The sequence below is a fragment of the Siniperca chuatsi genome, linkage group LG21 (assembly GCF_020085105.1).
Source record: "Siniperca chuatsi isolate FFG_IHB_CAS linkage group LG21, ASM2008510v1, whole genome shotgun sequence".
Taxonomy (NCBI): Eukaryota; Metazoa; Chordata; class Actinopteri; order Centrarchiformes; family Sinipercidae; genus Siniperca; species Siniperca chuatsi.
Genome location: NC_058062.1, coordinates 15,492,723 through 15,636,901, shown reverse-complemented (window position 1 = coordinate 15,636,901; position 144,179 = coordinate 15,492,723). Strand labels below are relative to the sequence as shown.

The 144,179-nt window shown below is 39.7% G+C and overlaps 6 protein-coding genes across 48 annotated transcripts in view; 4 read left to right on the top strand and 2 right to left on the bottom strand.

The window, feature by feature from the left end:
• Positions 1–8,937, bottom strand: part of cacna1aa (calcium channel, voltage-dependent, P/Q type, alpha 1A subunit, a) — an 80,308-nt gene extending 71,371 nt beyond the window's left edge. For 6 of the 35 annotated variants that reach the window (XM_044180469.1, XM_044180465.1, XM_044180468.1 and 3 more), the window contains exon 1: positions 6,865–8,917. In XM_044180469.1, coding sequence (XP_044036404.1) covers positions 6,865–7,184 — 320 coding nt within the window. In that variant the 5' untranslated portion in view covers positions 7,185–8,917. Of the gene's footprint in view, positions 1–6,864 lie in introns of all 35 variants that reach the window. The other 29 variants (XM_044180493.1, XM_044180470.1, XM_044180472.1 and 26 more) reach the window with 12 other exon arrangements.
• Positions 8,938–15,148: 6,211 nt separating this feature from the next.
• alkbh7 (alkB homolog 7) lies at positions 15,149–17,623 on the top strand. The gene is made up of 4 exons (XM_044180463.1): positions 15,149–15,553; positions 16,261–16,434; positions 16,632–16,756; positions 17,018–17,623. The coding sequence occupies exons 1-4, from the start codon at positions 15,281–15,283 to the stop codon at positions 17,136–17,138; spliced, it is 693 nt and encodes a 230-aa protein (XP_044036398.1). The 5' UTR covers positions 15,149–15,280; the 3' UTR covers positions 17,139–17,623.
• Positions 17,624–17,710: 87 nt separating this feature from the next.
• On the top strand, positions 17,711–22,756 carry LOC122868471 (GDP-L-fucose synthase-like). 3 transcript variants are annotated; one of them, XM_044180461.1, is made up of 11 exons: positions 17,711–18,400; positions 18,629–18,797; positions 19,412–19,526; positions 19,707–19,835; positions 20,238–20,311; positions 20,689–20,822; positions 20,932–20,996; positions 21,205–21,271; positions 21,441–21,520; positions 21,901–22,000; positions 22,384–22,756. In XM_044180461.1, exons 2-11 carry the CDS (start codon positions 18,643–18,645, stop codon positions 22,437–22,439), a joined length of 975 nt encoding a protein of 324 aa, XP_044036396.1. In that variant the 5' UTR covers positions 17,711–18,400; positions 18,629–18,642; the 3' UTR covers positions 22,440–22,756. The 3 variants fall into 3 exon arrangements, with proteins under 3 accessions (XP_044036396.1, XP_044036395.1, XP_044036397.1); XM_044180460.1 differs by having other exon boundaries at positions 17,711–18,797; XM_044180462.1 differs by lacking the exon at positions 19,707–19,835 and having other exon boundaries at positions 17,711–18,797.
• On the bottom strand, positions 22,052–31,149 carry gtf2f1 (general transcription factor IIF, polypeptide 1). 5 transcript variants are annotated; one of them, XM_044180454.1, is made up of 14 exons: positions 31,000–31,149; positions 30,347–30,434; positions 29,977–30,023; positions 26,770–26,842; positions 26,372–26,565; positions 25,869–26,039; positions 25,538–25,743; positions 25,181–25,331; positions 24,999–25,054; positions 24,662–24,793; positions 24,459–24,529; positions 23,974–24,115; positions 23,661–23,820; positions 22,052–23,461 (listed from the first exon to the last, which is right to left on the bottom strand). In XM_044180454.1, the coding sequence occupies exons 2-14, from the start codon at positions 30,356–30,358 to the stop codon at positions 23,257–23,259; spliced, it is 1,620 nt and encodes a 539-aa protein (XP_044036389.1). In that variant the 5' UTR covers positions 30,359–30,434; positions 31,000–31,149; the 3' UTR covers positions 22,052–23,256. The 5 variants fall into 5 exon arrangements, with proteins under 5 accessions (XP_044036389.1, XP_044036393.1, XP_044036390.1 ...); XM_044180458.1 differs by having other exon boundaries at positions 23,661–23,799; positions 31,000–31,146; XM_044180455.1 differs by having other exon boundaries at positions 30,884–31,025.
• Positions 31,150–33,785: 2,636 nt separating this feature from the next.
• On the top strand, positions 33,786–43,557 carry LOC122868469 (adhesion G protein-coupled receptor E1-like). The gene is made up of 23 exons (XM_044180453.1): positions 33,786–33,791; positions 34,177–34,215; positions 34,330–34,689; positions 34,839–34,970; positions 35,150–35,296; positions 35,406–35,531; positions 36,233–36,376; positions 36,545–36,691; positions 36,786–36,932; positions 37,047–37,084; positions 37,487–37,567; positions 37,984–38,013; positions 38,134–38,296; positions 38,393–38,506; positions 38,809–38,984; positions 39,083–39,289; positions 39,388–39,591; positions 39,727–39,968; positions 40,068–40,134; positions 40,960–41,051; positions 41,514–41,673; positions 41,941–41,997; positions 42,348–43,557. The coding sequence occupies exons 3-23, from the start codon at positions 34,347–34,349 to the stop codon at positions 42,417–42,419; spliced, it is 2,889 nt and encodes a 962-aa protein (XP_044036388.1). The 5' UTR covers positions 33,786–33,791; positions 34,177–34,215; positions 34,330–34,346; the 3' UTR covers positions 42,420–43,557.
• A 7,609-nt stretch (positions 43,558–51,166) lies between these two features.
• On the top strand, positions 51,167–143,091 carry LOC122868467 (protein phosphatase 1 regulatory subunit 29). Of its 3 annotated transcripts, XM_044180450.1 has the most exons (5): positions 51,167–51,271; positions 74,519–74,763; positions 116,434–117,122; positions 117,947–120,379; positions 142,798–143,091. In XM_044180450.1, exons 3-5 carry the CDS (start codon positions 116,781–116,783, stop codon positions 142,915–142,917), a joined length of 2,895 nt encoding a protein of 964 aa, XP_044036385.1. In that variant the 5' UTR covers positions 51,167–51,271; positions 74,519–74,763; positions 116,434–116,780; the 3' UTR covers positions 142,918–143,091. The 3 variants fall into 3 exon arrangements, with proteins under 3 accessions (XP_044036385.1, XP_044036387.1, XP_044036386.1); XM_044180452.1 differs by lacking the exon at positions 142,798–143,091 and having other exon boundaries at positions 117,947–129,489; XM_044180451.1 differs by lacking the exon at positions 74,519–74,763 and having other exon boundaries at positions 51,173–51,271.
• The last annotated feature ends 1,088 nt before the right edge of the window (positions 143,092–144,179 follow it).

Below are 144,179 nucleotides of genomic sequence, written 5' to 3'. Positions count from 1 at the left end.
TCAGACACACTCATGGACCTGAAAAATGTTAGTGTGCTGCCCTTGGCAATCAGGAAGTAACACATACAACACATCACACCAACCTGCATTTGTCAGCAACAGCAGGAAAGGTCAGTCAATAACAATTTACTTATACTAAAATCCTTTATGATTGACACATCTTCATATATATTAGTAGAACTAGTAATAGTGGTGGCACTGTAGTGTGGAATCCCATCCTTTGTCTTGAAGACAACATGCGTATGTAGTTAATACAATGGCAAATTTACTTACTGTAAAATATGGAATCAAATATATGATCTGGAGACCAGTGTGCCAAATAAATGTGTTTTATGAAATGTTGTATTTTTTAACCACAAACAAAACATATTTTTAAGACACTGAAGTGGGAGGTTGACTGCTCAGAGAAACATCTGAGTCAAAAGATTAAACTCACTAGTCTTGAATGGTCATTTGAGCTCTCATTGATTCTGAGTCATATAGGTCTCCTAGTTCAGATATTGAACTAGGAGATTAAGGCACTGCTATTCACTCACAAGCACATGAACACAAAACTCAAGGCATGTACAGTACGCACAAACTAATAATGTTTATAGAACATTCTAAACAACTTTTCTAACTTAACACCTTTCACACACTATGATTATGAAAGGGTGATTAATCTTAATTCCTTGTATTATATTTTATATTGAGCTCATTGTTACAATAGATAGCTAGAACATATATTGACTTCCTCTCCATTTACAACAGCAGGGGAAAACACACGTAAGTGTACACTGATGACGCAGGCAACACCATATGGTGTGTGTGTGTAGTGTGTGTGTCTGTGGGGGGGGGGGATATGTGTGTTTGTGTGTTTATGTACATGCTCGCGGATGCTAAAACTAGTGTCCTGCAGAGGTGCACATTATGAACTTAGCTGACACTTAATACCTATTTACACAGCAACAAACAACTGAATACATGAAAATCCATTTGCAGGCTTACATGGTTTACAGTAACTTCAGTGTATGACATCGGATATGGATTCATCAAGGTCAAATGGGCATTTAGGGTCAAAGGTCAGTGGGACAGCCAATGGGGATTTTATTTCTAAGGTCCTACAGGATGACCCATTTAGTTTCAACTTTCCCCCACCATGTAACATGATATATTATTTCTGAGCACATTATAAGGACCACAGCACAATTACTATTTATGTTATACGCTATAATATATGCCCTCTGCAATAGTTCGAACGATACACTGTGATTCAAATGGGATTCAATATCATACAATTCAGCTGTGATTTAAACTCAGCTCAGATTCAACAGGCTTGGATCCTTGTGCATGAATTTTAGTCTATTAAGTTTGACTCTTAGTGACGAAATTTTAAATGCCCCAGAAAATTACTTATCCTGCCACACTACAGTAAACATGAGCAGTGATACTCTGGATAACACTTTACCTAGTCTCCGAGGAGGAGGAATCTTTCAGTGAAATGTTGCTAACTGGGAGTTGTTTTAATGGTTACATCAGTTCCAGCGTCAGTGACCTCCATCTGAACTTTGCCAATTTCAATAGTAGTAGGCTATATGGGCACATGTCCTTGTAAATAAAACCATGGCCCCAGTTACTGCCTTTGACTGGGTGAAGTTAGGCTCTTGTGCACTTTGAAAGTAGCTTTAGATGCTAACGTTAGCGTTACTCACTTCTTGTTGACTGCTCTTTGCCGTCACTTCGCCTTGGTAAATTACCTTCGACGTTTGTGGTGACACCGGCATAATTTATGATACTGTTGCAATTTTTTTTTTCATCGTTCGACATTTTTACAATGTGGGAGGTATTTGATGGGGTACGTAGTAGGAGAGGGGCGGGTCACACACGCGCATACTTGCTTGAGGGACAAAAGCACACAGATAAAGTTACCGTAAATTACCAAGTACAAGCCAGTATTCAAACAATGACTATCAAATAATAACATTTAGGATGGCGGAATTACCTGTAGCCTAGCCTACTACAATGGCTCACAAGAGTAGAAGAATTATAATGCGTAAATTTGCAGTAGATCCTACATTATATGATTTCAAACAAGCATTCTCTGTAGGTGGGATGCTTCATAATGCTCTTTAAAATTCTATAGGCTACATTTACATTGTGTGCTTCAGAACTTCAGACAACTGAAGTCTACTAAATTATTGGAAAGAACAAATGAAGAACAAAATGGATTATGATTATCAAAATGTATCAATAGTTGGGATTGAAAATAACTGAATAGTGAATCTATATGTATTTAACAAATGTCAGTCCAGAAAAGAAATATTTTCTGCCTCTACAAGAGGTTTTACAACAAACATATTGAAAGAAAAATGTTTCAAATTGTAATTAGGTTTATTGCATGGCATTTTTTGTAAATGGAATTAAATTAAGTTGAAGTACCCAGATTGTACGTGAACAATATAGCCTACTGCATGTGTCTAAAGTTCAGTATGTTTATCACAATCACTGAGAAAGATAAATGCTGGTATTAACTGTATTTAACAAGGCACTATTTGTCTACCACTTGTTTAAAAAAAAGAACATGGCACAGTAACAGGCCTGAACTCTGTAATGCTAATTCTAATTAAACAACCAAATATCTGTCTACTGTATCTAAATGTGGATGTGAGAGAATAGTTATTTATATGGTACTCCCACGGGACCAGAGTCAGTTCACAACTAAATAAAGCCGCAGGTCATAATTCTGCTGAATAGTGAATCCACTGAGGCTCATCTCATGCTGCATCAACATGCATCTGGTAACACTTCTGTGGGCTGCAGGTTCTAATGAATATTTTAATGAACTATACCGCTAATATCTCTGAGCCCTTTTCTTCATTATGTTAAGCAATAAGTCTTACTTTAATGCTGACCATCCAACGGTCAGTGATACTGTATTACCACTGAGAAGAAAACTCTTAAAATTAAGGATATTAGTTTTATTTTGCTCCTGTCTTGTTTTGGGTCCATTCATGTCCAGTGTTTACCAGTATGAGCCTGATATTCATTTTTTCCAACATGATACAGCTATAAAGTACACATCTTTTATTTATAGTGATCTTTGGTGGGGGGGATTGCTAGTGTGGATCTGTTGTGGTAAGAAAGATTTGGACAGAAAGCCTCTCTTTGACCTCAGCATGAAGAAAGGATGGAGGTTCAAATGCAGTTTTCACAAATGCAGCACTTTAAAGGCATGAAACATCTGCAAAATGTTACCGGATAGAGGCAAAAATCCTTTTTTTAAAACCCAAATGGCTGCTGTCCCCATTGATGTGTGTGATGGTCAGTGAGGATATCCTAACTGAAATTGCTGGGTGCCACTCTGAGGGTTATTCGCTGGCAATGTTGCACTGTATGTTACAGTTATGACAGCTAAATGACACATGGTATATCTAGAGTCCAAAACTACCTTCACTTGCTCCAATATCAATTTTCTGTTATTTTGGATCTGAAAGTTCCATTAGTAACCATGTTACGACAGCACAGTTTGGTTTTGTTAGGTTTGGATTGAACCAGTTGCGTGAAAGCACACCAGGTGATGAGACACTGAACATCTTGACACAGTCCACAATGATGCAGTGGGGTCTGGAGTTACGTGAGATGACCTTATGATTGATATGGACATTATCACACCACCTACTGCAGAGTGAGGACTTCCTCAACTGACTCAAGCTTTGGCACATTAGGTAATTTAGAAGGACCTAAACCATTCGAAGGACAGTCAGACATGAATCAGGTAGATATAACTCAGTCCTGTTTTAATACCTGATTATTATTGAGACCTTTACTGGAAGTAAAGAGTTTCATAAGATGTAGTGGGTTTTGTCTTTAAAAAAATTAATTGAAGGATGTTATGAAAGTCTAAAATAGCATTTCATTATGAAACCCATTTTGTTCATTCTTCTACCCTCAGCTAGGTTAGTTTTCACACATTAATATAATCTGTATCTCAAACCTACTTAAGGTTGCCCACAATAGACCAAGTTAAAAGGAGGAGGGACAGTATGACATGATTCTGTTCCCTGGGGACAGGGATAAAATGCTGTACTATAGTACACCTCACAATTTATTACAATCAACAACAACACCACAAAGCACAGCATCAGAAATTACCAATAAATTGAATCAACACCCTGACACAGTCTCAACAAATATTGAATATTATAAGCTGCACAAAGGTAGGAGTTATTGTAGTGCTTTTCTGATGGATTAGATTAGATTGTACTAGTGTTCATGTTATTGTATCAAACACCTCTATGTTGGTGCTGGGACCGTGTACCTGAAAGACAATGCAAACATCCCAAATAGATACATTATTGCAAAACAGCTGCTTTCTAGACCATCAGAGACCACATTTTCTACAAACCAACCAGACTCACTAATGTCAGCAGAGCACAGATGTTAAACATTATACAAAAATGATCAACCTCGTCTGTCTCTTGCGGCTACAAGTTTAGACAATAATATCTGACACTCTTTTGAAATCTTGAAATCAACTAATACATACTTACAGTTCTACACCTAATGCTATTTAAAGATTTGATAAAGAATTTTATCAAGAACAACGCTTTTTAACCCATTCATTTCACAGCTTTATACAATACAACACACATTGTACTACTACTATTTATGTTTACAATTACAGTAGCTACAGTTCCATTTACGGTAGTTCAGCCCTATTCTTTGGGCTTTCCTGCCTTCACCAGACCCATCTCCACAGGATACTGATGTTTCCCTTGCTGCATACACTGATTGAAAAAAATAAAATAATTAGACAAAAAAAATATTATTGCGAACTTTACTTAAAGAAGTTTAAAGCTATCTGGGACCAGCTATATGACGTTTGTGCAGTGAGGCATAGGCCTTTTTTCACGGCAGACTACTTGTAACAATAGGAAAAGCACAGGTGTTACTAATAACATTAACAATGGCTCTGTTTTATTTATGGCTCCCAGTAAGCCATCAGTGTGACAATGAGCTAGCATACACATTACCAATACCCTGAACCTGAAGCATCTAAATTGAATTCAGCCATTATTAGTTTTATTATTTACACCTGTGCTTTTCCTACTGTGACAGGTCAGAATGTCTTCTGTAAAAAAGGTATATTGTAACTTGCCATTCACAGGAAAGTTGTTTGATGAACTTTAACTTAATAAGGTCCACCTTTAGCCACTTTAAAAAGTATTAATAGTAAATAGTAGTTTTCAAAGGCTAGTGTAGGGAAAAACTATAGTTTCCTCTGCAGTCCCTACTGCCTTAAATGTCACATGCCATGGATCAAATCACCAGGATACCCTCTACCATTGGCCACTAGTTAGTGGCCAATGCCATTAGTTAGTTTTACATTTCTTTTTTCTATCAGCATGCAAACACAACCGGTCAGCATTTTTATTAAAATGGAAACACTGTATGAGATACGTAAGCAAGCTGACTAGTAACCAAAATGGCACCCCAATTCCAAAATGTTTTGTTCAAAAGTAAGAAATCCATCATTTGAAAACATTGTACAAATGACTAGTTTCATTCAAAATAAATGTACTACTTCATAAAAAGTCTACATGGAGATTTTTTTTAGAGTTATTAATTTGCTGTATGATATTTTGGAAATGAAATCTATGAATTTACAACATCAGATTTCGTGCGCAAATACGCTTTCTCTTACTAACACACGTCATTTAGATGGTGAATAGACATGATTCAGAAGTACTATAAGTAGCTCCTGCATTTCACTAGAGCAGCCCAATTAGTCTGTGTAGTTATGTCACGCTTAAGCATCAGCATGGATCAATACAATCATTACTCCAATTTCCCCTCTTGTCATTAACACTCACACAGAAACTTATTTCCACATTTGCATGCATTCACACAGACACAAATCCTGCAAATGAAAATACTGAAATCACTTGCTATTTCTCCCCAACCTTGTGCAATATGTGCTGGTTTCATGAAAGATGAAAATGCAGGGAAATGCCAGAAATTTAACACTGTCACACTTGTTGTAGTACATCCACACACACACACACACACAGTTCGAAATGGTGGCACATTCATTCAGTGACACCTGCATCTTAACAGCAGGCTCAAAATGGGGAAAAAATTAAATACTGTGTCAATGCACAAGTTAATAGCCTACTACAGTATACTCACACTCACATACCTGCTCTCTCTCTCTCTCCCTCTCTCTCACACACACAAATGTATATCTAAAAAGACACCTGCATCATGCTGATATGGGAGCTTGTGTGTGCATCACTGCAAAGATACACACATATTTACACACACAAATTGTACCTGCTTATTTTCATCTCTCTCTCTCTTGGTCTCTCCCACCTTTCTCCCCCCTCCTGTTCCTCTATACCTACGCTAGGCGCTGGGCCTATAGGCTACTGCACATGCTGACATCAGCAACCAGCAGCGCCCCATAGACACCCCCTACCCGCACCCACTCTCACACACAACACACACACCATACACATGAAACGTATATCACGCAAGTCCCACGCGACTGTGACATGAAATTACTAACAAATGTGATTGATGGTGATCAACAGCCTCATAAAAAGGACCGCTGGTTCATGCCCCCTCGTCTTAATTAACTATAAATTACATGTCTAGCATTTCCTCTGTCATCTCCTGTAGCCTACCTCGCATGGGCTTTTATTGATGCATCTGCTTGTTACACATTTGTCATTAGGACTTAACTTAAAGCCTTTAACTCATGGCATAAGAAAAAAATGTGAGCCATTCAGTCAGACATATGTCTGCACATTAGGCCTACCTGATCCTCGGGCAGGGCCTACAGTAGCAGCTTTTACTCACTGTACAATGCCAGGTAAAGGATATGGCCATTCGGTGATCTTTTTGGCGTATTTTCTGACGAAGTTATCCTCACTGAAAATGAACAGCGAGCGGTTGACAGTGAAACAGTTCTGGCGCACGGGAATGGGGTTATAGAGTGCCATAGTCCGGGCTCTCTGCGCCATAGACTGCTTGTACACTCTCTGGGTCCCGGGTCCTCCGGGTGGACCGTGGCCATGGCCGTGGCCGTGTCCGTGTCCGTGGCCGTGGGGTCCTCCTTGCCTGCTACCACCGCGGCCGCCCGGGCCCCCTCCACCGGGCCCCCCGCCATACCTGGACTGTACCTCATCTCCGAACCGCGCCATTCTGTGGACACCGAAAGCCAATCTTCACGAAGCAGCGGAGAAGGAGACCAATGCTCAGCTGTGCAGCCACACAACATTACATCCCATCTGGATCAGAACGTCTTATATGCACAACGGGTTGTCTTGTAAGCTTATGCTGAACACCTGCACCCGGCGAGCAGTATATGCTGGTTTTAGCAGACGAGGACGCCCATGTACCGTCTCTTCTCTGTGCGTCTCTGCCAACGGCAAATTGTGGGTGTGAGGAAATTAAATGTGTGGTCGGTTGGCTGACTGGTTGCACTGTAGGGTAGTGCTGTGGGGTGTCTCAGTCTTAGTCGGTTCTTATATCCGTATAAAGCAGATTTCGCCCCCAACATGAAATCATGGGGAGAATGTAGCGAGTTAACATGAATGTTTCATGTTCTCCATGGTCCATGCCTATATCAGAGCGCACCAAAGCCTCCTGCACCTTTCTGGATGATTTATTTCTTTACTCTCATGACAGCATGTAATGACAGTCTAAACGCCTCTAATATCACACAGGCCTCAATAAATCAGATTGTCGAAAATAAATCTGAAAATAATTAACAGCCTATAGCTACGGCCGTGAGTGACGTTCAACTTGGCATTTTGGAAATAGTCGCGTTTCCTAAGACTTAAAAGGCATTGAAAAGGGAAAAGCTACTATTATTTATTTATTTTTGAAACATCCGCAATGTTTGGCAGAGTGTGTGGCAATAATGTGGCTCCCGCCACCTTACAGTTGTTTTACCAGTGCGCTCTGACAAGCCTTGAGACCAGGAAAATTGTGACATTTATTATCAATGTGTCTTATTTCAGAGTAAAATACCGTTTTCCTTTGAAATGTCGGTGTCATTGTTGTCGAGCGCTGTAGATGAAATTATTTTCTCAAACGAATTCAATAGCATCCTCCCCCGTTGAAACCATCATCTTCTCTCCGTAACCTGCGCGGCCATCCAGAAGCTGAGCAAGGGACACACGGACGGCGTCGTCAAAGACAAGGGTATGACGGCCGCTTCTCCGCCGTCTTACACCCTCTCATGATCTTGGTTTGGCTGTTCGAGGTGCAGCAGTGCCGAGAAAGTCCCTCACCATCCCCGCCCCGAAAAGTCTACCTTCGTCCGCACTGATAAGCCCAAATGTCCTGGCAGCGCGTCCTTTCTCTCTCTCTCATTGGAGTAGGGTAGAGTGTTCCTCACGGCCTCCTCTCTCTTCGTTCAGCGGCCCCAAGGGGAGGAGGAGAGGGACAGACGGAAGGATGGATAGATGGATCGGTGAATGGATGGAGACAAAAATGGAAGGGAGGGGACCGGCTGTTTCTTTGGAATTCAGGCCGGAGTCTGCCTATAAATTAAATAAATCGCACTGCGCGCGAAATCGTTGTCTTTCAGTTTGTGTGAACTATAATGAGAGCCTGGTCGGTTCTGCAGCCGCAGCACATGACGCACGCAGCTCGTCCAACTTCCAGACGGATGTCACGGACTGAGGCATCGTCTATCGCCTGTTTATTTTAAGCTGCTTCGGGCTATAAGCCAGTAGGACTGGACCTCTCAAACCGTCCAACTCCAAATCAATTTTAAATAATGCGTAAAATAGCCTGTTGGCGTGGAGGATGAGGTGACATCGGCAACTGTGTGACTGTGTTTCTCATTTCCTTCCACCTCTGTATAAGAGTGTGTTTCATAAAGACTTAGTAAGTATGCTTATCATACCCAGATGCGCGCGTGTGTGGCGGAGAGGCGGGGTGTTGGCATCATGCAGCTCGTGCAAAGATACAGCTGCAACCCAAGCTGACAATGATTGCGCGCGCACGGGCGCGTGAGTAGAGTAAATGCTCGTCAAACTGTGCGCGCGCGAGTCTGTGTGTGTTTGTTAGGGAAGGTGGAGGGGGGAGGCTATTCTTAGCAACAGACATTTGGAAATTAATGGACGAAGAGAGCTCTCTTCTCCCTCCCTCACCGAAACCGAGTCTAGGATCCTCTTCCCCGTCTCCTCTCCTCTCCTCTCCTCTCCTCGAGGCTTCTCTCAGAGCTCCACCAAAACACTGGTGCCTGTTCAAGGTGCGACCATATGCTTTGCGCTAAAGCCCAGGCATGGCAAAGATTTTCAATGACACACAGAGAAAACAAGGGCAACGTGGATGGACAATGTCGAGAGATAATAAGAACTGCAGTCTCTTTTCTTGTGATAACATTTCTATACAATACATTAATTCTGTGAGTGAGTTTTCAAACCTGGTTTGGTTCAGCGAAACCAATTTCAAACTGAAATCCCCAAAGATTCAGTTTCAGTATGAATACCGATTTCATTTCCATGTTTGACTGTACAGGATGATTTTATTGGATTTTCTGGGTAGAGAGTGGAAAAGATAGCAAAGAGTGGTCTTATATTCAATGAATGTCATGAGTCACTCACAACTACACCGTGAGTAAAGTACTGGTGCCACGTTATGCTAAGCCCCAGGGAAGAGGAGAGGAAAGCTGTAGATCACAACACCACAGGGCAACATTCTTTCAATCTATTATGTGACCTAATTGATTGACTCCAGAAATAGTCGCCTCTGTGAATGGGAAATGATCATACATATACAGATTTAAGGGTGACCGGGAGAATGAATTCACCTCTCCAGGAGACTGAATCAGGAGAGAAACCTTGCACGTGCGAACGCCAATCGATAACAGCACGACCTTAAACGTCCATCCGATATGTCAGAAACGGATCATTTTACTTTGTGTCCACTTAAGCAAGGCTTCCGCCGTGAGAGCGAGGCTGACCCCACCACAAGGGCATGCAAGAACACACATTATAATTCCTGATCATAAGCAAAGAGAGAGAGAGAACCAGATAGATAGATAGATAGATAGATAGATAGATAGATAGATAGATAGATAGATAGATAGATAGATAGATAGATAGTCACTGAAAAAGTATAATGATTAAAAAAACTATAAAACATCCTTCTGCAGTCTGCTCATCATGATAATACCAGTGAATCAATCCCAAGTACAGAACTTGTGCCACATTGACACGCCGACCTCCACTGCGTGAAGAGGATTGTGTGGTGGACAGTTTGATGGGTGACTCCCATGCAGCTTGTCACTTGAGCACAGTTACTGGATGAGAGATGCAACCTTAGCCAAAGTGGTATACCACCAAGCCCCACCTTGACTCCCATGGTCTCTTTGCCTCTTGAAAGCATCTGGTACATGCCTGTCTGTGTCCAGTTATTGCTGTGACAAGGCGCTCCCAGACAGATACTCACATGACTGATGCTAAAATGTACAACTTTTACTACCAAGAAAACAAAAATGTACAACTTTAGGCATGCCTTGGCTACTGGGGTGACAGTAATGTGTGTGTGTGTGCGCGTGTGTATGTGTGTGTGTGTGTGTGAGAGAGAGAGAGAGAGAGAGAGAGAGAGAGAGAGAGAGAGATTTTAAAGCCCTTTATTGCATTACTGTGAAGGATAAACAAAAACATTAACACCATAAAAAAGCTAAAGAAAAATATACAATATGATGTCTTACAGTTTAGTCTTGTGCTAGTTTATGACTGTTTTACATTTGAATGATGTTGCATGTTACAGTGGTCTCTGCAGTTTGTTACACACTGTCTCATCTTAGCTGTCTAAAACATTTAGCAAAACTAAAAGCATGATGCAGTGAGCAAATATGACATTTATTTCATTCTTGTGTTTCAAAAAAGTCTTCCAATTTTATAAGCTGTTATATCTTGTGTATGTGCGTATTCACAAATGTGTGTGTGTTTACACTTGGGTGTGATGATCTGTGAAATTATCTATTGCCCTTCAGAGCTGGAGCCTTTGAGGAGCAGCAGCCGTCTGTCCAAACCTGTTATTCCACACAGCCAGCACAAGAAGCACTGAAGAGCGACAGCTCCAAGGCCACCCATGCATAAAACATTGTTACCTCACAAGAACACATACACTGTCTCCATGGAAGAGAGAGAGATGCATAAAAAATTGTGTATTTATAGCATATTTGGCTGAGAAAAATAATGCAACATGATAGGCTTTCTTTGTTCTACAACAGTGTCTTTTTGAGTGAGTGTAAATTGTAGCCTGCATTTGACAAGGACAAAAACCACACCCCTGTGCCTCATTTGAGACAAGGAGAACATTTTCTTTAAGACAGCGGTATACAAATATAATAAATGAACGACACTTGAGTATACAAGTTCATAATGGGTTTCAGAAGAAGGTAGGTGTAACAAGATGTTTGATCTGTTAGTATCTGCGACCATGACATTATGACTTTGAATCCGTCAATCTCAATGTCTTTACTCTCTACTATGCACTGTCCTCTTCGTAATACCAATAAAATTCTAAGATCATATGGCAATGCTCATGCTTTTTAATAGAATTTACAGTATGTACACTATTGGCATATTTCAGAAGAAAATGTGCGATTAACTTCAGGTAATGTTTTACATTCTGTTTGGATGCTGAAAGCAGTAGCACTGGCAACCACATCTTCTAAAATAAAGGTAATGATTCAGCACAATAGGATGGAGAAATTAATTAAACTTTTGATGACTTTAATCAAAAGGGGATGATGCGAAAATGGACAATCCTAACCTTTGCTACCACCCTATAAGCTAAATATGTTAAGACTTGGATACACCTATATGATACACCTATATTTTGTAAATTTAAATAAACCACTAAATATGGTGGAAGCATGGTCTCCACTGAAAGTCTCTAACATGATTAAAAACCATTCATTCCATCTCAAAAGTTTAAAAGTGTCAGGATTGTTCTCTGTTTTTTTTCCTTTCTCTTCAGATGTTCAAATAGTGGGTAGCTGTGAGGCTGGAGCTCTGAGACGAGGGCCTAAAAAGGAGTGTCGTGACTCAATGATTCATAAGGCTGAATAATTCAATGGCTGAATGCATGTAGAGCACTCCGCCCCTGCTGAACCCGGTCCTCCACAGACCCACATGTAAACCTCTGCAAGACTGGTCTGATAACAGCCAAACATCAGTTAATGGCATATTGCAATATGTTGAAAAAATGCTATTCCATTGCCATAACATACATCTTTACATAACCAGTGTGAAAAGTAAGGTAATTGAAGATTCCAGTGTTCAGCAATTGAAAAGTTTTAGTTTAACATCCAATTTGGGTCTAACTAGCAAAGAGGCAGTGTTACCAAAATTGATACAAACTTTAAAGGATAATAGGATCATATAGTGAATGAATAGAGCACATGCACATACATCACATACACATAGTGAAGAGCTGGCAGACCAGCCAGTTCATGACCATGGACAGAGCCAGACGGGGATGACGCAGAGCATGTGGGAAACCATACTGTACTTTCATATGCAGTACTCCAAACCTAACTCACATGCCTAAAATCAGCAATCAAGGCAAGGTGGAAGAGTAGGTGACAGTGGTCAGTAGCTGAACTTGCCATGTAAGGCTTCAGTTTCTCCTTAAGCTGGTGATGGCTGTGGAACCCCATGAGACAGACTGGTTGACAGGATAGATACACAGAGACAGGTATGCAGACTCACAGCTAGACAACAACCCCCTTCTCACTGCCTTCTCCCTCTGTGTGTGTCCAAAGGTCCAGCTCACTGTGTGAGCTTCATTTAAAAAAGCACTCTACTGGTTTAGCATTTCACTCCCATAACATTGCTGGACTCAGGATGGATATAAAAAGTGACATCACTTGAGGCAATTTACCAGATTTCACGCAGCTTCCTGTGGAGCCACAAAAGGCTTTAGACAACTTTTCTATGCAGTAGTACTCCCCAAGCCTGTAAACAGACATTGATGTGTAAAATCAGTGGAGTTCCCCTTTAAGTTAATCTTACACCCAAACCCTCACCCTTACAAATAAATGATTCTTTATGTTAAAACAAAAATATTGTCTCTGTGCTCCACCAGTGCTGAGGTATTTCTCTCCTGCCAAAGTGCTACAGTAACAACCACTCTGTCCTACTTTATTAATTTTTCATGATTTTATGATGTATACAAATCTTCAGATTATCCTACTACCTTCTGACTTCTTTTCTGCTTATCATCGTGCAGTAATGGCAGAGAGGTTCCACACATGTATTTCTCCAAACTGACCACTGCCAAGTATTTTTCTGGTGATTTTCAGTTTAATTGCATGATTCAACAGAAGGCATAATGATGCCTCCAGGACACGCTGACCGATGATAATGCAGTGAATCGTAGAGGCTTTAAATGAGTGCACCAACTGGGAATTAGAATATGAACCCAAAACACTCATCATGGCTGGATGAATGTAACGCTAGGGGCAGCAACATGGCATCCAACAATGAAATGGTCATCACATCAGTTGTATGTGTGTGTGCGTGCGTGTGTGTGGGGGGGGTGTTATTGTGGATGCTCACTGACCGAGACCAACAGCCGGCTCACAGAAGGAGCACTAATAATCCTTGTATATATATGCAGTGGATGTGTTTAGATGTGCATGTTACATGTATAGGCTCATGCTCACATGTATGAAAAGCAAAATGTGTCTAGGAGTGTGTGAGAATGGTGGATAGATCAAAGTGCAATACACCCACAAAAGAAGTTTTCAGCCTGCTGAAATAAGCACAATGCATTTTTAAACATCTAGAATTATTAACCTAGTCGGTAAGTAGGGTAACGCAGCTGGTTCTGCACAAGCAAAATCTTCTTTCTCCATCTGTTTCTCGATCTCCTCCTCGGCTCCCTGACAGTTACCCCTTTTAGATCAGATCTATCTGATACAGAATATAAACATCAGTTTGAAGCTTCACAGATTTCCTATGAGTGTAAAAGAGATGCCTCACTTTCCTAGTATACCACTCGTTCACTAACATAGGGTTTGCCATGGAAACAAAGTAAAACGAGGGAGCAGAAGAGAGAGGGTGGTAACCTGTCCTTAGTGGTAAATAGGCCAACGTTTTTTCTGGGGGAATCTCTGAGGATGAAGTCACCACTTTATCTGCTCTCAGAACTCTCTTCTCTCTCTTTTTTCATACTTCATACTTTCTTTTTCAACCCTTCAAATATTTTAAATAGGTTCTCCATCTCTCACCTTTCACTATGTGGGGCCATAAGGGACACAGAAAAGACAACATGGTATTTTTTCTGTATTTAATCATTTCATTCTGTATTCATTGGTTTCTTTTATTCTTGTTCTTATTTATTTAATTCCACTATCATTCATTTCTGATTATGATGGAGGCTGTCACTAAAGTATGACACATAGTGAACATTTAAGTTATTAATTACTTTAAAAAAGAATGAAGTTATTAATCTGAACAAAATCCAGGCGCTTGTAATCAAATGGATGCACCATGTAACACATTCCAACAGCCAGCATTACAAAACATGACCTTTGTGAGTGTTTTGTCCACCTGCATTTACACACTTCCTCTTCGAATGTTTTACTTTGAAAGTTTTCACCAGATGTTAGCACAGGTGGAGGGGACAATGACCTGAGTAGATTTGCAATCAATAGTGTTTACTGCCCTCTAGTGGTGAAGAACTGCAACATCTGCATTCACTCTTTTCTCCTTATTGCCACTCTTCCCTTTGCGTGCTCATACCCCAGAGCTACGAGAGCAAGGAGAAGGCCTGCACATAAGATAATATACAAACACATTTACTGAGGCAAGCTGTTGGGCAGTAACAGAATTAACAGTTTTGACGGTAATTCAGATTTGTCACCACTGTCCATTTTTGTCTGCTTCTCAGAGAAATGTGTAAGAATAAATGTCACCTTCCCAAGGTTACTGTGTATGCCACAGTACACACCGTAATTTAGGTGACAATATTTTTTAAATATTTATTTAATGTTATTTATTTTATTTACATTTTGGACTATTTGTCAAATATCTTTCTACTCTCAACTTGATATATAGTTAAGAAGAAGAGTAAAGAAGAAGAAAAATCCTCTACGTGACTGATGCATTTTACTGCTTGAAGACTGCGCTCCCCACAATGCATTGCGTTTTCAACATGGCGTCCCACACATCCACTTGACATATGTCGTCAAGACCAAAACGCAGTTTGACGTTAAAAGGATCGTGTAGCGAGGCTGACTAATACTATTTTAGACAGGAGGATGAAACTGTTGCTGTCAGTATTAAAACGAGTCCATAAACCACCTGTTTACGCCAGTCACCAGCGCCGTCTGTGCTCTTGTGCCAGCAGCGGCCTGATACCTCTCCGCTATGAGGCTCTCATCGTCGGGTCAAGCCCGGAGCTCGTGCAGACTCTCGGCTCGCAGGTGGAGGTGAGGACGGGCTTCATCACCGAGGAGGAGGAGGGAGCTCTGCTGCGAGAGCTGGAGCCAGGCCTGAAGAAGAAACGCTACGAATTCGACCATTGGGACGATGTAAGCCATGTTCATAAGTACATGGTTGATAGCTATAACAGGTCTACACAGATTTCACGCATGTTAGCCTATTAAAGGTTCGTGTGGAGTTGCAACGTCACGGTGGAAACGCACACCTGTTACCAATTTTAAGATTAATTTAACACACTTAGTAATTGATAAGATGTTAGTACATATACGAGTAGTTCAAGGACCACTTCACCATTTGCTATCCACAGATGGACCGTCTTTCTGGGTTTTGTTTTTGGTTGGTTTTAATGTCAATCCCTTAATAAAAATCCCCTTTCAAGAGTGTCCTGGTCACGATAGATAGCAATATCAATTTGTTACAACCAACGTGAAAATAAGAAATTAAGCAAGAATTTAACACATGCATGCAATAGACTTTTACAAACTTGACATTATCATGCAAATGTCTTCACTGGCTCAAGTTGACATAGAGTACAACCACAGGCAGGCTGTGATATTAGTGATATTATTTCTGAACATCATTTCACAAATCTGTTTTGAACCTATAGTTGGGAAACAAAGCCCCACACTCTTGACAAATGTTAATCGTACCCAAAGGCAGCTTGTCAGAAAGTTGGCCTTTAAATAAATATTGCAATGGAAGCACAGGTGTGCACCATTGTTTCTCAAGTACGGATGCATTTGAAGTGACAGTGACATTGACTTTATTTGTGCTGTGTCCCTTTCCCCACGTTTAGGCTATTCACGGGTACCGAGAGACTGAGCGTGTGAGGTGGGAGGCGGTGTGTGAGGAAGTCTTGAATCGCGTCCGATCTGTAGCATTTCCTAAGGGTAGTCCACTCCTCGGGCCTGTGCACATTCTAGATCTGGACAAGACTGGATACATCAAGCCTCACATTGATAGTGTCAAGGTTATTTTTCTCTTCTTTTTTTCTCTCTCTGCATGTGCAGTGCTACATACAATCAGCAACAGTCATGAATGTAAGGTTCTAACAGGGACAATATCTTCAGCACAGTAACCTTTGGAAAAAGCTTTTTGTGTGGGCTGAGCTGTTATCCCTGCTGTGCTCTTACTGTCATTTTGTCTGTCCATCTTCTAATTTTTCAGTTCTGTGGTAACACCATTGCTGGGTTGAGTCTTCTGTCAGAAAGTATCATGCGCTTGGTGAAGGAGGATGCCACCAATGAATGGCTGGACCTGCTGCTGCCCCGACGCTCCCTCTACATACTGAGGTTCAGTGTATCCTGCACTTGGTTCAAATAATATATTTATGTATTGTTTGAATATGAAGCATTTGAGTTCTTTATTACTACACAGGGCTGTTTTGCCCAGGAAAACTACAGGATGAGTAGCACTCAAAAGCAATCAGTAATGCATACTGCCGACACATATATGGAGTGTGCTGTAGTTTATCATACTCTGCAGGATACCTAACAACATGAACTTCAAACAGTGCAGTAATGTTTCATCCTGTTCTCTTCACACCCATACAGGGACCAGGCCAGATATAACTTCACTCATGAGATCCTGAAAGATGAGGAATCTGTGTTCAATGGACAGAGAGTGCCTCGGCTGCGTCGTATCTCCGTTATCTGTCGGAACCTTCCGGGCTAACACCCACTTCGGCTCAGCTCGGATATTAACAGAACATAACCTGCATTTAGAGGATTATGTCAGTGTTCTTTTGGTTAATATATTGTTATTATATACAGGTATGGTGAAGTGTCCAGGACATTTACTGCAGTTGAGACACTCTCCATACTGTGCTTTTGAGAAATATTGATTGAGTTGTCGGGTCACACCTGTCCCATTCAAGAGTACTAAAATGATCTGTTCTAACAGAATGGCTGATTTAAATAAACAGCAGGTTTCTCCACAACAACTGCACCAGCTTGGCTGTAGTTTGAACATCATTTCAGTTACCACTCACTGCTGGAAAGGATATCAGTTTTAAAGGTACAAAGTGATTCTGAGTCATGGTTTCATTACCATCACTTTGGTGTGTTCCTCTACTTCTGTATAATATAGAGACTCTTTGTGAATAATTTCCAAATAAAATTAAAGTGAATTTGGATGCAATAAAGGCTGTTCTTGGTTTAGCATGTGAAGCTGCTTTGTGGGAATCTGCTGATTTTGTATGTTTAATAAATCTAATATGACAAATATAAGTAAGAAGGCAAGGCATAATTCCGTTTAGCTGAGTAACTTTCTACTTTCTGACCCCATTGCTGTGAAAAGCATCACCTTCCCTGAGTGCTGAGAAGTGGTAATGCCACTAACAGCTTATAGACGTGCTGATATCAAAATTCCTTCACCTTCTTCTTCATAGGTAGAGGGGAGCTCTTTGCATTTTCTTCCGTGCTCAAACATGTATCTCAAGTTCCGCTCACTTGATATTAATTCAAAATTCAAACTGACACTGCTATTGATTGGTCACTGATGGCATGCACAATTTCTTTCCACGACACGTGTTTGCAAGCCACTATTATGTAAATGTGTTTTATCCCAACTATTTTAACTACTTAATATATGTGTCACCATTCAACTGAAATTTCCACTTTTGCTTTGTGCACTAATCCACATATATGTATATTTACTTTTATGAAGTCTAAAATACATTACAGCCAGTAGATGGTAGCAGCTCATCTTGTCCATGAGTCAAAAGGCAGAGACATGTTGTAGGAGGAGTCACAAATGACCTCACACACCTTAATCCTGTTCATTGCTCCAAAGTGAAGGGGGAACAAGCCGAAACAATACCTAGTACACAAAAGATCTAAAAGTACTTGTACAGGACTGCCTACAGTTAGGCAAACCCAGGTTAGACAAACACTCTCCAGTGATGTCCACACTCACCTCAGCCCTCTAACACATAGGTAAGGAGCATGAAGGCATTAGAAATGTGATACATTTATGTTACTTGTATTTCTTCAGCTGAGATTCCTAATTTATGACAATATGATATCTAAGTTTGTGTAATCATTTGGTTCACCTGCTTTTATTAGAGCACATGAATGTAATGTATTTGTTTTGATTATAGTAATGCAACAAGGAAAATATTTGAATCATGACACCTTTTGTCTTTGTAATTTTCACTCTGTCAGCACAGATATAGAAGATGGGGTCAGAGATCAAAGTAGGGCCAATGCGTGTCCTGGTGACTGGTGGATCTGGGTTAGTGGGCAAAGCCATTGAGCATGTGGTGCAGCAGGAAGGTGGGAAACTGGAGGGAGAAGAATGGATCTTCCTCTCCTCTAAGGATGCTGATCTTATGTAAGTCGCTTCAATCGTACTCTTCTAACAGAGTGTGCCTGCAAACAAATTTGTCTGTAATTGATGCGTTCCAACACTAACATCACCAGAGTTAGGGAGTTGATTTTCGTGTCATAAAAAAAAAGCACTAATAATAATGCAACAAGGGTTGGATAAAAAGCACTTACTATAGAGTGTCTGTTTTAGTCTGTTTTATCTGTCAGTTTAAATCACCACGCCTACCACCTCATGCTTTGCATCTTAGTGTTGAGATGGGGTGTTGCCTGTCTGTCTATGTCTTTCTTGTATGCTTTATGCCTGCTGGAGGAAACATCATTAAATTGTAAAAAGTAAAACTAATTGTACAACCACTGCATTCAATAAATTGTTAAAAGGAAAAAATGCAGAGCATGTATGCACTTGTTCAGCTACACTCTTGTTAATGCACTCAGATATATAGTGTATGTGTTTGCTTTCAGTGAGTCTTCTACTGTAATGTACTGTACACTGAGAAACTCATTCACTTCTCCTACCAGAATTCCAACAGGCACCTTAAGGTTACAAAGTTTTCAAACCTGTATGTTTTTCCAATCTCTATCCAATTTGAAATGAATGTGGTGTCAAAACACGAACAGAGATGTTGGGCAGACCAGGGCTGTGTTTGAGAAGCATCGTCCCACTCATGTCATCCACCTAGCTGCAAAAGTCGGAGGACTCTATCTACACATGAGGGAGAACCTGAACTTTATGGTGAGATAATCCTGCCATGCAGTACATTAATGATCCACCACAGCTGCCAAAAAAATGGAAATTGTAAACTGTTGCAGGAAAATGTATTTTAACCTTACTGCAAACGTGGGGTCTATGGAAAATATCTACATAATCTTTTAACTGTATTGGCCGGTCAGTGACAGTCTGACACCTTCACAGAGGGACAACATCAAAATCAATGACAATGTACTACAAACAGCCCATGAGATGGGTGTCACCAAGGTCGTGTCTTGCATGTCCAGTTGTATCTTCCCTGACAAAACCACATACCCCATTGATGAGACCATGGTAAGCTTTTCTTTAAAAACCTTTATTTACCCAGTGTAGTTGCTCTTCTTTTTTAGCAACACCCTGCCTATATACATATCAGTTATTTTTTAGGTAGTGTCAAGCTTAATTTCAGGGAGATTTATGGTATTGATAGGTCGGAAAGACTTGGGCAATGCTGAAAATAATAGAAAAACAGTGGTATTGTCATATTGTAAATTAAGAAAAATACATTTAATATGGTGACACTTAAATTATCTGGCTTTGTTTTCCAAGAAGGGCAATCCCAATTCTCAATACTTGTTTCTCTCAATGACTCGACAGTAAATCAGGGTACAGTGTTGCTACAGTGCAGCAATTATTACTTTGGCAAAGGGCACTGGTTGACATTAACTTGTTGACTGTAACTCCCCACTCTCATAGATACACAATGGATCACCTCATGACTCCAATTTTGGATACTCGCATGCCAAAAGGATGATCGATGTTCAGAACAGGTAAGCAGCTGCGCAGTGCAAACAGGGGAGTAGTGTAGACACATGGGTGAATGTGGCATACATTCATCCTCAACAAAGGGCTGTGGAGGCAGCACCTGACCAGGCAAGTAGTGTCTTTTTTGTCTTTTGTAGCTTTTATTTGATCTGTGGCTGTGCCTTTATGCCTAAGTACAAACCACTGCTCTGTTACTGTGAAAACATCCATAATTGATTGTTATACACTGAGCCACAGACCAGTTCAATTTGTGAATGTCATAAAGCCAAATGGGCTCTAGGAGGGATCAAGTTAACGATTTCCATGCATTTGAGCTATTGAGGGTGGAAAAGCAAACAGTATGTCTGATCGTTACTCTGTATGTGTGTCTGTGTGTTGACAGGGCATACTTTCAGCAGTATGGTCATCGTTACACAGCAGTCATCCCGACCAACGTGTTTGGTCCCTATGACAATTTCAGCATTGAAAATGGTCATGTGCTCTCAGCACTCATCAACAAAACATACAAGGCCAAAAGTGATTAAGTCGGACACACTAATCCATCTTTATACACAAAGGGTGTGAATATCACATACAAACACAGACAGTAACCAGGTAATAGTCTATTTTCTTGTGTCTCTCACAGAGGAAGGAACTCCTGTGAATGTATGTGGCTCTGGAGAGCCTAGAAGACAGTTCATCTATTCTCTGGTATGGTATCTGTGTGCTATAACCTGTCGTTTGAGAGAACTATATTATACAGTATGTGATTTAAGAATGTACAGTATATATTGCCCTTAAATTTGACTGTATATGTATGTGCTTATATGAAAATGTCACTGCATACTGAAACTATCTTGGCCAAATGTACCTCTGACTGTATTAAGATGTGATGTCCTTTATCTGTGTTTATTCTCAGGACTTGGGCCGTCTAATCATTTGGGTCCTGAGAGAATATGAAGAAATTGACCCCATTATCCTCTCTGGTGAGTACAGTGCTATGCTCACCCTTGCATTATAATGCGCTTCTGGGAATCTTTGTGATTGTGTGATACACCAAAGAAAATGGGGAAAGTTATTGCTTCAAAACGTAAGAGGTGTGAGACATAGCCGCTATATGTGCAGTTCATTCATTCGCTTCTCACTGCTTTTCAGTGGGTGAAGAGGATGAGGTCTCAATCAAAGAGACTGTGGACATGATTGCAAAGGCTCTGGACTTCAAAGGCAAATTACATGTATCCTTTCAACATTCTCCAGTGATCCTACACCTTGTGCCCATAGACCAGTTTATCATACTGAGATATGTATGCATCTATGGTTTTACTTCTGAGATGCTTTCCTAAACCTGGGATATACAGTACATTTCCTACTGTTAAGAGATTCTTAACAAAAGCTTCATAAGGAGTTGCTGGCTTTAAAGCAAAACATGTAATTGGATATGACAAAATTATGTGCAAAACTCTTTTTTGAGCAACCACTTTCAGGGAGGCTTTATTTTTCCAAATAAATGGTGGTTATTTTGGTATTAATTCAAATTATACTATGCTGTATGTAGCCCATTAAGCACAAAACCCACAGAATTAAAATTGAGTCTCCCCTTGACCCCTAACATCAGTTTGACACCACCCTGTCTGACGGCCAGATGAGGAAGACAGCCAGCAATGCCAAGCTCAGACGCTACCTCCCCGACTTCACCTTTACACCTCTTAAACAAGGTCAGAGCTCACTGTACTGTACATCTTAATGATAAATAAGTAGAGTGCTGCTGTTGTTTTTAGCACATGTCAATTTTAATGTGACAAAATCTTAACTGTATGGCAGAAAAATTGAAAATGTCCTATAAAATGTTATCTAATAGTGCTGCATACATGATAGCACAGAGGCAGCAGAACAAATCCATGAAACTAACATCAAAACATGTTCTATTTATAACAATTTATGTAACTTATGCACTGTAACTTGTCACACAAGCGTGATAGGTTACAATAATAAAAAGCCTTGGGAAGCCTGTGCTTCTCAACATACAAATGAGAGACCTGTGAGTATTTGCATGCCCTCTCAGCCTGATGGTGATTTGTTTTTTTTCCTGTCCTTCTAGCTATAAAGATGACCTGTGACTGGTTCGTGGCCAACTATGACACTGCCCGGACATGAAGTGACCAAACACTAAACTGAAAATTAACACTATTCTTTGGTTCTGGTATCAAGCAAGTTGTGTGCAATACTGGTTTATTCAGCGCCACATTAAACAATACTGTACATATTCTCTAGTATACTGAAGCCTCGTCAGCTTTTAATCTCTGGAAGGAATTTCACATCAAGGTATTATTAGAGAGGTTTCTTTAGCTACATTTTTCTTAAATGTTGAATGAAACAGTTTCATCATTTGGAATGATTTGATTTTCCACATCTGCATCTACTCTATATCTTTATTAAATGGTTTTTATGTATTAAAATGTCACATTTCCATACACTAGTGTTTGTATAATAATTTAACAAAACTAATGAAAACAAACTGTATATGACAGATGGGGTAGAAAGAGAAAAGCCTTACAGATTTGAAATTTTATTACAAAATCTTCTACCTTTTCTAAGAAAAACAAGTTAAACACTTTTTTTCCATTCATCAAGCTCTAAGTTAAACTGTTTACACATGAAGAGAAACCATATTGAGCTGTTTTTCACTCAACATTAACAAGGTTTCTGTTTTTATTTACTGTGAGATTTCAGACTATGAAAAACAAAACAACTCAAGATGCTTAACAAAATATTTTTTGATAAATGCCACCTGTGATGACAGTTTCAACCTCCTGTGGCATGTCACAGCATAACCTGTTTTAAAACAGACACAAAATCTCTCTTCCAGGGATCAGGGCTTTCTGAAAAACACCAACATTTTTCACCTTAACAGTTTCATTTTCAGCCCTTTTCACTATTCTCCATCCTCTCCACCACCGCCACCTATCATCAGTTATTCAGTGAGATAGAAGTGCATTTTGTCATTCACATTTTTGCGCTCCGGATTGAGGCGCTTCAGGATCTGTGCCAGCACGTTTACAGTCTGCTCACTGCTCAAACCTGTACGCTTGGTCTGGAACTTCTTCAGCAGGTCTTTGGTGGTCATCGGTTTACGGATCAGGTAGCGCCGCACCGCTTCCTCTGTTAGCTGCACATCACTGTGGAGTAGATGAACAGAAAAGAACACCGTTTTTACCCTGTCCTCAAACACCCAGTCAAACTATTTCTTTTTAGGCTTAAATGAAATGTCTGTTTGTATTTTGATGTCAATTGTGATATATTTTGTTTCACAGTAATCTCAGAATAAATAAATAACTTAATATTTCTTAGAGGCATAAAGAAAGACTGATAAAGTACCTTGAGCTAGGAGTGGATTTGCCTGATGGGGGTTGAGGCGTAGTCTTCCCAGAGGGAACAGGGCTCTGACTGCTGGGCTCCATCTTCAGCCTTTTGGCAGCTGGTGAGTCAGTGCTAGGACCTGGAGTCTGTCTCTTACCTGTGGGAAAGAGAAATTTAGCTGAAATGGAATAACAAAAGAGGGACCTCAAGTTTCAGAGTTGATAGCCACGTTTGAAAGTTTCACATAAATAATTAAAACGTCTGTCATGCGTCTTGTTTAATTATAATTGCATGGGTATGTGTATTTGTGTTGGGGTGTATGAGCAAACACCTTGCTCTAGTTTGCTGGCAGCAGCACGGAGTGTATTGGAGGTGGAGGCAGAGTCTATGGATGGTGTCCCGGGGCGACTGCCAGTCCTGGAGCTGCCTGCAGAGCCACGCCCACCTCCACGTTTCGGAGGCGTGCGCTTTTTCTGAGAGAGGGACAGAAAGAGAGATTTTGAGGAGAACAAAAACAAAATGCAGAACCATTCACACATTCACTCCCAGAGACAAAATAGCTGCTAAAACAAACTCAAGAGTTCTGCTGGTGTACAGAATTTGCATGTTACTAGAGTTGTGATAGAGCTACATTATTGACTCTTAGTAATACTACGTGACAATTAATGACTGTAACTTATTGTGTTATTAATGATCAAGTGGATTGTTACGACACAAACAAATTGAAATTGAATTCTAAAATTTTTTTAATTAGCAAAAATAACCTAGAAAATGTACAAATATCGATTTTTTCAGCCACACACACACACAAATCACCATGAACAGAGCGGAGGCCGTCTCTCCCTCGATGTCACTGTCGTCTGAGCTGTCCGACTCGCCACTGCTGTCTGTGATGCACAAATCCATACTCAACTCAAATCGAGCAGAAAGGAGTATCATTTAACACCGCTCATGTTTATTAAGACCTCATTCAAGAATGGATTTTGTCAAACCGTCATCTATGTCCATGAGGTCCGTACCTTTTTTCTTCTTCTTTTCCACTTGGACCGGGGTTTTCTTTCCTTCCTCTTCTTCTTCCTCCTCTTTTGCTTCCTCCTCGTTCTGTTTCTCCTCCTCACTCTCTTCCTCACTCTCAGACGCCTCATCGATCCCTATGAAAGGACAAACATTTGGAAGGAAAACAATCTAAATACCAATCATTCATTCAGTAAAGCCAATAAGTTAAAAACACTGAAATACTGCTGACATTTTAAAAGCTTTCAAGTATATTCAGTGAGGATTCTCATTAAACTCATGACATAAGAGCATATATTAATAATTAATAGATTGGTCATATTAAACAGTAGATTGTCTGACCTTTAGGAAGGTCCTCTCCTTTGCTGGGCTTTCCCTTTTCTGGCTCTTCGTCTGAACTGTTTTTGGAAAACAAAATCACATACTAGTAAAAGAAGCAACACAACAAAAAAACAAAAAACAAAACATACATTGTAGTGTCCATAAAGAGCGTGTCTTGTGTGCAGCAATGCAATGGATCTGACCTGCTTTCATCCGACATGTAATCCACCTCTAGACCCTCGTAGTCACCGTCATCGCTGTCCTCCAGGGCCTCGTGGTCATTGCTCTTTCTCTTCTTCTTCTTTCCTTTCCCTTTCCCTGTGTCTTTCTTTGCCTTTGTCTTGCTCTCGCCATCTGTCCAATAAAGAGAGTGGTGCACAAGTGGTGGAAAAAAGAAAATCACATGATGTCAGAGGGACACACGCGATTAATAGCAAATGACTTGGGAGACTATTCAAGTGCTGGTGTTTAACAATACGTTTATCTAAATTTGGGGGCATATTACAGAGGGAAAACTCTTCCTTTCTGTCTTCAGTCCCATCTGGTTTCTCTCTCCTTACCTTCCCCCATACTGCTGTCACTATCATCGCTGCTCATCTCCAGGTCGTCTTCCAGGTCATGAATGCGCAGGTCGCCCCCTCTCCCACCCTTCTTCTTTTTCTTCTTCCCCGACTTCTCATTCTCATCTTCCTCATCCTCACCACGCTCCTGCTCTCGGAAACGTCTCTGAAGCATGATGCTGAAGTGATTCACCACCTTGTTCCTTCTGTAAAAGTGGGGGATTGCCTGATATTAAGTGTTTGACACACATGCAGCAGTTGGGTAAAACTTAAATACTTATTATTTTTTCACTACAAACAACCATCCCTCCCCATTCATCCCCTCTCTCACCTGCCCCACTCCTCCTCAGCCTCCTCAGCAGTGAGAGTTCGGTGCTTGGCCAGCGGTGTAAAGTTGTACCAGCCGTGGACAGGGAAGGCCTCAAAAGCTCCATCAGGACACTGTGTAAAGATGTAGTAGGATGCATTTTCTGTAACACCACCCTTCCTTTGACCTTTGAACCTGACATAAACATGTACACAAACGGAGGGAGAGAGTAGCTGTATTGAAAACAGTAGGGATCCCCCATCAGGCCAGCATATTCAGTAACATGGAGATAATTTGAAAAAGAAGTATTTCTTTATATTTCTACAAATGTAAGTTAAAATCCTCTACAGATTCCAAGTAATTGTCTGAGAGATTTGTGTAAATAACAACTCATAAACAAAAACAGTTTCAGGTATATCATAAGTACAGTATGTGTGTGTTCCCTCCGGACCTAAACAGGTTCAAAAAGAGATATGTTGGTGGAAATGAGAGTGAATCAGAGCGTAAAGAAGAGTCTTTCTCCCCACCTCTTGCCGGCCTTGCCGTTGACCTTGAGAATCCAGGGCTGGTCCTCCACTTTGAACTCCCGTGTAACAATACCAAACTTCTTCCGCCGCGCTTCCTCACGCTGTTTTTTGCCAAACTCGCTGCCAGCCGCTCCTTCCGGCGTCTCTTCCTCCCCATATATCCTCCGAGCACTCATGTCTCTTTCCATACGAGCCTGGGAAGGGAAAGGGAAGGAGATGTTAAGAAATGTAAAACTGAAAGTTATTCATCTTAGACTTCAGATATTCTGTATTGTTTTACTTCTATTTGTGTTCTTTATAGGGTAATCACACTGCTTGTCATTTCTCTCTCAGTACTGACAATGTGCCCTGCAGCTTAAACTATCTCTCATGTGTAGACAGACTGACATGAATCCCACCTGTGTCCAGGTTGAACAGTTGACTCTGTCTCCTGAATTGAAAGCCATGATGTTGTACTTCTTGCTGGTGTTTCTATGGGACAGACAAAGAGACATCCAAACAAAAAGTCATTAACTTTACCTGCTCATTCCTATTGAGGGTCACGGGAATAGTTGCCAGAAACTAATTCACTGCAGATATCGCTATCGTCATGGCAACGGCTGTGCGTGTAGATACGGTGGCAAGTAGCTCCCTAAAACTCAAAATTTTTGTTTTCATTTGTTATTTTCTCGCCTTCATTACGGAAGCACGTATTACTTCTGACAGTAATACACTCATCGACATCGGAAAAGGAAGTGCAGTGGACCTTCAGACGATTTCACGGCATCTCCCAGCCTGACAACCAGACCGGTCAAGCGGTGTGACCGAAACAGGAAGAGAGGAAAGAGAGGCGGCATAAGAGCTAAGCTAACCCAGGTCAGACCTAAGCCCTCATCTTTACTGAGATCACAACATCCCGGATGAAGCTATCGCACTTGACGGGCGGAGCTTGTTCTGTGCTGACAGAACACAAGACTCCGGTAAGATGAGAGGTGGCGGCCTCTGTGTTTACATCAATGATCCCTGGTGTTCAAAGGCAGTTAAAGTGGATGGACATTGTTCCCCAGGTGAGTGTTTTTATTGCTAAGATGTCGACCATATTATCTGCTCAGTGAATTCTCCAGTGTTTTTCTTGCTGCTGTTTACATTCCTCCAGATGAAAATTCAAAATACGCACCTCAGGAACTGTATCAGGTCATCAGCAGTCACATGACAAAATAACCAGAAGGTGTTTTTATTGTAGCTGGTGATTTTAATCAGACCTCAGAACTATTTTACCTAAATTCCACCAGCATGTCCATATTCCCACCAAGGGATCAAATGCACTGGACCATGTGTACACAGATATACCTGGCAGCTACAAAGCCCTCCCTCGCCCCCATTTTGGTCAGTCAGACCATATTTCTCTGCTTCTCCTGCCTACTTACAGTGGTGTGAAAAAGTGTTTTCCCCCTTCCTCTTCAGATCAAACAAATTTAAATATTAGTCGAAGATAACACAAGTAAACACAAAATGCAGTTTTTAAATGAAGGTTGTTATTATTAAGGGAAAACAAAATCCAAACCTACTTCATACATCAGCAAATGTGTTGATGATGTGGTGATCACAAAGACAGTAAAAGTCCCCAACCAGAAAGCCTGGAAGAACGGAGAGGTGAGGGCTCTACTCAGAGCCAAAAAAGCTGCCTTTCAGTCAGGACACAAGGAAGCTTACAACATGGCCAGAGCAAGACTGAAAGCTGGCATCAAGGAGGCAAAGCTGAGACATCAGGAGAGACTGGAGAGAGACCTCAACACCAACAATGCCAAAGATATGTGGCAGGCGATCAAAAACATCACAGGCTACAAAAGCAGGAGTGCCCCCTTTATGTGTGAGGCCACGTTACTAGATGAGTTAAACACATTGTATGCTCGTTTTGATCTCCCAAACAAAGAATCAGCTGTAAAGTCTACTCTGCCTCCAGAAGACTGGCCACTGTCAGTATCCACAGCAGATGTGAGAAGAATCCTGCTGAGAGTGAATATAAGTAAAGCTGCTGGGCCCGATAACATCCCTGGCTATGTACTAAGAACATGTTTCAATCAGCTAGTTGATGTTATTACTGACATTTGTAACATATCACTGTCACAGGAGAGTGTTTCCACCTGCTTCAAGACAGCCACCATCGTCCCTGTACCTAAAAAGTCTAGTGTCTAGTCTAGACGACTACCGCCCCGTGGCTCTCACCCCCATTCTGATGAAGTGCTTTGAGAAACTGGTTCTCCAGCACATAAAGAACAACATCCCACCCACCCTGGACCCTCACCAGTTTGCATACAGAACCAACAGATCCATCTGAGAGATGGATCTCCACTGCCCTCCCACTCAGTCTTCACACACCTTGAGACCAACACCTACATGTTGTTTGTTGATTTCAGTTCAGCATTCAACACAATCTCCCCCATGAAACTGATTGGAAAACTTGAGTACCAGACTCTGTAATTGGATATTGGACTTCCTTACAAACAGACCCCAGACAGCTCAGATTGCCAGTCACACCTCCTCCACTTTAGCGCTCAACAGTGGAGCCCCCCAGGGCTGTGTGCTCATCCCCCTCCTGTTCACGCTGTACACACATGACTGCGTGAACACCAACATCGAGACAACTCTGTGATGTTTGCGGATGACTCCACCATCATCAGCCAGATTATAGACAACGATGAGACTTTATATCGAGAGGAAATCAACAATCTTGCAGAGTGGTGCACAGAGAACAACTTACTGGTCAACGTCATCAAAACCAAGGTGCTGATCGTTGATTTTAGGAAAAAGGAGGCAAAGACACACACTCATGTCTACATCACTAGAGCTGAGGTGGAGCAGGTGAATAGTTTTAGGTTCCTGGGAATCAGCATCACAGAGAACCTGACATGGTCCTCTCACATCATCACCCTGGTCAAGAAAACTCAGAAACGGCTGTATTTCTTAAGGAAACTTAACAAGGCAAAATTCCTGTGCCAAGTTCTTATTAACTTTTACAGAGGAGCAATAAAAAGCATCCTGACTGGAAACATCACAAACTGGCATGGAGGGAGGGAAGGAACTAGCATCTTCTTCCCTCAGGCTGTGAGACTCCTAAATTCATCCTCAGTACTTCACAATGTAAAATAGTTTTAATTTCTACTGTATATATATTTTTTGAGTAGCATAAAAGGGAACTATAAAACAAAATCTCATCATACAATCCTGTGTTGTAAAATGATCAACAAATCTAGCTATCTTGTATTTCAACTAAATTCACATTAACACCTACAGTATAAACAACTCATCATGCAGTCCAATAAATCAATTTCTATTTGTAAAGGCAGATTTCAGCATCAACATCAGTGTAAAGGGCTTCAACAAAGGATGGTACATACATAGAATCAAAACATGCAGATCTGATTAAACTCCTGTTAACATACATGGTACGTCTGTCACATTAAAAACAGTTCTATATCCCATAATGGAGCATCTGCCTAATTTGACTGCACTAAAGTCATTTCATCTACAGTCACATGCATTCACACTGCATTAAGTGAAACTTAGGAGTGAGAAATACATTTGTATATTATTATATTATATTTGCATGTCAGTCCATTACTCACTTGGGGACTCGCACAGTGTATTCTGTGGCTGAGGAACTGCTGCTCCCCTGTAAGACAAACACATTCAGAGGATTTCTTTTAGATGGCATCGTCTCAGCACTTTGCTTTTCCCATCTGTACTGTTATTTGAAGGATATGCAGTATCAAACAGACAAGGGCCTCTTTGAAACTTCATCACAGTACTGTGTAGCGTGATGGGCTGAGGCAAATAATGCTAATAATACATGATATGTGAAGGCTATGTACTTACAGATACCATACAGTTAGCGTGTCATAAGTTTACAGCAGCGCATATACACGACCAGCCTTCATTAACATGGATATAAAAGTGAGATTTTGTATTTTGTAGTTGAGAGTAGTTCAAACTTACCAGTGAAGTCATGGCTGGTCGTCTCTCTGGACTTTCTCACCACACATGCAACAGCTGCTTCCGGCTAGTTGGGTACGTTAGCGTTACACTATTTAAAAAGAAGAGTTGCGTTAATAGGCCCAATAGGCTTAACCAGGTTAAATGTGAATCAAAGGCAAAGTGGCACTAGCGCTAATTTATCAGTAGGTTGTTGGCAAGTTTATCCAAGCCAGCTGCCCGTAGAGTGTTGATGTAGTTAAAGCTGTGTGTTTGTTGGGGATACCAGTGAGATACACTGAGCGAGCAGACAACTAAAAATTTGATTTAATCCACTGTAGCATTATGTGAACAGAGAGCACTGGTTTCCTGTTTCCATGAGGGTTAACTAACGTTAAATTAGTATTATTAATTAGTAAACGCAACGAAAAACTTGATAACGTCATCTACTGAGAGGTTTTTGTACTGTTTATGTTAGCACCTGATGCTAAAATAAAAACAGCAACTAATTTAGCAAGCCGCTGCAGTCGAGCTATCGGGGAAATCCAGCTTCAAACTCACGTGGCGTTTATGCGAAATGCAAGTTGTGCACACTTACAGAAATCTAGAGTATTAAGACATTAAACAGAAAATATATATGTATAATTTATGTATATAAAGCATCCTCGCTGATTTACCGGTGCGCGTACTCCCACCGTATTTGTTCCGTTAGTTTATATAGTCGACAGGAATGTTAGACTGGAAATAATGGTTCCTAGCATCCCGCTCCGTCCTCCCTTCTTTGTTTAACTTAGCTCATGGGCGCTCGGGTTGGCCCTGCTTTCAAGCCAGCTTTACTGTACTCACGGAAAAATACCATAATTGTGCCCACTACTGCGCAATGAACATGCCCATTTCATAATAATTTATCTTTATTTGTTTCTCATTCCTCAGTCTGGTGACTTTATTTTGAACTTTAGTATTCACAGGAAGTGTAACTATGCTATCACGTCTGCCTTAACACTGGTATAACTATATCTAGCAGATGGGACGGTATACGGTATTCATACACTGTCACCCGGTGGTCAAAATGCGTAAATACACCAACGTCTTTGGTAAAACTTTTATTTTGAATGTTTTAAACGGAAATATTAGGCGTACAGTTGTAGTTACTCCATGTCACCTAAAGAGGGCAGCGCACTCGTGATTTTGGCAAATTTAAATAGAGGTAAAGAGAAAAGGAGACTCTCGAGGAACCGATATGACATGCAAATTGAGGGTTACAGATGGCGGCAGCTGAAAGCCACTTTTTGGCAGCCTTGCAAACTATGCTAATGTCACTTTATACCATAGACTGTATGTCTGTGCTTTATAGCATAAGAAGGTGATCATGTTAATGGACTTGAATGTTAACTCAACTAATGTGGTCACAGTGTTGAACTGCAATATATTAAATTCAGCAATAATAGCATATTAATTCTTCCGGTGAATGCTTTCAAAGTGATAAAATTAAGCAAACAGGAAATAAAATAATCTTCAAGAAAGGACCAATAATATAATAATAATCCGTAACATTATCTTAATTAGGCTATCATCTCTATGTCATTAAAACAACTCCCTATCAACAGTTATTACCAATACTGATGTTACTGTTGTTGTTTATAAAAATCGTACTAATATTGAGTTGTATGTATTTAAATCAATTTTGATTGTACTGATATTAACACTTGCCATTCATTTAATTGTAGTGTTGAAGTTCCTCAGGTCAAACATCCCTCCACAAGGGATAATAAAAAGGTAATAAAAAAATAGATAAATTAATAAATAAAATAAAACAACCAAAAGAGACAGTCGTGTTTCTAATATTGTGTCCACCACCGAGGTATGTAAATTGAGATGGAAAAAACCTTCACAGAGGTTGTATTTATTGCAGGCCTGATCATTGAAAAGCATTACATTGTGCAGAAATTGTTTGAAAACAAAGTGTATATCATCAAAAAGTTCCCTTCTGTTTCAAATGTATTTATTTATGGTAATAAATTATGGCATGTGATAGAATTTTTTTAATTTATTAGTCCATTCTGAATAGAAATTACACAATTACATTGTGAGAGGCACCTGCGATCTTCTCGAAATAATGTTTTCATCTCTTTAATCTCATTCCTTCTTTGTGTATGATCTCACTGCAGTATTTACACTGGATGTTACAGTTGAAGTAAACAAGACCAGGCAAGCAAGATATCTGGAGTGTGACACTCATTATGACATTAAAACCTGCTGGCTATACTTGTTCTGCCTTAAAAACGTCAGTCCCCCCGTTTGTATTTGCAGGGATTTGTAAGTTATTTACATACAGCCTTAGATGCACTACCATGTTACAGTTTTTACAGACAAATTGTCCTGACAGGTGAAGCACGCACTCTCTCTCTCCTGAGGTGTTTCACTCTTTGTAACAGATGCATGTGATTCCTCAAAGCACATATTTTCTATGTTGTAGAATTTTTCAACCTCAACTCAGCAAACTATAACACATTTATAAGGTTCAGTCCCTGCAAAACACATTCACACCCACTGAGAAATGGTGACTTTGATAGCAAAGGAGGAGAATAAAGACATTTGATCCCATTTATATGTCTTACATGGGCTTAAATCAAAGTATCCAAGAAGAATATCCAAGTCATGATCATTTAGTCCGAAGCATACTTACAAACGTCTACTTTTACATAACTTTTTTGGAAGAGTTTCCCTAACCACACATTTAAAATGTTATGTTGATGATTTGGTTTGACAAAAATCTGTTTAAGCTAAAATAAAACGTTCACCTTTAGGCTGTCTGTCATTAGTAAAAATTAATTTAAAATGTTTTGAAATGTTTGCTTTTTGTTTACAAATAGAGAACCACAGCAACAAATAATAACTGGAATCCAATACAAAAACTATAAAAAATATATTTTAAATAAGACAATAGAAAGCATAGAATTATAAAGCTAGAGCATCTTTGTCATGGTTAACAGGACACGTGTTGGTTTGAGAGAACAGTTTGTGTACACAAATTATTATTTTTCACTTTGTCAAGCTCATCACTCATCTTTCTGTTGAAATTATAACTAATTGCGGAGTGCATGCCTTTAATCAAATTACAACATGTTGTTCTTAATACTTTTTAAAATGCGTGGCATATTGTTTGGGGTGATCCTCTTACTACGAATCAGATGGTGAGTTTTCAGAGTTTTGTAAATGTATTGCAGTATGCCACTCGGAGCTCTGTTCCCTCCTCATCTCTTGGTGTGAGCTGTGTGACCCTTAAGCTTTTCCATCACAAGTGAATTTGCATTGTTTTTTGCATTGGTACCAAACATTGTAAAAACAGTTTTTGGATGCTGTGCAAATTTCCAAAATGCACTTATACATAGCTTAAACAGTGAAAATGGATTTATTTGTGGACTGGGACCTGTCACGATGAACTGCTGTGCCTTTTCACTCCTCCTGGGTGAGTTAATTCATGTTTCATATAGTTGATGATGTGTCAAAATTAATTATCACACTGAATTAAACGAGTATTTCGAACCACAAAATGTTCTTATAACGTAGAGTACGTTGTTGTAACAAATGTCAAAGTTTAGGCTTTTACATGCCTTTTAAGAATACATGTCTATTTCTTGTCATCAATATCAGCAGCACCAGTTCAGCATAGAGTCTTGCATATATTTAGTGGACATTTACATGTAATCCTTATGTGAAGACTTTTAAAGAAGGCATTAAAATTTGGTTGCTATGCAAATTCAATGTATGCATTATCGTGGGAAGTATACTTTTTTAACAACTGACAGCTGTTCTCAGAAACAATAACTCTTCTTTGTCTTTGTGCTTTATAGGTTCACTCTTCATCCTTGGCCATTGTGTTTTTTCTCCTGGTATGCATGATGTTCACTTGTAAACATCAGATACAGATTCTGGTTATAGGTGAACGAGCAGTAATGTTTGTTCATTATTTTTGACATACAACCATGTTTTGTTATTGCATGCAGGTTCTTGTGATGGATACATGAACATAACTGAGCCATGGCGCAACGTATTATTTACATCATCTAAATTTCCTGGCTACCCAAAGGATGATGTAGCTCTTGCTCAGAAGTGGATTCGCTTCACAGGGTTTGGTGGAGACAGAATAGTTACAGGCTGCTATAACGGTCCCATTGGTGGTACCCAATACGCCATACATGTTCCATTTTCATATCCAACAACTGAATCTGAAACTCCAACAACAGGGACTGCATATGGAAATTGCATTGGTGATAATTTTCCAATGAGTGTGGTCCTCTGTCCTGGAGGATTCTACATATACAAACTATTAGTGCACCCATATAGCAATATGGGTTATGTAACCTGTAAGGAATGATTTCTCATTATCATCCTTTGCTTTAGGTTTTAGTGTAGACATGTCAATGATGTGCTGCTAACTGCAGGTAAAGAGCCATAGTTTTATCTTTTCTCTCTCTCTCTCTGTGTGTGTGTGTGTTGTGTTATCTCTGTTCAGATCATTATGAATGTAAACCGGACTCCTGTGGACCACTTGCTAAGTGTTCAGGTTCTGGAGGCTGCATTTGTGTTCCTGGGTATGAAATCCCCCCAGAACACCTACCCACAGCAGATTCATATGGTTGTATTGGTAAGCACATTCATTTGATCTGAACTGTAGTCAATCACAATGTGATTCATAATGATTGCAATTATCTCTTTTTTTGTTGTTGCTGGAAGCACGATTCTTTATACACATTATATTCTGCATTTTGTGATCATGTACTGTATTTCCCACCTTAAACTCCTTTCTTTAACATCTCTTGGCAGACATAGATGAGTGCCAGAGGACTGAAGGAATTTGTGGTCTTTACTCCAATTGTACTAACTCCATTGGAGCATACTTATGTACCTGTTTGGATGGATTCAGTGCGACAGATCCAACATTATCACCTGGAAAGTCCAACCAATGCAAAGGTGCTGTTTAAAAAATGTGGCGTCTCACTGCCATTCTTGAGCTGCAATGACATTATTGTGTTCAGGCTGATACAAGTTGAGACTCCAGTTGATTTTTTTCCCTTTATAGATGTTGACGAATGTCTTGACAAAGTATGTGGTGATCATGGGACCTGTCTCAACAACGCAGGAAGTTATGTGTGTGAATGCCATGAAGGCTACCACCTTGTATCCGAAGCAACTTCTGTTTGCCAAGGTCTGTTTACTATAATGTTACACATCACTGGATAATCAAGACCAGCTTTTTTCAGGTTCTCCTTCTGTAGCTATTACCAAATGCAGTTCTAAATGTTACGTTGGAGTTCTTCTCCACAAAGTTTGTCGAAACATTAATACTTGGTGGCTTAACGTTTTTTTATTGAAGAAAATATAATCTAATATATTGCATTTGTGAAGTTGTTTCGCCTAGTCGTTGCTGGGATGCTATGCAATAAAACAATCACCAGGTAAATAGAATGCAAATATATCCTTCAGATTTTCCAAACTGACGGCTTTAGGCAGATTTGGCTTTGTCAACTGGACAGGGGTGACTGACACACCCACTTACTGTAAAATTATTGACCACTGATTCAGTGTTGTCTTAAACTGAGATGTCCACCTGTACAGCAGTAGTGTCACAATGCATCTACAGTAACTCCTACTCAAGAACAAGAATCAAAATACCTGATTTCCTCCACACAGGTAAGTTAGCCACCACTCACCATCACCAGAAAGGCCACCTTATTCTGGAAGAGAAACATGGTTCATACTGATCATTAGTTTATATAAACATTATTTGAGTAAGGTATTTTTTGTTAAACTCATACTTAGGTGCTTTTATTTTGGAGTGAAATGACCCTTTCCCATTAATTTCTGTATATTCACAATTTGATGCCAACTGTGTTAATTGTCCCTCAGATATCGATGAGTGTTTCAACTCCACCGTCTGTGGCCCTGACTCTGTTTGCACCAACACACCTGGCGCTTATACCTGTGCATGTCAAGTGGGGTTCACGCCAACACAACCAGATGAGGAACCCAGCGAGGCCAACATCTGTCTTGGTATTTGAATTGATGTTTTTCAGATGCAAGATGTCTTTCAGCATCTAGGCGCAGACGTAAAACTGCAATTCAGTTGCAACTTTTCACTTCTAGGTTCTAACAGAAGTCAAGAGTCATACACAAAGCAGTGTGGTTTGTGGTTAAGTTGTGTATCATATATTTTTACAGATGTTGATGAGTGTGTCAAAGATGCTACTCTCTGTGGACCTGATGCCAACTGCACAAACTCAATTGGATCTTACATTTGCACCTGCTCGCCTGGTTATCAGCTGAACAAGCCAGACGTGATAGCAAGCATTGCTAACCCATGCACAGGTGCGTGAATATGTTCACTATTAGTGTGACTTTCGATTTTACTATCATATATTTTACTATTATGTGTTTTACTGTGTGTTGTCTGTTTCTACAGATATAGATGAGTGCAGTGAGACACCTGGTATATGTGGTAAACAAACTGTGTGTACTAATGCACTGGGGACCTTCTATTGTTCTTGTCCCGATGGATTCTTCCCTTCAACTGGAATCTTGTGGACCTTAGGGGTCTCATTTTGTAAAAGTGAGCTTAGAGTGCAGTTGGCTACAGTATATACAGTACACTGCAATATCTTGATGTGCTCAGTGACTGGTACATTTTTTTCTTGTTTCTTTTTCTTCTACACTGACTCAACAGGTCTTCAGATGATTTTAGATGAGATAAAACCCCCAGAGGTAAATATTGCCAGCAAAGTGGCACTGTTAAAGAAAGAACAGTTTTACCAACCAACCAATTTTGCAAACCTTAAGACACGTATAAGATAACATCCACAATATCTCAAAAAACAACAACAACATAAATGTGTCGTAGGCTTTTGTAAGCATCAATTTTTTTTCATCTTGTGGACAGATCAAAGTTACCCATGAGAGAAGTTAGTTAGCCTGACAAATTACCCGTGCCTCAGTAAAACATATACAGCTAGCTTGTGCCATTCACCACACACAGATGCACTAAACCACTACACTTGTGATGAGAGTAGGCAGAGGTGAAAATGTTATATTTCATGACAAATACTTTGCCAAAATATGTCAATGTTTGAATATTATTCACTGCAAACTACACTGTATTTGCTACAGGGACAGACAAAAGAGAGAGCTTTTCTTGGCAACATGGACCAACAACTGAAAGACAATGCAGGCATCATCTTACCAGAAGCGGTGAGAAGAAAACAGAGTGGCCCTCTCCAAGAAACCTTTAAAAATACTAAATGTATTTCTTTCCATGACACTTTATTCACTGCAATGCTGATCTATATAGAGGATTGTGTTAGTGTTAATATTTGACTCAGCCTTGCACATACTTGGATGCTGTCATATTAAAAACACTCTATATACAGTAGATGTGGTCAAAATAGCTGAGAAGAGGACTGTCACAGCTTAAGTCTTTCAATTTTAGCTGGCTTCATTAAGATAAGGAGCTCTAAACTCAGTAGTTTTGTAAAGTGTGCACAGCTAGTTTTACATAAACTGGAAATTAATTCAACTTAATTTTAAGTTTGATGCACATCATGTGTGGATGACACTGCAACTTCATTTACATAATTCTCCCCCTCTCTCTTTTTCTTTCTCCACAGACTGTGGCAAACAGCTTCTCAGCATCTATGGTAGTTGGTGTTCCATAAATAACCTGTGTCACTTTAACTGCAGTCTTTTGAGGATGCATTAATCCTACTTTGTGTTTGCATCATCAGGGAGGTCAGTTATTCAAATATTTATTCTTGCAGGAAGTGTCAGGTGCTGGACCACACTCCAGGTCAGTCAGGGTGAGTAGTGAAGGGGACGGGGAGACCGGCAGTGTGATCCTGGGCATCTCAGACCGTTTAGTGTCTGCAATAGTGCAGCCAAGTCGGAACCAAACCAGGAGAAATGTGACGAGTTCAATAGTGGGTAAGAGATATTTGTTTTAGTTTATTGTAGACATTTACTGTATGAGTGAAGGGTGGATATAAAACCAAGCTGTTGTAATGCTAATCTGTGTGTTAGATTTAAGTCTTGAAACTATTGGACCTGGAAGCAACAATGTAAAGAGGTCTTCTCTCTCAGCCAAAGGAAACACCATGGAGATCAACCTGGAAAGTCTGGCTAAAAATAACAATGGTGAGAAAAAACCCTTAATAAAAAAGATAATGGCAGTTACCAAACTATACATTTTTTGAAAAGAATCAGTAATTTTGCATCCCCACATCCCACAAATAAGGTACATTTGCCACTTTGTTTTGCAACATTTTGCAATGCAATTTGACTGTAGTAAATCACCCTGCACAGACTTAATAAATACACCAATTGAAAACACAGTGCTGTGGAAAATGACATTAACGTTAAGTGTGTAAAATGGGGTATGGTAAAACTGGTATGGTATTTTAAAGCGTTGATCAACTCCACCATGTGGACATTCCCAGGTTCTGCAGCAGCTGCCTTTATGACACTGAATGGGATGGAGAGTCTTCTTAGTCACCAATACTTTAAAACAGAAAACAGTACAGAGATGTACTCGGACGTCATCACTGCAATCTTACCCTCAATGAACAACACCAACCTCACCGAGCCTGTCAACTTTACCATCTATCACAAGAAGGTGCTCCCTAGTTTGTCTATCCATCTACTTTTTAAGATAACAGACGACTTGCTAACTTTCAACATATCTAAAAATCTTTGTTTCTCTGGTTTCATCAGATAGTACCTCAATCAGGTTTTGTGACCTGTGTGTACTGGGAGGACAAATCAAAGGAGACTGGAATCGGAGAAGGAAGTGAAAATGGAGGAGAAAAGACCATGCGTTGGTCAGTAGAGGGCTGTTGGATTGCATACACCAATGAAAACTACACGGTGTGCAGCTGCTCTCATCTCTCCACATTTGCCCTCATCATGCAGATAGGGGAGGTATATAGATTTATTTGTGAATGTGCATTTGCTAATACAGGATCCCACACCCAAAGTCGGGTCGATCACAGTACGTGTTTGCTTGTGTGTCTTCTCAGCCTCCGCCAAATGATCCTTTTCTAGAGTGGCTAAACCGAATGTGTGTGATTGTCGGACTATTCTTCTTTGCGTTGGCCATCTTCACCTTCCTCCTGTGTAGCTGGAACCCCAAGATCAACAACACAGCCCGTCTTCACCTCTGCCTCAGCCTCTCCTTGTCCCATCTGCTGCTGCTGTGGAATGACAGATATGTTGACCATGAGGTACAGCAAGACTAAGAAGCAGATTTAGTCTTTAGAAGTATTAAATGTGACCCAACTGAAGCTAACCATTCTTTGCTGAGGGGGTTTTCAGACACATTCTATTGTTTTCAAGATACTTCTTATGTGTCTCTATAGCTGGCCTGCACCGTCATGGCGGGGCTTCTCCACTTCTTAGTTGTTGCTAGCTTTGTGTGGATGCTGCTGGAGGCGCTACAACTCTACCTGTTGGTCCGAAGGCTCTCCAAGGTGCAGGTCATCCAGAGAGATGGCCTCCCCAGGCCCTTTCTCTACCTGATTGGCTACGGTGTTCCATTTGTGATTGTGGGTATTTCTGCACTGGTATATTCTGATGGATATGGTGCTACTGAGGCAAAAGTGTGAGTAGCACAAACAGTAATACATGCACTCATATTCTCTTCTATGTCTGATGTGCATCTAGGTTGAAAAGATTGTTTATGTGTTTGATTCTGTTGCAGGTGCTGGCTCTCTAGACAGCGCAATTTCAACTGGGCTTTGACAGGCCCTGTGATTTTAATCCTTGGAGTGAGTATTTTGCACACTAGCAGTTGCATCCCATATATTTCTCTAATTTTAACTTGTCTGGACCAATTTCTAGCTAACCGAAAAAAAAGCCAACATACAATTTAAGACTAACTTTTGACAAAATATTGTTGTAGGCGTGGTGATACAAGATTTCTCTTTTGAAGCTCACTGTCCTGCTGGATTTATGGTGAAGACCAATTTATGTGGTGCAATCCAAGAGAAATTCTATTCTTTTTCTATTGGACGTAAGAGATTTGGCTCTTAAAGCATTGTGGGATAGCAGGCAACACAGAACTAACCAGAGACATGAAAAAAGTGAGGGGTTGAAAAGTGAAAAGTGTTAACTTAATGTAAATGTAAACATGCCTGGATGCTGCATAGTGATTTGCCCAAAAAACTCACAATGAAAAAGTGACGCAGTGGCAGGCCAGGAAGTGTAGTCTTTACCAGCTGTGGATCAATTCCTCTTTTGTGTGTAATTTGCCTTCAATATTACACACAAAAAAGAGGTGCTGCTTGGCACGGAGTCACGCACAGACTCATGTAAATTGTTGGAGAAAGTTGTAGGTTGCTTATTTACACAATGTTTGCTAACAAGAAAGCTTCTCGTTAGCTTGCGTTGATACGCCCACAGGCAATATTGCATGATCTGTTCCCTTTCAGTGAGTCTTCAATGACACATTACTCTCTATGTTTTACATCATTTACAAGCATTATATTATATTGTAGTATTGAAGGTTTGTGTGGAGGTCTTTCATGTATTTTGTTCTTTCTTTTTTTGGCAATATGCTGTTCTATCTCAGCCTCTGTCTTTTTTTCTTTAAGCTTAATTGGACATTGTTCTGTGCTACCCTATGGAGTCTGAGACCCACCTTGGCCAACATGAAAAGTGATGTTTCTCAATCCAAAGACACCAGGTAAGATTGTCTTGGCATAGAAATGATGAATCTGAAATTTGTGACTGGATTGTATTGTTTGACTTGTTCAATAGAACTTTTTGTTTCCAGGAAAGTTGAAGGTGACAATTCACACATGATGTACATACAGTACAACAATGTATCAAACACTCTACATAATGTCCATTTGAATGTAGTTCATAGTCTTATGCAAATACACAATTTGATATTTACATAGAGTGAAAAGAAGTACTGAAGAAATTCATTGTAGGGGTTGATAATGATTGGGTTGGGTTAGAGTTGGATGAGGGTTGAAAGTGTGCTCACTGTTGGGTTTAGATTTGCACTAAAGTAAAGGTTGGGATTACATAGAAAAAAGACAACACAATCAAAGTGTTAGAAATACTGTACTCAGTAGTCATCTGTGTTTAAAGAATTATACATTATTAAGATAAAAACCGATCACATTCTCATTGTTTACAGGTTGATTGTGTTCAAGATCCTGGCCCAGTTTGTCATACTGGGCTGTACCTGGATTCTAGGCCTGTACCAGACAAACCTGTTCTTCCAGGTCCTCTTCATTTTCCTCAACTCCCAGCAGGGCACTTTCCTTTTCATCGTCCACTGCCTGCTCAATAAGGAGGTAGTCTTCAGCTAGATCAGTCACGACATGCCATTCAACTACTGACACTAAGCTAATACTAATACTATAAAGAGAATATGAATAGAATGTTAAGTTGCATTTGTTAAACAGATGAGCTACACTGATGTTTAACATATAATTTTTGATACTGTGGATATTTTATGATGTTATGTAGATGTAGCATTACTTATTTGTAATAGGTTGGTTTGTAGTTGTTGTGTATTTTAGTATATTTTTAGCGTTGATGTATTGATTTGTATGCTCCAGGTGCGAGAGGAGTACTTGAGATGGCTGACATGCTCTTGTGGAAAAGACAGATCTGTGGTTAGTCCCTGGAAATATGACACATTATGTCGAGCAGTTGTAGAAACTTTAAGTCCACTTATTTTTTTATGTAAATTTTATGTAAATAGTTGTATTACTGAAAAGTTTGAGCAAACTAAAGTGCCACTTTACATCCCTTACTATACATCCCTTATGAATCTAATTTAATGACGCATAGCTCCAACTGATTTTACCATGCCATATTCAGTGTTTTGTATGTGAAAAGGATGAGCAACCACTCTGGCAACAGACAGGTGTAAACAGTGCAGATTTTAAACATTTGGTTTGTAGAAAGACTGCATATCAATTTCAACAACACTAATACTTATTATAAAAATTTATTTCAACAGAAAGATGCACCTTCAGTCTCTGAGGATTTGGACAAGCCTGAGGAACAGACAGATGAGGGGAAAAACGGATGATGACTAATCTTGATGAAGGGAGCAGAAAAAAAGGAGAAGAGAGAAAGAACAGAGACAAAATCATCTGTATCATGTTGTTTTTATCTTTTAGAAATTCTAGTTTAACGAATGCAAAAGGTGACATGTATTTCAGTGAGTGCTACTCTTTCTCCAATTACTGTAGTCAGACTTTGAATAACTGTACAATACAATAAATAATGGGGTATTAACACTATCAGTTAATATAATTATGCTGAAGAGACTTGAGATGTAGTTCATGTAGCAAGTTTGATAGTCATACAGTACATATTTGAAAGCTTTTAGAAACCTGCTGTTTTTTTGTCATTTCTACACTATGTCCTTATCATGTTAAACTATAATAACTATTAAATTACCTTAACAGATTAATGTAGCAAACATTAGGGCTTGCACAAAAGAAAATAATAGTGTAAAAGTATTTTTTACTCCTGAATATTTTATAAAATGAGACCCATAATATATGAAAGTCATCACATTGTTATGAAACATTGGGAACTTTGAAATTGTCACCATCTCTCCACCTAATTCATTTGCTTGGGTGTGGGAGCTTTCACAAACATGTTACTGCCCACACCTGTCAATCACTGTCTAAAAAAACCCAAACCTTCTACAAAGTAAAAACATTCATGTCTCAGTTGTTTATTTGTCTTCCCATTTGCATTGTATTTACATGAGAGCTGGGACACCTCGAAGGTGTATCGAATTTTACAAGACAAATTCAAGGGACGGGCAAAGCCAAGCATATTCTCTCTCATTTACATTGTATGTATTTAAATTGTATTTACCTCACACATGGATTCAGATGCAGCGGTCACAAAAGCATATTAAACTTAAAAATGTTAGATCGGTAACATGAAAAAACACCCAAGAGTGCAAGGATCAACCTAGTTTACTTCTTTGTATATCAAAGAGGTCTCTACCAGACATGCATATAATGTATGCATTACAGAAGAAAATAAAAACATCTCCTTACTGCCCTTTATCATCTTTGGAAGGCAACACTGATGTGCACTCCACTTTTGGCACTTTCCCATCTCGTCCTTGCAATCATTCATCACTTTAAAAGTTTATTTTTACTGGGATAATGCACATTATTCACTATTACTGTGGCAGTATTAACAATTGGCAAGTTTTTCTTTTGGAATTTCTCTTGTTGACATCTGAATTTCTCTATGTGCTGCTCTTTGCCTATTCTCATAAATTATAAAATAAATTAATGACGGCTTTTGCTGCTCATGATGCTGTTTGCACTAGAGGTTTAGACTACACATCAGAAATGAGGGACAACATAAAGCAATTTGCATTATAATTTAATATGAGAGTTGTAAAGTAATGTTACATGATAAGGCACACATTTTGTTTGTCTACATGCTTACCTTTAAGTGTGTATACATTTCCTAAATACTGTACACAGACATTACTGACTTTAACTTGCATTGTATGCAGTAGTACAATGCATATGTCTACCTCAAGGGTGCAGCATTTAATCACATACAATTGTGGTCATTTTTAAGACATCAACTAATTTAAATAATGTTGGGTAAAGTGTGAATCCTAGTGTTTCCTTTTGAACTGTACCTGTATGTCCCAATGAAATGGTGCTTAGAAGTCTGTGAAGGTAATATTCCTTATAATTTGAGGTCATGCCTTTTTTGGCACACCATCATATTTATTTTTTATTAAATAATGGGGTTGATGAACTATGATGATAAAGAAGAAAAAGCTTTGAAGGGGGAGGAAGTCATTTCATCAGGACATTCATGTCAATATTAGAATCGATCAAGGGAAAATTCCCTGCATCCTTTGTATCTGTTCTAATTGTTTTTGCCATCAATCCCAGGACAGACTGCTGACAAAGCAGAGGAGTGATCATGGGAAATTGCTAGTGGCTCTAAAACCTGGATGACACTTCTCAGTCTCGTCCATTTTAGAGGATAATGAGGACTGACCAATTGCCCAATAGAGCCACAGTGGAGTGATTAGGGTTGCAGGTTACAGAAGCTGCTGAAATCCCCTATGGAAAATGTGAGCAAAGACTGGAAATAAATAATGTCCTCTTTTCCCATCAAATGCAACCTTGGTACTCTTAAGCTACAGGGACTTAACTACATTTAGGAAGATGTGGTTACATGAGATCCTGATTGCAGCTGAACATAGCCTAGTAAACAATTAAAGGTGCACTCAATATTTCACAGGATCTTTGCCCAAAACAACCATAAAGTATCAGTGGGGGTTCTTTAGTGTTTTTGAACAGTGCCAATCCCTCCTCTGTTACCCCAATGGCTGCTGACATTTTAAGCTCTCTACACTTTATACTAGGAATGCTCCACAATGAACTACCTGGAAATCTAAAACAATGATGCTGAGCTGGCATTGTATTTGTTACACAAGTAAGTAAGCAGTTGTTGCTAAAATTTGGCACATAAGCCAGCTTAGAGGTCTGTGATGGCATTACCTCACCAAAGTTGGCAGAGGCATTGACACTTCACAGTGTAAAATGTTGTAATGTTGGGTAGATGTATAAGGCTGCATGTTAACATTTATTTACAGTGTTTCAGCCTCATGTCTTATCTCTAAAGAACTGCATCAGTTACCTAACAGGCTGAGCTTGAAATTTGTGAGTCAAACTCAAATCCAATATACTGTAGAACAGAGCACGAGACACACTTGCTGGTGTTAGTGTAGTTTTCTATGACTACCACTAGATGTTGCCAAAGGGCCATATTGTCCTGATTGTACCTTTAACCGAGTGGATTTTATTTGGGTTCTAATATTCCTCAAACTGCTCCTGGTGTGATATATGAACAGCCCCTGTTGACTGTGTATCTGACATAGTGGTTATCATCTGCTGCTGGTTTTATGCACTAACTTGCATTGGCATTAATGTAAGTAATCCCACATACAACAGTGCCACTGAATTCCAGGAAAATATAATTTTTCTGTTGCCAAGAACAGAAAGTTGAAACTTATACTGTTGTTTTATTTACAGGATAAACATTAAAGCAGAGCAACAGAAGCTGAGCTGTTTATGCCATAAGTTGTATGCCATTTACACAGCAGCACTCTTCCCAGGAGCTAGCCAGTGCAGGAACAAACATTTATTAATCTGCTTTATGCACACATATTTTTGATGCAATAAGATTAAATAAAACAATGTCGTATTTTGACATACTACCTGTCATGACACTATCTGGATATTGCTTTAGCTATTGTAGGCTGGGGACTAGGTGTGCACGTCAATGTGTGTGAGATCATGAACTGTATTTAAACAGTGGACTTCTGTCTGTTTTGTCTGTTGTTATAATTTGTAGATCTGTGTGTGATAGTATGTTTGCATGCATGTGTGTGAATTGAAAGAGAAACTTTATGCATTCAAATTTCTGTTTGATGTGTAGCATCTGTAAGGATCAGCTGGAACTCTGTGTTCTGTCTGCTTGAGTGCTAATTGCATCCCAGTTGAGTCTTGTGATGATGCCCTCAACTCTGTCCAGGCATGAGGCCACTGATGATCACAGCCAACATTTACACTCCAAAAAGCCCTGTTCACAACCATTTATTCAGAGTTTCTTAAACACTTAATCTATCAATATAAATTCTGACAACTGAGAAATGTACAAATCTGCTTTCTCATATGTTCCTAGAAAACAGCTTTGGATTCAGTTCGTGAACCTAATCCATCAGTGGGGAAGTTTCATGACAATACTAATATCAGGTCATTAAGTTCTACATTTTGCAAATTATCTTCACTACTTCAAATGTATACATTCACTAGACAAGACATTAGAGGGGTCTTCAATTTTGTATTTCTGTGAATTATAAATTTTTGCCTTCATATAAAACTCCTTATCTCATGTTTCCTGTAGTTCGTTTAGGCCTTGATTTTAAGACACGGCAGGACTGAATTACTGCTGATTCCTACTGGATCTGGTTTAATCTCTTTGCATAAACAATGTCTATGTTCCTTCACTGGGTGCCAAATGGTGTCAGAGTATTTCTAACAACCTACAGACCAGTAAATTTGTTATCTAAATCAATAGTGTGCATCTTTGCTGAGCTGGACCTGTAAAAGGCAATAATGTTAATGGGCTGAAAACAGAGTTGCATAAGCACAAATATTGTCAGGACAATCATGCCACCATGGCTCTGACATGATATTCAAGCTACAGCCGCCTCCGAAAGAAATAATGGACAGGGTGAGGAGTGAAAAACGAGAGAATACAGTGCTCAGGGTTAGATTCAGTGTCTCTCCCTCTCACTATTTGCTCCTCTTCTCAATACTATACTTGGTTACCATGGAAACACACTTGCAGCGCTTGTGTCGTGAGGGCAGTCAGCTGAGATACCTTGTCTGATAAACAGTCATGCAATCTGAAGTGAATATGTTGGGTGTGTGTTTGAGTTTGTCACATTACGTAGACGTCAGCCAAAGGTAATGGGTGCCAGAAAGGTGGCAGGACCAGGGGTGGAACTGAGACAGCAGCTTTAAACTTTTCCTATAGAACAAGTTGTGATGTTTTAGTTCACTGACATTTAAGCCTGTTTAATCAACTAGACTAGGAAGTAAGCACTATACAGTCATAAGGGAAACAATGATACACAGAAAATCAGCAGGCAGATTTAAACTTCACTCTCCATATTTATTAAAAAAGTTGGAAGAATTGTATGATATACTGTGCCTCCTACACCTTAACTTCATAGTCTGCATTTCATGCCTATAATTATCATCATCATCATTGGAACCTAAGGCTCTATTTATAAGATAAGCCTAATGATCTTTATTGTCTATGAAGATGACTTGATGTGCAAAACACTGCCTTGTATGCACAATGAGTTACATCATCAGTGCAAAAACCACTAGTTTACTATTACTAGCAGACCAGGATAGTCCTTAATGCCAATGAAACTTTCCTAATCAAGAGTAGGTGAGTGCATGAGCCATTTGTCATCCAGCAACCACAATTACAGGCAAAATAACACACATATATAAATTTTAGTGTTTGGGATTATCACATTAAAGGCAGAAAAACCAGACAATGCCTCGCAATGTTTGATGCCCTGAAGGAAAGGAATGTTTTCTCTATTTAGCCCAGTTTTAAGCTAAATAAAATGCTAAAATAAGATGCTGAAAAGTGACACTGGGGCTAATACAAACAGATTTTAAAGACACTTAAAAAGCAGAGTGTTCTGTAACTGGCCTCTTAAAAAAAGCAGTTCAGCAATTTTAGCACTTAAACATGGGGAAAATTGTTTGGTCATGTAAACCTTGACCCACCTAGAAGCAAGCCTGGATGGATCAAGGCAATGCCATTGAAGAAGAGCTTTAAAGTCCAGCTGAAGTAAAAAATTTTTTTCTGCTACAGTGTACATGTCTGCTCTGTAAATCACTTGTCCTGTGCTCTCCTTTGAGAAAAAAAATCAGAAACCAAAAGGGAGAAATGAATATTTTGTATTTTTTGGTTTCATGGTGGCGCCCCCTAGTTTTGCATTTATTTGACGGAATACTGTTCTGGTATCCGTCTACGTAGATGGCGACATTTTGATACAGCCAATCAAGTTTTGCATAATGCAGGACTACGATAGGCAGATGGTCACACTGAGCCAGACAGCAGCCTGCTACACAACACCAGAGCCACAGTATCCTTCTTAACTTGCAAACATGAACACACGTCTTGTCCTGCAGCAAGTTGAATGAGCAACCAAACAAAAATTCACCGGGAAAAAGTGCTCTGCTAACGTCAGTTTGCAGGCTGGATAGCTAATGAGCTGTTCAGCTACAGCACATTAAACACCATGAGTGGTCCTTACTCTTCAATAACAACATGACATGTAGGCTACAGCGCAAGTTTGTTTACTTTTTCTCTGGTTCCTTATTGTGCTGCTGTCAATCAAACCCAGACACGCCCCTTAAGCCGGCTGTGACAAAAGGAGCATTTCTGATATTTTCTCTTCCTTTTAATAATAAAAAACAATTAACAATACATTTTAAAAAACACGTTGACATATATTTTTACTACAAAATGGATGACTAAATGTGATTTCAGTTGGATTTTAAGTAGAGGAAACACGTAGAAACACATGGAGTTGACAAGGTGCACCAAAGTAGTTTCCCAGGAAAAGTATAAAAAATAAATCAAGTAGGAAAGTGTAGAGAGGAATGCACCCAGCTGGAAAGATTTCTGGAATGGGAAAGCATCTGAAATTAGATTCATTAGTGGAACAGCCAATGTCATAGCCCCAAAACCTTAAGTAGTGGCATGATGACAACCCTACTTGCCTTCACAGTTAGCCTCACAAGAAAGATCCAAAATTAAAGTCTCTGGCAGTAACTCGAGAATATAAAAGCAGCTATTAATTGTTTGGCTGTCAGGAAGAGAGTCCCATGCATCAAAGTAGCTTTGTGCGTGAGAGCGAAGTTAGGAAAGAATTATTCATGGCTAGTCAGCTAGATGAGGCTATTAAGAAATGTAAGCAGACAGGACAGCATCTTTGGGTCCCATAAGACAATCAGCACTAGCCTGAAACCTGACATTTTGTGGTCAGACATAATGATGCTTTTGAAAATTTGAGCCATCTCTTCACCATCATATTGGCCCACTAATGACAGGGCCAATCAGTCTGCCCTTCTGTGTGTCCAACACAAGACAGAGTATCTCAACAAATACTGGCTAGAAGGCTATGATGTTTAGAACAGATAGATTCCTACTGATTTTTGTGATCCAACTGATCTCTCATCTAGAACCACCATCAGGTCAAACATTTTGCCTCAAACACTTGAATATTAAGTATCTTAAAAACTATTAGCTTGATTTACATCAAATTTGCTGTTGATAGTCCACATTCATGATCTGTTTCTCTCACTGTACCTTATCTCCTCCAATCCAGTTCTCTAAGTGTCTGTTTTCCCCAGCTCATGGCTAATGGAGGGTGAGTCGGGAAACACACTCTCCTGCTCATTTCTCTCTCCCTTGCTCGGATTTTTGCCTTCTGTTCTTGTTTTTCTCTTCCAACCTACTAATTTCCCTAGATTGCATTCAGCCAATAAATGCAGTCTCTGGAAAATAGTATATCAGAACTGACCAAATGTAGGCTAGGTGGGATTATTAGAGCAGGATTTTCCCAGTTAGTTCTTTTGAAGGCAGGGCTACAACTCAGCTGTGTGGATGTTGAAAAAAATGTATCGTGGCTGCATCGGTACTTTCTAGATGACAAGGAATAATGGTGTGGTTCTGCAGTAATAAATTACTTTTGATGCAAGAAATCATTATCCATTATTGGTACAGTAGCTGTGTTTTCCTTATTGTATACAATGTAGCCTACTGTGTGTAGAAACAGACATGAACTAGTTCATCACACATGACTTCATATCCTCCCAGTAGCAGCAATAGTTAACAGATTTGTTAAGCATCATGCCAAGACAAGCCATTGTGTTATTGCTTAACAGTACAGGCATTGATAATGAGAAAATATTAATGAGAGTCTCAGTACCGCATCAGTCTCTGCAGCTAATAGTCCTCCACTGAGACAGAAAAAGACAGACATGGAGAGAGAGCGAGTTAATGAGCTGAAGTATACACGTGTGTTTGCATGTGTCTGTGTGCGCTTGCTTTTGTGAGTGAGAAAGACAAGGAGACAAAAAAAAGGCAAGTGAGAAATGAGGAGGGGAAGAGTGTTAATTGAGTATGATCACACCTCCAACATATTCCTTCGCGTGAAACAGGCAGAATCAACCTCCCTGCCTCCCACACACTTGTGCAAAACATCATCAGGGCCTTCTCATTCCTAGCTCTGGATTTGCACTGTTTTTCCACAGCTTGATTTACAAACTGCTGGATAGTTATTCACCTCATCCCACCCCCTCTCCATCTTTCATTCTTCTTAAAGCTTCAAAAGTGTACATGGACAAAGCGGAGAATGAATATGTTACTAGTAAAGAGGGGAGAAGGAGGAGAAATAAAGTGGGAGCTGACAATAGAATGGGCTCTGATAATCTTGATGCAGGCAGACCCATTGGCTAGTTTAAATGTATTGGGAGCTTGGAGCAATACCTCTTTCATTGTACATCTTCCATTGCCCCAAATTATTGCAGTGCTCACAACATGTGATGCTTTTTGCATGGATGTTTTTAGTCAAAAATTCACCGCCCTGTTTGTTGATGTGACTGAATCTGTCAAAATAGAATTATTCATATCATGGAGCAAAATCCTGCTTCCTTCCTCTCTTCCTCTTCTCCCTCCCACCCCTTTTCACTTTTTACAACATCATCTGTTCATTTTTTACTGTAATTACCAATGAAGAATTACAAAGGATTATCAGGATGTTTGTGGGTTCACATGTTCTCTGTCTTTGTGTCTGAAATGTCTGTTAAATGTTGGTTCTTTTAATGGTAAAGGGAATGTGGGATTATGCAGTATATATGAGTCTGACTACCTCATATCATTGATAAATGTGTGTCTCTGTAACTCTCCCATGCCTGAGTTTGCCCAATAATCTAATTTTGCAGACTTAATGATTTATTCAATATTATATCAATGCCATTAACTGTTTTTTTAACTCCATAGTTGTTAATGAAGGCAAGTGCTGCAACAAAGTGTATCTGCAGGTATTCACTTCACTAAAAAGCAGCCAACTGTAGAGGCAGATGCCCACTGCAGTTCAACTGTATTACTCTACGCAGAGGTCTGTGCATCCTCCATCTCTCTCTCTCTCTCTCTCTCTCTCTCTCTCTCTCTCAGCCATCCTCTCCCGCCGTGCTGCTGAGCCTGCGACGTGGATGAAAAATAAAATCTCTCTCTTTGCTTCAACGGACGCATAATTTGGAAGGAAAATAAGTGAAGGTACTGTACAAAACTACACGTTTCTGTCTTAGGATTTCAATATCATTTAAAAATCTTTTTCATGTTGCCTTGGTTTGATAAATTATATGCGATGGATAAAAGCGACGGCAGAGCGAGCATGCACCTGCACTACAGACTCCAACATTATGCTGGGTTGAGTCCTCTTGGTGCAACAGAAGCCCATATGGTTGATTTTACGAGGGCATGAAACCATGTTTTTTCTGTGTGGTATTTGCATTAACTGCGATTTTGAGCAGACTTGTGATAATAATTAATGATGTACGAGTATGGAATGAGATTTTATTGCTGGGTATAAGTCTACATTTTCCCCGTTTTGCTACAGTTGTTGCTGTATACCACAACCACTATTTCTGTATGCTTGGGTTGAAATGCCAAACAGAAGTGATTAAGATCTGTGGCCATAGATTTAAAGTGTCACATGAAGCCAGGATGGCATTTATGCTGAGTTCTGCGGGGGATAGGATGGACGCGCCATGGACAGATGTGCGAGAAGGGATTTAGTATCGAGGGAGGAATCACGCAGGGGATAAAACTGGCTATGCGTGCACGCGTGCGCGCGTGTGTATTCTAGCTTGTGTTTTTGAGGGTGAATGGCCCAGCTTTCCAGCACTGTTGACCACTCTGCCACACGACAGGCGCCACACTTTACCTGCAACGAGGGCTTCGGTGTCAGCTGCCTTTAGTTCTCCTGTGCTCGTGCTTGCCTGCGTGTGAGTCAGTGAGTGAGTGAAAGAGAGAGAGAGAGAGAGAGAGAGAGAGAGAGAGAGAGAGAGAGAGAGAGAGATTTCCTGCCAGCAGCAGCAACAGTGTCTGACTACTGACCAATGGACCACACATATTCCTTCGCCCACACATTCTGGACTGCCAGGCACGAGATAACACGTAACAAATGTGAACAACATTTTAAAATAATTTATCACTACGTCGGTTAAATTAATCGTTAGTGTCTGTACACAGCTGAAGGCTCATGTGTCCACCAACACGTATTTGTGTCCTAAACGGCAGCGCACGGTGGACAGAGTGCAGTGCTTCAGAACCATGGACAGCGCATTGTGCTGACCAAGAGCAAAACGGGCTTTGGTGGGCTGTAAGAGCCACATGTTGGGGAAATTGAATGGTTCTAATATGTGATATGGGTATGCTTGAACATGATCTGCATGTATAATCTAAATATAAGCAACAGCAGAAAATAAATATAGAGGAATAAGGAATTGAGTTCTGGGAGTGTTTGGCTGGAATAAGAAAGCTGCATGTTTCTAGTGTTTTTTTTCTTACAGTCACTCATTTTACTCTTAAAAATGACTGTTGAGTGTTTGCAAACCAGCACAAAAAACAGCCACTTATGACACATATTTGAGGTTAAATATGTCTACAATTCAGTCCAAATTAATATGAATAAAGTGTATAAGAAAATTACAATAAGTGCCATTACATTTGTTTCTATAGCTTGTGAATAGATTAATTTGAATTCAATACAGATGTCAAGAAACCTGTTACAATTAATTGGTGTTGGTCTTAATAAACTTATGACATGAATGTTACTAAGGCAGCACTCTTTCTTCAGTCAGTGGCTGATCAATAGTTTATAGGTGCTCCATCAGGTTTCTGCTCAAAATGACAGAGAGGTATATCGGTTTGCTAAGTAAGAGGATTCCTTCTCATGCAGTTTAGTAAATTTTCTTTTGGTACTGTCAATAAGATTAAACCTCTCCTAGTGCCTTTACCATCCATGCCTAAGCCACGCCCACTTTAATTGTAGAGAAATTCATTAGAAATACATGTCAAGTTAATATGCCTCACATTATTTCCCTCTTTTACTACACCCTTTTGGTTTCCACACATTGCTTCATTCACTCTCCACTCACTGCATTAATTTGTCCCATTCTGCTTATCTCCCTAAATCCATTTCCTTCTGATGTCAATGATTCCTGATGTTGCCCTTGGAGGAATGATGAGCAGTCTCCAATCAATTGCAGTCACAGATCAGTGGTGTACCAGGAAAAAGGGAAGAGGAAATCAGTAGGGGAGGCAGGCCTGGGAGACCTGAATAATGACCACCTACCTACCACACCCGCTGCCTTGTTGCTATGTAATCTTCAGTTCATCAGAATACTACTGAACTACGTTAGCCATAATTCAGGGAATCCATAGTGCTGTCTGTTGGGGTTGCTCTCAAGAGGTGATGGATGTTATACTGGAAGAAACCTGAAGTGTAATTTTCTTCCTGCTTACTTCTCTTGTGTGAAATCCAAAACATGTAAACTGATAGTGTGGAGTTCACTTGGTGAACAAAATAAGAAAAAATAACAACAATGCAGTGAAAGACTGGATTACTGGAGCAACATAAAAGCAGGATACAGCAAAGAAATTATGGGAATTAAATATAGAGAAAGACAGTCTACATAATAACATTACAAATAAATATGTATAACAAGAAAAAATTATATATAAAACAAACTGAATACTCAGTGTATGTTGGTATACACTAAATCAGCAGTATCATTTAGTCTGATGAATGATTGACCATTGATCACTGACCTAATTAATTCACCTTGCACTTGGATACAGGTCAAATGGCTGATGGTCCTGATGTGGTGAATTGCAGTGATGGAATGTGACTACAGTACATGTTGATCAGTTGGGCAAGATTTTTACAATGTTTTGTAATTGATTTAACAGCAGCAAAATACAGGGAGGTCAAACCCACTTATATACTTACTGTATATTTATGCATAATTCATGTGACAGCACATACCTTGTTAAGTTGATAAAATCAAGCAAAATGCAATAGTCATGCAATAGTAATGTTACTAATAAAGCAGATGGCTGGGAGGTTACTGGTGAGGCTGCTTAGCTGACTAGTTGACTGACTGATTCTGTCATTCGTTATCTCTCTCATTAAGTCACTAAACCAAATGCTACCTCACTATCAACAACTAGTGTTGCTGAGTTGTTGCCATTAGCAACTCCATGCTGTAGATACAATGCAACCTGCACAATTTGTGATCCAAATGTAAAAAGAAGTGAAGCCCCACCACCAAATTGAAACCCCTAATGCCACCATAATGTTAAAAACAGCAGTAAAATAGGACTACAATTTCAATCCTAATAAGATAAACAAAGAGAATGCCAACTTTTCAACTTCTTTAATTACTCATGCAAACACAGTATATATGCAATTTACTATGGTCATGAAATGCTGATTGGGGCTTTAACTAACCTCATGTATTATTCATCTTATTTTATTTTCATCTGTATATCTAAGGATAGTATAGACTTACTAAAGTGTACTATACTGTGACCATAAAAATATAAACCTCTGTACAATTTTGCATAGAAAAAGATGTAAATTTCAGTATCATGCCTCTCTAATTGCAGGGCTGTTATATTGTGTGGCGTTACACTGTGTGCTCATATGTTTCTGATCCTAAGTGTATATTCCAGGGAATCAGGACTGTCAGCTCTCTCGCCCACAGTTGGCAATCTCAGATCTTTATCCCTCTCCACCATCTCCACCTCCCCTGGCCTCCCTTTCCCAGCCACACCCTCCAAATCGATTTCCGTATCCATCAGGATGGATTATGCAAAGATCCTGAGAGGGATAACCCTTGGGAGACATTCACACTTGCTTACTCCTCCACATCACATTCTTGGCCATAACACAATGTGCTCTCTTTGAGCCTACCAGCTGTTGCAGTGTGCTGTGTAATCAATACGACAGTCATGTTTCACAACAACCGTCACTCCTTCACTGCCAGGAACCTGTGGGAGGTCCCCTTGGGTAAGAGACTGAGAGACATGGTAGACAGTGATTCGCTGACAAGGTTTCAAAAATGCAACAGGAACAGCAGGTTTGAGAAATTCAGATGCAGTGTCATTAGCTGTACTTTTGTGGGGCATGAAAGTGTTGATACCGCTGTTTTCTGTTCCATGGGAGGATGAGATGTGAAAGGAGTGCAGAGAGTGTGGACAGACAGGCGCTTGGAAACAGGAGAAAGCAGGGAAGGAATAAAGAGGAATAAACATGAAACAGATAAAGATGGGAAACAAGAATGTTACAGTGTAATAATAATATATATTGTAAGAATAGAGAGTGAGTAATGAGATGTTAATGAACCACAAATCTCCAACACCACCATAACTCCTTGAATGGCAGGTGCTCCGGTAGGTAGGTGTGATCCGTCTCATACTGTAACTGTAATATAAATAGGGAGAAGGGTGATGGAAAATCTGTAGTGTAACACAGTGTTTTCAGCCCAATGTTGGGCGTAAAGTGCCATGCTACAGAGTGGCACAGACTCAACATGTGGTACCACAATTTAGTTTAGAAGCGTTTCAATTGAATCAGCTGGTTGCATAGGCATATTCTTTTTCATTACCTTCATAGCCACATGATCCATGGAAAATACTGTAGGCAGTAAGCAATGTGGGGATTAATAACCAACTTTAGGAAATGACTCAAATCCAAATACCAATGTTCAATGAACCCACAGCAGTCTTTATGTAGAGGCCAATCATCCGATGATACTGTATTCCTTCTCTCAAGTTAATAGATTCACAACTCAGCGCTTTATGACAATAATTGGAGTGACAAAGTGGTGCAATGTGTCCTGACATTGACAAAATGTTTTTGACAGGGAAAAGCTGTTTAGCAGAAAGAGGGGGGTGCAGCGATGTGTGTCTGTTTGAGGGAAGGTGTTGGTTTTCTTGTGGTGTCACAACATGCTGAAACAGCGTGTATGTGATTATTTAGATGTGTGTATGGACATCCACATCTCCCTTCAGTACAGAAAGTTGTTGACTGAGGTCTGTGAGTATTTGCAGTATACGTGTTTCTCAGCCACAAGAAACAAACCCACACATTTAGATACACACATGCACTCTTGATTGTTCACACTGGCACAAACACATGTATATACTGTACATACACTACTACACTACATGCTGCATGTGCTATATTGGCATTAAATGCTTAAACCCCACGTTCCCCCATAAAATAGCCCACTCCAATGTTTCTTCAAATGTGGAAAACACAGTAACACTGTATGACAGAATCACATACTGGATATAAGATTTTTCATTTTCATTGATTATATTGGATAAATTATTAAAACCTTTGATGCCATGTTTTTCTTATGGAATCAACATTACATGAAATGGAAATACTGTCCCTGATATATACAGTACAGGTGGGGAAAAATAAATTCATGTGAGAATCAAGGTGTCACAGACACGCCAGGACCACACAACAGGATTGCAGCATGAGTGCCACGGATCCATTCCAGGAGCTGTTGGTTTCATCCTGCAATCTTCCCTGTACCCCAATGAACACTCCAAGGTAGCCTTTGTGATCACCCAGCTACAGGGACGAGCATTACAGTGGGCCGAATCCATCTGGTCACAAAACGGACCTGTCACCCAATCCCTGGCGAGCTTCCTGGATCACTTCCGCGAGGTGTTCGGAAGGCCAGCCGGAGACTCCTCTGCCGGTGAGAAACTATATCAGCTCAAGCAAGGTCAGCGTTCAGTCCAGGACTATGCCTTGGAGTTCCGAACCCTCGCCGCCAGTGGATGGAACGAACAATCCCTTATCACCACCTTCCATCAGGGATTGGAGCCCAGGGTAAGATTGCATCTCACTGCATACGAGGATACCATCGGCCTTGAGCGGTTTATACAACTAGCCATTCGAGTGGCCACTCGTATGCAGACGTGTCTATTGGAACACCAGGACCAGTATCCGCCTACACATACCATCCTTCAGCCAGAGAGGCACCGCTCTCCAGAACCAGCACACAAACCCATGCAGCTAGACTCCAACCGACTACCTCCGGCTGAGCGGCAGAGACGGCTGACCCAGGGGTTGTGTTTGTACTGTGGAACATCTGGACATAATAGAGCTACCTGCCCAGTAAGACCACCACGTCCTACGGTGAGTGCTATACTTCCCAGTATTCCTTGTAGTAAACCCCTGGCAACTGAAATAATCCTGGTCACTCCTAACCTGTCCCTTCCAGTACAAGCCCTTATCGACTCCGGGTCAGCAGGCAACTTAATCTCCGGCTGCCGCCAGCTCCGCATCAAGACCTCATTCACACCAACCAGTTACCAAATTCACACCATAACCGGGAAATCAATCAACCGCAGCGGTGTTTAGAGAGCGGCTGGTCCTGTTACCCTCCGAGTTGGTCTACTGCATGAAGAACAACAGCACTTGCTGGTTCTGGAGGGCTCGACTGCGGAGGTAATCTTAGGGCGACCCTGGTTAGAGCAACATGACCACATCATATCCTGGTCTACAGGTGAGGTATTGAAATGGGGTAATTCCTGTTTTCCTGGCTCTTTCCCTCGTCGACCAAGACCATCTTCGTCTGGCCCCCAGAGACTCCCTGTTTGCACAACGTCCATTGAAAGTCCAAGGGATAAGAAGTCAGTGGAAATTCCGCCTTGCTATGCCGCCTACCAGGATGTATTCTGCCCTAAGAGAGCCTCCCAGTTACCCCCGCACCGGCCATGGGACTGCGCAATAGACCTAATACCGGGTGAACCAGTGCCCCGTGGAAAAATCTACCCACTATCCATTCCCGAACAGAAAGCCATGGGGGAGTATATTGAGGAGGCCCTAGCCCAAGGGTATATCAGACCATCCACTTCACCAGCAGCCTCCAGCTTCTTTTTCGTGGCCAAAAAGGACAGAGGCTTGCGGCCCTGTGTGGACTACAGAGGACTCAATCGGATCACAGTCAAGTTCCGGTATCCACTTTCCCTCGTCCCTGCTGCGCTGGAACAACTTTGCGGTGCCACTGTCTACACCAAGTTGGACCTCCGCAGCGCATACAATCTTATTCGGATATGTGAGGGGGATGAATGGAAGACAGCCTTCGTAACACCCACCAGTCACTATGAGTACCTTGTGATGCCCTATGGTCAGGCCAAAGCCCCCTCCGTCTTCCAGGACTTCATTCACGAGGTGATCCGGGAGTTCCTTCACAAATTTGTAATCGTGTACATTGATGACATCCTGATTTACTCCTGGAACATGGCAGACCATCGCCAACACGTTGCGGAGGTCCTAGAACGCCTGAGAGACTATCACCTCTTCCTCAAGGCCGAAAAGTGTGAATTCCATCAGTCCTCAGTGCAGTTCCTTGGCTATATCATCAGTGGCAGTGGCATCCAGATGGATGAGGGGAAAGTGGAGGCCATCCGGAGTTGGCCCACACCTACAACAATTAAGGAACTGCAACGATTCCTGGGGTTTGCTAACTTCTACCGTCACTTCATACAAAACTATAGCATGATAGTCCATCCCCTGACAAGCCTTCTCCACAACAAGCCCAAGTCTCTGTCCTGGCCACCAGCCGCACTCCACCCATGTGCTTTCTTTTCTCGGAAGCTTAGCCCGGCAGAGAGAAACTACGACATCGGCGACCGAGAATTGCTAGCCATTAAGTTGGCATTGGTGGAATGGAGGCATTGGCTGGAGGGCGCCCAGCACCCCTTCACAGTGTTGACAGATCATAAAAACCTAGAGTATCTCAAGAAAGCCAAACATCTCAATCCTCGCCAGGCACGCTGGGCCCTGTTTTTCACAAGATTCCAATTCAATATCTCATATCGTCCCGGTTCCAAGAACTCCAAAGCAGATGCGTTATCCCGTCTACATGCTCCCGAAGTCACCACTGAAAAGCCAGAACCCATTCTTCCCCAGCATGTGTTCATTAATCCCATTCAATGGTCGAAGGATTCTGTTCCCTCCTCCAATGCCTCCACCAACACTCTGCCGGGCTGTCCTGCCTTGGTCTTCAGTATGTTCCTAGAACCCAGTGCAACCAACTCATCCACACTTCTCACACCTCTCTGGGCACTGGTCACCCTGGGGCCAATGAAACCCTCTCGCTGCTACGAGAACGCTTCTGGTGGCCAAATATGGCTAGGGATGTGAGAAGGTACGTAAAAGGTTGTCAAGAATGTGCCATGTTTAAGTCTCCACGTCATCTTCCGACAGGCAAACTATTTCCCTTTCCGACGCCCAACAGACCCTGGTCACACCCAGGAGTAGACTTCATCACGGATCTCCCTCCATCTGACAACAACACCTGCATCTTCGTGGTCGTGGACCGGTTCTTAAAATCTTGTTGTCTTATTCCACTCCGAGGACTACCCACGGCCATGGAGACCGCTGAATGCCTCTTTAATCATGTCTTCAGGCATTATGGAATCCCGGAGGACATCGTTTCCGACAGAGGTCCACAATTCATCTCCCGGGTATGGAAAGCCTTCTTCTCACTCCTAGGTGTGACCGTCAGCCTCTCCTCTGGTTACCATCCCTAAAGTAATGGCCAGACGGAGAGGAAGATTCTTTTTACGTACCTTCTGCCATGGCCATCAGGACTCTTAGAACCAGTTCCTGGGCTGGGCCGAGTACGCCCAGAACTCTCGACGTCAATCAACTACTGGACTCACTCCCTTCCAGTGCGTACTCGATTACCAGCCCCCTCTCTTCCCATGGTCTGGGGAGCCCTCGGAGGTTCCCGCTGTGGACTACTGGTTCCGAGAGAGCGAGAGGGTCTGGGACGCGGCTCACCGTCAACTCAGAAGAGCACTCTGCAGGCGCAAGTTGACAGCCGACCGTAGGAGATCCACCACTCCTGAGTACCTACCCGGCCAAAAGGTCTGGTTATCCACCCGTGACATCAGGATGCACCTGCCCTGCAGAAAGCTAAGTCCCAGATTCATTGGTCCCTTTACCATACTAGAACAAATAAGTCCAGTCATGTACAAGCTCCAATTACCTGCACAGTATAGGATACACCCTACCTTCCATGTCTCTACTACTCAAACCGTTTCATCCTTCTGTTCCCATCTCCACAGAGCCTGGCGACACGACAGATCCCCCCTTACCACTGATCCTGGAGGATGGAGCCGCCTACCATGTCCGTGAGATCTTGGACTCCCGACGTCGTGGTGGCATCCTGGAATACCTGGTGGATTGGGAGGGGTACAGTCCTGAGGAGAAGTCATGGGTCCCCCGACATGACATCCGCCATACCTCTCTTCTAACAGAATTCCACGCTGGCCATCCAGATCGACCTGCCCCCCGAGGAAGAGGACGGCCACCACGACGTCGGGGTCCTCGGTCCTCAGGAGCGGACCGTGAGGGGGGGGGGGGTTACTGTCACAGACACACCAGGCTCCACTACACCACACACACACCGCACTCCCTCACCCGAGTGCTAATTCCCATCACCTGTCACCTATCACACACCTGCACCTAATCATTCACTCCACTCCCCTATAAAACACAATCCCTCATCACAGTCAGTGTCCGGTCTCATTTGGATTAAGGACAGAACTCTTTATCCTGCCTCCACTACGCCACAGACTCACCATCGTCTCAGCAAAATGCCTACTCGTCTCCCGAGCCCCGATCCCGGTTCCAACCATCTCCAGTCTCCCATATGTGTCGCTCCAGATCCCGGTCCCGTGTGTCTCCACTCTCCAGTGTGTATCTAGTCAACCCCAGAGCTCCTTGTCTCCCAGCTAAAGGACGGTAGCATTATCACCTTCACATTTCCGTTGTTTGCAATAAACTATCTCAGTCTCTTCACGGTGTCTCCGGTCTGTTCTGTCCGTAACACAAGGTTCTGAACCTCTGCAATTCTGGATCAAATCACAAATTCAAACAATCGATCCTTGTAAGTTAATAATGTTTTAGTTTTTCCTCTAAATAAGCTAATGCTAAATACGCACTACATTATAGATGGAACTTTTGGCTGCAATCATATTGTGCAGTCAAGTGCTTCTATGACACTATAAAGGAGGAAAAAATTAATTAAACTAGTCTGATTTTGAATGAAGCCAAGCGTTTGGACGGATTTAATAATCTCCAAAGGAAGAAAGAGCTTGACATGACTCATACAATATGCAGCTGTTACTGTTAGGGGTGCTATTTTCAGGCTGTTACTGCAGTCCACTATGTGCTAATACAGAATTGATTTACTCGTGTCTTCAGTGCACTGTAATATGCAACTGTTTAACTAATACGTATTGACTGAAAATATTGACAAATAAAGCAAAGATAAATGTGTTGGAGTATGCAGTTTCTTAAGTTAAAGTAACTGCCATCATTTAAAATATATTACTGATGATAATGAGTACAATACATTCCTGAATGGTAAAATTTTGGCATACAAAAACTAAATTAGGTAAAAGTGCCAGCAGCTTGTTTAATTTAGAATTGAATTGTAATCCTAATAATTAAAATTGAATCATAAAAAAATGAATGACCATCTTGAAAATCAAATTTTGACACATTTTATTTTTTTAAGGATTGTCCCACTGGTGGCTCAGTGGAGTTGATGGAGCTTTTACTGAAACCTGAATGTGTGTATATTATGAGCCATGCATGTTCTGCATGTACTCTTCACCCTTATACCTTTTCTCTGTATAAGGGTGTATCTGTTTACTAAGTGTTTAGTGTGTGTGTGTGTTTACTGTATGTGTGTTAAGTAAGGACACCATCTGCCATCATCTTTGCTTTGTGCCAACCCCCCACCCCTATTAACCCACACTCATGCTCACATACACAAAATCCTACAGTGTTTGAGTTAGATAGAGAGAGAGAGAGAGAGAGAGAGAGAGAGAGAGAGAGAGAGCATACTGGAAGAAGAGTGGGTGTGATGAAGAGAGAACTGTAATTGTTAAAGGGTGATGAATAAAAAGCAAAGATTGAGCAAAGTTGTTGTATTTCTACTTGAATTTCAGCCTCTGGCATGTTACGTTCACATTAGATGGATGCTTACATATTTGCCTGCATCACACACACACACACACACACACACAAACATAGAAATACAATTACGCACACATACTTGCACACACGTACAAAGTGGATTTTCAAATAATGCCTTGTTTTTTTTCTGAACTGCCCTAGATTCATTTGGCATCTGTGCTGCACACTCAACTCTCTCTCTCTCTCTTTCCCTCTCTGTTGTTATCACTCTGCTTTTCCTCTTACTCACACACACTGACACTTTCCATCACCCTCTTTCTTGTAGCCTGCTTCTCCTCTTGAATCTCTCCCTCTCTCCCTCTCTTTATCCATCTTTCCCTCCATCTCTCTGCCTCTCTTAGTACAGATCTGGGTATAAATATTTCAGCTTTGTCACCCACTCTGCATCTGCAGTTTCAGAGACAATATATCTAGTCCCCCTGAGTGTGTGCTAGTGTGTGTGTACATCTAGGCACAGTTTAGTTGGATGAGTATGTGGTGGTATGTTCAACTGAAGCATCTGTTTGTATTCTAATTAGTGCCATGGCCTGCAGAAACTGAATGTTTCAATTTCTTGGCCTGCAAAATGTGTCCAGAATCAGCCTGATTTTTGTTTTTCATCTTACCATAAATATACAAAAAGAAGCAGAGGGTTTTTTGATGGTACATAAAGCAAAGCAATGTCCACGCTATCCTAATCTTACCTTTGCCTTAATATAGCCCAAATAATTCACCCCAAACCAAAATGATAAAAAAAAAAAACGATCCAGGAAGGCTGGTTTGAGTAATTGATCCATGAGTGTGACGGCGTACTGGATACTAAAACACTTTATAATACTATAAGACAGGATTGAAAGTCATCACGACTGCAAATATTTTATCATTTGTTACGACAATTGCAGTAGAAATACAGCATTGCAGTTTGTTGCAGCAAAAGTTGAGCTAGGTTTAACTTACTTCCTGGACGACCCTGTAGTTTTGTGCTGGAGCCTTTTGCGTTGGCACACCTGCTGAACCAACAGATGGGCCCCATTCAAATGAATGAGAGGGCTGTGGTTTTTTCACGCAGGGCTAAAGTCAGTTGCAAAGTCATGACTGTTTTGCCACATTGAACTTGGACTTCAGCAGATGCTCAACGATAACCTCTCAATGTTTAAGCTTGCTTGGTGACTCAGTGTTTTTTAAGAGCAATCAGTGCTTTTTAGAAGCAAGAAAATTACAATTTATATGCCATAATAAAAAACATGTGAAAACAGAAATAAGAGAAATTGGACAATCATTTCATTATTTCATAACATGGCTATCATTCCACCCACTGTACTATACGCTTATGCAAACACACACCCACAGACACATATAGAGTAACACACACTTACTCTAATGTCTTTGTTTTGTTTTTTTGTTTCTCATGTTTGTTTGTATTTTATGTTAGGACCCCCTTAAAAACGAGATGGTTCATTTCAAGGGGTTTATCCTTATGAATAAACTTGTATCAACACAGTCTTACACACACTGGAGAAAGTCTCTTACCTTCTAATAATAAAAAAAGTGCATTATGTGCTTTTTATTTGAATTTATTTGCATATTCATGAACCTTCCTACTCACTAAACATGTTATTTTTTGCTATTAGCTTAAAAGTCTGAAAGGTTGGTCACTTTGCTCGAAAACTGCCATGGCATTGTATCAGAAACAGATTGTAAAGAATATATTCTTTCTAAAACCTATTTTATTAACCTTTTCTATTTAGTGAAACAAAATGGGTTCAGTTTGTTGACTTCTGGGGATAGACCACCTGTCTGTGACACTGGAAATACCATCTTACCATACGACAGTACTATCCCAAATCCTTATGTTACATTTTCACACATTTCCTTTCACTGTTGTTTATCAATATTTATAACTTGGATGAGCGATATAAACAACAAGCAAAATAGAAAGTCCTGGAAGTCCCCCTGAGTTTTCAAAGCTTTTTTCCCGAGCTACCGTATCTCAAAGTAAAGAGTATTTTTCTGTCTCTTTTTCTTATCCATCAGTCATTGATCCATTCAGTCTGTCCTAAATTTTGCTTTGCTTGGAGGTCCTATATGTCACTTAAAACTAATAATCTGAGAGGAAAAGGAAGAGAGAGAGATGAGGGTTCAATGTAAGCAGAATGGGTGAGACAGGAGGAAAACCTATGCAAACACACACACTTTTGCAGGCCAAGCATTGCTGGGATGGTGGGCAGACTTATGGAGGAGGAAGTATTGAGATTACTTGCGTAAAACTAGCAATACCACATTGTAAAAATGCTGGTTGAGGTGGAGATAATTATAACTATAAAATACTGTTCAGTAGTTCAGTCTATAAAAGCATCAAATGTTAGAAATTGATCAGACATTTGTGTATGATCTTCAAAATAGCTAGTAACTATGGCTGTTGAATAAATGTAGTGGAGTAAAAAGTCCTCTGAAATGCAGTGAGGTATAAGTATGAAATAGCATACAATTGAAATACTAAAGTAGAGTACAAGTTCCTCAAAATTGTACTTAAGTGCAGTACTTGAATAAATGGAGTTAGTAACTTTACACCACTGGGGTTGACAGGTGTTTGGAGGGCAGAATAATTCTAGTTTATTCCAGGGGATTAGAGATTAGAAACACATCACTTTAACCTGCAGCCTGCAGACACACATATGCACCCGGAAGTTGCTTTTAGTATGCCCACTGATTTCTTAATACAAACTGACTAAACATTGACACTATGTATATGTGTGTGCTTTCATTCATATATGAAAAGTAAAGGGGAAAAAAAGAGACAAGTTTACGTTTTCCCCGTTCAGATTCCTTCAGATGCTCTGTGATGCTTAGTCAGCTTCTCAGGCTGAGAGGCTGGAGTCATGGAGGCTAAAATGTGGAAATAAGCTGTTGGCTTGAAGTAATCAATAGTTAAGATAGACAAATGCTACCTCTCCCCTCAGTCAATAATAATATTGATCGCTGTACATCTTCTGTTTTCATTTTTCAGTACTTTTTAAAAAACTTATTTTACTGCAGTTTTACTGGTGTGTAGTCACAGCAGACACACTGTAGGCCCCAAACACAAGCAGACATACGCTGTAAAATGTGCACAAACCTAAGCCAAATGCACACCACATTGCACACATTGCACGCATAAACACATTGCTACACACATACGTATGCACACACACATCGTCTACACTCTTACCCCTAGGGGTTCAAATGATTTCACAAATGCTCACACTTAATCCACCAGCCAGGCGACAAAAGCTTAGACGAGTGTGCATCAGAATATGTGTATGTGGCACTGTACTGCGTTGTGGTTCATATGCAAAATTGAGCACACTTTTTTATTAGGCATGTGTTTATTTACTTAGTGTACTGTACATTTTTGTAAACAGCTCACATAAAATGGATAGTAATTGAAACATGAATGTGTTGTAGTTGAGGGACCCTTAAGGTTGGGAAGGCATGAACATGTTTTTTTTTTTTTTTCAATTTTGCAACCTTCTACAAGAGTGATTCTGAAAAGTGTTCTTGTTTTTGTTCTCATAAACAATCCTGAAAAGTTTCCGTATTCTGTCAGATTGGCCTGAGGGAATGGGCTAGTCAGTGTACATGTGCTACCTGTGGTAGCATGGTATTAATCGAAAGCATCTAAGTCGCAAGTTAAATTAATGTTGCTGCAAGAGAAATAACTAGTTAAGATTTATAAATATAAATTTGATCTTTTCAGGCACAAAGAAATTGCCCAGCTTGCATAAATGACTGAAAATACAAATACAGAGTTATTTTAAGAGTCACAGCTTCCTTTGTTAGGTAACTGATTCAGCTGCGACAAACATAGATTATGTCTCTGATCTACGCTAACCTCTAATTTAGGGAGGTAGGAAATTTCATGATGTTGGCTTTTTTTCTGCATTTGTTTTACTAAAACCTAACTGCATGATACATTTAGGCTTACTCTAAGTATTGTTCTATAATGGTGTGGAAACAGAGGGCTGTTTTATAGGTCAAACATATTTTTTTACAGAGATTACAATATACTTTGTATATAACTCTATGTACAGCAATTGATGTGCATGCAACATTCCCAAAAATATCACACAGTTTCCAGATGTGAATGCATGGAGATACAGAGATGTTCATTGCAATTAGAGCTCTCTTTTCTCACTTGTGAACTGGTATTGTTAAGGCAATTGACATTTATGGTAGGGGTACTAACTTTAACCCTAACACTTAACCCAAAATAATAATAAATACAATTATTAAGTAACATAAAGAACTGTAACAGAACAAAAAGATTGCTTGGCTGCATAATCATCAGTGTTAGGCAGTAACACATTACTTAGAAAAGAGTTACAGTAAAGTGATTATAATTTCAAGTAGTTAATGGGGATTATGGTTTGGAATTCAGTAATTGCATTAAAGTTAATAATCCCAGTAATGCTCACTTACTTCAATAGGTCTGCTTGTTTGCTGTTTTACCAGGAGTTTGACGGAGGGTTAACATCAGTTTGGTCTCTCTGTGGTCAGTGAACAGACTGGCCCATGACCTGTTAGCTTGGCACAATGGCTGAAGGTGTGGAGAGGCAGTTACCTGCCACCAAAAGAGGGGAAATGTGACTCCTGGTAACTCCAGAGTTGTCTTATTTACATTTTTGGGTCTTCTTAGCTAGATTGTAATCATTATCCATTAATAAGCCTACACTCAGGAATCATCTGATGGTCTTTTAGAGTTGGAAGATATGTGAACCCAGCGGCTTCAAACACAGGACAGGACTCATCCGGGAGTGTACCGTGTGTCCTGTGTGAAACTGGACTTTCACCCGGGAGACCAGGGTTCCTGTCTCGTCTGAAACCAAAAGTCAACGTTGACTTATTTTAAGTTATGTACTTAGCTTATGTAACCTGTGTAAATTAAGTTACGCCACATGATTTATGTCACACGACTGACTTACTGTCACGTGACTTACAAGTTTTGGTACCTAAACCTAACCAAACTGTGACCGTTTCACAACGTTAACCATGTGTTTATTGTTATCATGACGATGAAGGTCTGGTATGCTTGTTGCTGTTTGCTGGACATTCATAGGATTCCACACAAAAAATTTCTAACTTAACTTTTTCCTAAGATATCATATGATATCATTGTATGAGAAACCGTTGCAGGGATGAGTAGCTAATTACTTTTGCTTTTGAGGAATTAGTAAAGTAATGTAATTACCTTTTCATTGAGTAATATGTAGTGTGTTGATTACATTTTGTCCAAGACTGATAATTATATATAGCTATTTAAGTGAATTCCTATAAACAGTATCACAGGTGACCCTTATGATCCCCTTTGTTTATTGTTTTTTTCTGTTTTTAGGGTAAAAATAAAATCAGAAAAATAAACACTGAAACCTTGTCCTGACAGTACCCTGACATTATCTTAACATTATTCTGACGGCTTCCCCACCTCAAAGAGATTTGTCATTCACCATCCGAGAGAGGTAGAGGCAGGGACAGAGAGAGAAAGAGGGAGGGCGAGAGAGAGAGAGAGGGAGAGAGAGGATTATCAAAGTCCCCATTCTCCCTCTAATCCACAATGTTCTACCAGAGAGTGTGGCAACACCAGCACTCTGTCCAAAACCTAAACCCTTCTGCCAAAGGTTTGGTTAAATCATAGGCTTGCATTGTGGCTGTTGGCAGGCTAGAAAACCTTTGGTTTATGTTCACAGGCATAACTGTCAAGATGAATGGTTACTACTCATTTATGCAGCTCTGCATACTGAGGAGGACTTGTGATGAAAGCGGAAGATTGAGCTTGGTTTACCTCCTAAAATGGTGCTCAGTGCTAAAAGACCAGTTTGCTGCATAAACATCAACACAAAAAAGATGTTAAGTGTCGAAGTGAGACAAAACCAAAGAGCTGACATGGACATCTCTGGAGGTAAAATATTTCATTTATACCAGAGGGATTACTCTTAGTGTGTGTGAGGGTGTGTGTGTGTTCATGTGTATACTCTATATGTATGTCCAAGGTACTGCTGGCCACTGTTGGAGGCTGAATTGTGCCCTTGATATATCTCAGGCATATGCCAGCATGAATTACACTCCAGCAGCCGCATAGCCCACCCACATTAAACAAGTATGGATACACATACATTAACATCCACATAGACACATATTTATGTTTTATACATACAATCACACACTGTGCACACCTTGAAATGTTTCCTCATGAGTTTCCTCAAGGACAGGTTCATACAAAAACACGTGTATTTGTATGACATACATACACATGCACAAAGCCATGGACTTTTGTCACTTTATTTTTTTTTATCACCAATGCTGTCCTTGTCCTCCTATTCTCTCTCTCTCTGTTGCTCTGTCTCTCTTTCTCTTTCACTCTCTCCATCTCACCCGCCTGAAGCTAAACAGTTAGGAGCCTCAGTGGCAGATTTTGCCTGGCAGTACTAAGGACACATGCGCCTTGAAGGAAAGACAGATGGGTGGGCAATGGAGATAGACAGTATTTGTTGGAAGCTCAATTTCAGTCCTCCCTCCTTTCCAGTCATTCCACTCTGTCAGTGGTGTAGTCAAATAGGAAGTAACTTTCATTTTACTAGCCCCCCTGTTCCCAAATTCTAATGAAATGGAGAAACTTCGTTAGAGGGTTACCTCATTTAGCAGTGTTGTTGGTTACTTACAGTGATGTTGAGGTTTCTTGGTACGCTGTTCTTCTGGTGACAGTCGTGCAGACTTCATGTTTTCTTTGATGAAATTGGTCTCATTTCAATTCGAACTGGCATGAAGTCTGTTAGTATGTGAAAAGTGCAGGAACAAGACATAAAGTTTTCCCAAATGGCTGGTTCATGCTTGATTAAGCCTTTGGCATTGTTATCTAACCAAGAGTGACACAATTACCAGATGTGGGCTCTTTCTCAACTGTTGGCCCACCTGCCTCCCTCGACTCTGTGACATCATCTTGGTTCATGACTCACACACCTGCTCTCCTCAGATTGTTAAACCTTTGTTTTTGTTGGCAGCCTCAGTTTCTTGCCTTGCAGGGTGTTTATTAAAACATTTAAGGAGTGTTTTGTATTTTTGCTTCATAGGGCCTTGTTATCAGCATGGATGCACACACATAGACGACTGACATTTTATAAGGTGTGTTGAGCGGATGGAATGCACTTCTGGCATGTTGAGCCAAAAACAGACTTTCTGTCACTTGTTACACATCAGATGATTTTCTTTCTTTTTAAGAATTACTCTTATTGGTAAAAGCACACAGCCTGCTCATAGCATACAGTAAGAAGAAGCATATACATACAGTATGAAGAAGCACATACAGAATGTTTCAAATATGTGATTCATTCTGAATTGGCTTCTTGTTCTGATGATCTCACAAAGATCATGCGGTATGAGGCAAAATTGGTTGTTTGCATAATTGAATTACAAATGGGAATTGTCCAGATGACCACTACGCAACTGACTGATTTTGTTATTTATTCATGTGTGAAGGAGATTTCCTGCATTATCTGCATTATCTTGATAATGTATGATATTATACATTTGTATGCACCAAAGTGCTAGGAAGTATTTCAAGCATAATTAGCTATCTTTCATTGCTCTTTCAATGCACCAAGAAATCATATACAGTCAAATCGAAAGCTTGCATATCTCCCATCATGTTTGTATCAAGCTAATTAAGAGATGTTTGAATGCTAAGATGCAGATGGAGAGGTCATGACTTTCTCATACTCAAGATTTTTTTTTCTGAAATTAGACTCTAAAGTGCAGCAAAGCATAACATAAGAGGCTCAAAACACAACTGTCTATACAGACTCATAAGAGTACTCACACAATTTTGAAGACACCAATGCAAGGAAAAATTTAATACATCTCATGGTAGAAATTTATTTATGTGCGTTTATTGAGCAAAGGCCTTTCACTGCTCAACATTTTATGATTTCTTCATATTCATGTAATAGTGAGGCACATTTGCACACCTGACACAAGTAATGCTCATAAGAAGGAAGCCAAAGGACCACTGTGCACTATCTACAGGGAATAATGCTAGCATTATTAGTTATGTAGCAGCAGGCTGGCTTGTTATAGAGGGAATAGCAGTGCCTTGAGCATACTGGTATCCATTTTAGATTTAGACATGGTGCTGTTTCCTCCCCTTTTATTACTTTCTTCTTTTTCCCTCACACTCTCATTCTATTCCATACTGTGAGGTAAAAACATATGTGTGCAGAAGACTTCTTTGTGTTGCTCTGTGTGAGACTGCTGAAGTGAACAGTATGTGGGGTTTAAAGTTAAAGACGTCAGAGGTACAGAGCCATCATGGACGGACTGGCAATAAAAATTGGCCCTGAACCTTTGACTCAGACCAGCCCACCAAAACCCGCCTAGAGATACACCACCACTCATATGGCCCATGTCACACTTTACAAAAATCTAGTAGTAAACACAGATTTGATTTTTATAATTATATATATAATAACTATAATCTATTATAGAACCATACATGAAATAGAAACTCCTGTACAATGTTAAATATAAAGACAAAAATTACACAAAAGGACCAAATTTAAGTGAAATGGTGGATGGAGACACTTGCGTATTATGGACTATAAACTCTGCAGAGTGAGTTGGAGGTGAGTGAACCTTTTACTTATTAAGACGGTGTAGGCCCTCATTCGTCCTTATTACTTTTACTTATTAGTTGAACTCCAGTTGAGCAGAGAGCACAGTTCTTTGCTTTTAGAATTAATATTATTACTCCAACTCACACCCTTGCCATCGATGGTCCATTAAAAGATTGGACATGTAGACAAGCAACTGTTAAAACAATTTCACAGTTGCTTATCTTTTTGGCTTTGACAAGCTGAATATTCAACCAGTCAATCAAAGTATAGTAGCTGTGACAATCATGCAAAGTACAGGACTTAATATTTGAAAGATCACTTTACTGTAAATGGTGCTTTGATTGGTTGGCTCTGACATTTCTCTCTAATTGCTGCTCTGAGCTGCAGTTAGGGATCAAGTTCAGAGTGCTGTCACTTTGTCCACTCTACAAGTCCACCTCTGTTCTTTGACAGACAAACCACACACTCACAGAAAGTGCTTAATTTCAGTTGGTCTTGGCTGTCAGACTAACAAGGTGTAAATGTACATGCCCATGGACTCTATTCCACTGTACATTGTACAAAAATGCTATCTAGCAATCTCACCTTCCCTCTAATCATTCTTACCACTTTTGATCTACCTCTCCTTCCCATCTTTCTCTCCCTTTGCTTTTGTGTTCTCCTTACATTTACTTGCATCTTGACTCTTCTCCTGGCATGGCTTTCTCCCTTGTAGCTCCCTTATTCTTCCCTCGAACCTCATCTCCCCACTCCTCTCTTTTCCTTTCCTTATGGTTAGTTTTCACTGTTCACCTTGATGAAATGCTGTAAATACAAAGTATGGGATAACACATGTGGAAACACAGAGACACAGCCACCCACACACATGAGATTTTGTAATTTGTGATTTGTGATCACATTTGTGATCATGTAATTTTTGTAACTCACCCATAGACCCATGATAGGGTGTGGAGGCTATAAATATGTTGACTGCACCTAGCTAAGAGTAAGGCTTCTCTTTGTATATGTGTGTATATGTGTGTATATACAGTTGAAAAGAGGAAAAAATGACTGATTCCAATCCTCTCATTGTATCAGCAGCTGCTTCTCTTTGATGTGATTATGAGTGGGAGAGGTAGAGAAAGATTGAGAGGGAGAGAGGCAGTGAACATCTGTAAGAGAGAGATAAATAAGAAGAAAGAACATTACCACTCATTGTGAATTGCCGCACGGGTGTCACCTCTGAAAATTTAAGCAATAATAGTCAACTAGCGAGTCCCTTGGGGGGCATGTTGCTCAAGCCAGTGTCTGACTCAAGTTGTATAAATGATGGTAACATGTTTAAGTTAGTTTCAATATTGATGTGTATTGTGTCTACAGCATTCCACAATTATAAACACACACTGGAAGCTGTGACGGTAGTCAGACATGGTGTCCATCCATTATTGAGAATGCCATTGAGACTAGATAGAAAACTCACTTCATTGCCTGGTGAAGGAGCAACACATGATATCCTTCCTCTGTCTATGTCTGCCTATTATGAAATTCAAGTAAATGCTGGATTAGTTTGGGTTCTTAGTATTTGTCTCAACTCTAACCCATACCCTAGATAAGTTGTTTGATGTGACTGTACCAAACCATTATCTATCCTTTTAACAAGAACAATAGTAGCAAAATTGCGGGTAGTCTAAGGCCAAATAAATAACTATGAGAAAAAAGACAGTGTGACCGTTAAACAGAATGAACAATATAACAATATATTTGCTGTTCTCAGAGCTGTATCAGTAGGGTTAAAAATTCAAGTTTGTCCTGACAGTGTCAGGCAAGGCCATGTGGTCATAAAGTAAAAAGGGTTCAACCCTTTGTGGGCATGAGATGAGAGTTGTGTAAGATGAAGGTACATGGAGGGCCCAAAGTGTAAAGGTTTTTCTATCCTCTGGAGGGCATAAATTTGCTCAGTAAATTTTGGCAGATTCAGAACAGATTTCTTGTGCACAGTTGGAAATTGCTATGGTCAGAGGGTTCACCCAAAATATTAAAATTGATCCTCCAGGGTCCATAAATATCCCCAGCAAATTTCATGGAAATCTGACAATTAGTTTTTGACATCTTGGGTACAAAGTTGACAGTTTGACCTGAGGGTATCCCCAGGAGGAAACTCTTGGAGTTTCTAAAATGGAAATGGGTGAAGCATGAATGTACAGTACATTTGGGCAATGTTTCTTCAGAGCTCAACTAACAGTCCTAGTACGATCCTTCAAGATGAAATTTCCTGAGGAAATCCATTTTGACCTCTGTTATGGAAACACTGGTTAGGCCTACTAGAACACAAAAATATATCCTCATAAAATAACATATATAAACAATATAAAATCAACATTTATGAGGAACGTGATAAGAATAAATTAGTTATATTTTACAATATTTTTATATTCATATAATATAGTCTAGGAATAAACAAATAACGTGAACACCACAAAAGAAGTAGGCCTCAAGTGTGCGCCAATGTTTTATCAGTGCTTTGATTCTTGTGAAGATTATTTTACTTATGAGGAAAGAAACAACACGGCAACATGCGCATCTTCAGTGAGGTTTGTTTCTGTGTGTTTTTTTAATTCTTGAATTTCTTTAGTTTCAACTTATTTTTTGCATAAGAGCACACTGGGGAGACACTTCTAATCTGTTTCAGTAGTCAGCTTGAAACCGTGTGTGTATGTGTTTCTACAATATAAGTGTATGTGTTTGTTTTAGTGTCTGCAGGGTGCATGCAAAACATGCTCTGTGTGTGCACTCACTTACAAGGATATTTTCCTGTGAGTGAGAGCTCATAGGAAGTGTGTTTTCCTCAGTGTGTATGTGTTTTGTTTTTGAGGCGAGTGCTATTGTCTTCTCACACATGGATGCCTACTTACTGTGCCTAGTCATAATCAAGTGTAATGCAGCACTCTTTCCCCATTTAACTTGTAAGGGAGGAGCAGGATCAGCCCAGTATTACTGCTGAAAATGAGATGTCACGCTCAGCTCACTTTGGGGCAGCTGGCCGAGCTCTCCCTAACTGATTTAGACTGTCTGTGTGGCTATGTCTGTACTTGTGTGTGTGTCAGGGAGAGGGTGAAAGTACTGGAGGGGAGAGAGAAAGAGGTAAAGAGATGGATAAAGAAAGGCAGAGAGGAAAGGGAGAGACCAATATATATACATGGACAGAGAGAAAAGGGAGCTGTGTATGTCAGTTTCTCTGACAGTTAGTTGCACAAATTATTCATAGATAGGCAGTATGTTGTGTACTGATGGCTTGAGGTGGGTTGTGACAGGTGTCCTGCTCTGTGACTGAAACAGGAAGATATGTAGCATCTCATTATATATAGTACCACTTACAGACCGAGCAATATGTCACCTTGTACCCTTCTGATGCACCATCAGCCATTATTGGTCACCCTTCTTGTCTGCCCTGGTAATGTTAATTTAAGAGAACCACAGCAGCTGAAATGAAGTGAGAGAAAATGAGTAGGAGAAAAAAAGAGCAGGACAGATAGAGAAAGAATGATAGATGGAGAGAGAGCAATAAATATACTAGTGGCAGGCATATGATAGATAGATAGATATTTCTTTTGAAGTCCTTTAATGCTGAGTGATGCATTATTTACTGTTATTTCTCTATTCATCTTTATTAAAGATAGATATATATTTTTATCAACAACATATAAACACTAAAGCATGTTTTGAAATGAGTAGTCTTTATTTTGATTGCAAAATACCCAATGATGTTAAATTCTCCAAGGTTATTTTTTTCACTTTAACCCCTCTTTACATTTGCATTATTCTTTATTTCAGCTCCAGGCCCAGTTTTGTCCCCCGTAACCTTGGCAGAACCAATGAGGACCTGTTGTGAGTCCAAGAAGAGCAAAAGATACTAACTAATTTTGGTGTAGAACCTCAACCACCTGCCAACCTTGGGAACACCTTCTCTCACGACAAATTTTTCATAAAGGATATGCAGCAGACAAGAGAAAGGAGCACTTTTGTGTCTCAATAAAGATAGCCGAGGAGTGAGAGAAGGCAACGGAGAGAGGAAACAGGTAGGAGATTCTTTTTTATAAAAATAAGTTATTTCCCATTGTGTATTGAGCTGAGTTTCTCAGGGTTTCTCATTTTTGAACATGGACACCTTTGTTTGACTGGCTTCAAACCTATGTTTCTGTAAGTCATTCACCACATGTGTTTTCCCAAGGATATACCCAGCATGTCTGACCTTTATCAACATGTAGTGTCACAGACACACATACACAAAGCACATACCAGTGATGATATAATCTTACGTGTATGCAACAACACAAACTGACACAACCTCACTGTTAGACACATGTGCTCTGCTTTACAGTAACCTGAATCTTCTTGCCTGTGTGTATATCTGCATTTGTGTGTCATGAATGTTACTTTACACAAGTGTATGTGCAGTGCGTGAGAGTGTGTGAGGCTTTTGACATACAGTTTAGCACTGGGATGAAAGCATTAGTTAGTGTCTTCACAGGCATGTATTATGCCATCTTCCCTGCTTTTATTGCTCTTATTTTACTGGTAACACTGTCATTAGTGCTGACAGCACTTCACTTACCACAGCTATTATATTCTGTCTGTGTGTGCATATGTGATTCTGCTATGTGTGTCAGGCAGGGATAAAGTAAAAGAAGTAATTGTTGTAATTATTTCATCTCTGTTCTCTTTCCTGCATAATGTGCTAGCGATGAGGAAAATCTCGCTACTCTAAGACAAATGTATTGCAGCGTAAACTCAACTCAATTTATCCACCTTCATATTCATGAAATTAAGTTTCAGCAATATTTTGTGGTGATTGTGTCATTATGTTGATTGCTATTATCAGGAATGGAACACACAGAACACAAAAAAGGAAGGTTCCACATGTTTGTGAAAAGGAATCGATTTTGCATGTGCATGAGCATGAGCAGTGCCATCAGTAGTGAAAGTGTGCATATGGATGCACTGTACCTTAAACTATTTAATCAACTTGTACTTTGAAAGTAGATCCTATATATATGTATATATATATATATATTTTTTAAAATAACAATTACAGCGACAACAACAACATGAAGTAAACGGGGGACCAGTATGGCTTTGCTATAAGAATGAAAAACATTGCTTGGAGTTATTTAGAACGTAGAATTCACCATCTATTTTAGCCATATTTGTTCGACATAATATATAAATAACTCATTAACTAGGTAGAGGTTAAACATTTGTTGCAATTTGTTGTCAATACATGAAAATAAAGGGAAGCCTGGACTTAGACCTTCTGACAGAGAAAAGAACACCACACACAGCTCGGGAGCAGATAACAAGGTGGGAGGGGCCATCACAATATACATTATAATAAGTATTACACTGAGGTGAACACAGCTTTGTAGTACATATTGTGAATGATATTTCTTATTGTGACTACCAATTGGAAGTTAATATGTGACTGTGGAGTCATATTGCCACCAATAAATGAGGCAAACAGAGTGAACACCGTGTTCATTTGGTGGAAGGTGGATGCAACACAAATGTTATTTACAGTGTATCATATTTTGTCAAATGTGTGTAGTTTAGGCAATTGAATAGGCACTCAGTCTTTTAACCTCTCACTCTGGTGTCTCCTTTGCCTGTTTATTCTGTTTTTTGGTGCAGTGGAATTTTCTAAATTATAATAATGTGCACACAATAATGCCGGTTCCTCAATGTCAGACATGGTTTCAAGCAAAGACTGTGTGTGGTGCACATTCATTTCAGCATACACTCACTGTCTTTGTGGGCATGACTACAGTGTCCTTACTTGCACCACCAGTCACTGTGAGCTTGAGCCTCTATGTGGTATGGCTGAAATGTGGACATCAATCAAATTAGGTTGAAGTTGTTGTTTATAACGCCCCATTTGTTACCTCAGCTTTTGGAAGGAAGCAGAGTTCACTAGCTAAGGGGTTAATATGGTAGCCTGTGCTCTAGCATAACAAAACCACCCAGTCATTAAAAGAGACAAGAAAAACCTGAAGCCAACCCCTAACGTTTTAATTTAGAAATTACAGTAACAGGACGGTTCACTTCATGAAAGCCACACCCAAGAAGAAAGAAAGAAAACAAGCATTTAAAGTGGAAGCGCTAATACTCCAATTTTGTGTTGCTGTACCTTTAATTGTCACTTTGGTTAAAGTGAGTGTGTTTGTGTATGTATGGCTGTATGTGCACACATAGACTAAGTGAAGAAATGAGATGTTAGTCTATGAGTAAATATGATACTTCATGTGTGATGTCATGTGAATGTATCATTATAAAATCAGCTGTGACCTGCGTAATCAGTAGCTGTAACCCTGTGGAAATGTATATAGTTGGTCACACAGTTACGTCTAGACGCAAATGGGTGTGGCTTATATGGATAGATTCATCTGGACCCACAGAATCTAGGAATTTTGTTTCTGACACTTACGATTCAAAAGTTTCAGGCCAAAATGTAAAGTTCATTGTTATTGCGCCACCATCTGGCCAAATTGCACCAAATTTGACACTGCACTCCATTGGCTCCACAGCAATACACCTGCCAAGTGTGAAGTCAATCGGATGAACACTTGTCGAGAAAATCGGAAGACAGACAGACAGAGATTCCTTCCTATATAGTTAGATAAATAACTTTGGTCCAGTTGCGTATAGAAGCAGAATGGCCTCTAGGGGCCCCTTACAGTGCTTTTTGACTCTGACAGGAGCACTACTAAAACTTTCTGATGCTTTTGTGAACTTAACAGTACAGAGAAAAAAAAAAGGTTTCTGATTCAAACCAACAACAGTGGGAGGAAATGCAGTTGATAGCGCTGCCCAAGACATAGTGAGTGCATCATTGACTTTCTTGTATTGTATATTTAATGAACTAATTAGTTTGCATTTCAACACAAAATCAATCTCTTTTGAATGCAATCGACCTTTTTAACCTTTTTACAGGGTGAGTACTATTCAAAACAATCAAGTATAAATTCTCAATGCAATTACATTAAATAATCTGACCTTCTGGGTGATACGGGTGGTATTAAAGAGACACAATGCATGTAGTGTAAAACTACTATTGCAGTGATGATTGCAGTGAGCCATCATTCCAGGAATGCTAAGGAGAGGATATTCAGACATTAACATTACTTCAGTTAAACAACAGAGAAACTATTAACTCTTATAGGCTGTTAAGGGAGGCAATTATTGATTTACTTGATGAGATTCAGGAAGACATTAAGCCTGCCACTCTAAGATCTCAAAGTCTTTACCAGCATTGTTAAAATTCTGTTATCACTTCAGGTGTTTGCAGTTACAGTCACATGTTGGCTGTGCTCCTGGAATACTGCAGCCTTTCATTGGCATGTGTCAGATAATTATGCAGTTTTGTTTCTTGGAGAGATGTGCCCATTTTCCACCAACAAGGCAGGAAATTAAGGAGACAGGGAAAGAGTTTTGAATGTTGCAGGTTTCTCAGTTGTTGAAAGGGCAACATTTTCAGAAAAAACAGTGTCTGTACAAATGGAAAGGACATGGTGAGGGACATATTGACATCCAAAATAAAATGATTCTGTATTATCATGTCAGGTGATGGTGCCTTCCAGCAGATTCCAGTTTGAAATCCACCTAATGATAGAAAGGTTATCTACATCTCGGCACATAACATGGTGTGGCATTCTGAAAGGTTCATCCCAAAACCTGAAATTCTATAGAGCTGTTCATGCTATTTGAGGAAATTTGAGATATGTGGTGTTAGTGGCTACTTCTGTTTTCTGTTACAGTACCCTTTGGCCTAATTAAACATGAAGGAAAGTAATACTCTAGTAATTCTATGCTGTAACCCTTTGTCAAGCAAGTAACAAACCATGCATTGATACTGTAAGCAGTTTGAGGAGGTTCATCCATGTGATGAATGAAACGTTTCTTTGTGTGCAGTGAAAACTGACTAAACTGACTGAACTAGTTGAACTTTAGCTGATGTTTTGATAAGGAGTTGCTTGATTTCAGTGTTGTTGTATGTTCCATGTACTGTATCGCTGAATCCATGGTACCACACTTAGCAAACAAGTACCTTAAAAACAATGGTAATGAGGTACAGTATTGTAATTACCAGCAGTGTGGATGCCAATGAAGACCAGATTGTTACAGCAGCAGCGTGAGGGAACTGTTGCACTGGGACACAGTGTAGCACACACTACTCACACCATACATTTATTAATATAAGAGCTGACCAGTATAACTACAGTTTACCATTTAGTCAATAAGTAAAGCAGTATTTTTGGTTTAGAGCCTTGCTTAAAGGTACTTTGAAACAAATTTTGACAAAGTTAAAGTGCTTCCTCACAGTAACCTCACAGACAACAAATAATCAAATCTATGAGGGGCGGTGAAAGTAAGATATAATTTTATGTCATGTATGTGAGATAATGTTAATACTCATAAGCAGGAGTACGGTGTGTGCATGCATTACAGACATGCAAGTATTTTTGAATGTGAAGGAGTGTATTCTGTGTGTCTTCGGCATGGCTATAAAGGTCTATATACATGTGGAACTACCCAAGGCCTGTTGTTTAGACTGTGCTTGGAGATGAGTACATTTCATTTGAGGCCAAGGGTGATTCCTTATTGAGCACTCATTTTCATTGAACTTGGCCCTGTATTCACCCATACTGACACAATAGTGCAGACACATCTTCACTACATTTAGAGGGAATGAAAGACATACTGTTGATGAGAAGAGAGATGGACCAAGGAAGGGGTACAGAGAAAGAGAGAAGAGAGGTTTAAATTTAAGCCTGTGTCTTTGTGGGATGGATACTTTATCATAATGTTTCTGCATGTGCCACAGCCCAAGTGTCTGCTTACATTCCGATCCACCCCATTTAACCATCAATCTAGCAAATCCTGCTTTAATTATGAGCCATGCCTCCTCCTCCCCCCAAACTCAATCAGAACAAATAAAAGAGCCTTTTCAGCTATAATGGGATTATCGATTGGGTGGCAGCCTAGAACTGAGACTTTGTGTATGTTTCAGTCTGGCTATGTGTGTATGTGACAATGTGTTCACGTATTGTTGAGTGTAGAGCGGTTCGGAAGTGATAAATGGAAATACATTTTGTGTGTGCGTGTGAGAGAGAGAGAGAGAGAGAGAGAGAGAGAGAGAGAGAGAGAGAGAGAGAGAGTGAGTAAGTGAGTGAGTGAGTGAGTGTGTGTGTGTGTGTGTGTGTGTGTGTGTGTGTGTGTGTGTGTGTGTGTGTGTACCAGGCTGGAGTCTTGTCTGTGTATGTGGGTACTGCCAGTGAAGGGCTGAAGGAGTGAAGCATTAAATTACCTCACAGTTTGAGTCTCATCAAGGGTGTGTCATGTTTTACTGATGAGTTCTGAGCTTATTTTGACTGATATCCACCAAGACTTTCATGACTTTGCTTTTCCCATTATCTCAGATGTCAAAGTGGTGGTAAATTGTCCTTTGTTGGTAGTTTTCGGCTTGAAAAAGCAGATGGGTAAGGGTTACTGCAGCTAGGTTTAGATTTGATTGCCATCAGTAAATTTGCATTTCAGGTAGCTGGGAACCAAAATGGCACCTGTAAATTACCTTTTTGATACCCAGTTTATTTTGCCTCGGTGGTGATTCTTTATATTCTTTTTAAGTTTGGTTGCTGTTTCACAGCTGCCTAACAAGTTTCAGCACAGGCCTATTTGAAAAAACTCAAAACCATTAACGTGTGCGTGTGTGTCCATCAGACCATACCGAGACCATTCTGGGCTTCCAAATTGTGTTTTGTTTTTTGTCCTTTTAAAATGATTATCATCCAGACATTGCTCAAAGATGTGCATGTTTGAGATATCTTAGAAGTTTAACGACTGTATTTAAATTTGCATTCTTGTTTGTAAAACATTTCATTAGTCAACCGATTGTTGTGTGAGCAGCTAGTCCATCACTCACTGGCACTACAATTTACACTGAAAATTAATTAGGAAAAATAAGTGTGTGAGAGCAACAAGTGTGCAATGATCTTATCATAAACATGTTTAAACATTAAATATGATATTATTTATATGACTCTATTCCCATCTTACTCCTGTGGGTAAGACAGTTTCTCATTTTTACCCCACAACTATATTTACCAAATCTACTGTTTAAATCTATTGCCCCTTTGTATGTAATGGCACTGCATTGACTTCCCTGAAAAAAAATATGAATCCAGTTTAATGGCCTACGTTAACCCATACTTACTGCAGCCTAGGAGATTATGTGCTCCATCTGTGTGTTTATCTTATGTCTTTCTGTATGTGAGCAATACATGAGCATGCATGTGCATTGGTGTACAAGTCCAAACATTTGGGATTTTAAATCATGTTCTGACTCATTAGTTATCATCACACAATATTTGCTGTGCAGACCCATGCTTTGGCTACCCTTGTATACCTGCAGCGTCATGGCCAATACAAAGTAAAAGAAAAAAATAGCAGCAACCTGCCTTATATGTTAACAGAAGTCTGCACTTAAATCATAACTTTTCCCACTGCCTGCCTGTTAAACTTTGTGTATTGTAATGATGAATGCAAAGTGAAACATACTTTCCCATCTTATGTCCTCTTCTTCCGTCTCTTTCACTATCGTTCAGTTTACACATGCAGGTCTCAGCTTTGATTAAAATTCAACAGTAAGGGATGAGAACAAGATAAAGAGCAGGAAGGGAGGACACTGTTTATATGCAAATAGACAAATCTATCAATCTGCACTCACACCTCTGTCGTCTGTACCTCGTTCTGCCACCGGTGTCACTGGGGCACTTTCTTTCCTATTAAGCTGCATATATTTTCACTCCCCTACATCTTTTTGTGAAAGACAGTGGCTGGTCTTCTATTTTGTACAAAAATAAATTAAAATACTTATCAGGTTCTTTCTATTCCTCTTTGTCTCTCTCTCTCACTTAATCTCTCGCTGGGTTCCTGCCTCTCCTGCTCCTTTTTGTGGTGTTACTGTGGAAGTCAGTGTGCCAGTATGCTGTGTCTAGCATTTACTAATCCTGCTCACATTAGGTTACATCACTGGCCCTTTCCCTTTTTGATACAGTGTTTGCATCATTGCTGAGCTTATGTTTTGAGTCTAGATGCCATGCAGAGAGAAAGTAAAAAAAGATAAAATATGTTAGTATGTCTTTTGTCTCTTTCTCAGTTCTGTCCAATCCATTTGTCGCTCTTTGTGTGTATTTATAGATGCTTCTGTGTTATTTCATCCCCTCCTGCATCTGTGCATTCAGAAACACTGAACAGACAGTACACGCAGATGCACGCATACACAGATATGTCCAGTGACCCAGAGGCTAACACACACACTCACAAATTACACAAAGAATTATATATATATATATATATATATATATATATATATATATATATATATATATATATATATATATATATATATGTGTGTGTATCATATGTTATAATATGTCCCAACCTAATTCTCTCTCCTGCTTAAACTTTTTAACATTACCTCACATTTTTCTGGCTCCCAACATCATCCCTCATTCTTTCTTTCCACTCTTTGAAGTGTTAATCTGCTTGCCAGGTCTGTTGGCTAATGAAGCTGCAACCTTGAAGTAATTATCAGTGCCTTGTCTGTGAAAGAGTGCCAGTGACAGAAAAAGAACTAAAGAGAAATTGCAATTATAACTGTAATTGCAGAAGATACAGAGACAGACCAATATGGTATATCCTCAGTACATTCAAAGTATGTATCGAGCTTAACTCTTAATGCAACAGTGGTTGCTGTAGTGTACACCACACATAGAGTACATGCACACACACATAGCCTGTAGACTACCCTCAATTAGAGAAGAGAAGAGAAATTACATAATGGGAGTTGGGAGAAATGGGGAGAAAAACAGAACAGAGGAGAATACAAGACACGAAGAGACATCATTGCCTTCATAGCATGGACCTTGTACATGATGTACAAATGGAGAACATTTAAGTTTGAGAAAGAAAGAGCAATGTGTTTTTGTTGGAGGAGAGTAGGAGGTTGCATGAGCCTCATTTTATCCATGCTAATCTACGCTGACATTCACATTACAGCCCTGCTCTCCACCAGATGAAGACAGAACATAGTGTACAGGCAAAAAGGGAAATAAAAAAAGGCTCATTGTTTAAAAATCTACTATTAAAATGATTAATAGAAAGAACGATGGTTGGTTGGGTTTTGGTTGCGTATTAATTTATAATCTTTTTTTTTGTTTTGTTTTTTTATGCCTGATGGTGAAGCTTTTCTTCTGAGAACTCCCAGTAATGGTGCGCTCTATGACCCATTCAGTATTTCTCTTAACTCCATTTACTGCCTGACATACTAGAGCAGACACAACCAATCGGGCCATTTATAATATCGTTAAAATTACATATTAAAATTGATTTTGTTTAACAACAATTTTCAACTGGAAAATGTGGTTGCCATGGGCCTTTAAAATAACTATATACAGTTTGATCATATAATTCACCATGGGTATTACCAGCAAACCAAGAGAGTGAGAGAACACAGGAAAAGACACAGCAGGAGAGTATGAGAGAAAAAGAGACATCCCCCATATGCAGCGAGCCATACATGTTGCATAAGCTGACATATCTAGTGCTGTAATCAGATCAGTATGCTTGCAAAAAGTCTAATCCAGAAGAAACTGCTAAACAACAGCAGTTTAGCTAAAGAAAGACAGTCAGTTTGAGGCAGAGAAGAAATATGGTGGTGATTTTGTGCATCCACACCCAGCTTGGGGTTTTCTTTGAGTGTTTGTTTCATGGGCAGATACTTCTCACAGCAGGGAATAGTGCGTGTGTGTGAGTGTGTGTTTTTACTGTGTATCTACCATGTATATTTTATGAGTGCCATGACTTTTCTAGGTGCATGTGGTCTGTAATGTTCATTATTCTCAGAAAAAAGGGAGGGAGGTGGGGGATGGGGGCGTATGCTTGGATGCATACAGTATGACCATAGTATGTCCACTACGGCTTTGTTGACACAGAATGTGGACAGCCTGCATAACATGATTTACATGTACAAATTACAGGACCAGCAGTTAAATCCACAATACGGATCAGAAATACCCCGTGAAAACAGGCTATTCAAGCTTCTTCTGTTTCAGTGAGGTTTCCACTTTCTCCAGACACTCTTTGGCATCATAACAGTCATAATCAGCATCTGTACAGGCAAGGTGCAGTTGCCATTGTACAGTATCACTAAAATAAAGGAAACCTGTAAACTCAGGTGTCATTCATGTAAAACTTCTTATTAGCTGTTGGCTGTTTCTGCCAGTTTACCACTGTGAAACTATGAGGAATATGTAACTTATTTATGTTCTTTGAAAATACAGGTTAGGTTTAGCCTCCTCATGCATGATTCCCTGGTGCTTCCTATAGTCTAGATTTTCTCTTTAAACAGTCCATTACCTGCCCTTTGGAGTGATGTGAAACCTGACTGAAATGAATCAAAGATTTGGGTATTTATAAGATATCGACCGACTGAGAGGCTACTTTTAGTCTACTTGAAACTATTACTTGTACAAGTTTAAATAGAATGTGCATAGATTTCCTTTGATGGCAAACAGGGATGGACTGGGACAAAAAAACAAAAAAAACCAAAACTGTACTATTTCCCCAAACCACTATAAAGCGGAGTAGTAAGTACCATGGACAAGTGGGCCACTGGCTCTTGACTGCTCCCTGGTGATCAGAAGTGGCTGTGGAGTACACAATATACATACTCAAGTAGAAGTACAAGTAACTGTCAAAGAAAAAGCTCTGTTAGAAGTCAAAGTAAAATTTCAAATTATTTAATAAAATGTAAGTATACCCCGAAGATAATAACAGTAATCCATATATATAGTTACCACATACCTGAAAATAAACATAGGACAAATTTGTTTCCTGTTGTTTTTCACTGTACTAGGCTAATACATAAGCAAGTATACATTTTAGCAGAGTAGAGCTACAGATGTAACACGGGGGATTAGGACCCAAACATAGACCAGGAGGCAGACTAGGTGCAATTCAGTAATTTATTCAAAAAACAAACAAAACAAAAAAAACAATTAAACTTGCACTGATTTCAGGCAGTGATAAAAAGAAACAGGGAAGCAGTCCACAAAGTCAAAACAAGTCCAAAGGAGCAGGCAAATAAAATAATTCAATTATCTAGGCAAGGTCCAAGGGAAACAGAATAATCCAACATACCAGGGGAACAAATGCCAGGATGCTTGAACAAGAGAAACAGACAATCTGACACTAACCAAATGAAACACACAGACTTAAATACACTCAGGTAGGGGAGACAATGAGACACAGATGAAACTGATCAGGGCAGGGCAAACAATCAGAAGCAGGAAGTAAAACCACAAGACACATGAGGGAAGGAGAATATTACAAAATAAAACAGGAAATAACATACATAAACCCTCAAACCATGACACCGTTAGAATAGTCAGCGGAAGTTACGACAGCATTAGAGAACTATGCTAAGCTACAAAAACTGACTGACTGAGTGAGCACCAGCAGTAGCTGACAGTCTCACTTTATGATAGTTATGATAGTTGATTATGTTGTCTTATCTCATTTTTAGGCCAGTCATCATTAATTGTATTAAACATCATTCATCATCGTCATCATGGCATGGCACACACACTACCTCCCTGTGCCCACCCTGAGAGTCCCTGTTTACGGCTTTAACTACACTCTCCTCCTTCTCACTCTGTTCCTTGGCTTCCCTGTCACACACCTGCTCCTCTGCCTGGCAGGGGCCATGGCCAGCCACCTCTCCTCCTTCCACCTGTTGCTGCATAATGGCGAGTACTGCTGTCGGCGTAGATGTTGAAGCTACTGCTGCAGCCCCTGCAGCAAACATATCTGTGATTTTTGCCGGTATGCCAGATTACCAGTCCAGCAATAATGGCAGCTTTAAATTCCTTTAAGTGTGTCTTAACCAAGTACAGTAATTTGACACTACTTTTACTTTGGGACTGGCATGTAACACCCATTAGCGTAATGATCAATGATATGTACGATACAATTATTAACTCACTTTTCAATCTTACAGTTAAGAAGTATGTTCAAATGTTTTCCTCTCAAAAAGGCCACAACAGCTTTCAACCTTATTTATCTACTGTCAGTGTGATGACAATAGTTGCACCATGATGTCTGTGTATGGGTGTGGAACTGCAGTGCAGTGGTGCTATTGGTGCATTTTGTTGATGTATGGCCCAGTTTCTTTGATTATGTATCTGTCTGAACAGAAACCACTGCTTGTAGTCTCACAATTTTGCAAAGTTTTTCATCATGTTGATGTTCACTCATGACATGAGTGGCAGTGAGTCAGACTTCACTTTCAGATATACTGTATTTTGTTTTTATTTATTCATCTAATTCCATTTTGATCTGATCTATTTCTACAAATAAACATCAACTTAGTCTACAACTTACAATAAAATGACTTTATGAAACAAAATGTAGGCTATTTTAGCACAGAATATTGAACTAATGAATGTCTGTTCACATTATTTCTGTAAAGCATTACACTTGCAGAATCTTGAATAATACAAGATACAGGACCGATGTACTGATGTGCTCAGTAAACAAGCAAGCGACTCAGCTCAGTGTACACATAACAGATTCACAAATGCTGACAAGAAAGTGGTGAGCTCTGGGAAGAACTGAACTGAGGTGCCACAGATTTTGAGTTCAGCTCCCAAGCGATGCTGCATTTCATCCAACCTTTTGCTCTGTGCTGTTTTTCATGTCACTCTTTGCAGCCTTCTACTCAAATGTGCCATTAAAAAGTTTGCATATACAGTATTTTTAGAATAGTTACAGGAAGTTATTACTGGGCCATAATTTGTGTGGATGTGTGTGTGGCGGGGTCTCAATTAATATGCTCTCACACACACACCTATCACCACCACATGCACATACATTGCCAAGAAGATGAAACTGGAGCACTAAATGAGGAACAGTGTGTCGTCTGAGACCTAGCCCAGTGTTATTTTAAACCTGGGAAGCATGTCAGGGTTATATTATCTAGGTAGCCTAGAATGAGAGCGACCTGTTCGCTACTTAGCACATACTGCAAACTGCATGGGTTGGTAAATAGGTGTAAAGCCCCAAAAGTTGCTTCAAAGACAATCCAACTCAAAAACTTAGCCACAGTAAAAAAAATAATGGACAAAAAAATAGAGACAAATCAGTTTTACAAATCATTCAACAATGTTAAAGTGATTACATATTCAAAATGTATTTTTTGTTATTTGATGCTTCTGAATGGCTAGTTCTGAAGGACACACTTAAAAATGTTTATTTAATGATTACTCTCATGCCTAGCCATGGCAGTATAAAATGAGGCCATCATTGTTTCACTTTACTTTTTAGTACCATTGATGAATAAGATGTATAACCATATTGTTGTCACATCATATTTATTTTTTCAACAGTGATTTGTAACGGTTTTGGAAGGCACAAACAAATTATGTCGTCCTGTCGATAGGGGCGTCAGATCAGAAAATGCTTATATGTGTCTTTCTAGAGGGCATGGACAAACATTTGGAGGACTTGTTGGAAATATCTCATCATTCTCTGATGTAATGCTAAAAATAACTGTGTGTTGTTGCTGTAGTCTGGTAGCTTCACTGCCTTTCATAGAAGCCAGTTTGTTTAATGCATCATTGGCATTGCCCTATCTACACTATTTCTAAAAATGCATGGTGGGATGACTGAGTTGGGGTGCACAACACTGTTTGAGTAAGCTTCCATTACTATGAGGAGAGAGCATTGGCTCACTGACTGATCTACTGACAAACCTGAACTTGCCTTGTGACTCAGGAAAAAATACTTTTCTCCTTGTGAATGTTTATTTCAGTCTCATTATTCAGTTTGTGTCATAGCAGTTTTGTATAACTACACAGACTGATTTGTTGTTTTTAATTCAATGTAATAAATGGATGTTGGCGGTGAGTTGCGTTTGTGACACCTGTTAAAAATTACAACCTGTGCCGGGGTCAACAAAGTTATTGAGTTTTCCTCCTTCGTGGTAATTACTTCCAATGTCATATCCTGCTCTCAATTGTTCTAGCACAAGTTAAAAAATATTACTACATGCACATTTTTCATATGAAAGTAGAGAAATGCAGCCACATTAATTACACCAAACATACTTATTTTCATTACTGTTTGCTTTTGCTAAAGTTGTGATTTGTGTGTGCAGAAGAGGCACACTTGGCTTACGAAATGGTGAGAATGTGGCAGCGATCATTAGCGTTGCAGCCAGCAGTGTATGAAACCATTGTTCTCACAACCTAAGCCATTGTTCTTCCAACCAGCTTCTGTTTCTGTATGATCACAAGCCATATGCTGATATGCCTACATGCACGTATCATCACAGGGAAGAAATACTGTCACCCACGGACAGAAGTAGAGGAAGAGAGGACAGGTTTAACTAGATAGATAGAAATATAGATAGATAGATAGATAGATAGATAGATAGATAGATAGATAGATAGATAGATAGATAGATAGATAGATAGATAGATAGATAGATAGACAGACAGACAGACAACTGCTAGCACTCCATCTTATGTTTACTTGAACACATCACCGTATATATATCGTCCCACCGAGAGTGGGTCCTGGACATTGTTACTGCTTGCTGAAAAGGTAAAAAGGTTTTTTTAAATTGGATCTTCTGCTGTGGCTTGCTGAAGGGTGTCAGGTAGAAAAAGGAGAGACAGAAAAAACCCCAGACATAATTATGAGAGCATAGTCCTACCCTCGCCAAGCTGTCAGTATGGTGAAAGATTGAGGTGGAGAGATATAGAGAATAGCAGGTAAACTGATAATGATGGCATCTAAAATTTCCAAAGCAGCCCAGGGGACAATAGGAGTTATAATGAGGCTTGTATTTGTTATCTGTTTCCCAGTGTCAACTCAAAAACAGCTGTTTACTTTCTCCAACATTGTTCTTTGTCATCGCATGCTCTCCCTGTCTCTCCTCCTCCCTCCCTGTTCCTCCCTCTCTTTCTCACGTTCTCACTTTCTCAGGCACTCTCTGTCTTTCTTCTAGCACTTCACAATCATAAACGCTTTCCCTCTCTCCCACATTTTTTACACTCTGCCTGCTATCTTTTTCTCCTTGTTGCTTTGTGCCCTGTTATTTCTGCTTCTTTTCTACCTCCTCCCCCACCCACAACCCACTTCTCATCATCTGACCTCATCACCTTAGTGAGGCAAGGCAGATACAGGTCTTACTACCTTCCATCCACTTTTAATCTTTAATTCATCTCAACAGTCCTTCTGTAGGTGTACACACTTAGATACAGTATAGCTACTTCACTCCCTCACACTTTCTCTCTCCCTCCCCCCTTTCTGTGCCTTTCTGACTGTCAAGACTGACAGACTTCTGAAAGAAAAAAAACTATGAGAAAGAGGCACTGTTCCCTAGATATAACTTTTTGATATGAGATTTTATAAAGTTGAATTGAAAGTCAAATGTAGCATTCAAATAAAAAAGCCTGCAGGTGACCACTCTTTTGTAATCTGCCATAAATCAAGAGAGGAAGAAGTTGCTTGTCAAACTTTCATTTATTTAGCCAAGTCAGGCATCTGTGCACTGTCTCTGTCCATCAAGCAAGATACAGTAGATATGTGTGGATCAGTGTCCTGTAGCTCTAATGAGTAATCAATTTTGAACTAATGTGCTCATATACTGTGTGTGCTAATTGGATAATAATTTATTTGTATTATGCTTTTATATAAAATGATAAAATTACCTCCACAAATAAAAAGAAAACAAATTTTCATCTTTCCACAATGCAAACCATAGCTGAAATTTTGTTCTTGAATTCTTGAGTTAAATTATATTTGAGTTTTTTTTTGATAATTTTAGTTCCTCTTTTGTTATGCAGATGATATAGTGCTCTACCACTCTATTAACAGCAATGACGTTAAAATGGTTAACATGCTTCATAAATGTCCCCAGGACTTCTTATGTGTGCTGCCAAACATGGATGTTACACAATTTCTTACATTTAAATAGTGACAGATATAAAGTAATAATAATTGGTCCTCATATTGTCGCATTGTTCCATCTGGACAACTTTAAGTCTTTGTTAAGTCAGAGCATTTCTAGATTGTAATAGCTTCATACATACTATATTACACATAGATAAGACCAAATATGAGGAAGACTTTAGAGCCCCTTAAATCTTCTTACAACCAATATTGCTTTTACTATTTATACTGATTTCACTCTTGGTCTCATATGCCTCCTAATCTGTTTTTTATTTACTGTGGTTTGTTCTGGGATTTATAGTTTTGGTCAGCATTCATAGTTTACAATACATTTCTGTATATGCACTTTGGTAGATTTAGATTTGGTTTGCTTTCAAGTGGGAGACTAATGGGTCCCGGTTCAGACGGGAGCACCCACAGTAAAGAAAGAAGACAGTGAGATTAAGTGAGAGAATGACAGACAGGTGAGACGATCAATTAAGGGGGGAGCAGGGTTAAGAGTGGAAGTCGAGGAAGGATGGAGTGTGGTCGGAATAGAGGAGAGAGGGAATTGAGTGTGAATGTAAAACTGGAGAAATGTTTAACTGCGAGAACAGAGGAGTCAGCGAACACACGATTGGGGTGAGAGATAGAGAGGGAGGGTGAAATGGTGATAAATCTTGTGAATGTAGTCACAGGCTGAAGTAGTTGCAGTTCTTAACTCAGCACTTGGTGCCAGGACAGTAGGGAGAATACTGGTCTGGAACTGTATGTTTAAAGTTATTCACTTTTTGTTAGAACTGGTTCCCAGATTCTTGTATGTTTGGCCTATTTTTCATAAACTGCCATATCTCTTAAGCACAGAAAAAAATGGAATATGTGAGGATAATGACATACCAAAAAAAACCCCAACAACAATCGAAGTGTGTGTTTGTTTGAGTGTCTGTAAATGTGTTTGTTTGTGTATGTGTATACACATCTTTGTGTGTTTTTGACAAGGCTATTAAGCATCAAGAAACATCTCAAACAAAATCAATACTTCCATAGCACATATTGCTAATATTACCTATTGATCTTTCACACAGTTAGACACACACACACAGGTTTGATATCTGGCTCAGTGTTTCTGGGCAGCTTAAAATGTCCACTAATCCCGTGCTGAGGAGCAATGAGTTCATTAAAAACATCTATTCACATCTGGAGCTACTGTTTAATCCCAGAAATCCCAGAAAAAGCCTACCCTTCTAGTTTAACTCCCATTGTGTCTGTGTGTGTACATGAATGTGCACGTGCAGTATGTGTACATGATATGTTTTTATAAACATAACTTGCTGTGCACACACAATGTTTAATTTATATGCAATGTGACAATAGCAGGCCAATGTGCTTACAATTTTGTCATCCTCCTGCCAGTTTATTGCTCACATTGCAGCTGCTATGTGACAGGTTTGAGTTGCAATTATAGCATCACATTAGACTTGATTAGAAGCATCACTTGCGGCATTTTACTATATTGAATTTGAAACATTACAATTATTACCACAAACAAACCAGACCATCCTTATGTTGACTGACACCCTCTGCTAGCCTTGTATGCCCTGAAGTTTACTCTGAAGGCCTCTGGGTCCGTCTTTCTAGCAGTAAGGGATATTTGAGACTCAAACACAGAGTACTAAAGGGGCAATAAGCATGGTCTTTGTGATCTTTTTTTGTTTGTTTGTTTTTTCATGCAAGTGAGTTTATGGATTTGTCTTTATTTGAAAAACAACAACATTTGCAGAAACCATAGCAGCATGGAAGTGTTGAGGCCAGTGCAGGTCCTCATGGCTGCTAAATTGTGGTTTCAAATAGACTGTTTGGAGGACAATAATGTTAGGACCTCAGACTTATAAAGCATATGTTGATTGACAGATCTTGCAGGTTTCAATACTCAGCTGTGATGCTTGCTCTCCAAACTCCACACTATTTTCAAAAATGTAGATGTACTGACAGCAGGACAAGACAAGATGAAGGCAAGTAGAAATCCCAGTGTCTATGTTTTTCTACACTCTACACACTATGATATATGACCTTATGCAAGATGTACAGTAAACCAAGGTATGTTCTCTTCCATGGTAAAATGCTCAGATTAAGCTGTGGGAATTAGAAGCAATAACTATTCAGTTTAAATAAAAAATAGAACAGAAATATAGCATATGGAAACCACTGACTCCAGACATTCTTTAATTAATGTTTAAATGTTCTTTGATGCAGGTACAAACTCGGATATTACCACATTCATCCAAACTCAGAGATTCAAGTGAAGTGAAGAGAAAGTACTGCCATATAGGGCACAATGACAGCACAAAGAGCTTTACATGCATGTTTATTGTTTGCACTGTAGCTTGGGCTTGGATCGTTGGGATGTGCTGCTAGACAGCCAGCATCCCTTCCATGTCACTCCAGGTAACATGCCCTTTCAACTTGGCAACAGGTGGTGCAACAGCCAGACAACGTGCCAAGAGATGCGGTGGGAAAATCTCAGCTCTCTCTGTCTGTGCCTGCTGCAGATTTTACAGTAAATATAATAAGCACATGCATTGTGTCTGCCTATATCCATTTTCATGCAGGCCATCTAAATGTGTCTTCATTTGTGCACACATGACTATCACGACACCAAACACACAAGAACAAATGTATGGAGTTTAACTGTTACTAATGTAACACTGTGAAAGGAATCATTCAGCACAATTTAAAAAAAAGCAATATGCAATATATTTACTGTAAACATTATAGCGTACTATAATTTGGGTGAAAAATCAAGTGCAGCATTTGTTTTATTTTGAATGCAATAGTTAAGTTTATTATTGATATTTGAGTACTTTCCCCTCAGCAGATGAGCGGTCATGCTCAGTAAATCCTATACTTATAAGGGATATATTTAAAATCTAAACTAAGAGATGAAAATGTACAACTATAACACAGACATTCCAAGAAAGTTGGGTATGTGATCTATGCTATGACAAGCCAGTATGATAATAATTCCCTTGGTCGACTTTTGTTTTCATAAATATGTATAACTTTGACCTGTGTTGAGTTCTTCTGTCACATCAGTTGTCTGACCAGAACATGATGCATGCATCAAGAGAGGGATACAATTAATCATTAACTTATACATGTAGAATCATGTATTTCAACATCCAATTCAACTACCAACATAATTAAACATTGTTCAAGATCACAGTTTGAATTAGCTCAAGAAAGATAAAGAAAACTTTAATGAGCCCCATGGTGAAAATAGACAGTGGCAACAGCAAGTAGCAATGGGACACAATAAGAAGGGATACAAGAAAAAGAAGAAAAGGAAAACTCCCTGAGATCCTGAGCACTTTTTATGAGAAAGTGACTGAATGTGACTGAATGTGGGGTCAGAATTTAACGGACAAGCTAGCAAGTGGTTCTGATAGTGGTTTGATAACGTATCAATGCATGTGACACCAACAATTGTTTGAACACCACAATTTACCTTAACACTGTTGCTGATGTGGTACAAAATCCATATGATCTAATCATTTTCAAATGGGAATGGAAAAAAAATGCAAACCAGAAAAAGTTGAAAGTTACATCTGTTTAGAATCATACACATATTATATACATGATACATACACATGAGCTGAAATCCCCAGTACAATTCCACTGAGGCTGGAATTGGCTGTGTAGAAAGTGGTGAACAATCTTGGCTCTTTACATAAGAGAGCAAATGAAGCACTGCGTGATGTTCCTTGGGGGGGAGACAGGTGCTAAAAGAGCACTGATGCATGTAGACTTTCAGAAGCATCTAATCTCGTTCCAGTCCATGCCTGCAATCTTCCAAGGACTGCAATTGTGGTTGACAAATCTTGTCGTTTTAAAAATGCTAATTGGGGGAAGTGGCTGTTAGTTAAAACTCCCAGTGTGAGATAATACACTTCACCGTAGGGGGTTGTGCTTCAGGGACATCAGGGGAGACAGCAGGAGAAAGAGTAAGCAGGGAATTTGGGTTTAGGAGAGAAAGATGGTAGGTGTGCAATATGGCTACACAAATTATGTAACCTCAGTTAACTGATGATGACACATTACAGCCTCAATGGGATCACAAAGGATTGACAGGATAAGGCAAACTGGACTGCATATGTAGGACGGGAGACAGTAGACAGCGCTGCACCTTAATTGAACTTTTTCACCCTTTTTTTACCACCTATGATTAAAACATGCTGAAATGAGTACAGACTCCTGAGTCCACACAGGTCAGAATCCAATAGCTGCATTATCTGTGCTACTCAGGATGATTTACAGGTGCAGGTGAGAATGCTTTTGGAGGTTGCTATATGCTGGTGAAAGCCCATTACAAGCCTTCTGCACACTGCACAAGGTGTTTGAGTCTGTGTATGTGTGCGAGTCTTTGTGTGTGTGTGTGTGTGTGTGTGTTGAAGAGCACGCCACAACTTTCTTTGGCATCAGATGGAAGGAAATGGGATAGTTTTAAGTGTGGCGTGTGTCTCATTTCTCACATCACACCTTCCCACCTTCACGTAAACACGAACCATTAAAAATTAGATTGTTTCCTTCCTTCTCCAAAGATGTTTGTAAATGCTTGTGTGTGTGTGTGTGTGTGTGGTGCTGAATCAAGCTGTTTGTGTGCCTTTGACATCAGCTGTCAACAAAGTCGGTCCAGTAAATCTAAAAGTGCCAACACACCTCCTGCAATTAGTCTTCCTTAGATGAAATTACCAAGCTTGACTATCAATGTGGCACTCTTACTTCTGCATGTCTTTACAGATCTATGGCACTCTTGGCCTGTTGGAATCTCTATTTTTCATTTCTTGCATCTGTTTTTTGTTCTCTCTCTGTCTCTTGCTCCTTTCTGCCTTGTTTTCTGTGTTGTTTATCAGAGCCTCATTTTCTCTACTTCCCTCTCAAATTACACCTCTTCATCTATGCTCTGTCCTCTTCCTCTATCCTTGCTCTCTCTGTCTTTATCTTCTCTACCTCAGTCTCCCCATCCTCCATTTCCTCTCTCTTCATCAATTTCGCTCTCTGCTGCGTTTTCTCTCCTTGTCTGCCTTGCCCCCTCTTTTCCTGTGGTGTAAGTCTTCAAAGAGAATAAAACAATGAAACAGGCAGATGGGGAAAAAAACAAAGCTCTCTCTTATCTCTCTCTCCTGACACACTCCAGTCCTCACCTCTCCTCTGCTCATACTCTTTTCTGTCATTCTACTCTGCCATCTTTTGCTTGTAGACCTCTGCTATTCCTTTTATGTAACCTTTTATCCTTTTCTGACTCTTTTGAGGACGAATGTTCTTGACCCCAGACCAGGAAGTTCTTTCTTACTATTTTTGATTCTCACACACTGTCGTTCTCTGTCTCTCACTCTCTCTCACTTTCTGTGTCTCACATACATTCCCTGTTTCTGAGATTTAACAGGAAAGGGAGAGTTTCATAACATGATCTGTCACAGCTCATCTTATATCTGGTGTCAAGCCCTTTGTTCTCCTCATCAGCCCCATTCCTCAGTTTCCATGTCCCCGATTCTCCCCTTTTCTCTGCCTCAATTTCCCCCCTCTTTATGTTGTTCCACATTACCATCTGTACTACATGCTTATTCATATAAGTAACTTTAAGTCTCTGTTGACAGTTGACAAAATGCAATACTGATGGGATCAACATTTTGCATGTGCTATTCTTAACACCAAGTAGGAAGATCTGTACAAAGGCAAGACAAGAGTTGAGAACTTCAGAACAACTAGGCAGGCAGACTGTGCTGTGAACACAATGCACCACTAAGCAGTGCACTGTGTTGGGGATATCAATGGATAACAGTTCAGTTAAAGATTTCATTTAGGATCCTTACAACAAGAGCAGTGCTTTTTAGCTGAGGTTGAGAAAATTATCAAGAATGTTGTAATAATGATAAAGAATGGACAATATGATGCATTTATTTTTGGTTTTGTCGTCATGTTATTGCCTTGTGGGTGGAAATCAAGAGATGGCTAGCTTTGTATTTACTTGAATATGTGCCCGCAAACAATAATACTCTTGTCTTAATTACTGATGTACTGTTGGCTAAATTTTTTTGATGTGAATATGAAGATGGTTTAACTTTTGTGGCTTTTCATTTGTTTCTTAGGCACTATTAGGCATAATTACAAAAAGGCAAGGGAAGCTAAATAATTACAAGAAGAAATGGTGTAAATTAAGGCCAGGTCTAGAAAAAGTATGTAATTGTTGGCAAAAAATTATGAAGTAAAGTATGAGAGTATGAGAGAAAGATCTTCCTTATTAAACTTTTTATTAAATTTTCTTGATATAATACAGATGCACGTTCATTTACTACCATTTATCATTCAGTAATAAAAATTCCAAGCTTCTGAAAAAAAACCTGGCAACATCCAAGAATGAAGTCTGAGTCATTAACACCACGCTGGGTATCACGCAGTGATACTGAGTGATACTCATATTTGCAGATTTGGCCCTCCATGAGTGTAACCAAAGGAAGCATAAGGATAAGTATTGGGTTCTCCCTCTATTGTCCTCACCACCAACAAAGCTGAGAGGAAGAGAAGTGGTTTGAACCACCAACAAGCCCAGTAATGAACGACCCCAGATACCACCTGAGCTGCACCCAGTAAAATGTCACAGCATGGACAAAATCTTTATTTTGACATGGGAATGTGTCATGAGAGATTCAGTGGATTTCTTTAGGTTTTAAGTCAATAATAATTATTGATTAATAGTAATAATAATAATGGTACACATTCCCTGAAATATGTTGTACACACTTAAATCTACAGTATTAAAGAACTTCATTCATTTCATCAGTGTCAGGGTCCAAAAAAAGAAGGCTTTAAGTTGGATCTGAACAACTAACATGAAACAATAGATGGTAGATGAGTATGAAAGCCTCTTAGGCATCTTAGCATTAAGATCATTACATTCTAGATTCGTAGACACTGAGCTGATGTTCTTAAATCTGAACAGCTTACAAGTACAGACATTAAAGTATCACTCATCCTTTGTCATCCTTTTCTTCTTAGCAAAGCTTATATGTTAAACTGAGACAGTATCTATCTATCTATCTATCTATCTATCTATCTATCTATCTATCTATCTATCTATCTATCTATCTATCTATCTATCTATCTATCTATCTATCTATCTATCTATCTATCTATCTATCTATCTAGTCGGCCTACCTGCTTTGCCTGTCTGATGTGACGTGATAATACTAGCAATCTGTGGGTCACTGTGACATGTAAGGAGCACCATTAGACTTGGACAGGAAATGACTCGCTCCACGGTATTTTACACTTTTATGTAATTTCTTCATTACCTCCTTTTTCTCTTCTTCCTCTCACTCTCTCCACTTCTCTCCCCTTCTCTGTCTCTCCATCTTTTTTTTATTTATTTTTTTGCCGGCAGCCAGGCAGTGGCCTAGTTTAGCAGTGCAGAAAGTTTGTTAGCATCACCCCCAAACCAAACAATAATAATCAAGGGAGAACATCGTAAGGTTCAAAATATATGCATGTACAACTACACATAGATGGACACCTAAACTGTATACATGCCTCCATTTAAGTGAGGTGTAGGTGCAGATGCTCAGATTTTTATACATAGTGTGTATAATATGTACATTTTATACATAGTGTATTGTAGAAGCACATGCACAAAAACAAGCATACACCCCCACCCACACACACATATATATATATACTGCTTTGCCTGCATGACTGCCAAGTTAATCGCTTTGGAGCATGTAACATTTTTCTTTGAGGAAAGCACACCTGCTCCCTGACACAAAGGAGGCTGCTTCCTAGTGTATTGTTCATACTTACTATATACTTGTATACTGTAAGCACATTTATGAGAATAATTCATTAACATACATTCTCCACCTCTGGTTTGACATATATTGTTTTACATTTTTTTGTAAGAAACAGCATTATTATTTTAGTTTTTCTCAAGAAGTGGTAAAAAACAAATGCTTTTTTTGACAGCCATCAGAGTAAATCATCTTTTGTGTATTGAACTGAGTTACAATGAAGTGATTTCAAGTAAATCAGGGGAGAGGAGAGAGGAAAACATAAAGTATGGAAGGAAGTAGGAAGTAAAGACAAAATAAGAAAAACAAAAAAGTGTCTTTGGCTCAACGTCTCATCACACAGTCCATGTCTTTCTCCCAATTCATCCTCTCCCAATTAGAATGAGACCTAAATACCTTTAAACAAAATCACTAATCACACTAGTCACTTACTGTAACAATAGAAGGGAGAATACAAATACATTGAGAGGGAAGATCAAAGAAATGGAAGTAAAGGAAGGAGATAAAATAGAAGAGATAAACAGACCAACAAATGCAGGAAATGTATGTTTGTGCATGTGTTCCTATTTGTATGTCCACTTTTACACAATTAGGAAGTACACATGTCATGTGCCAGCATGTGTCACTCAATTGTCTGAACCAGTGTTGGGTTTCAGTTGACCCATGTTAAAATCTGTTGCAGTCAGTATAGGATGCTGGCCTGCAGGCTACTGTATGAGAAGCCATCTATCTTGGGCCCCAGACAGTCATTGCCATCTCCATTATTATTAACCATGACTCATTGCCTGGATTCACTGTTGACTCATAGTTAATAAAAAAGAGTCAATATACACTGGGAATAATATACTGTATGCCCCAAAACTATTCAGAAGAGCACTGGTCTGTAAGTTAAAACAGTAATACACAGTGTAAAAAAATGTTTTGTTTTGCAGTGAAACAGAGTCACTTTACTTGCAGTCAACTCTGATTCATAAGGAAATTCACCAGCAATGAGTTTTATTCATTTTGGACATGGATATTGTGCCCACTGATATTGGAGAAAATGAGATTAAACAGTTTGTTTCTGCATTCTGAGCACCCCCTTGCATCCAGTGTGCTAACAATATATGACTTGGTGACTGGCGCACAGTTACAGGGCTGAACGAAGGTGGATGCCTTCTGAATCTATCCCATATCACATAATTTTCTATACTGAGATGTACTATCCAACCAAGAGCTATTCCTTAAAGAATTCTTAAATCTTACCAAGATTTAAATGAGAAAATCAATACCAATCTCATGTCTGTATGGTAAATATGAAGCTACAGCCAGCCGCCAGTTAGCTTACCTTAGCACAATGACTCCATTCACCTTCGTTCAGCCTTGTAATTGTACTCCACTCACCACTCACATGTCATACATTATCAGCACACTGGATTCACACTGATTCCTCAAAATGTTTGACAATTTCTGCTACACCCAGAGCAAACTACCTATCATTGCATGGGACCAGTTGTGAACCTTTGTGTCAACACTTAAATTATCCCAAATTATCAAAATTCTTCTATACAGTAATACCACACTACAGAGACTTATTTCTATGACAACAATATAGTTGGTATGCTACACAAAATGCTCCACTACGTTTCCCTTAAAATAAATATTTTCAAAAATCTGTTATTTTAAGTAACCATTCAAGCGATGACCTGCCATGCCATTTCCTTCTCAAACTGACTTTTTAAAATTTAACAAATTTCATTTCTCTTTTTTTAATTATGAGAGATTCCCTGCCAAGGTTTTTTTTTTTTTCTAAAACAGACTGTTTTGTTACAATGAACCGGCCATCATGTGGAAAACCCAGCCTTGTTTGTCTGCAAGGGCACATACTCAAAAATAGACACTTTTTCATTGTCTTGTATTTCTTTCTAATGAACAATCACAGAGGAGAAATGTCACATAAAATGTAGAAAAAAATACCACTGCATATACACTGACAATTAAACATTGTGCCTGGTTAAAATCCCAATGTCCCTAATCCGTTGTTGATATTTTATTTCATATTGCATTGCTACTTATTGTTGTTATTGTTTATGTTATGTCAACAGTAGAACAACACTGATAAACAGCCCTTTTGCATAAAAAACATATCGTATGAAGCAATGTACAGTAGGGCAGGGTAGATGTATTAAATATAAGGAGAAATGTTAAACACAACTCATTCCTTTCAATAAAGAGCTCTAAGCTCAAGGCTACCAATATCCCAACATCATCAACCAGATGATGATGACTGAGTTACTGTAAGAAAGGGGTAATTTAGCCAGAAAACATATTTCTCTGTGAGCAAACAATTCAAGACAAGATAAAAAAGAGATTAATCAAATATAAAGACATTTAATCATGTAATTTTTTTATAGACCTCGAGGCATGCAATTCAATATCTGTGTCTAAGAAGAAGAATGTGGGATTTGTTTTTCTTTTATCTGTAAAACCAAAAGTACAAAAAGTACAAAACCTTTTATGTGGTTACTGAGCCTATCAGGGTTATGATGAGTGGAGAAAAACTGGGTAACTGCTGTTCCCCACAATGTCAAATTGCATATTTGATACAAGAAACACATGAGTTCTCAGTGGCCCTCGAGCAACCTTGGGGTCTAGTAGTAATAGTGTCCCATTCAAAGACTTACAGTACAGCAATTTCACCTCACACTCTGCATTCGGCAGGAACACAGTCAAATAATATTGAAAAAATGTATTTAAAAAGACACCTATAAAATGCAAGGAATGTTCCACTGGAGGGGCTTCATAACATTACACTAGATTGTCATTGCTCCCAAAAGCAATACAGCAAAGGAACAGTGCAAATACTTGGAAAGAAGAGAGTCAAGTTGAGTTGTTCTGTTAAACATGGCAATATGACAAATGGAAAAAGTTTGAGCAACACTAAAATGATCAATCTTTGTAATCCAACTGCTGTGGAGTGGGATTTTGGGAAGAACATTGCTGAACTTGACTAAGCCATCATAATTCAATTATTTTCTATCCAGTTCTGCTCTGTTCTTATCTTTCCTTCTGGATTTTAATCATACGAAGCCCCCGTGGGAATCAAGCCTCAACCTGGCTGTAAAGCAGTACTGCTTTAACACATTCAGCCTCTCTTCTCCTCTGTGTCTCCCATTTAATGAATAAACTGTGGCAGACTGATGCATACATGCACACATGCATGCATATAAACACAAAGAGAGGCAGCTATATGCAAGTAGCAGCAAGTAAACATGGTGCTACAATGTATAAAATGATTATCCAGCACAGTTAAATATAATGCAACCGCAAGGGGGCACAAGCCAGTGTCTTCTTGTGCCAGTCCCAAGTCTGGATAAATGCAGAGGGTTGTGTCAGGAAGGGCATCCGACGTAAAACAGATGCCAAATTAAAAATGCGAATCGTGAAAATGATTTCCATACCGGATCGGTTGGGGCTCGGGTTAACAACGACCGCCACCAGTGCTGTTGACCTACAGGGTACCGGTGGAAATTGGACTACTGTTGGTCAAAGACGAAGAAGGAGAGGAGGAAGGTGTGTTCATAGGCAGAGAGAGAAGAGGAAACCTAAGTATGTAGGACTGACAGTAGGATTTGAATGTTGGGACTATGACAGGGAAGGCTAGAGAGTTGATTGACATGATGCAGAGAAGGAAGGTGGACATACTGTGTGTCCAGGAGACCAGGTGGAAAGGTAGCAAGGCTAGAAGTTTAGGAGCAAGTTGTTCTACCATGGGTCAGATAGGAAGAGAAACGGAGTAGGAGTTATCCTGAAAGAAGAGTTTGTGAGGAATGTTCTAGAGGTGAAAAGAGTATTAGACAGGTTGATGAGTCTGAAGCTGGAAATTGAAGGGGTGATGTTCAATGCTGTGAGTGGTTATGCCCCACAGGTAGGATGTGAGTTAGAAGAGAAGGAGAAATTCTGGAGTGAGGTAGATGAAGTGATGCAGAGCATCCCCAGAGGTGAGAGAGTGGTGATTGGTGCACATTTCAATGGGCATGTAGGTGAGGGGAACAGAGGTGATGAGAATGTGATGGGCAGGTTTGGTCTTCAGGACAGGAACGCAGAATGGCAGATGGTGGTAGACTTTGCAAAGAGGATGGAAATGGCTGTAGTGAACACTGTCTTCCAGAAGAGACACGAACATAGGGTGACATATAAGAGCGGAGGTAGAAGCACTCAGGTGGACTACATCTTGTGTAGACGTTGTAATCTGAAAGAGACCAGTGACTGTAAAGTAGTGGTAGGGGAGAGTGTAGCCAGACAACAAAGGATGGTAGTGTGTAAAATGACTCTGGTGGTGAGGAAGATAAAGAGGACAAAGGCAGAGCAGAGGACGAAGTGGTGGAAGTTGAAAAAGGAAGAATGTCGTGTAGTTTTCAGGGAGGAGCTGAGACAGACTCTGGGTGGTCAAGAAGTGCTCCCAGATGACTGGATCACTACAGCTAATGTGATCAGGGACACAGGTAGGAGGGTACTCGTGTGTCATCTGGAAAGAGGAAAGCGGACAAGGAGACTTGGTGGTGGAACGAGAAAGTGCAGGAGTGTATACAGAGAAAGAGGTTAGCTAAGAAGAAGTGGGACACTGAGAGGACTGAAGAGAGTAGACAGGAGTACAGGGAGATGCAGCGTAAGGTGAAGGTAGAGGTGGCAAAGGCCAAACAAAGAGCATATGAGGACTTGTATGCTAGGTTGGACACTAAAGAGGGAGAGGTGGATTTATACAGGTTGGCCAGACAAAGAGATAGAGATGGGAAGGATGTGAAGCAGGCTAGGGTGATTAAAGATAAGGATGGAAATGTATTGACAGGTGCCAGGAGTGTGATGGGAAGATGGAAGGAGTACTTTGAAGAGTTGATGAATGAGGAAAATGAAAGGGAACGAAGAGTAGAAGAAGTGACTGGTGTGGAGCAGGAAGTAGCAAAGATTAGCAAGAGTGAAGTGAGGAGGACGTTGAAGAGGATGAAGAGTGGAAAGGGAGTTGGTCCAGATGACATACCTGTGGAAGTATGGAAGTGTCTAGGAGAGGTGGCAGTAGAGTTTCTGACTAGTTTGTTTAACAAGATCTTGGAAAGTGAGAGGATGCCCGAAGAATGGAGGAGAAGTGTACTGGTGCCAATTTTTAAGAACAAGGGAGATGTGCAGAGCTGTGGCAACTACAGAGGAATAAAGTTGATGAGCCATACAATGAACTTGTGGGAAAGTGTAGTGGAAGCTAGGCTAAGGGCAGAGGTGAGCATTTGTGAGCAGCAATATGGTTTCATGCCTAGAAAGAGTACAACAGATGCAGTATTTGCTTTGAGGATGCTGATGGAGAAGTACAGAGAAGGTCATAGGGAGTTGCATTGTGGATTTAGAGAAAGCGTATGACAGGGTGCTGAGAGAAGAGCTGTGGTATTGTATGAGGAAGTCTGGAGTGGCAGAGAAGTATGTTTAGAGTGGTGCAGGACATGTATGAGAGCTGTAAGACCGTGGTGAGGTGTGCTGTAGTTGTGACAGAGGAGTTCAAGGTGGAGGTGGGTCTGCATCAAGGATCAGCTCTGAGCCCCTTCTTGTTTGTTCTGGTGATGCACAGGATGACAGATGAGGTTAGACAGGAATCTCCATGGACTATAATGTTTGCGGATGACATTGTGATTTGTAGTGAGAGCAGGGAGCAGGTGGAGGAAAATCTAGAGAGATGGAGGTCTGTTCTGGAAAACAGAGGAATGAAGCAGTAAGACAGAATACATGTGTGTCAATGAGAGGGACCCAGGTGGAATGGTGAGGTTACAGGGAGCAGAGGTGAAGAAGGTGCAGGACTTTAAGTACTTAGGGTCAACGGTTCAGAGCAATGGAGACTGTGGAAAAGAGGTGAAGAGGCGAGGAACGGGTGGAGAAAAGTGTCAGGTGTGTTGTGTGATAAAAGAGTATCAGCAAGAATGAAAGGAAAGGTGTTCAAGACGGTGGTGAGACCAGCGATGTTGTACAGCTTAGAGACAGTGGCACTGAAGAAAAGACATGAGGCAGAGCTGGATGTAGCAGAGCTTAAGATGTTGAGGTTCTCTTTGGGAGTGACGAGGATGGACAGGATCAGGAATGAGTACATCAGAGGGACAGCTCATGTTAAACGTTTCAGAGATAAAGTCAGAGAGGCCAGATTTAGGTGGTTTGGACATGTTCAGAGGAGAGACTGTGAATATACTGGTAGATGGATGCTGAGGTTGGAGCTACCAGGCAGGATGTGTAGAGGAAGACCAAAGACGAGATTTATGGATGTAGTGAGAGAGGACATGAAGTTAATTGGTGCGAGTGAAGAGGATGCAGAGGACAGGGTTAGATCGAGGCACATGATTCGCTGTGGCGACCCCTGAAAGGGAACAGCCGAAAGGAAAAGAAGAAGAAGCACAGTTAAATATAATAAGATGTATAGCTATTGAGGAATGCTCATTTGTAAAGCTGGTTTTATTGGTTTAATTTTGGTCTAGATTTTGGGTTCTGTTCCCTTTTGTCTAATGCTTCTGCAGCTCCTTCCACCACCCTAACCTCCTTCTTCTTTTTTGTGTTAAATCTTTTTAAATATTGTTGACTTGGCTACGATCTGATATATGTTTACACCCCTCTCTGAATTCTGCATACTAAAGTTAATGTGCTTATGATTCTGGGGGATTAGTGTTCCCAGCAGAATCCTCATTGCTGCTTGGATTCTTTCAGGGTGGAGCCATTTGCACCACATACAACTATATAACCATTTACAATAAATGTTCAGTTCCTCAACACAAATGTTTCTGACTGAAGTATAAATGAGTGATCACAGAAAGGTTGTAAGAGAGACATCAGCTCTTTGATTTGTTTGTGCCTCTTAATTTGAATATGATATGAGATGAAGCCACAGTCTGCCGTTTGTTGAATGTACTCATGCAATGTTAGTGCCGCAGAGAAAAAACAAGTCAACCCAATAATTCACATCTAGTTGTGTAAAAGGAAAGGTTAGGTTGTTAACCTTCTGGAAACAAAGCAAATAATTTTTTTATTTGATTAAAAGTACAAACTGTATTCCTTACCTGCTCTTTCTCCCTTTTGACTTTCTTTTAGCATGGTGGTTTACCTTCAGGCTTGCCAATGAATTTCCTCAATATTACGAGTTGAAATTAGACATCTAGAATATTCATGACTCACACATAAATACTCTGCACTGAGCATTGCGCTCCCAAGTGGGTTTGTAGGTTCGTCTTCATGGAAATGTGCACACATGCACACACAGAAATGCAAACACAAGTCCTTTGTAGTTAAATGTTCCAGAAGATGACAGGTGCATCTTGATGGGGTGTTATATTCAGAAATAACCTCATCATGTTCATTCCAATGAGCTGCCATGTCATTTCAGCCACGTCAGCCACAAACTCAAGATACAGTATGATTCCTTTGATTACAAACACTGTGGGTGACCTTTTTGTTTGCCTTTAAGTAGAATAGTTTCAGCCCTTCACTGATTTGGGGAGTCAAAACTGATCACAATCCATCCATCCATGCATTTTCTAAACTACTAATCCTGTTCTGGGTTGTTGGGAGCTGGAGTCTATCCCAGCACACGTTGGACAAGAGGCGGGGTACACCCTCGACAGCTTGCCAGTTTATCACAGGGAAGGCAAAACTAATCAAAATCTAACATCAAAAGTTATTGAACACATAATGCCTAGCAGTGCATTCACACATCTCAATGGCAGTGCTGCACCACTCTACCCATATCAAGTCTGCCATAGAGAAGTGTTGGCCAAATGATTACTGCCTCCATCTCTGGGTTGTGAGAATCTCCACAAAAAGAGATATGAATATGATTGTGGAGCTGCTATTTTGTGAGCACAGCATTTTGCTGTATGCAGGTTACTGCTGATTCATCATTGCCTGCACCATCATTCTTCATCCATTCTCTTGACACGCCATGTCCTGCGTTTATTATCCATTCCCCCTTTACTCTTTCCACACATCCATCTCTCCTGTGGTGCTTTTGCTCTCCATACCATTCTCATTATTTTCATCTCTCAATTTCTTCTTTTAAAAACCTTTCCAACTTGAAATGTACTTATATCTCTATATATATATCAGTTTCTCCCTCTCTTCCTCTTCCATATTTTATGCATTATTGGTTCCCATGCTCCTTAAGAAGTGATTGTGCTTTTGTGCCTCCAGCAGTGATAAATTGTTGCTATGACAGCACTGGTGCAAGTGGGTAGGATAACAGATGCATTTGTAGTGCCAAATGTATTGTGCTTTGATCGAGAGTGCGGCTTGTGGTCTTGTATGTAAGAAACAGTAAATGTTAAACCCACAGCTGCCCCCACAATATATGCATGTGTGTTTGTGTGTATGGATGAAAAGTGACATTCTTGTAATAGATTCTATGTGTGTTTGTCAGAGTTCATGTTAGCAAACATGAATCTATTAAGTTTCTGCAAATGAAAAACCTCCAGGACATTCTAGCCAGAGGAAAATCAATAAACTCTATAAGCTATGACCGATAGGTATATGATGCCTGCATTCTGTGTAGGATAGCCAAGGCACCATATTACATAATATAAATGTTAGAAAGAAATGTTAGTTGTGATTATTCTAAAACAGCACATCATGAAGGAAAGGTATAAGCAGATACACTCCTCTTATTGTTGAGCTATTTTTATCCTTTTGAAGAAGGGCCATTTTTTCATGCCTAGCAAAATATTCAACCTAGAAAGCTTAAATTTTGTGATTGTGGATACTGTAGAAAGAAACAGGAGAGAACTGATTGAGTTGTGATGAATAACAGATGTTTCCTGATTCGTAGAGCTCAGAGCTACAGTATGTATTTTCTTTTTTACATGTCCAACAAACTGACATAAAACTGAAGGTATTTGGGACTATAATTAATACTGTAGTATAGCCGGAGAAAATCATACACAATATGCACTTTTATGGGATTAAAATTACTGATGATCCCATGCAATATTGAAATCATTCGACTTCCCCTGGAGAGATAAATCCTGTCTATCTGGGGCTTTACTTTATCCATTCATTTTCACTAGCTGCAAACAGGTCTGTTGAGCAGTAATTTAAGCCCTGCCCACTTTCCCAGTCAGTTGTTGTTAGATTTGTTTATCCACAAATTGATTCACAAATTGTACTGAATTTCCTATTAATTTCTTTCAAGCTTCTTCTTTTCCACACAGCACAGATAGCTGAACAAAATGCATTCAGTTTCAACATCTATATCTATTGATTCTGTAGGTGTTGAAATTCAAACACCTTTGGCTTACCTTAATGGCTGTCTGTTGATTATTTATACACATATCTATATCATTGAAACGACACTGAGATACATGGTGCCTTATTTGACTTTTCTGTCAATTGATGTTGGTATCCAATTACCTGATTGACTGTTTTTTGTATTAAGTAATGACTAGTTGAACAGTTTTTTTTCTTCTATTTTCAATTCGTCTTGAAGGTGTTTCTTGGATCACTTGACTATTTCTGTTCAGAGACCTCATGTCTGAGCATGTCAGACTTATTGAGCCGAGGGAGGGACTTAAAAACATTATAGCTGGTGGTAGATTCTAGCTGGGGCAGATGTGGGTCATTGTCAATAATATGTTTTCAGTGCTGGGCCACATGTTGGCCTTTGATAACTGTTGGAGTTGCAGCTACAATCTTTAAGCTTTAGATAGTTATTCACTTTTCTGACCATGACTATTATGGATTTGATCCTGTTGATTTGAAGATTTGAATCTGTAACAGACAAGTTTAAATCTTGCTTCCCTAATATTTAGGCTACATTCACCTCTGCTGTTCTTGAGGGCCAGCAAGAAAGCTTTTGAAAGACCTTTCATCACCCTACCCCATACCTGCTAAGGCATGTAAATGCACATTTTTGTAGTGTAGAGAGCATTTCCATAATGTTCTACTGCAGGTCCATGATTCCATTCTGCGTTCAATGGCATTGTTGCCCAGGCTTAAATCTTTGACATTTCACTGACCTCAATCACTGAGTTATCCCCACCACCCTTTGTAGTTCACATCATCCAATTTCTGTTTTCCCTCGGCCTCTGTGTTACCCGGGTCCAAGCCACATGTTCTGCTTCTCTCTGCTGCTATTCCCCAAATCCTAGCTCCTAGCAGAAACAATCTGCTTCTTTCCACATGGTTGCCATAACTGCTCTTGATTTTCAACCCCCAACTCTTTCTGGCTTTAACCCCCAGCTCTTGGTGGTACCTATCCTGGTTCTCTACCAGAAACTCTTCCACCGCCCCTTGATCTCACAGGCCCAAGCCTCACCATGGAACCACGTCCCCTGGCCTTGCGCCCACCCATTTGGGGTGGAAAAGAAACCATGGTAGTATTGGTGATATAGTGGTCAGTTGGGTTTTTTAGGTGCTCTGCTTCATTTAGCCCCAGACCTTTGGGCCCTTTTCTGTCACGCTCCATTGCATCACTTCTTCTTCCTGTGAGGCTTTCAGGAAATGGATATGATGTCATGCATGAGCAGCCACAGATGACAGTGGTCTAAAAGTCAAACACTGGCAAACAGATATAGACACAAACACACAGAGAAGGTCAGAAAGGACAGAGAAAACGTGAGACAGGTATAAAAAGAAAAAGAAGAGAGAAGTTGGAAGGATCTTCTCAAGGCGTACATGACGATGAAATATGAATTATAGATCAAACCTGAGAGAGGTAGTTAGAACACTCTTTCCCCTACTATCCCTTTCATTCCTTTCTGCCTTTTTTCTCTCTGTCTGCTTGTACTGCTACCTCACTCTCCAAAGTTGGGCTTTTTGCAGCCTTCATCATCATCATAATAGCACAGTGCATCTAAGGTGATTTGTGTTTCAGCATCTGTGACTTTGTCTCTGTTCTTTGTGGCTGTGAAAAAGATTGTGGAGGAATCAAAGATCAAACGCAGCATCTCATCGGTTCTTACTTAGCTGTCGCTCCCATTGCCCTTTCTCTCTTTCTCCCTCTCTCCTCTCTTTCTGTTTTTCCATTTTCATCTTCCTCATTTATTTATACCTTCCTACATTTTTCTATCCTACTTGAGCAATAGCTGTTCAAGGCATGGGAAAAAAGGCAAGATGGTCTAAACATCAATTAATGTAGCTTTTTATGTATAGGCAAACATTGTAAATATAGATATACATACATATTGTATATGAAGCAACATTTTGTTCAGCACTGCTTGACAAAGTAGTAATGCTGCTTTTATCAGATTCCTCGTATGGCCACTGAGAAATGATCTGTTCCACTCACACATATACACCGTGAAGCTCTCAGAGGAGCCTCATCTGTCTGTAGTTGTGTTTGTCTCATCTCTAAGCCCTGTGTGAAGTGGAGAGGAAAGAGTGTCTTGCTCACACCCCCAACCTCCCTGCACTACACTGAATGTACTCCAGGGAACTGGCCTGGACGAGAAGAAAGTACAGTATAACAACATTGCAGACTGATGGAAAGAGAGAGATACAGGGAGAGGTGAGAAAGAGACAACGTGAAGGAAATTAAGAGACAGGATCACATATCAAGGCTTGTGGAGGGATTAGAGGAGGTGAGAGACAAAAAGAGGTAGAGGGAGAGAGGGAGAGCGGGAGAGTAGAGAGATCTAGAGAGACCTTGGAGGAGGAAGATAAAGAGCAAAAAGCAGGCGTAGACAGAACAAGGAGTTTTAGGAGATTCTTGTCTGTGGGGGTTGCTCGTGATAAACATGTGTCAGTCAAATGCCAGGGAGGCAAACTGGTCACTGTAGTCAGCGAACACACACACACACACACACACACACACACACACACACACACACACACACACTTTCAGCTACATGCTGAAAAGCTTTCTACAACATGACCCAAGATATTTGGGGGGCAATCCAAGTCCTTTGCTCTGCTCTTGCAACAGCTGTCCCTTTGTTCCCCCTCCTACACAGGTTCAGAAAGACATCCACTGTGGGTGGGTATGCATGTGTGTCTTTGTGTTTACATGTGTGTTTTGAGTACTGTATTCTTCTTCTGTCATGAAAATCACTGAACCATCAGCTAAACACCCCATCATGCCCCATTGGCAAAGCAGTTACCACAGTGACCTGAGTCTTTCCCAAATCACTGTAGTGAATAAAAATAGGATTCATTCAAGGTCATGACATCAGCCTGTGGACACTCAGAGGGGTTGTCGGTTCAAATCCCTTTTTTTAAGGTCAGAAAGGAAGAAGGGAGCAATAGGTTTGGCCTTACAATGGAAACACACTAAGAATAGATTTGTTTAAATAACTGTATGTCCATAGAAACATTCTCATTGCCATACAATGCTGTTTAATTTTTATCTTCCCTTCATATTGCCTTTGCCTGAAATGAGCACTTGAATTGCTTGGCCAACCCTGTCTCCTAGATATGATGTTTGTGTATTGCTAAATTGTTTTCCTAATTACGTTGTGGTGACAACGTAATCGCTGCCTGGATTATGTTCAGAGAGTGCATTTCTTTTAGTGAATGAAACAGTACAGTCATGTACCATGCTGGAGTTGCGAGGTGGTTGGAGTGGATGGCTGTCTTACAAAGTGCAGGATTGTCACACCAGAATCCAGGGTTCACATCCAGACTCCTACTGTTAAGTTTAGGCAACAACAGCCCTTTGGTTAATGTTAGGAAAAGATTGTGATTTTGGTTAAATGTCAATAACACAACCATAAATATATTGAATAATGCTGTAGTCACAATGAGTGGATAGTATATTGCAGAATTTTGTTTTTTGCAGAAAACAAATAAAATATGTTGTCAGTGAACATTTTACTGACACGTTCAGTATTAACATTATTACGACCTGCCAGGTACATTAATTAATTAACATTTCCTCATGTTATTGTTATGTTATGTTAATAGAAAATGTAATTCGGTCAGCATTACATTTCCCTAAAAACATATTTGCTGTTGCAAATTAGTTGTATATAAACGGAATTTCTAGGAGACAGGGCTGGCTTGGCGCACCCACTTTATATCAGTCTTTTAAGTCTGTCTAAGGTCTTCTGACTCACGGTAGAATGAATCAATCAATTCAGTTTAGCACCATGATGAATAGAGTGAAATTGTGAAGGGTCAATCAGTATCACCTCAGAAAAACAGGTTTGGGCAAAACATGATCAATCAACAAAAGACATGTTTAATGGAAAATCTTTTTTTATTGTGTATCAGGCACTATTCTGTGATTGTTTCTCCATTTTATAGCATTTTATATTTTGTGTTTTAATCTTCTTTAATGGTTGTTTTGGCAATTAAGTCAGATCCAGAATCCTCAGCACCAGCAGCTATTTGATACTGTCGAACCTTCTTTGATGCCCTTAAGATTGCTTGGCAGGAATTCTTAGTGTTAGCTGCTGGAGTTGAGAGCTACTAAGTGTTTTCCTGGTTTCCTCCGATTTAGCAACAGGTGTTAAGCTATTGTGTCCTTCCTTTCTTTGTTCTTTTTTTACTTACAATATTCTAACCCTGTTTATGTTTTTTTTTTATTTCTTTATTTCTAAATCAAACACCAGCATCAGCAAAACACTGGGATGTTGTGGCTGCCACTGCCTAGGGAAATGTCATTGTGCTTTGTGAACACTCACAAACAAAACATGAATTCACATTATCCAAAGAACAAATGTGTTGAGTTCATTTATACAACATGTTTTATAAAATTATGTTTATCGTTATGTTATATAATTCAAAACAAGTGTAAAAGTTCCATTGACATTATGTCTGCCATCAGCAGCCGAACACTTCTAACAACCAAACTACATGGCACTGTACTGTTCACTCCCACTAGATTAGTGTAACACGCGTCTCCATGACTGAATATTATTATTATATTTGAATCAGAAATAATGTAAATGTTTTAGAATGTCATTTGTCCCCTTACTTTATTAATTAGTATTTCTACTTCAACATCACCACAACTTGATAATTCTTTTTGACCTTGCTGATCTCAGATAAATCTATAGTGCTCTTCTTAATTCTCAGAATGCACCTGGAAGGCAGGAGGTCCTTGTCTGATTGTGTAATGAGCTGCTGCCTGAGTAAATCAGACGCTAATTACACACAGATTGTGAGCAGAAATTGAATGAAAGGCACCGTGCAAATTTGCCCTGCACTTTCATGTGCCTCTTATGTCAGCTCAATGGGTACATATAATTCGCAGGTGACACAATTCTGAATGACAGCATCATATGCAGCCAGCAGCACAAGAGGTCCCAGTAAATACATTTACATTTGGACTGACAGTGGCTCAGCTCCAAGAGTCATGTTGGTAATAGAAGAGATATGGACCCTTTCCAATTCCAACACCTGTCACAGTCAATGTTCATTTGGATGCTATTAGAATTCAGGGAGGACTTTCATCATTGTGGCTAATGAAGCAGAAGAGACACGCTGATTTCATGCGAATGCCTACAATATCCTATTCTGTTAGCATTAGTCTTAATTGGCACTGTCAATCATAAGTGTGTTTCCATAGAAACAGTGAGGATCAATATGAGCATGTACATTGAGTAACCCACATCTGTATCACATGAGGGGATAGGTGTATGTGTGTGTGTGTGCTGTTCTTGAGTGTTTGGGTCCAAGACTGTTTACAAGCCCTACTTACAGTCAGTGGTTAAAGTGTGCCAATGAATGATGTTCAATTAGTAACTCCAGTTGTATGCTCTTTGTGGTGCATGGCAGTAATTCAATTATTTGAAGATGAGGCTTTTGAAAATGGAGGATTTGTGTTACTTGATGTATTTCTGGAAAAGGTGGAAGTAGGACAGTCAGACACCTGCAGCTACCCTTGTACCACCTGTTCACCTGTTACTTTCCAAGAATTTAAACATGCTGCTGTGATCTACTCAGATTAGATGACCGTATTTGCTCCACAAGTGCAGGTCAAAAATAACTCCCATTAAATGTTTTATATAAAGATATTTTACAAAAATATAAAATTACAAAAATAATGTGTATATTGTGTTATCAAGTTATCAAATTGTGAAGTAGCATGTACACAAAAAGACAATATATCTCATAATTTTCATAGAATTGAATCTTAAAATGCACAGCAGCAGTATGCAGCAGTGAAGGAAAAAGTTTGATCTTGTGTCCTACATTTTCATAGTTACAAATGGATCAGTGTTATGAGCCATGCTCTTTCCCTTTGAGACAGGTGTTCTGCATGTCCTATATTCCTAATTATGTAATGATATCCCTAAACACACACACATACAGACTTACTGTGCTTCCTGCCTCCCTCATGTGAACCCTCTGGGTTTAACTATGTGGAGCAGCAAATGAGATCACATCTCAAGTGGAGGGGATGAACCTCAGATAACAGAGTGAGAGCAAGACAATCGATTGCAAGGGAGTGTCCCAATACATGCATGTGTGCAGGGCTGCATAGAGACCAGGGCTGTGTTCAGCCTTGACAAAACGTTGCAAAACGCTTATTTAAATGGAAATGGCGGTGCGTTGAACATCCTGTTGTATACGCAAGAGCACTGCACTACCTTTTTAATACAGCGGTGTTGCACATCATTGCACCCCGTTTTGAGGAAACATGTTGCTTAACCCCAAAACCATAGCAAAACGGTGCACAACGCTTTCAGATTGAACATGCTTGCCTGGGTCCATACCTTTGAATCCGCCCACTCCACCGAGTTGACTGATTCTGGTCTGGCATCATGTCATGACACAGCAGTTTCTCGGTTGAAATAGCAATAATCCAATTAGCGCCATGAGGAGACTAATGATTAGCCAGTCAGCACCACGGGCGGGACCAATGTCGTTGTCAAGCTGTTGTCAAGCGTTATCAAGGTGTGCGCCGGAACTAAGGAGGAGTAATAACAACAATGGTGACTGCTATAGAGAAGACAGGCACTGCAACTTTATTTTACATAGACAGCATGTCTTCTCAATATCACCTGACATCGTAGTTTTTACTTCGCTCCGCTCTTAAAACCCCAGCAAAACCAGGTCTCTAGTGATTGGTTAGAGAAAATTGAATCCCCCTACCCCATGGAAATTGATTAGAGTGGAGGCAATGTCAGACTGAAGATGGAAATGGAGTGTAACAAGTTGACAATTATGTCTGATATCAGGCAAGACTGGTACAGGAACAGTGGAACAAATCAAAATTTGAATATCTATAATTGTGCTGATAGTATGTGCAGGTGTTGGGGTGAAGATTTCAAAATATGGCAGTCCCAACTGAGCTAAGTTTTTTTTTTGTGATTTTGCAAATCAAAATTACTGAATTTATTATATAGGAGAAAATACAATAAAATTTGATTGATTTGGTATACACAAATATATACATATATATGAATGTTAAGTGGTTTTTGTTACGTATGGTGCTAAAAACATTTCCATTTGTCTGTAACCTTCTCCTGGACTAGTAACAGGACCTGCAAAGACAGCTTTGTTTCCCCACCCCCCCCTTTTCCCCCCACATGTTGTGAGCCAGTATACTTAATACAGTATCGTAGAGCCCTTCCAACATAAAACTTTCTTCATATGAAAAACACAAATTTGACGGTGCAACATTAGTAGTATGTCACAAATTTTGGCAATATTATTGTTGGTATCTAACTCTTGTCCTGTGCCCAATTTGTTATTTTATGCAACAGAAAGAAGGTTCATGCCACCTAAAGCGAAAACAAGTATAACAGAAAACAGTCATGCACAGAGCCATGGTCAGGTGGAATTCATTGCCAGTGCATATTGTTCAAGAGAATTATAAAGCAAATTAAAACGGCATCTCCAAATATTTCAGGAACCATAACTGAATTGTGTGTGTGTAAACTAGGAAAAAATGGTGAAAGAAATAAAATGTAAAACTGGGTGAAAGTAGAAATCCCCCTTGGCAGATAATGAGAAATTCCTTCATTGCCATTTAGACAAGGATTTATGTTTACTAAGAATTACTATTTATTTGTATAAAGAAGAAAAAAAAACATCAAGTTTGCCATGAATTTGTGAGGAATTGTGAGTGATATATAATTTTGTTTGGCTTAATGTCTGTTGAAAGGATGACAATTTTGTTTCCCTTCCATATGTACTTGACTGTTAATTCAATGAGACAAGCTTTTTTGTTTGTTGCATTTATGTGGCTGTAGTGTGTATAAATGTGTTTGACTGTATGTATGGTGGACCCCAGGAAGAATTGCCAATGCTTATGCTGGTCAGGATCCAGTTTCGATTGATTGCAGTTCACAAAGGTCTTCAATAAGCACCTCTGAACAGACTTAGCATGAATGTTTAGGCTAATAATATCTCCATCAACCATGAATGGGATGTTTGTTGTGCTATAGCTTACCACAAAGTTGACTAAGTGGTCCTTTTTAGTGCAGTCAGGGACAAATCAAATCAAATAGATTACTCAGTGTGGCTATAATGGTGATTGAAACTTCATGCATCCACAGTGATTTGTGGGTACATTCACACCTGTTTTCTGGCTGTCTGCTTGTGACCAGATTATACGCATTTTGATGCAGCTTTGTCTTTATATCCATCTGTTATATCAATCTGTCATTCACAACCACTGAGACCACATTGACAGCCACACGTGTTGTATCTCCTTTGCCTTGCATCTGATTAATAAGAGGAGACAGTTAACCTAGCAGGTGCCTAAGGTAATTAGATCTACATAATAATGTAACATTTCACACATGCTTTAGGTATTACAATTTTCTGTAGTATTAAGTAGATTAAAAAAAGAGGTTGGACCTGATTCTCTGCTGGTAACTCCGGGGAGCGTGGACCAGAATAGACTGGAATGAGTTCAATTCTCTGTCGGAATTAGAAAGAAGTCTGAATTTGGAGCACAAGGAAGAAATTTTGGCCTGTTCATCAGAGAAAGAGAGACAGATTTTCATTGTTGTTTTCATGGAATGACGATGGAAATCAAGAAAATGTAAAATGGAGATGATGTGGGATGAAAGACATAAAATGAGAGACTACTACACATAGATAGACAAAATAAATTGTATAATATCATAGACAGCATACCACTAGTATGTTCAGAATTAATCTTGATAGCTTTGACTTGTATGCGCCTGTGAGCATACATGCATACTCTTAAATGAGGACATGCATTTGTTTGAGTGTGTATGTCTACACATGCGCATGCTTGTCTGAGAGCATGTGTCCATCTTAGTGTGCATGTTTGTGTAATGTGTGTGTAATTGTAAGTATGTTTTCCCCAGCTGCTGCATCGGCAAGAGGACAATGTCTATCGTGATGCAACAGGCAGCTAATCCTCTCCTTATGTAAACGCTTGACTGCTATTCAAATGACATGCAGATGGGATACAGAGCTTAGGTTTTGGCAGGATAGTGTCATAACAAGAAATGTCTGTGGAGACAATGTGCATTTGGGTGATTAATGCTGCTCTTTGTGTTTAAAAAAGTGATCCTCCCCTTTGATGACTGAACTTGATGACCTCATAGCCTTATGAGGTGGTGGACAAAAGGGGGGATGACTAAGTGCAGACGCAGCCAAAAAGGGACCTGTTGGGGTAATGCTACATGCATATATTTACATGATGAGAAAGAACACCAGCTGAAGAAAAAAGTGTATAACAAGCTCTGTGGAAAAGTGAGATTGATTTTTGGATGCCTGCAGGTGCAGTGAATAGAATGATTCTGAGACAATGAAATGTTACCATTCATTTAGATTTATGATTCAAGATTGTTTTCATTTGTGCAAAGAGCGCAAGCAATATAGGCAAAGTGCGGGCAGTATAATATCTATGTGTAACACTTTTTGCCATCATGTATCATATCTATCACACTATATTGCTTTTGCTATTTTCTTATGTTTCTTTTGTTATATTCTCCTCTACAGATTCTCCATTATTCCAAGGGTTCATCCATTTGTCAGTCACAGCGGAAGTCTAAGGAGAGACTATGAAGACAAGCTGTGGCACCCCACATTGCAGCCCATCAAGATATGACATAACATGGGTCCACTGCTAATCGCCATGATGGCCATAAAGCTGTGACTGGCATTGTAAAGCCTTCACCCCTTTTTCAGCACCCAACCCAGACCCTTCTCCTCTTTGGAAATCTATCCTAGCAACCTCTGTTGCTACCCTTTCTCCCCAAAACACAACCTCCATTCCTTCCTCCCCCTACGTTTCTCTACTTAATAATTATAGCTTCCCCTCTTTCTCATTTCTTTTCATCTGCATCATGCAGGGTGCTTCTACCACCTCCACTCTCCTTCTTCTTATTCTTCCCTCCCTCCTATTCTTCTCCCACTTTCCAAACATGGTGAACGGGGACTGCTGGCTCATTGAGGGAGACAAAGGCTATGTATGGCTGGCTATCTGCAGTCAGAACCAGCCGCCGTACGAGACTATCCCCCAGCACATCAACAACACGGTCCATGACTTGAGATTGAATGAGAACAAGCTGAAAGCTGTGCTCTTCAGCTCCATGTACCGTTTCACCAACCTGACTGACCTCAACCTCACCAAGAATGAAATCAGCTATATTGAGGATGGAGCATTTGCAGGACAAGCCAACCTACAGGTGATGAGGACATAGATGATAAAATATTTGAGCTTAACACAAGAATATTGTTCAGAATGCATTAGAACTTAGTTTGAAACCACCACTTTTTTAACATGTCATTGAACTACAATTCAGTGGAATTTCTTTATTTTATTTTGAAATTGAGTGGGACATTTTATTGTAGTGATTTTTTTTGCTGAATGTATGAAACATGCGTTAGAAGGAGACCATAATTAATAAAATAGTATTATGCGTGATGGTAACAGTGTTTCATTATAATTTTCCTCAGTAAACTCAGTTGCAGGCATAATATTCCAAACAACTCAGACATGGGGGTGAGCGTACTGATAATCATTAAAGAACCAAATACTTGGTTAAAGACGTTCTCCTAGTCTAAGTGTACATTATTGTTTTTACAACCTGTATTGGGCATGAAAATATTTTACTCAACAACTTGATGAATGAAATCTGAGACATTGCTTAGACACAGAATCAACTGGACAAGTAACACAGAGTGACAACAAAACCCCAATTTTACCATATTATCTAAACAACCTACAGTACAAGGACATGAAACTGAAAGTGAGAGGACAGTCTATAATATTTAATTTGTATGGAACATGTGCACAGATGAGCAATGACAAATTTTAACAGAAAGTTTTTCAACACAAATTTTTTGTACCACTTGTGTTGCTTGCCCTTCTGATCTCTGTTCTAGAAAATGCTGCATCATGACCGAATCCAGTATCCAAGTTGAATTAAAATGTTATTATCAACAGTACAAATTATGACAAAACCTGGACCCACAAAGTAACACATTTAAACTTTTGTGTTTTTTTCAGGTTCTTCAGTTGGGCTACAACAAGTTGATGAACTTAACTGAGGGTATGATGAGAGGGCTTGGCCGCATGCAATGCCTCTTCCTCCAGCACAATCTCATTGAGGTTATTGCCAGCAATGCATTCTGGGAGTGTCCCAGCCTCAGCAGCATTGACCTGTCATCCAACAAACTTACCCGCATTGACCCATCCACATTCACAGTCCTCAGTCGGCTGATGGTGTGTGAACTGGCAGCAAATCCATTCCATTGTGGCTGTGATCTTTATAGCTTCCTAACCTGGTTGGAGTCCTTCAACAATGTAACACACACCTATGACCGCCTCCAGTGTGAGACGCCCCGGGAGATGTTTGGCTTCCCCTTACTTATCGCCGCTGGCCATGCTGGTCGGAATGCCAAAAACATTTTGTACCATCACTGCCGAAATGGAGTGATGATTCCAGGAATGACCTCTCTCCCACCAGATCTGGATGGTCCTTCTGGGCTCGGACCAGAGATGTTCGGTGGTGTGGGGCCGTACAACCAGCCTACCACCTCTTCCTCATCTACTGAACACAGCTTCATTCCCAGCATCAAGCTCCATCATGTCTCCTTGTCATCAGCCTCTCTGCTTGTGCAGATTCCAAGGCCCTACAGCAAAATGTATATTCTAACTCAGTACAACCACACATACGTGTCTGACGTCATGAATTTGAAAAACAAGAAGGAGATGATCACCCTCAACAAGCTCAAGCCGCACACCAATTACACTTTCTGTGTAGCATCCATCCGCAACTCTCAACGTTACAACCACACCTGCGTCCAGTTTTCTACTCGGGCTCAAAATCAAGATGACATGCTCCCCACACCTTCCACCACTACTCACTACATAATGACCATTGTGGGCTGCCTTTTTGGCATGCTCATTGTTTTAGGCCTCGTCTACTATTGTCTGCGTAAGAAACGGATGCATGATGAGAAGAAGAAGTCCATCTGTGTCAAGAAAACTATTCTGGAAATGCGCTATGGACCAGAGGTGGCAGCAGCAGTGGCAAATGATCCATCGGCAGTCCACAAACTTCAGGAGCAGTCCAGAGAACATCACCAGTATCAGCACCACCATGGAGGCAAACTTCCCATGTCCACATCCTCTAGCTCGGGAATGCTCCACTCAGCCAACACCAGTTCCTCCAGACTTTCATCTATCCCGCAAGTGGAAAAGATGGCCACTGCCTTTTCAGAGGCTATGGCTACAAGTAAAGGAAATTATATGGATATCAGAACTGGAGGGGCAGGGATGGAGAGGATGGGAGATGGGGGGCATGGAGGGATGAGGGGGGGGGACTTGAGGGATGATGATGGAACTGATGTTGGGGATGACTCAGATGATGACGGACATGGTTCTGCATCAGAGATTTCCACCATTGCCATGGAGGTGGACAAGGTTAACCAGATCATTAACAACTGCATTGATGCATTGAAACTGGATGCAGCAGCAGTTGCTGCTTCAGGGGCTTCTACTAACCCCACAGCCTCCTCCAATCCCACCTCACCTCCCCCCACCAGCACATCCTCCCTTACTCGTGGCCTAATCCCACTCTCCCAAGGGGTGACAGACACATGCCATGTCATTGCTACCAACAAAATACCCCCTCCGCCTCCACTCCCTGCCTTGAATGCCCCTCTCTCTGAGCGACCAGGAATCAGTGGTGGTGGTTTTGTTGTCACTCCCCCCTACAGGCCCCCTCCACCAGCCACTGCTGTACGTCCCATTCAGCGGCAAATGAGTGCAGATGCAGCTGTGGTTATTGTAAATGCTGTCAAGAAACAGTGCAGCACCACCTCTTGTGGCTCCATGGGTCGGGACAGGGAACGTGGAGGAGCAAGGGTGTATAGCCTGGATGTTCCTGAGCCAAGGAGCCCGGATGCCTGTAATCAACAACAGCAGCAGTACCCAGACCGGGCCAGTCCCGTGGGCTGTGGGGAGCCCCTGGAGAGGCTACCTTTAGTGGGGAGTGGGAGCTGCGGTGGAGGGGGTGGTGGTGGTTGCGACAGTGGTGGTGTTGGTGCCCAACATCAGGACAGCCAGAAGCCACACCATTACCATCAACAGCAACAAATACAACAACAACAACAGCAGCAGCTGGAGGTGCAACAGGACTACCACTGCTCGGAGCACCGCCACTCTGTCCCAGCTCTCTACTATGAAGGCTCCCACCAGGGCTCCCCAGCCCAGAGGGTTTCCTTCCTAAAGCCCTTGACACGCTCCCGCAGGGATGCAGCGTCTTACTCCCAGCTTTCTCCTGCCCGCCACCATTCCAGCTACTCTGGCTACTCCTCCAGCCCAGAGTACTCCTCAGAGAGCTCACTGCGGATCTGGGAGCGCTTTCGTCCCTACCGGAAAGGCCAGCGGGATGAGGCCTGTTATGTGACGGCTGGAAATGCCCTTCGAAAAAAGGTGCAGTTCGCTAAAGGCGAGGACCTGCATGATATCCTTGATTATTGGAAGGGTGTGTCAGCACAGCAGAAGCTGTGACTGGGGGACCAGAGATAAGCATTGACAGAAAAAGAGTTTCGATACTTCTTTCCCTGATAGGCCTGTGGGCCAGAGAAAAATGGGGAAAATGTAGAATGAAACTTTGCCTTTGGGTTATTTTTGGCATGCTAGGTGTATAGAATATTGTTCTAAAAGCAAGGACTTTGAAACTGTGCCTGGGATATGTGAGTTTTATTTTAGTTTTATTTTACACTTCATTGTAGCACCATTTCTGGATCATTCTCATTTAGTGTTTGTGGGTTTTATTCATAGCACAGGGAGCAAATGCCAACTGTGTAATTTAGTACTCTTTGAGTGATCACATTTTGTGATCATATGGAACATCTTTATCAGTGCCATGTTTTCATCTATGGGTAATCACAGAAGGTAACTGTTGATGCCCTTCATTTTAAGCTTGTGTGATCCAAAATGTTATTTCCTGTTTTGTATTGGGTGCTGTATCAATTTGCAGTGTGCACTTGGATGATGGGGGTTGGATCTGTGCTCTATTACAAGTGACAACATGTTGATTAGAGAACAGAGTTGTCAAATGCAGGCCCTATCTCTCTTCCACGAGATACTTCATGCGGCTGAGGTATTTGCATTTCAATAGCATCTATCACACAGAAATAAAGGATATATTGGAAAGAAATGAACAAATAAACAAAGAGAAAACAGTCAAGTGGGCTTGAAGGTCTTGCAGCATAAGGAAATCATGAGAACCTTAGCATAAAACAGTGCTGTGATTGCACCGCAGTGTTCAATACATCTTTCCAACTAACACTCGCATGGCTCAATGGGTGATGTACAGAATGTTGCCCCACAGCTGTCCAAAACTGTACAGCATTTGCCCATGTAATGATCAGAATTGTGAGCGTAATTTGAACAGAGGTGTAAAGCGTACTGAACTGAACAGTTAGCTTCTGGCAAACCAGAAAGTAAGTCTGGTTGGCCAGTTTTTGATGCAATGCATTTGATTGGTGTCTGGTCAAAGTCAATTTTTTTCCCCCGTTGATCTTCTTAAAGATAAATTTAATATTTTACTCAGTAATGGATGGATGTACAAATGTAGCGAACTACTTTACTTAATTTAAAATACACTTAGCTAAAAGTAAAATTTCATTCAAACATTGAAAAAGTACACGTATATGTAATTTGTTACTTCCATCTCTGAATTTGAAGGAGTACTGAGGGCAAAATAATGTTCCCTTAATGAAGGTAATTAGATGCTACTTACCTTTACAATAGGGAAATTTAACTAATAGACAGATGAGCTCACACAATCCCCTTACAAAAAGGCATGAGAGATGTGAACCATATGTGACAGGGACCAAGAGAAATTGTTAGCGAGAGGCTGTATAAAAGAAAAAAGGGAAGACAAGCAAGGATATAAAAAATTTACTGCAGCCACTGTGAATGTAAGTAGATTACAAACATGTTATGGGGAAATCTATTTGCATCATTGAGCACCACAGTACATTCCAAATCCTTTCTCTAACATGAAAACTGAATGAGGCACAGAGGGAAAGGACACTTCTAATTACTGCCAACTTGTCTGTTCTGTTCTGGAAATTAATACTATTGTTGTCCGTTGATAACTTTTTGAGCCAACTTGTGACAGGCATGTTCGCTTGCACTTTACGCCTCATGACTGTGTGTGTGGCTGTGTGGTATACAGTGGTTAGTGTAAGTGGGTGTTGGCATGCCTTGTCAGATTATATTGTATATGCCCAAACTGACTTAAATTAAAAGTTGTCAATATCTTTCCCAGTGGTTGGATGTCTAAACATTTCTAGATTATTAATGGCATGGACAAATGTACAAATATCAACAATGGTCATTGTGTTTTCCCAGACATACATCACATGACCGTGATGCTCAGATATACCACAGTAGCGCAGTGCCTCTTGCTAACATAGTCATAATCTAATCTCCATTCATGAAAAGTATTATCCATCCACCTGGCCTTTTCTATTGAAATGATTGAATTATGATTTTCCTAAATGAGTGTCCTTGCCTGGCATTCTGACAAAAGGCATCCTTCTTACCCAAAGTGCTGTGTAGCTGTTGAATTTTCGCATCATCAGCTAACATACACAATCTGAGACATCCTACCCTAAAAATGTGAAAACTGAATCAGTGGTCCTTGCTCCACATTTTTGTTCTGAGCTATATTCAAGAGAAAATAAGTTATAGTGACATGTTTAATTTCAGGAAATTTTTTTATCTCTCTTGATGCTCACTTACTTGTGGATGATGTTATTTGGCCCACCTCCAACCACCTTCCCTGCTCCCACAGGTTCAATGGGATATGGGTTTGGCATGAGCAGGGCACTGAATGTGACCTGTTCCATTTCATTAAATGAGAAAAGTCAGACATTGCCTTTATTGCAGGCAGGACTTGGGTCTGCACAGCACATATCAACACTGCTTTTCTTTTTTTTTTTGAGCAGTTGATTTTTAGCATGCGCTTGACTCCTCCGAATAAATGCAGGTTGAACAGGAATGAGAATTCAAATGTGAAACAATGGTGTGTAATGTTATCTCCATATTGATCTATGTATTTCTTCTTCCTCCCTCTTTGTTTTCATAAAACATCTATCTCTTTTTACTTGTTTTATTAAAAGGTGTGCATACAGTCAGGGTCAGAGGTCATAAACCTTGGAGTCAGTGTTCTGCTGTGAGTGTTTACAATTGAATGGACCACATGAGCTCAAGAGCTTCACTTTCATCTTTTAGTAATAACGTGTCTGGGATGCACCACCCCATCAGCCTTCTTTATATGATAAAGCACCATGTGATGAACATGCAGTCTTGGAAATGTTTAGTCTCCTGCTGATGTCCTATAATCTGAGATAACAAAGTTTCCAAAGGAACTTGTTACTGTGATTGACTCAGACTTTCACCAAATCAGAGGAAAGGAATTTCTTTGCTGGTACGTTCTAAGAGTACCTAATCCCACAGAGGGAACTTGGTGTGTTTAACTCCCCAGATCCTCAACTGCCATAACAAGTTTACAGAAATGGACACTGAGTAACTGCAAATTCAAAATGTTCAGTAATGTCAGGATCATTTCAGCTGTCATTTATGTTCATCTACCTGACAAAATGTAATGTGACAGAAAATCCTGATTATTACTGTTTTCATGGATGACTTTTCATTTAATACATTTTCTATTTTAATTAACATATTTAACACACTAATGTATTTTTCAGGAAATAGATTGTCAGGGGACAGATGTACGTTCAAGTGCTCTTCTGCTCATGTTTGAATGAATCTCTATGATGAAGCAGCATTAACGGCCCAACAGAGAACATTTTCAGTGTTTGTGTGCCAATCTTTCTAATGATGTATAAACAGTGTTTGCACCGTAGCTCAAATAAGTGCTATTGCTGTAGTTGGAGGGGATATTGTGTTTCTCATCATTAATAATTACTTGAAAACCTGCTGCCTAAATAGCCACAAGAGAGTCATGCAAAATGGAAGTGAAGACTAGTTTACACAAAATTCAAATTTGACGGGCGATACTGTCAAAGCAATTTTCAAATAGCAGTAAAAATAGGTACAAATATTAACAAAAGAGGCTGAAAAACTTTTTTTTTCAAAGTGGTCAGTGCTGCACTACCAAATAAACTTCTGCTGTTAATTATTACTTGCTCCCCTCAAGCAAAGCATTTATTGGTGGTTTAGACCAAACAGTTGTGTTAATTGGTCTTGGAGCTTTAGGGGCAATTAATAAAGTTTTATTTTTCTGTTGTAGTTATCGGACAGTCAGTTTATATCTTGGTAATCACCAGCTCAATAATTTATCAGCTGAATTACTAAAAACTCAAGCAGAACCACAAAACATTAGCAATGTCATCATACCTGTTTTTTGTCCCACAAAGCCAGCATCAAACAAAAACCCCTTCTCTTCCTTCTCAGCGCATATCCTTGCTGAACCCCTAGAGGGTGGCTCACTCAGAGATCAATGGTCCTTTTTGTAGCACCGTCCTTGTTGTTTGTCTCAGAGCCACAGGAAAGCCAGACGTGAGAAAGCCATCTAATGTGCTATTAATGTTTAATCCTTTTGTGGGAGGCTGGCTCAAGGTTACTTCCCCTATCTCAGTATACCACCAGAAAATCACAGATGCTTTTTTAGTTTCTGACATGTTAATCCTTTGATGCTCTCTTATATTTAAAGTCTGGCCCAATTAAACTAAACTCTAGTTTCTTAAATAATGAATCAGAGCCCAAAATGCGGTGTGGATTTATGTCTAATCAGTTTCTAAATTACTAAAGGAGTTAAATGCTTCCATTAGTAAAGACCACAGTAAAAGGTTTCAGTCTTCCCATGACACAGTGCACTTTTTACCCGTGTGATCCATGCTTGAAACCCTCTCAGTCAAAGTAACACATTGCTTCAATGAGCGGTCATCATCATTTGAGGGTAATCTGTGGATGCTATACTTCATTTAATGGATCATCTTCTTACAATGAAGAAGAAAAATGTACACAAATCTGTAGATTTAAAACCGATAATCTGTGTATGCCCAAAACAATGCCCAGCGTCACAGCAGTATGTTTAAATACACACAGGCATCCATTGTATATTATGAGCTATAATAGTTATTGACTGATGACACAGGACCAGTCCTATCATTGAGCATATTACAATGCACATTACTGTCATTCCGACATTACAGAAAAATGTGGGTGATGATAACCTATTAACTAAGAGCGAAGTGGTATCAAGACCTAGAGAGAAGCAACAGGAGAATGATATAGGTAGAAAGAGAGATTTGTAATGTAGAGTAAATAAAAGAAATGAGTCATGACCAGGAAAAAAGACACATGGTGAATAACCCATGCCGACTTGTTCACACCAACAGCAAACTTGTTTTTTTCAGGCTGTTGATTACGTGGCATATTAGAGTGATTTTTAAACATTTTTCTCCCTCTACTCCCTTCAACTCCCCAACACATGCACACACACACACACACACACACACCAAGAGTAGATGGCATAAATGGAACATAAAAAAATTAGTCAGAATGACTCACAGTCTGACTAAACTAAAATTACTCTTTTCCTGTAAGGCAGGTAATGGGCAAGGTCTTCAAAGTGAATGGAGCAATAAGAGGGATTTCAGCTGAATGCAGGCAGACATCTGGGATAAAAGATGTGGAAGCATGGCTACACTAAAACGCGCACACACACACACACGTGCAGGCACAACAGAAGCATATTGTGGGAACAATTCTTACAAAACATTCAGAAACTTCAGCATTTCTCACGACTGAAAGCAACCCTCCTTTAAAGACTTAAGAAGGACAGCTTCATTCACACTTAATTTTAAGGCAGGTAGGTATTAGCACTGACAGTGGGTACTAATCCTTTTATTTGGTATCTTTAGACCTTTTGTCTAATAGTCTATTAAGTCAATTAGCTTACTGTGTGGGAGATTAGCCTGTGTGGATAATGTGCCAAATTTGAGAAATGGGAAACTATACTGTGTGTCTACTCATGATAGCCACAGAAGAAGGGCTTATGTGATAAAAATTAAATGCATGCCATTTTTAATGTTGCTCTTAAATGTGAATTTGTATTTATCTAAAGAATGAAAAAGGAAGTCAGTTGAGACAAATGAAATATGTCTTGGCGTGACGGATTTCTTGGTCACTCTTCACACTTTACGAGGCAGCTCTGATGGGCTGAGCACTGCCAACGCTGCCTTCTCAACTGCCAAGCACTCTAAAAAAAAGAGTTTAAAACAATCTCAAAATTAATAGCCTTGTTTGTTTATGCTGAAAGCATTCACTGACAACTAAAAGTCTTCATCAGAATGTAGCAGACTAGAAATGTCTAATATCTAACTGAACAATCATGCTGGTAAAATAAATAAAGCTATGCCTGTGAGCTATTCTAAGCTCAAAAACATTCATGTAGTCTGCACAGGGATGGATTTTGAATTTCATTGTCAGCTTTTATGAGATGGAAAAGCATTTAAGGTAGAGAAACCTCTGGTAATTCTATATAATTGATTTTCTGAGCAGAAGAGCATTTGAAAATCCTGTAAGTAAGCCAAATTGGGCTAAGGTTCGCCACCTGATTGGACCCTGTATTTCATGACAACACGTTTTACACACACAAATGTTTATTTACACTGACACAATATGCATTAACTCTGCAAGGTTTAGTTTCCAAAGATGGACAAAGGACTTAAATAATCTGTGAAATATCTGTGAATTTTGTACACTATATAAAAGAAAAAAAAACGCTAAGGTTAAAAATGCTTCTATGGATGTTTTATACTCAGCCTGATCTCTTGATATGTTTGTGTGTTTCTTTCTTTTTTTTTGGGGGGGGGGTTATTGGGATCCAAGGGATTGACTTTTATTACTTGCAATGATATATGTTATAAAGGTTTAAGAACAGAGAAAGCTTAACATAGTGTACTACATAAAAGAAAAGTTGTTATATTTGCATGATTCCCTGTATTTTTTGAGAGACAAAAATATATTGTTGTGTACAATGAGTGGACGTACATTGAAAACAAAAACTGTAGGGGCTGAAATACAGTATTGTCAAGTACCTTTGATTTGAACATTTAGGTTTTAGCTGTTTTTTATTCTCTGTGACGTTTTATATTACATTCCTACCTATTGGTTTTCATTTGGGTGATTGTATTGTATACTGACACTGCAGTTACCATTGCTACTCTGTTAGCCACAGGCTGGTGGAGTATGCAGTGCAAAGAGGGGGTAAAAATGTTTGAGGCTGGTGGGTGTTTACATCCATTAAGTTACGAGAAACTGCACTCTATTCTTCTCCATTACAAAGATTATTCTCCATGGCAGACATGCAGAGCTATCTTCTTTGGCTTGAGGCCGGCCCTGTCACAGTTTGTGGTTGTATTTTCTCTTAACTTAGCTGTCTCCTTTATGGAAAAAAATCAGTACATGTTTTTCCAGTTAAGGGACATAATATATGAGAATACATGTTCAAAGAAGAGTGTGCTGAAGTGATGCAATTACACACAGATTGTCTAATGGTCTTAACCTAATCCCAATCCATCAATTAGAAGTCACTGGCAAATCAATGCAGCATCAGCAGCTTCTCCCTCAGCCTTAGCCAACTAGTTAATTGAATTCGCCTTATATCCATGTATTTTATTTATACACTCTTTTACATGCTTTTTGTGTACACAGAAAAGACTGTATGTTGACTTGAGACAAAAAGAATTGATAGGTACCACTATATGAGCTAAAGCTATATCTTACCCCAAAAACTGAGGTTCTTATAATTATAAGAAAGTCAACAGATGAACATTTATATTCCACAGCACTCAAAAACATCTAATATTCATCTGTTTTAGAGCCTTTAAAGGGGGCATGAGGCATAAAGGTGTGTTGAGTACATTTCATTTAGCACCCATCCAATAATGTGTTAGTAACACGTACTGCAGCTCTGCTGATCTATTAGTTATTGCATTAGGGTCCATGCAATGACAGCAAACTATGAGTCATAGCCATCTTTACATTCTGCAGTGATACTATAAGACTCGCCAACTGAGATATATAGCCTGTTTTGTGGCGGAGCCTTTGCCAAAACCTTAAGAGGCCTCCTCGTGTCAGTTACAAAGAGAAAATTAAATGCATTAACCTCTGGGCAAAGTCTGGTCCTCAGCTGGTCAACATGGCCATGATATATTACATTATTAGCATGTTTGTAGAGTTATGTTTTAATTGGGTAAAATTGCACTGTAGTCTGATAAGGATATTGTTGTTTATTAGTACTGGAGGCTAATCTGTAACTCAGAGCTCTCATTTCTCTAAACCCCAGATGTCAAAAGGTCCCATTGCAGTGAGAGCAGATGCTGTCCAGTGTCAGAACCCATCATTCTGATCCATGTTCATGTTTTCTACACTCACAGATAGCAGAGGCTGGGCATCCATTGCCATTCCGAACACACAATCCAGTGCTGTGGTACTCCCAAAGGCAGAATGATTGGCCTTGTCAGTGCCAGAGATTGAAAACTCAGAGACTACCGAAAATGGTTGTCAGTCCACAGAGAGAAGGCAGGGAAGAGGGGCCATCCTCGACTCAGGAAATTCTGTGGATTGATTTGTTCAAAAGCTAATAGTGTTTTGGCCTTGCAGCAACATTTAACGTTTATTTACACATGATGCAGAGACATGTACTATTAAATAAACATGATGATGACAATTATTCAGGAAGGATTAGGGATATCATAACCTACTCAGTCAGTAATCAGTGATTTGAGCTCTAATTCCTTTGAGTTTAGGGATACAACTTTCCACATGCCACTGCACAATGTCACACACCAAAAAGCTACAGGACACATTTGAGAAAAGTACAGTGCAGATGAAGAATATACAATGTGTTTCAGTGGTTGAACCATTGCATTCCTTTTGCTTCAGTGACACATTTTAGTGACATGTTCATTTCCCTTTGCAAAAGCATTCACAAGTAACTGAGATTAGAGGCATTTCACTGTCTTACCAATTGAAAATAGGTATAAATAGTATGAATAGCCCCTTAAAAATAACAGTATTTCTATGATCCTACCCTATTCAACTGAAGTGTTAAAGTATAACCACCATCTGTCCCTAAGGCCAAGGGCCAAAGCAAATTCTCACATCAATATCATATGATTTTAGTTCCTATTTGGCCATGTATGTAACATTTGTGTCAAAATATGGCTCTTGCCAGGTTAACAGTATCAGGTGGTCTTTTAGTCTTAAAAGGCAAGAGCTAAAAAAGGACCATCACTGTATGAAATTAAAAGTCCCATGGTCATATTCTATTCAAATCTTATGTGACTCTCCCTTCTGGTTTCAGCTCTACATTTGGTAATGTTTAGAGACCAAAAGGGAAAGACAAAATGAAGGTTTGGATGATGGGAACAATTCTTGGCTTTTTTCTTTCTTTCATTATTTGTTGCTGATATTGACATTTTTTCCCTTTGCGATTTCTGTACAAAAGATCTATTTCTATATTTGCAATAAATTTGTAATTAAACATTAAACACATGTACAAGGTCTCTGATTCACCGTGATAGACATATTTTTTTTGGATTAATAATTAAGTTGTCACTCATGTTTGACTAGTTTATGACAAGCCGTGCTGACATGTAACACTGCACTACCATTGAAAATGGGTGTGTCTGATTCTGCTAGTGTGCGGTGTGTACTACAGTATACTATATACTATATGTGCTACTCCTTTGGCTGGGTCCTAATTGAATTATTCATGCGCTGAGGGCTGCAAAGCACCTGGACTGTCTATTGTGAGACATTGTAGGATTTCCCTTACCGACACACACACATACACATACACCACTGGCCACTTGTACTCGCCATTAAAACCTCTCAGTGTTTTGAGGGCCCTGGTACACAGGCACAGATGGGTACTCAAAGGGGTGGGGGGGGATCTTGATGACTCATGAAAACGACAAACACGTCCACCTCAGTCACAGTTCCATAGAGAGTCAGATGTTTGAGTCTAGTGTAAGCAAATGCTTTGCTGAACATACAAATTTAATGAGAAGGATGACAGAAAACAACCAGGGAGTTTTCTGAACGTGAAGGAAGAGAGGGCCAGGGATCTGGGCTTTGCTGGTAGCATTCAAAGTGCTGGTTGGACACATTTGGACAACAGAGGAAGTGTTGGTATACACTCATTGTATTCTGCAATGTGTTTGCAAAATTTGCTGCAAAAAGGTACACAAAAAAATAGGAAGGCTGATGGAAACAAAGACATTCTGAACCAGGCAGAAAATGTAACTATACACTCATTATCTTAAAAGGACTAGAGATGTTTAAGGAGATGTTTAGGATTGGAAATACAATTGAAAAGGACACCCATAATGTTCAACCATACATTTAGCTAATATAAGCAGTCAACTACACAATCCCATATTTAGCCACATCCAGATGAGCATAAAATTACAAGGTAATGAGGACAATAAAATAAAGCTGTTTAACTTTTTGCTCCAAGTGATTTTTTTCTGGTGCACAGGCACAAAAATGCTTAGTACAAACTCACTCAACCCTTTGGAAAGAAAAATTCATCACAAATCTGGCTTTTCACAAATTACCTATATTGCAACAGTACAGAGAAAAGACTTCACTTAGAAAATACCTTTTTGTATCAGACATATTGTGTGAGAATCTAAAATCTGTGCTATCTTAGGATCTGTTGATTATGCTGCCCTCACCTTATCAGCTCCACCAAACTCCACATGGAGAGCAGGATGGAAAGGTAGGGAACAGTGGTTCACTCTCGGGGCACCTGTTACATGAGGGTTAAACTGTTAGTCATGTTTTTGTGTCAGGAGGGGAAGTGTAGTCATTTGACTTTGCCCCATTTAAAGTGAAACCAGTGTGAAAAATAGCAGTTGTATGCTATAACTCTAGTTCTGTGATTAGAGGTGGACCCGACAATCTACGAAGACTTTGATGAGCAGCACCACTTTGATTTAGTGGATATAGACCATTGAGATAAGCTCTCTCGCTGTCTGCTTGATTCTGCTCTCTGGTCTGGTCTCTGTAAATACATGTGGCGGTGCCTTTAAAGATGTAAGTTTGGCATGATTAGCCCAATAAAATAAATCTCACTGCAAAAAGTGCAAAACTGTCTTTAGACACTCTGAAATCTTGCACCCAAAGGCTGTAAAATATGCCAATCTTTCTCTCTCTATTTTTGACTGCATGAAATCAATCATCATATTTTCCTTCTGTATCTTACTCCTGTCTTACTTCTCTCTCACTCTCGCTCCTATTGTTTTGCTCTGACCATCTTTTATCAAATCAAAAAATGTCCCTCTCTGTGTCAACCGTTCTCATCATCTTTTTCCTCTTGTTCTTTTTATCGTTCACTCACTTTCCCTCCCTCTCTCTGACCCTGTTCTTATCCTCACTAACCTCCTCTTTCGTTGTTGCCTCAACCTCCCTGCTGAGAGCTGTGTAAGCCAAACTCAGCAGCTATAGAAACATATCCCATATTTTTAAATATCCATAACTCTGAACCATCCGTGTTAAGATCTTTATCGCTTGAGGATTAGGGCGTTGGATTAACCCTTGACTATCCAGTCTGCATTTTAAACTAACAGTTAATCCTGCCTACTATCTGTGCGTGCCCTTCCACGCCCATATCTCTCATTGTGTTACTACATTGTGTGTGTGTGTTTGTTTTGTGCATGTACAAAAGAGACAGACACAAAGAGAGAGAGAGAGCAGATGATCAAAGTACCATGCGGGAATCAAAAGCGCTAACCTCTGAAATTGTGTGGGAACGCCACATCTTTTATTGACCAGAGAATGTGAGACTTACAGTAATCTTTTTTTGACCTCACATCTCACAAACACACACACACATACACACACGCACTGCTGGGAGAAAATGACAGTAGTCCCCTCGATGCAGGAACTAACTGTCCACAAAAATATGAGCATCAGAATATTATCAAAAGTGATCAACGTTATGAGGATAAACAGAAACAAGTGTGTGTTAGTACATGCATGAGTGTGTGAGAGTATGTGTCAGTCATTATAAAATGTTTACTTCAACTTTTGAAGTAACTTGAGAAGTAACTGTGATATTCATCTTTATTTGAGACTGTTAATTATTAGACTGTTTCATTTTTGCTATTTAAGCCCCCTGAGCTTTAATCAGCACATATTGAATTTTGCGGTATTAAGAGAGAGTTGAATGTCAATTAAGTCCAAAGTATTTAAGTTACCCCATAGTCTTTTATTAAGGAGGAGTTTAATGGGAATAAGTGATGTAACTCACAACAACTTTACAACCACTTTCCAGTATATAAACAATTCTGTGGTTTTAAAAGGTTGTTAAAATCCCCTCCCAACTTCCCTACCACAACAGATCATGTTCCTCTCACCACAGATACTGCACATAATATTACAGGACATTACTATACAGTATATGATCAACATAGGAGACAGGCTTTCAGACACTGCAAAATGTAGCCTCTTTTTCTTTGACTTTTTTAAATAGCTATGGCCATCATACAGCAGCTAGATCAATATGTGTCTTCAAGTTAAGAGAGGGGCAGTGCGTAATTTAACCATGTGGCACAGCAGCTGTAAAAATCTTCTGATGTGGCATTGTGATCTTATTAACTTAAATGCTTTTCTGCACACAGATTCCAAGTTCATACAGTGAAAACATTGGGAACAAAGTGGCTGTACTCAGGATGAGTCCAGCACCATCAAAGCTGTTGGTACATTTGTTTATTTATTTTCAGCAAAAGTTTCCTCTGGAGAATCACAATATTGTATTTCTGGCAAGTCAAGTTGATAATTACATGGAGTTTTCAGTTTTGCCTAAATGCAATAAAATTTGCAGTAGTGGCATAACTGCAAGCACGGAACCTCTCTAATCACTTAGGTAAATAAAAAAATAAGGAAACAGATAGTAGGCCTAATAATGAAAACACAATTTATTTTACTAAACCTATACGTTACTGTAGATACTGTTGTTGTCTCAGTGCAAATATATGTCTATTAATACGCAGGGGCAGGAATTTCTGTGTTTCATGAACCATAAATTCAAAGCAAAAAATTACAAATGATAATCGCCTTTAGTGTATTGGGGTATAGACCTATATATTTGTGGTGTTGTATTATTGTCTTTTGGGGTTTCACAGTGCTTCACAGAGGTGAACTTTTTTCCCAATACAAATGAAATCTAAAGTGGTTATTTAGGTCATATTAATGAATCTTTGTGTGAATGATGTTTGGCTTCAAAGCACATTATAATGGAAAAGACAACATAGGAAGATGACTGCCTACAACCATGGCTTCACTAAGAGCTAAAACCTGCTCTCCCAGCTCAAAAGCCCTCTGCAAATACCATCCTACTGTCTTTTTATGCATTGCACATTTTATGCATTGCACATGTAAACAAGGCATGAAGTGTAAGCAAAAAAGCTAGAAAAAAATCATCTCTCAAAAAAACACCTATCAATAATTCATTGTATCCATAGCTCTACACTTTCTTTCCAAACCTCCACCTCCCCAACCTTTAGAAGGAACCATTTAAGACTCAAAATTTTGAGTACTGGCTTGGAGCTTGTGGTGCCTTCAAATGAGGAAGAACCCATACAACTTCCTGGACTCCTAAAATTACATATGTAAATACTTTGCATTAGGCTTATGTTCAAGGTATTTGGTCATTGTCTGTGTTTTAGAAGAGTTCTTGGGGCACGATGGGTGGTGATGAGAAATCTTTGTGGTGTGGAAAATTTTGACTGCCATGAAATACCGCTTTCTGTTGCTCACACATCCTTCATAGTGACATGTCAGAGGTCTATGCAAATAGAAGAGGAAGAAGTTTCAACTAAGCTGCCTCAGAAGCCACTGAGAGAAAGGAGGTCAAGGGTAACTCCTATTAAGGCAGTGACCTAGATGTGGCTGTAAATGTTACTTCTGCAGCAGCTTGAGGATATTTCCTATACTGTATGAAAGACTAAATAGACTTAATAATTAGACCACAATTAGCATCAACATCACCACACGATGAATCAAATGATACACCATCTTCTGAGCATGATGTCATAGAATCAGGATTTTGTATACAAAATATTTCCATGATGAATATGACATTTTATTTGGTGAGAATTGAGTGTTAGTTGTTACTGAGATACTGACAATAATGGTTTGAAAGAATACAAAGGTTGTGTGGGATAGTGGAAAGTTTATTTATATGGTGCCAGTTCATAACAGAAGTTATTTCTTTGCACTTTTCCTTTAGAGCAGGTCTAGACCGTACTCTTTATAATATTATTTACAGAGACCTAACAAGCATTCTGCTGGACTTCTGCTTGTACTTTTGTTTCTCTGCTGTAGAAACATATATAACAATTCCGAAATTCTCAGTAATAATATTTTTTACTGGAGATTAAAAAAAGGATATCATGATGTATAAAATATATTCATTAATGCTGAAATAACATTTTTGAAATAATGCAAACACAAACAGTCTGTTAAAATCTTGTGCTGTAGTGAGTGTAGATGAACAGTGGCTCTGACGTTCTCTCTGTCTAACAAACAAGTACACCACTTTCAGCTACTGCTGGTAAGGATTTAAAAGCCTTCCATGGCACCATGTAATTACTCTGAACATTATGAGTCATCCTGGCTCCCGCATTAAAAGCATGTCAGGAATCACCCTGTGCAGTTATAAAACTATTAACGCTCATTTGAATGTCTCTTCATCCGTTCTTTCCACCCTCTTTCACTTTTTAAACCTCACCCATCCCATAATCCTTTCTTATCTCGCTTTAGTTCATCACTCCTTGCATGGTCTCCTCTTGTATGGTTGGCTGTTGAAAGTGCAGCTAATGGGGAATCCATGCCATCAGTCAGTTTGTCTGTTTTCATCCTGTTTTTAACAGCACAATGAACATTTTCATCACACGTGAGCAACAAAATGAACTGAACAAACTTTTTACAGACATAAATGGTTCCAAGGCAATGTTTATTCGAATTACTTTTTCATCTAGCACTATCAGGTCAGAATTTAATTTTCCCATCAAACTCATCTGTACTTTGTGTTTAGTGCTAATTAGCATATGTTAGCATGCTAACATGCTTGACTAAGACGGTGAACATGGTAAATATTATTGACTTTATGCATTTCTCCTAAAAAATGTGGATATGTGTTCCCAACTTTGAGAAAACTACAATAGTCTGAATGAACCTATCAGCACGGTGACTTTTTACTTGTATTTACTATAGCCAGCAATAGCAACAGGAAGTCAAGAGACAAAAATCATAAATGGAACAAACCCAAAAATAGGTGGGCCGCATAAGGTAAATATCTTCTTAACAATGCAACAACATTAGCATTGTCATTGTGAGTATGGAAGAATGCTGATGTTAGCATTTAGCTCATAACAGTGCTGTGCCTACAAGTACAGCCTCACAGAGCTGCTAGTATGGCCACTGACTCTTAGTCATATTTCAATCTGCGACTGGGAATTTGTTTTTATTGTTGATGTACTTGACCTTGCTCAGCCCCTCTCCTGTATGTAACCTAACATTACAATTTCTTTGTTTTTAGGTGGGTGAGGAAACTCCCACAGGGAATTGGCTAGCCTGGTGGACCATTATCTAATGTACACTATCTGAGAACTGAATTTAAATTTGTGCTGTTTTTCAATACAAACAATTACGTGTGCACACACCTCTAAGTAAATAACCATCAAAGTGGTTTTACCTTCTAATGTGGGAATGTCTAGTTCATGACAAACACTCCAGGTAAGCATTCTAGGTGTTGCCTTTCCATAATAATGGTAGATCTGTTAACTACTTAAGATGCACAAAGTCAGGCATTTTTAAAATATATTAAAAAAAGAAAAGTAAATCCACAGACACCTTGTAACCTTGAACAGCGAAATGGAATTTCTCAATTCCCAGGCAAAAATCATTGCTCCATACAGCTGTGTCACTTAATTCATACTAATTACAATGAGCAAGAATAGCACCTTAATTATACGGCTCTACACCATCTTAAAGATAAACGTCATGTATTTTTATTGTAATTACCTCTAAAAATCACAGTCCTGTTGCTGCTGACAACAGCACCACAAAGATATTAACTGTGGAGCGGCAGCAGTGTTTGAATACAAATATGTCATGAAATGAGCTGAGGTGTCCTAACAACATGACACAAACTCACATGGCTCCTCCAACCAATCACGCTCATTAAAAACCTGTTGGAAGGGTCCTCTGCATTTTTAATGTAGAGTGAGCATTCAGGATTCTGCCAGATGTTTTATTCATTGTGCGTAAATATAAATGGCATGTGATGAATGTTGAATGTGTTTTTATACATATTTGCTTGTAGACCCGTTGATTTTGCAAGAGTGTGTTCTTTGCTGTATGTGTTCTTCTGTTTACATTTGATTCAGTTCAGTGTGTATGCACGTGTACCAGTCTGTGTTTGTGCAAGACAGGATCAGCAATAAGATGCCATAGAGAGAATGTAGTAAGGCATGAGACAGTTAATATACTACCGTATGTATGCATGTGCCTGCACGTGTTTCTATGTCAGATTTCCACTAGAGTTGGCTGCTTGTGAACTACTGCACTGGTATTAGCATTAGTAATGGCAGTGGTAGTCATAATTCATTTGGGGGTAGGACTTTCTTAGAATTTTTTTTGATGTTACACTAGGCCTATCTCTTTCAGTATTCAGCCCCATTAATCAATGTCAATTTTACATAATTATTTCTCTGCTTTTTATTGTTAGCTTCCCATTTCAGAAATGATCTGACAGGTGAAAACTCTATAAAGAAGACTAACAAGTCTTGCAACACTACTGCTTTAATTGTGAAGCTGAATTCCCCAACTCAAACTCCTGCAAATCAAGGGTGGACCAGTGGTAGGTCTACCCAGCCCAGTCGTCTAGTAATTATGTCCATATTGGACACACTTTATGAATTACGTCCAATACCACTATTCAGTGCCAATGCATGAAGTAGTCAGTGTGCCCTATATGTAGCGATTCAGAAAGTATGGGCAAGTAAGTAAGGCTCATAAGGTAAGGCATGTAATGCATCTGACTTTCATGCAGGAGATTAGAGTTTGCGTCTATCACAGACCTGTAATTTATGATAGCTGTTTTGCTAACCTTAACCACCATCTTTGCCTAACCTCAATGTTCAACTGAAATCACATTAAGTCATCCCTTTTAGTAGTAGTATTCAAACATAATGTCAACATGGTTTTTTTTATTATTAAACGGAAGGGAAATTATATTTGGGGAAATCCTCCTTTTCGCTGGAGGAGCGAGTCAGTGTCTGTGTTTGAATGACAGCAGCTGGCAAGCTACCAGAGTGTAAACAAACTTGCATTGTAGCCTACATGTCATGGGCAGACAATGTGTTGTTAGTGGTATTGAAGAGTAGGGACCACACCAGCATCTAACCGGATTGAAGTGGCATGAACATTTGTAGGTTTAAATGCTGTTTAATGTGCTATAGCTTAGCAGCTAATTAGCTACTGTATCTAGCCTGCAAACTGACGTTAGCAGTGCACTTTTTCTCGGTGAATGTTTGTTTGGTGGCTTGTTCAACAAGCTGCAGGATATGAACTTGTGTTCATGTTTGTAAGTTAGATAAGAAGGAGACTTTATTTGTTTGTGTAGCAGGCTGCTGTCTGCCTCAGTGTGATCATCTGCCTATCACAGAATACTGACATTACTGCATTATACAAGACTTGATTGGCTGTATCAAAATAAGGTCTCCATCTACGTAGATGAATACCGGTATTCCACTGAATTAATGCAAAACTTGGGGCCGCCATAATAAAACCAAAAAGTATAAATTTTAAATTATTTCTCTTTTGGTTTCTGATTTTTTTTTCTCAAAGGAGAACACAGGACAAGTGATTTACAGAGCAGATATGTACGCTGTAGCAGACCAAAAAAAAGTAATTTCATTTCAGTTGCACATGACAACTACAGTATGGTTGCACTTATAGAAAGCGAGAATTTTATAAACGTTGGCGTCCAACATAATAAAAGCATTGTCATTGAGCGTAATCTGGGGTTTTGCAGAATTGTATTATATCAACGTTATTGTCTGGTGATACAGTAGGGCTGGTCTACCAACACTGGTATGAAAACAGAAAAAGAAAAACAGAAAAAGGTCCAATGTGGGCAGTAGAGGAAACAGTACAACAGTAGAAATACTAGTAGTAGTTTTTGCACGGTGCATAATGTCTGTCCAGGTAATATAGGACATGTTTTTGCCGGTGGGTCTGGTGGCAAGAAAAAGTATTTAATAAGGTACTTTTTATATGACAACCATCAGTATTAACACTTGCAGCTACGTTTTGAGAGAATAAAAGCATCAACCTCTCTCTTCCTACTTTTCTGAAATAACATTTGCTGAACTCCCTGGTGGATATTGGGTGGTGTGTGTCTGTTTATGTATGTGAAAGGAGATGAGGATCACATAAGGGATGAATGAAAGCGAAAGGACTACAGAATGATTCAGCATGCCGCGTGTTTGTGTGTGTGGTTGGGGACCTGTTCACCCCCGGCTTAAGTGACATTATTGTTGTCCAGTGATCCATCAGATTCTGAGGCCAAGTAACTGCAGTCACACTCTGTCAATGCCAACACAGTTGCTTTATTGTAGCCACAGAATATCAGCAAGCACATAAAAAACACACATACACAAACATATATCAGACACTCAGAGCTGTTAACTCAAGCGTAGCGATGTCAGACCTCAGCTCAGCCTCTAAATAAACCAGGCTTATAAACACCAGACTCAAAGTAATCACCAAAAGGCATTCACATAGCCAGGAGCTGTGCTTGAAACCTTGTGTATGTTTAGCCAGTTGTAGCTGTTCTTGTCACAACTATGCACACAGTGGCCATTAGCAAAGGCAAGGGCATAACTGTACCTGTGAGTCCCTTAACGAACAATGGAATCTCAATACAGGCTCTCAGGACAAAGAAAACACCAGATCAAGCAGATATCTGTTCGCTTCAGTGCTTTTCATGTCAAACCCTTGGGCATATTGTCATGCCTCAATAATATAACATTAAAAGAAATTTCAGCCATGAGCAGGAAATAATGATTTGGGCGTTAGACTGTTTACCACCAGGGAGCTACAAGCAGTAATATAGTGTGTGAAAAGTAACCTTAGCTTAGAATCAATTGAACCCAAGGTAATTCATTTACACTGGTTTTTGCATCACTTCAACACCTTTTGCAATTACTGGTTATTTTCTGCTAACCAGTAATTCTTATTGGTCTAACCTGTCATTGGTATGCTGTGTTTGATCTAATGACACACACAGATATACATACACAAGCACAAATGGTTGCTCCAGTGCAACAGAAATGGACCAGTCATTGTTAAATTTGAACTGAAAATGTGATGATTCATGTAGGTCACATCAAGAATGAAAGAATGAACAGTACTGTAAGCTACATGAGCCCATGTGCTTCTTTTTATTTCTACACCTGTTTCTGACTCAAGCGTAATATTCAAAGCAAAATATCAAATATATAACAGATACATGACACATACAAACTGGGGCTACTGTCTATGTACATCCAAAGTCCCATATTGTTACTCTGACAGCAACAGCAAAATCTACATTATTAGACAGAGAAGACGTGATTTGTCCTGCAACATTGTGGATAAATATAATTGGATCTATATTCATTTCTACCAAAAAAGGGTTAGAAAAAAATCTGTTGACAGCTAGCTCTGTTGATTTGTCCAGAGTAACATGGATTGTATTGGGGTGGAGGCAGAAACCACACAGATAGAAATCTCAAAACCTGGGCACATAAAACCCAAAATGTTTGCATGGGTAGATACCACTACAGGTGACAATTGACATAAATAATTTAGATGAACTGACCCCTTAACCAAACAACTTGCTGAGACGATGTAATCTGTCAGGATCAATTTAGTAGGGATACCTCTTGGACAGGTTGTCATTGAAAATGAGAATTGGTCCTCAATTGACACTTATCTGGTTAAATAAAGGTAAAATAAAATAAATAAAAGTAGATTCCTGTAATGATATAAAATATAAAAAGGGATCAAAGCCAGCATTATGGAGTCTCCATGGGTCCAGAGAGAAAGAGAATATTTCTTCAACAACAACATACGTATTTGTCTTTGTGCAGAGTGCACTGTACAGTGAGATACCCATATAATTTTTTTATATTACTTGTTACTTGTTTAAACTAAGTTTGTTGGGTCATGATCAGTCTTATTTGAGTTCATCTCCGAAACATTTTTACTCTTTTTGATCATCTGAGCATTTTCTTGTTCAAACAAGTCAAGACACAAAAAACAATGACAAGAAGATGAACCATTCATATTCTCTGAATATAGAACATTGGCTCTAATCTCCTCTCTATCTTCTGTCAACGTGCCAGTGTTAAAAATAAAGACATTGTCATCATTCAGTGACTTTCTTCTTGAAAGTAACGTTTCTTTGCCTCTTTACCACATGCCAATCATGACTATAATAACATATTCACTGAGACACACTTCACCTCTGACCCTACAGTGATTCACTGCCAAGCAATAACAACAATAATTGTCCAGACCCCAGTAACATCTCAAATTAGGTATAAATAAACCAATCACTAAAGCAGTTTTAAATTTAAAGGAAGTCTAGTTTCATAAAGTCCAAATATCACAAATCCCTTAATGCAAGAAGCAGCGAGCACTTCACAAACAGTAAGTATTGTATTACACAGTAACATATGTGTAATTGTGCTTTCAAATCTTTCTTTAAAGACTCTTTCTGAGCTAGTCTACTGTGTAATGGCAAACCATTCAAACAGAGAAAAAGGTGATTTCCTCTTGCCTTGCTTCACTGAAACATTTTTGCATGTAAATTCGGATGGTAATTTGCATTACAATCTGTTTTCAAATATTTTCATGAGTTTTTCCTTCCCTTTCACACACTGCACTTAACTTTTCTGATTTAGCCTTTATTGGATTTTCCTTTTTTTCATCATTTTCTTTCATGCATTTTTTATACACAATAAAGTAAACTAATACACTCACAACAGGCCAGTACTGCCACATCCTCTGAGCTTATTTGGTGCTGTGCTCTCTATCTGATACCATTAATCACACACAGGTTATCGTTCTGTGAAACATCCTCCAGCTAAGGGCTGCAGCTGATCAATTACAGTGTCCATGTGTGTTTAGATGTGTGCTATTGTGTGTATGTGTTTGTTTATGCTTGTTTAAATCTGTGCATTGCATGTGTGTTTATTTGCACATGTGCTACAAGCATATGTGAAGTATGTGTGTTTACATTTTATCAACGTTTGTCCACTTTGTCTGTGTGTCAGCATTATTTCATGTATATTGATGTGTGAGATATCCACAGTTTATTGCATATAGCCACAGGACACAAATTGGGACCGAAATCCCTCCAGAATCAATGAGTCTAATAATAGACGTGTGATATGCTGGGAGAAATTTGCTGTGGACTTTAATCATTTTATGCTTCTATGGAATACAAATTCATGTAACAGACCGAGGATCTGTATGTCTACAGTATATAGTGGCTGTGCTGATTCATTTTATGACGTGTTAAGAATTGAAGGTTTAATGTCTTTGTAGCTAGTGTGGTATTGTGTGTAGGATGGATAATTTTGTACAGCCAATTGTCTTTACTGGTGGTGTGTGTGTGTGCGCGTGTGTGTGTGTGTGTGTGTGTGTCACAATCACAATAACAATCACAAATTGTACCTGCTTGGCTGAGTCGTGTTGTTTTAACAGGCCATCCACACTGTGCTGGATTTTTTCCCAACAGATAACAGGTTGTAGCACATTTTGCAAAACAACGGATTAAGTTCAGAAACGCGCTGCAGCCATTGACACATTGTTGAACTGGAATAACTCCTATTACAGCCATTAAAAAAATTAAGTTGGTGGGAGGTCTACATGACCATTTGTGAGTGCTGAACACATAGTTCGCCACAATAAATGAGCTTACCTGATAGATAGCTATCTACAAGCTATCTGTGCAATATTTATGGGAATTAATGGGATATTTACATAAAAATAACACTTCAGAGGATACAAAACTGGTAAAAAGTAATTGTAGTCTAATTATCAAGTAATGATGTATTCCTCAACAACTCAGTATGATGCAACACTTTTCTCAGAAAGTAACAAATATTTATGTAATACGGATATAATGATATGTAATGTGCCAAAGCAACAAATTCAGTTTTAATCAAGTCAAGTCAATATTAAAAGTCAACATTAAAAATAATCAGGAAAGATTAATGAAGAAAGTAGTCATTATGCAGATTTACAGATATCTAAGAACTCATCTTACTGTAGAACCAGCAGTCTGTTCTCAGGTTACTTAAAATCATCTATCGCATATTTTTAAATTAAGAGTTCAAAAACTAGGAGCGCCCAGGTAGCTCACCTGGTAGAGCATGCGCCCTGTGTACAAGGCTGAGTCCTTACTGTCCTTACTACACGGGTTTAAATTCAACCCGTGGCCCTTTGCTGCATGTGATCCCTTCTCTCTCTCTCCCACATTTCCTGTCTCTCTTCAGCTGTTCCTGTCAAATAAAGACAAAACCCCCCCAAAAATTATCTTCATAGTTCAAAAACTATACTTATTCATTAATTATTAGTTAGTTTCTTACTTTTTTATTAGTAACTACCCAGGATTTTGTGTTATTATGCAGCCCTCTACATTCACTCACATGAGCTTATTAAACCTCTGTCCTAATCCGACCGTTCCCTGTTGCATCGTGACTAACCTTTACCTCTCTCCCCCTGCCTAGAGAACTGACCTTCCCAGAAGGCTGTGCACCATCAACCCACCGCCAGGCCTGTCATGCTCCACTTGGAGCTCATCACGCTATGGACCCCAGCTGACAGACTGTCATGGCCGCAGACCTTGACATGAAGGTGTTCAAAAACATAGGCATAAAATAACACAAACAGCAGTTTAAAATTTTGTGTCAGCTCTTTCTAATTAAATCCTTATTTTTTTTATTTGCATTAAAACACAGTTGTACTGTGAATTAAAAAGATTAATCAGAAGTTAGAATTGCATTCATACAATTGTTATTGAATTAAATATTATTAATTATTTTGCAATAAATGGCTTTCATTTCTCATTTCATTTCTTTTATATTTTTCCTTATTAATGTATTCGATTTTCTTATTCGATTTTCTTAATATTTCATTGAGATGTTCAACAAAAATAATCAAACATGAAAAATGTGTTTCTTAATTGACTTCCTGGGGTTTCAAAATTTTTAATAACTCCTCTTATTCTTTAAAACAAATTATTTCTGGTTAACACTTAAAATAGCAAGTTAAAAGATTAGTTAATGGGTATTGCTTCAAGTTACCAATAGAATAGGAAATTTGATGACTTTACATACACTTGGCCAATTTAGCTGTGAGACCCTCAGTGGCAGTGTTTTATTTTATTGTCGCACAGATTACTCCAATCACTGCCAACTAGGTTATGGTAACTACTTGCCCAGTGGCAAGGATGATAAATCTTCCCACATTTGTAAAGCACCTGTCACCCAATTCTGACCTAAGGCTGTATGTTAATATGTATATATGTTCTTCAGGTTCTACCAGAGAAGAGACATTAAAATTTCAGGGAGGAATAACCTCTCAGAGTGCCCACATAAATAGTTAATGTGCTCTATTTCTCCATGCGAGGCCTCCAGTGTGTGTGTGCATGTGTGTGCAGACTGTAATTACCTCGCTGCTGCAAAAACACCAATAGAGGAAGAGAGGGAAGGGGAGTGAGCAAGAGGATGAAAGAGAGGGCAAAGTGAGGGGGAGAAAAAAGTCAGACTACTCAGAAAAACATGATTATGATCATTTACACTGTTGAAGGGGCATTGTAAAGGTTTCAACTCCTTTGCACTGTAATTAGATGGAAGCACGTGTGCACCAGTGGGTGTACATACACACACACACACGCACCCACACACAAATATAAGGTTCTCTTGTTCTGTTGCTGTCTCCATGTTTCACACAAGTTAGATGAAAAACTGTGGATGACTTTTGAGACACAGACACAGATTATAAGCAGTGAAAGGACTCAGTTTGTGTGCAGTGATGCCAGTCATCCAAACACAGCAATCCATAGTCACACTCAAACCACAGATAATGTGTGATATTGAATCACTTTTCA

What these genes read in the sequence shown, in the direction of transcription:
- LOC122868469 (XM_044180453.1), top strand. Translation starts at nt 34,347, where the DNA reads ATGAACATAACTGAGCCATGGCGCAACGTATTATTTACATCATCTAAA. An exon ending in ATGAGATAAAACCCCCAGAG is followed by an intron (nt 37,085 to 37,486) that starts GTAAATATTGCC and finishes TATTTGCTACAG; the next exon opens with GGACAGACAAAAGAGAGAGC. An exon ending in TCTGGCTAAAAATAACAATG is followed by an intron (nt 38,507 to 38,808) that starts GTGAGAAAAAAC and finishes GGACATTCCCAG; the next exon opens with GTTCTGCAGCAGCTGCCTTT.
- LOC122868471 (XM_044180461.1), top strand. Translation starts at nt 18,643, where the DNA reads ATGGGGTCAGAGATCAAAGTAGGGCCAATGCGTGTCCTGGTGACTGGT. An exon ending in ATGATCGATGTTCAGAACAG is followed by an intron (nt 20,312 to 20,688) that starts GTAAGCAGCTGC and finishes GTGTGTTGACAG; the next exon opens with GGCATACTTTCAGCAGTATG. An exon ending in CTTTACACCTCTTAAACAAG is followed by an intron (nt 22,001 to 22,383) that starts GTCAGAGCTCAC and finishes CTGTCCTTCTAG; the next exon opens with CTATAAAGATGACCTGTGAC.
- LOC122868467 (XM_044180450.1), top strand. Translation starts at nt 116,781, where the DNA reads ATGCAGGGTGCTTCTACCACCTCCACTCTCCTTCTTCTTATTCTTCCC. An exon ending in CAGGACAAGCCAACCTACAG is followed by an intron (nt 117,123 to 117,946) that starts GTGATGAGGACA and finishes TGTTTTTTTCAG; the next exon opens with GTTCTTCAGTTGGGCTACAA. An exon ending in GAAATGCCCTTCGAAAAAAG is followed by an intron (nt 120,380 to 142,797) that starts GTGCAGTTCGCT and finishes CCCCCTGCCTAG; the next exon opens with AGAACTGACCTTCCCAGAAG.
- gtf2f1 (XM_044180454.1), bottom strand. An exon ending in CGGCCTCCGCTCTGTTCATG is followed by an intron (nt 24,116 to 24,458) that starts GTGATTTGTGTG and finishes TCCCTCTCTCAG; the next exon opens with AAAAAGCGCACGCCTCCGAA. An exon ending in AAATCCACTCCTAGCTCAAG is followed by an intron (nt 23,462 to 23,660) that starts GTACTTTATCAG and finishes TCTACTCCACAG; the next exon opens with TGATGTGCAGCTAACAGAGG.
- alkbh7 (XM_044180463.1), top strand. Translation starts at nt 15,281, where the DNA reads ATGAAACTGTTGCTGTCAGTATTAAAACGAGTCCATAAACCACCTGTT. An exon ending in AATTCGACCATTGGGACGAT is followed by an intron (nt 15,554 to 16,260) that starts GTAAGCCATGTT and finishes CCCCACGTTTAG; the next exon opens with GCTATTCACGGGTACCGAGA. An exon ending in CTCACATTGATAGTGTCAAG is followed by an intron (nt 16,435 to 16,631) that starts GTTATTTTTCTC and finishes CTAATTTTTCAG; the next exon opens with TTCTGTGGTAACACCATTGC.